A 144,179-nucleotide genomic window follows, 5' to 3' on the forward strand; every position below is an offset into this window, starting at 1 on the left:
ACATATCACATCATCTTTGAAACCTTCCTCTTTCTCTCTCCCTCAATTTAGATGTAATAATTTCTCCCTTCCCCATATTCTATATCACGTATTTCTATTATAGCATGTACTGTACTCTGCCTATTTTATGGCCAGTAGTTTATATGCTGTATCTTCTGTTAATTTTTAAGCTTTGTGAGGTGAGGAACTCAGTTCATATTCCCATCGGCCACAGCACCGAGCAGAGACTCCTAGCTGTTTGGTGAATGGAATGACAATGGATTGGGAGGAGGCCGCAGTAGGTATTAGCAGAAGAAAGATTTACAATGAATCTTGGTTTTATTTTGTTAGTACAGAATTTTGTAAGTCTTTCATACTGTACCTTTATTACAGAACAAAGCACTGTGTAGATTGTTCTACTGTAGTCTAATGGGAATTCATTTTGAGATGGTTTTAGAATTACCCTTTTATTTATCCCACCTTTTCAAGTATAACATTTGTCAAGACAGCACTTCAATTTGTTGCATGTGCTAAGTCATTACTGTTTACAAATGGTATAGAGTCTCTGACGTTCAGATTGAAAGGGAAAAATTACACTCATAGAATCCCATCTCTCTTGCAGCAGGATTTAGGGCTCTGAACAAAACCTAATTTTATCTGTCCTGTATATCAGCAACAGGGGACTTTCAAAGAGATGATTGCTAAAAGGAAGCATCATTGTTGAGAATTTAAGGCTGTAAAATGAATGGAGTTTTTTGCAAAAGATTGTTTATAAACATTCTCGATATATGGAGCCATATCTGGTTAGTAATTTGCATTAGAGCTAATTGAGTGTATTTTTCTAAGTACAGATTTTAGATGGCCTATTTGAAGGTTAGGGAATGAGATAGATGACACAGTAAAAGCTTTTCTAAACCTCCTACTAGAGTCTAATTTGAACAGTGACTGGTAGCTGGCATTTGTTTTACCTGAGTCTCCTGAATGAGTAAGTACATGAATGGTGGCCTCTCTGAGCCTGTTTCCTAATCTGTAAGATGAGGGCTTTAATATCCACCCTGGAGGACTGTTGTTAAGATGAGAGAAACTGCATGTGCGGTGCCTTGTGCAGTGCCTGGCAAACACTAGGTGCTGGGCAACTGATAGCTATTGTTCATCGTTTTCTACACTTTCCCACTCTCTTTTCATATTGGTGGCAGCAGTGGGTTTATTGCCATGGAAGAGCCTTTATCTTTCTGTTTGACATTTCCTTTGTTTTCCTTTCTATTTGTATTTTTTTTGTGTTCTGTTTTTGCTTCTTATTTGATTTTTAGGAAAATGTGAGAATAGAGTCATTTTCCCTTTTAAGCAGTTTATTTGCCGTGGCTCTGGAGTGTTTGGACAAAGAGGCATGTGTGTGCAGCCTGGTTCAGAACTCGTATTCTTCTATGGTATATGAACAGAAACCCCAGAGAGGGCTAAGTGGACATGAGAGAGTGTCACTGTGAAATACAGCTCAAGGGTTGGAATTATTGCTGTGGTACTCCAGGATCTGCAGTAAAAATGTTTTCTGTAAAATGGGAATGCTTGTAGTTACCAATTTACTTAATTTCTCAAACTACCATTTTCCCAATAGGAGTTAATAATAAACTCAGTAGAATTTAAATCATGGAGGCATAGGCTCTCAGAGAAGTAGGACTTGGAAGATCATCCAACCTGATTCTGTGCTTCATTGAGCTCTGTATCCTCACCACAGAGCTGCTTGGCCTCTGTTTAAAGGCTATTAGTGATAGGAAAGGGCTTGTCTGCTTTCCATGGCAGTCATTTCATCTACACACAGCTCTGACTTTTATTTATTTTATTTATTTTATTTATTTTTTTATTATTTTATATCATCTTATTGTTATGGGGGATACAGAATTGCAGGTTACATACGTTGCCCATGTACCGCCTCTCCCCCCAAGTCAGAGCTCCAGGCGTGTCTGTTCCCCAGGTAAGCTCTGACTTTTAGAACAAAGTGCTTCTTCATATGGAGTCTTTATAGCCCTCTCTATTGCTTTTTGTTTGTGTTTTGTCACTCTCTGTGGGGGAAAAAGATCAACCAAGGAAAGGAGTACCTGCTCAAATAGGTTTGGGAAACACCACCTACGTGGCTCATACCCAAAGAGACACAATGTGTACATGTGTAGTCCCTGGGACATATTGCAGTGTGGTTAGCCATCAGTATTTCACAAACTTACTTGATTGTGAACCTTTATTTTTTTCTCAGAACATCTGTTCAAGCACAGCTTAGAACAGTATGTGGCATATAGTAGGTGCTCAATAAATATTTCTTTTAAAAAAGCGAATGAATGCAAAATAAATCTTTAAAACCTTTAAAGTGCATCCTGTACTGAGGTGACATGGGTTCTGCATTTCTGCAAGTGACACAGTCAAAATGGAGCCACTGATTAGATGGCTGTACCTTCATTCTCTCTGAAGCATCCTAAATAGATGATTTATTTCCATACCTTTTAGAACTTTAAAAATTAATATTAGAATTCTGAGCTTGCATCCCCATTTGCATAACTACCTTTCGTGTTATAAAAGAAATATTAGTGATCTGTTTGCAATTTATGGTCAAGACAATAAGAGCTCGACCCTTTTGCTTCCTGATCGTTTGTATGGAATGAATGAATTGGAGAGCGCTTCGCTTGTCTTTTGTTTTCAGTTTGTGTCTGATTGTGTTTGATTGTACAAGCGCATGGTTTTTCAGCAGAGCTCCTAAAGGAAGATGTGCTCTGTCAGGGTGTTTATAAGGGTGTTTTTCAGATTGCCTATTGAGTTCCAGCCCTTTATTCAGCTTCCCAACCAGCCCTTTTTGGGCTTAGCAACTAGTCAAAAGTAAGGAAAATGCATGCCTTTTATTTGTGAGTAATTGAACTTTCCACCTGGGGCAGCTTGACAAGCGTCCAATTAAAATTGAATCCGGTCAACAGGGAACATGCTATAATGTGGACTTGATCCAGCTTTGGTGATCCAGGCTTTTTATCTCTCATGCTCGCTCTCTCTCTCATGCGGAGAGAGAGTTTAAAGGGTCAGCAAGAAGAATATTATAAATTATATTTGTTCTCATTTTTATATTTCAGGAAGCAATCTCTGTGCAAATTCAAGAAGGTCAGATACAAAGCGGGCTGTAACTCAGTGTCACAACTTTCTCCCAAGTCAGTACTCTGTTTCTCTTTGTTCTCAGCAACAATCTCGCCTCATCCTTTGTGGCTGCTCAGTGATGACCCTGTGTCCCCTGTTGCCTTTCCTGTATTATCTCCTCTCCCTTCAGTCTGTTTCCAACCCAGAACTTGACCATTTCTTAAAGTAGTAACATCTTCTCTTTTAACTATGATTTCATCCTTTTTCATTAGAATGGAAATGTTATTTTTATCAGCACAATTGTGGGTGACATTTTGAGATAGAAAACATCAGGATGTTTTTCTTATATCTATGGATTTTACATGTTGGATCTCATAGAATGGAAGGGACCTTAGAAAGCATTAGCTGTATTGCCCTCACTTCTAAAATGGGGGTGATGAGGCTGGCGGGGGGAATGACTTGTTCAAGATCACAGAGCAGCTCAGTGGCCGAACTCACACTAGGCCCTGGTTCTCCCGCTGCCAGCCCACAGCCTTTTATTTTATGCCCTGAGGTCTCTCTTATTACCTGAATGTTTAAAGTGTAGAGTAAATGGACGTAGTTTCTATAGCTGTGTAATAATCCGAATGGTATGAGAGGAATCAAGTTGCATATATTAGTACTTCCAGATCTGCTATCTGACATAAAATCCATAAATTTATTTTGATAGGTGTTCCTACTGATCAAAGCAGGGGAGAAATTTGAGTCTTTCATTATGTAGGAATATTTTTAAATCTAATGCTCTCTCATTTATTTAAAAGGTAGAACACGTATTGGCCATTGCTACTTTTGCAGGCTCCTGAGGGCAGAGAGAGTTCTAGTCCTTTTTGCATTACTGTCATTCTTAACCCTTCCTCCATGTCTCCATGCCTGAAAATGTCAGTGTGTGACATGTGTTTGTAGCTGTTACAAACACATTCTTTTATCTGAGGAAGCATGTAGCATTGAAAGAATAATTGCAAATGTAAACATGCATGCCTTGGTCTGGAATATACCAGGAGTCTAAATACATAAAATAACAAGACATTTTTTTTTTTGAGACAGTCTCACTTTGTTGCCTGGGCTAGAGTGCCGCGGCATCAGCCTAGCTCACAGCAACCTCAAACTCCTGGGCTCAAGCGATCTTCCTGCCTCAGCCTCCCAAGTAGCTGGGATTACAGGCATGCACCACCATGCCTGGCTAATTTTTTCTATTTTTAGTTGTTTGGCTAATTTCTTTCTATTTTTAGTAGAGACAAGGGTCTCGCTCTTGCTCAGGCTGGTCTCGAACTCCTGAGCTCAAGCGATCCACCCGCCTCAGCCTCCCAGAGTGCTAGGATTACAGGCATGAGCCACCGTGCCCGGCCCACAAGACATTTTTAAGAAATGATTTTTATGTCCTGAAAAATTGCAGATTTGTAATGGCATGTATCTTAGGAAAATAAATGTGTCAGTTAATTGTGTTGTTTCAAATTGGGTGGGGAGGTTTATTCTATAACAGATACCCTATTCCATTGTCTAGTGTGGACCTATTGAGAACTTTTTTTTTTTTTTTTTAATTCCCTCAAAGAGAATTGGTCTTCATAAACCACATCTGTATGATACAATTTGAGGAGTATCGAAAAAGGTAATGCGTCATCAGCCTGACACCACTAGAGATCAGGACTTTGAAGGCACTTTGTATCAGAGAGCAAGTGAAAAACAGTCTTCAGTAAGAGATGTGGAACCACAGGCATTAAAACCAACGATCCAAAATAGCCTAGTCTGATGACTCATTTTCTTTTAAAAAGTTATCCTTGTTCATGGACCAGAGGCGGGTAGTGGACTTTGATTTCTGTCCCCTGTAGAGTTCATTAGAATTGAACAGTATAAGTTAACACTTAAGATCTGGGACAACTGTAGATCTTGGAGAGAGCATGGACCTGGCTGTAAATGCCATTGAGTTATAGATGAGACTATTAGGAAGGTTTCAACTTCTATTTTCAACACTTGGAAATACTAACGGAGAAAGTCTCAGTTTGGTTCTAGTTTTTAACATACCTCTAACACATCTTCCCTTTCAACAAATGCAGAGCAGGACTCAGATAACAGTGTATTCATTTCGTTTTACAGTAACCTTCTATTTGTGATGATGTAAAGTTTTCTTTTTATTAAAAATGTACTTTTTATTGACCAGATAATATATACAAATAGTACAACATTCAACAGGTTGACAAAAGGTATATCTTGTCTTTTAGCCACCCAAATTTTCTACAAAGATAACTATGGTCAGTAGTTTCTTATTGGTATTTTGGAGGATATATTATGTTCATAGTAATATGTATGTGTGTGTATTTATATATAGATTTTTAAAACTGAAATGATAGTATGATATATCAGTCATGCTGTTCTGCACATTGCTTTTTTTCCCTATTAAATATGTATCTGGGGGTCCAAGATATGGCAAAAATTTTAAAGCTGGTTCATGGAAGACCCATCAGCTGTCTACAACATGCTGTCTCTGTCCTATTGCTTCTAATTAAAAGCAAAATGTTGTGGGAAATTTTGCTCCAAAAATAAAACTTGAATAATTAAAAAAAAAAAAAAATACTAAACAGTAAAAAAAAAAAAAAGAAAAAAGAAAAAAAAAAAAATAACAGTCCGGCATATGATATCTCCTAGATGAAATAATTTTTTAAAAAGATTTTAACCTTATTAAATTTGATAACTTCAAAAAAAAAAAAAAAAAAAAAAAAAGATCTGGGACAACTGAAACATATTGAACAATGCATGGATGTTCACCTAAGAGCACATTTAGGAATAATAATCGGGTGTCAGGAAGATGTGAGGGGGGAGGGGATGGGTGTATACCTACATAATGAGCGTGATGCGCACTGTCTGGGGGATGGACATGCTTGAAGCTCTGACTCGGGGGTGGGGTGGGGGGGCAAGGGCAATATATGTAACCTAAACTTATGTACCCCCCACAATATGCTGAAATAATAATAAAAATAAATTAAAAAATGCATGGATGTTATTCTATTTGTAATAATAAACAAGGTAATGATAATATGCTCCTGTTTATTGAACACCTACTGTTATGCCAAGTATTACCTTTAGTTGGCACGGCACCTTTGAGGTAGATAGCATTATGCCCAGTTTATAGCTGAGGAAACTAAGGCTCAGAGAGGCTTAGGAACTTGCCCATGTTTGTACAGCCAGTAAATGCAACAAGCTCAGAAGTCCACATGGCTAACCACTACACAGTACTCTCTCTCAGACTCTTTGCCTGACCTATAAGATGGGATAATAATACCTACCTCAGGGTTATTTTAAGGCTACAATAAGATAGAAGGTGCAAAAAGCGCTTTGCGATTGCTAATAAAGCTTTGTAGAATGGACGGCATTGTCGGCAGTAGAAGGCAGTCTGCTACAGTGTTTCCATGTGAGCATCTATCCTTCAGATAATCCCGGATGCCCTGCAGTTTGCACCTTTGCCCTTGGCTTTCTGGAGAGTGAGAGTAGTTTATGTCCTGGGCATAGATTTTGAGGAGTAGGTCACTGGTCCTACTTATTCAGTGATATTTTCAAGAGCATGATTTCCTTGCCATGTAGCTAAGAGAAGGAAAGAGATCAGTGTGTCTGTGGACACAGATCTGCGGAAGCCAAAGTTCTTTTTGGCACAACGAGAAATCCTGTGTCTGTTTTTAGTTGCACTTTAATGTGTATTGTTTCCTCCCCTTTCTTGTTTGTCATAGAAACTGAGCTGCTCCTCCGTGTAAAGGACATCAGTCATTTCTTAATGCAAGACATCGCCTTTTTGTCTGGTAAGCAAATTTTCTCATATATAGTCCAGATAAATGTATGAATTGATTAGCAGAGTTAGTTTGGTACTTATTATATACATAGCTATCTATATATATTAATATATCTATATCTATATAAGCTTGAGAAGCACTATTTTAAAAAAACCTTTATACATTGTGCACCTACTTGCTAAGCAAATGGGCATTTAGAGAATAATTACAGGTGTTCAGCATGTTTAGATATGTTAATAAAACCAACCTTAGCACTCTTGTACATTTGACTTTCAGACAAGTCTTCAGAAATCCGTGATAGGTGAAAGCAGACTGTTTAGGTGGGGTGAGAGGGGAGCACTTGAGGTAGCTTCTTTGAGATTTTTCTCCTCCGCCATAGTTCTGATCACACAAATGTTTATTACAAATGCTGGCAAGTTGCTTTCATTAAATGCATGCACTAAGTTTTTTTTTTTTTTAAAGATTTCATTTACATGTGATAAAGTTTATTTTTCTTAAATATGTATAGGTATTTGTATATAATTTTTAAAAATCATGGTAAAGTACATACAACATATAATTTACCATCTTAACCATTTTTTAAGAGTACACTTCCGTGGCATAGTATATTCACATCTTTGTGCAAGCATCACCCCCATCCATCTCCAGAACTCTTTTCATCTTGCAAAATTGAAACTGTGTGCTCATGAAACAACTCCTCATTCCATTCCCTCCTCCCCTCAGCACCTGGCAACCACCATTTTACTTTCTGTCTCTATGATTTTGACTACTCTACATGCCACATATAAGTGGAATCATACGGCATTTGTCTTTTTGTGACTGGCTTATTTCACTCAGCATAATGTCCTCAAGGTTCATTCATGTTGCAACATGTGTCAGAATTGTCTTTCTTTTTAAGGCTGAATAAGATTTTGTTGTATGTGTATACCACATTTTGTTTATTCATTCATCCATTGATGGATACTTGGATTGCTTCTACCTTTTGGCTATTATGAATAATGCTGCTAAATAGCATTATATATTTCTAGAGACAACTGTGGTAAACCACCTCTCCCCTTTTGCTTCTGATCAGATTCTAGGGAAGGTTTTGCTTAAAAACAAACAAATTACTTTCAGATGTTAGAGTAATTTGAACTATATCATTTTTTTTTTTTTTGAGACAGAGTCTCGCTTTGTTGCCCGGGCTAGAGTGAGTGCCGTGGCGTCAGCCTAGCTCACAGCAACCTCAAACTCCTGGGCTTAAGCGATCCTACTGCCTCAGCCTCCCGAGTAGCTGGGACTACAGGCACGCACCACCATGCCCAGCTAATTTTTTCTATTTTTAGTTGTTTGGCCAATTTCTTTATATTTTTAGTAGAGACGGGGTCTCACTCTTGCTCAGGCTGGTCTTGAACTCCTGACCTTGAGCGATCCACCCGCCTCAGCCTCCCAGAGTGCTAGGATTACAGGCGTGAGCCACCACGCCCAGCCTGAACTATATCATTAAATATTATATTTATTATATTAAACCATTAAAGAAAAATTTACCAGTATATACATTGTTTTATGAAAACAAGAGCTTCTTGGGTGTTGAGAGTAAAAGAAACTCTTATTCCCTTTAAGTAGTTTAATTATTTCTCCTAAAATAACACCTATGTGCCCGATTTACTAAACATACATTTACTTTATAGATGATCCTAATTGGACACTTCAATCTGGCCTATGCTTTTTTATGATTATAATTAGTTGTAATTGTGAACTAGTGATGACTTAATGTGGTTTTTTTTTTTTTTTGAGACAGAGTCTCACTCTGTTGCCCAGGCTAGAGTGAGTGCCGTGGCGTCAGCCTAGCTCACAGCAACCTCAAACTCCTGAGCTCAAGGGATCCTCCTGTCTCAGCCTCCCGAGTAGTTGGGACTACAGGCATGCACCACCATGCCCAGCTAATTTTTTTTTCTATATATATTTTTAGCTGTCCATATAATTTCTTTCTATTTTTAGTAGAGATGGGGTCTCGCTCTTGCTGACTTAATGTGGTTTTATGTTTTATTTTATAAGTGGCATAAATGTGTGACATAGTGTCTTAGTAAATTTAGTGGTATGATAGCTCTACTTTTTTTTTTTTTTTTTTGAGACAGAGTCTCACTCTGTTGCCCAGGCTAGAGTGAGTGCCGTGGCGTCAACCTAGCTCACAGCAACCTCAAACTCCTGAGCTCAAGCGATCCTCCTGTCTCAGCCTCCCGAGTAGCTGGGACTACAGGCATGCGCCACCATGCCCAGCTAATTTTTTCTATATATATTTTTAGCTGTCCATATAATTTCTTTCTATTTTTGGTAGAGGTGGGGTCTCGCTCTTGCTCAGGCTGGTCTCGAACTCCTGAGCTCAAACGATCCGCCCACCTCGGCCTCCCAGAGTGCTAGGATTACAGGCGTGAGCCACCGCGCCCGGCCGATAGCTCTACTTTTAAGATTCAGAAATTTTACTTAAGATCATCAGTGTCGGCTGGGTGTGGTTGCTCACGTCTATAATCCTAGCACTCTGGGAGGCCAAGGCGGGAGGATCACTTGAGGTCAGGACTTCTAGACCAGCCTGAGCAAGAGCGAGACCCCATCTCTACTAAAAATAGAAAGAAATTAGCTGGACAACTAAAAATATATAGAAAAAATTAGCCAGGCATGGTGGCGCGTGCCTGTAGTCCCAGCTACTCAAGAGGCTGAGGCAGAAGGATTGCTTGAGCCCAGGAGTTTGAGGTTGCTGTGAGCTAGGCTGACGCCATGGCACCCTAGCCTGGGCAACAGAGCAAGACTCTGTGTCCAAAAAAATAAAAAATAAAAGGTCGTCAGTGTTTTCCAAGCTGTGTTCCACATAGAACCATCGTCAGGGCTTGCCGCATCCATCCAGACCCTCTCTATGCTTTTTTCCCCTTATCTGCTTTTTGTTTTAAAAATGCTTCTGCCTGTGGTTTCTTTTGAAGGAAGGGTTCCCAATGGGAAAGATAATTAAAACCTCCCAATTTAGAATATCTCTTTTGTTCTCTTCTCACAAATTTACTACCTAGTACAGTACTTGTAGGTGCTCATAGATAATAACAATTTATAGATTAGTCAATGATAATTTACCCTTATAGGAACCTTGCATCCTTTCCTTTGATAGGTATAGTTTGCCCAAGTGCTAGATGGTTCTGTCCTTAACTAGAGTGCTCACCAGCTGCTTGCTTGGCAAGTGTATAGTTATATTATATATGAGGTAAATATAAGGTATCTGTTACATTGTATATGATGTACTATTATATTACTAGTTCTATACCATACCATACCTATAGAGGACTGTTGTTTAATGATTCACTAAATCTCTTGGTTCAGATTTGTATAGTTTCTCCTTTTTTTGAGACAGAGTCTCAGTTTTTGCTTAATGTATTTTGAAGCTCTATTATTTGGTGTGTAAGCCTTTAAGATTATGTCCTCTTGATGAATTAACTACTTTATTAATATCAAATGACCTTCTTAATATCTAATAATTTGGGGGCTCCCAAGTCTACTTTGTCTAATACTAATATTAGACAGCTTTATTTTAACTAGTATTAGCATGGTATCTTTTTCTATCCTTTTGCTTTTGACACATTTGTACCTTTATATTTAAAAAGTGTGCTTCTTATAGGCAGCGTATAGTTGGGTCTTACTTTTTAGCCACTTTGATGACCTTTGACTTTTAATTTGGGTGTCAAGATCATTTGCATTTAATGTGATTATTCATATGGATGGATTTAAATCTACCATCTTACTATTTGTTTTCTATTTGTCCCTTGTATTCTTTGTTTTCCCCCATTTCTGCCTTCTTTTGGATTGGGCATTTTTATCATTCCATTTTGTCTCCTTTGCCATTGTCATATTTTTTATTACACATTGAATTTAAAAAATATTTTTTATATCTTTGTTTACTTAAATTCAGCCAAGTAAGAATGACAACTAAATCTCTCAAAAAATTTCTATTATCAAGCTAAATTCAAAGGCCACCTTGTAATTTTCCTCCTAAAATAATTCTTCAAATTCCATTTAGCATTTAATATTTATTGAGGACCTTCTCTGTGTATAGGTGTTAGGGTGGCTATAGATTGAGACCTTAAACAAGTGTAAGGCTCATGTCTGCACTGAGATGGCTTTCGTTCTCAATGTTCTCCATCCTCCAGGCTGCACAGAGGGCTACAGGGCTGGATGGAGAGGTAGGTGGGCAGACCAGAATGAAAGCTCAGGGCCAGTCCAATCGTTATCCCATGGAGAACCCCTACGACAGTTACCCCTATTCCTGGTCCCTGTGGAAGTATGTTCAGGGCAACCTCTCCCATGAACCCTGGGACCCATTTCTTCCCAGGGTCGTGGTTGCCCATCAGGTCAAGATACTGTTGGGTGCAACCCCTCCAGGTTAGCGACTGTACAGGCCTGGGAGGTGGGGCCGGGGCGGAGTACCACAACCCCACGCCCCCACCCGGACCTCGCACTCCCACTCTGGTTGCACATTGGATTTTAACCCTCAGAGAATTTGTGGTCTTTCTTTCTTTGCATTAATAAAATTCCTATACCATTGCTGCTGTTATTGCTTCTGTTGTTTCTTCTGCAAACGTATTAGACCATCACTTATTTTCTATGGTGTGTACTGTGTATCTTTTTATGTTCACCATGCCCCCAAGAGGCCAGTTATATCAAATTTTCCACTCAGTGTCAAGTTGCCAATCACTCATTTTGAATTTGGGGTCATAACATTGGTGTAGAAACAATTATTTCCCAAACCCCTTGGTCATCCAGTTTGGGGAATCAGCTATTTTTTTCAACCACATTTATTACAGATATTCCGTGAAGTTTTCTTTTGACTGCATTCATTCATTTTACCTTCTTTCTTTTTCCTTTTTCATTTAGAAACCAGTCTGCCACTTTTTGAACTTGTCAGAAGCTTGGTGCCATTTTGGTTTATGTGGAGATCATTATCCTTATAAAGTTTTGTTAGCCCAAAACAGTATTCTAGCAACCCCCCTCAAATATAAAATCTTCTTCCTTGCATTTTTATTATGTAAATTATTAATTCAGTTGATTTTTTCCTACTATTTTAGGTGGCCGGGGAAAGGACAATGCTTGGATCATTACGTTTCCAGAAAACTGTAATTTTAGATGTATACCAGAGGAAGTAATAGCAAAAGTACTCACTTACCTGACATCTATTGCAAGGTATAGCATTTCATTACATTTTTTTTTTCAATTTGCTTTATATCAGATACCCATTTGAATGACATAACAGGAAAATGACTTGTTAGTAGAGCTATTATTGCGAATAATCATCAGACCTACCTTCAGAGTGAATAAGAAATATAACTTAGAAGAAGAAGCTTCTAGCTACCTAACTTGCTATAAAAATTATGAGGATATATGAAAAAAATTGAAGGTCTAGAAGTATTTGTCTCCATGAAAAAGAATATAGGTTGAGAATGATGATCATACATAAAGACTTTAATTTGCTTAAAAGGAAATCTTACCAGCCAAGAGTGAGGACAGCTATTTTTCATTTCTTCTGAAGATAACACAAGTAGACTGAATCTTGAATAAACTCAATCATGGTATTGGGAGATACTAGGATGCATGTCTTAATATTAGAAATTATTTTGAAGTAGAATGCTTTAAAATAGAAAGTTTGAAAAGCTTTCTTAGAGATTTTATTTATGTGAAATAGAACCGTTTTAAGGAAGCATTTCCAGTTACCAACCCTGAAGAATAAGAGGGAACAAATCTAGGATGATAAACTTTGAATTTTTTAATTATTATGGGTACATAATAGTTGTATATATTTATAGAGTACATGTGATAGTTTGATACAGAGTTATAAGGTATATTAATCAAATCAGGGTAATTGGGGTGTCCATCACCTCAAGCATTTATCATTTCTTTGTGTTAGGAACATTACAATTCTACTCTTGTAGTTATTTTAAAATGTACCATAAATTATTGTTGACTATAGTCACTTTGTTGTACTATTAAATATTGTTCATGCTATCTAACTCTCTATTTTTGTACCCATTAACTATCCCACTTTATTCCCTCCTCCCCACCACCCATCCCAGCCTCTGGTAACCATCATTCTACTCTCTGTCTCCAAGAGATCAATTATTTTAAAATTTTGTTCCCACGTATAAGTGAGAACATGTGAGGTTTGTCTTTCTGTACTTGGCTTATTTCACTTAACATAATGTTTTCCACTTCCATCCATGTTGTTGCAAATAATAGGCCTTCATTCTTTTTTTGTGGCTATATAATATTCCATTTTGTATATGTACCACAATTTCTTTATCCATTCATCTATGGATAAACACTTAAGTTGATTCCAAATCTTAGCTCTTGTGAATAGTGCTGCAACGAACATGGAAGTGCAGATATCTTTTCGATATATTGAATTCCCCTCCTTTGGATATATACCTAGCAGTGGGATTGCTGGGTAATATGGTAGTTCTGTTTTTAGTTTTTTGAAGAACTTCCATACTGTTCTCCATAATGGTTGTACTAATTTACATTCCCACCGACAGTGTATGAGAGTTCCCTTTTCTCCACATCCTTGCCAGCATTTGTTACTGCCTGTCTTTTTTTTTTTTTTTTTTTTGAGACAGAGTCTCACTTTGTTGCCCAGGCTAGAGTGAGTGCCGTGGCGTCAGCCTAGCTCACAGCAACCTCAAACTCCTGGGCTCAAGCGATCCTCCTGCCTCAGCCTCCCGAGTAGCTGGGACTACAGGCATGCGCCACTATGCCCGGCTAATTTTTTTCTATATATATATTTAGTTGTCCATATAATTTCTTTCTATTTTTAGTAGAGACGGGGTCTCGCTCTTGCTCAGGCTGGTCTCGAACTCCTGACCTTGAGCGATCCACCCGCCTCGGCCTCCCAGAGTGCTAGGATTACAGGCGTGAGCCACCGCGCCCGGCCCTGCCTGTCTTTTTGATACAAGCCATGTTAACTGGGGAGAGGTAACATCTGATTGTAGTTCTGACTTGCATTTCTCTCATGACTAACAATGTTGAGCATTTTTTTCATATACCTGTTGGCCATTTGTATGTCTTCTTTTGAGAAATTTCTATTCAGATCTTTTGTCCATTTTTAATTGTATTATTTGATTTTTTTCCTATTTAGTCGGTGAAGCTCCTTATATATTCTAGTTATTAATACCTTGTCAGATGGGTAGTTTGCAAATATTTTATCCCATTTTCTGAGTTGTCTCTTCACTTTGTTGATTGTTTTAGGATGGTTAAACTTTGAAGTGTCATGAACAAAAATCAAATCCCAGAAAACTAAATTTACCATATACTCACTGAAGCTTGAAAGTGATCATTTTAGGGCAAATAGCAGTTATATTGTCCACTAAATTGCATTTTTCCCAAAGAGAAGAGTAGAGATAGAAAAATAAATTTAACAGTGTTCTTCTGAATGAATGGATCATTGGCTCAAGATGGATTGCCATGAAAGTTAAATCTGATGTCACGAAGGACAGCTGTCTTTTGGGCTTTCCCACACCCAAGATTGCAGTATTCCAAATCAATTTTAGTGACCTATCTTCATTACACTATCACTTTCCTATTTAAATGATTGACATTAGTGCTGAAAAAGAAATTTCAAATAGTGAGTAGGGGAATATGGAATCAAATGGTTTTCTAAGATAGCATTTTATGATAGCTTTCCAAATCCAAATCTGTCTTCAGTCAGGACATCAAATGTAGATAAATAATCAGAAATAGAGTGAAAACATGTATATTGAAGTTTGGTTATTACTAAGAAAAACTTCTTACTTCCTATTATCTTACAGGCAAAATGGATCTGACTCCCGGTTTACCATTATTTTGGATCGAAGATTGGATACATGGTCTTCTCTCAAAATTTCTCTACAAAAAATCTCAGTAAGTACCTATGTATTCTACAGTAACTTATTTTTGTTTTACATTATACTTTCGGTTTTAAGGAGAAAAGGCTAGTTTGATACTGATGGAGACAGTAAAAATAGATGGGATGGTGAGGATGGAAAGCAGAAGAAGAGTTTGTAGTGGACACTGAGATTGAAAACTCCACCCAAAACAAAACCTAGTGGGAAAGAATGAGTAGTAACTGGTTTGAGTGATGAGTGAGAAGAGACTCATGGTTCTATATGCATTTCAGAATAAGGCAGATTTTTATGGGAATTGTTTTTTTTTTTTAGTGGAAATAGCTATATTATGTACTTACTGTATATGGAAAAGTATAAAGAAGAAATTATAAAACAATGGTTGGTAAAGCAATCACCCCAAAATAAGCACTTTTTAACATTTTGGTGTGTAACTTTATAGACTTTTTTTTCCCCCTAGGATAGGGTAGGGAGGTGAGTCACTTACAAAATGATATATCTCCCCTACTGGAATCTAGTCCCCAGCTTCTGAAGACCCAGAGAGAGAAACATTTTCCCAAACAAAAAACAAACAAACAAACAAACAAACAAACAAACAAAAACCCAAAAAACAATATGAGAGATACAATCCTGCCCACAGCCAAGATGATCTTTTACATTATTAGCTCACCAGGATATAGTGACATTGTTTGAGGTGTTTGACACCTCACTGAAAGAAGAGGAAGGAGATGTGGAACCCACAGATTCCTTCTGAGATGGTAAGATTGGGGCTGTCTGTGGAAATACCATGTGGCCAACTTTCTCTATCAGACCAGAGTAGCTGGGAACCAATATATTTTTTTTCTTTGCGATTTTAACATCGTCAGCCATCTGAAAGTCTTACGTCGTCTCCCTACTGACTCAGGAGGCCGCTTCCACCAGAGGAAGTTGATTTAGTTGTAAAGGCAAGACAAAAATCTGGGTTGTTAGACTTCTGAGCCAATGTTCTTCTTTCTATACCGTCTTTTATCAACGAACATAAGAAATAAACTAGCATTCACAGGGCAAAACGAATGAGATCATTATTCTTTGCATACCCAGCATGAATTATTCCTCATGTTGGGCAAGTCAGCAAAGTGGTTTCCTGTATATTTGTTTAACAGAGGTGTTTAATCATAAGCAGTGGAGAGAAGAATTAATGTCAGAGTCATACAAGTTACTAATATAAAATAACAAAACCTTGACATTGTATTGTATACTTTTGCTTTTTCAAAAGCATTCACATTTATTAAGTATTGTTTATTTATTTACTGATCTTATTTCCTGATTAAGTACTGCAGGCAGGTATCACTATACTTGTTTTACAGGTGATAAATTACATTGATACACGTACTTTGGAAAGGTTATGTGATGGATCCAAGGTCAAATAGCCAAGTAACAAAAGACCCTGAGCAAGAAGTAAAATTTTATGAATTCCAGTTGGTGTTGTTTTCTATCATTTTCCAAATGGATTATGAATAGACAAAGAAATTGAATGTTTTTTGAAAAAGGTAAAATTCCTTTTGAGAGAGTAAACCTGCCCTCCATGTACTGTTGAGTCCTATCAGTGGGGAGAAATAAAATAAAAGCTATTTCCCTTGCTCTGACCTTTTAGGATCCGTCCTTGGCCTTGTTGAGTAGACCTTGGTTTATGCCATTAACTGATTCTTTTATACTAACTAGAGCACTTGTTGCAACCAAACATTTGTTATTGCCCAGCTTTTTTTCTTTTGGACAACACTATACCCTCTTGATTAGATTAATTTTCATTGTGTGACTGGCACATGGCATCAGTTTTTTGGTAGTTTTACTTTTATTAATCAAATAGGTTGCTTCAAACAGATGTCTTATTGTTCATAAAAGATAAATGGTGCTGGGCAAGGCTGGGGGTACTGGTGCTGATGACATGTAACTGGCTATAGGTTGTCTTATATATTGTTTCTTTTTAGCATTTTCAATGTTTTTGTCTGTGGTATAGTTTCTATACTCATACTCAACTCAAGAGCACATTAATTATATCTCAACCATTAATAGCTGCTGGGCACTGTTTGAAGTAAAGGTAAATATTGAATACAAGCTAATTTCAAGTGTAAAAGTTGGCATTCAGAAAGAATTTCCGGTGAAAGTTATCATTGTGTAGCTAGGTGTAATTAATTGTCCGTGGTATATTATTTTAAACAAGTGTCTGTGAACTAATCATATGATTCAATTTGAAGACCTTTATTTGTAGATTCCAAAATAAATGAAAGCAGTTAGGTTATACTTCATAATTAACAAGAGGAGACTTTTTATTTTTTTAGTTATACATTTGTAGAAAGGTTAATTTGGGAGAGAATTCCATCCATCTTAGAAAGTTTGCATGTTCTGTTCTTCCTAGATCATTATCAGGATAAAATTTCACAAACTGTAACGTTTCACAAGGCTTAAACCCAGAATAGAATTTAATAACAGATAAAACAATTGAAATTTAAGTCACAGACCAGGGTAGGACAAGAGTAAAAATGATCAGTTTGGACTACCTTCACAAAGATTCCTAGCATTCCACCTTAAAAATCAAACTGCGCAGAGGAGAAAGCCAGTCGCATCAGGACTGCTACTAGGAGGAGAGTCGTTTTTTCCTTCCTCCACTCTTAGGACATGCCTGATCTTCTTGAGCAGTCCGGCACAAGCTAATCCACAAGGTTCAATCAGGCTAAGTAATTGGGGGAATGTGTCCACTCTGAATTACAATGAGCAGCAGGGAAGGATCTGTCAGCTGACTAATCAGGGATAGTGGTTTTTTTGCTGTGCTGCCACGGTGGTAATGGAAGCAGCTACGGTAGCTTTGTTTGATAGAGATTTTTGGCTGCCGTTTTTAAATACTACCCAAGAAGCAGCTCATATTTCATCAATGTTGCATTGACAACTGGAAAAGAAGAGTGTAACTGTGTATAGACGAGATGGCAGAAGCAAATCCCCCGAGAGGCAAGATGAGGTTCAAAAGGAATGCGGTAAGGGCTCTGCCTGCAGTCCTGGAAAGCCTATTCCCAAGTTCAAGTGCAGGGATGCTGCAGCATGGTGCTATAGCACAAATTGCTGAGTGGGGCTTTTAAGGATAAATGGAGAGAATGGAGACTTGTATTTGCATGAATTGCGTTAATGTGATTACTGTGATATTGATACTGACATAGGGTAATTAAACGGAATCGAGGAGGTAGAATATAATTTCAAAATCTACGTTTCTTCAAGTTTATGAGGGAGCGCTGTTAGTCATGTTATTTGTTTAAGACTGTATGGACAATTTTGAATTGTTTAGCAGCATAGCTTTAAATAGAGTTAAAATAACATCTAACGAAAGGATTCATCCTTTCACCATGGTCAAGTAGAGTACGATATTATGGACGGGTTTGGAGCTGATTTCATCATCACTTAAAAAAGCAGCTCTTTCTGGGTATTACTGTACAAGTGAAAAATTTTAAAAGTCTAACGATTTGAAATCTTTATGGTTTCAATTCTTCTCCATACTTAAACTTTAAAAGATACAAAATTCTAGCCTGTTGACAACTTTTTTCTTTTAAAGAAAAAGACAGTGACTCACTTTTCAATATAGGTTAGAATTTGTAGATCTCTCCTCCCAGATACGTTCCAAACACTCCTATACCTAAATTTTCCTTTTATTAGTTTATTCATAGAGTAAATTTCCAGCAAATTTATACTGTGATCTTTACATGAATTTTGGAGAAATGTTAAAATAACATTTCAACTAGCTAAATTTAATAACAAATTGGTCATCAAAAAGGCTTTAAATGCTACTCCTTTTCTTTCAAAACTTAAGATAACGTTATTGATGTTATGGTTAAAATATAAACCGGCTCTCTAAAAAATTGAGACAACACACACACGGAAGTGAGCAGGTAAAAATTTGCCATAGGAAAAAAATGATATTTTGAATCAAAATTGGGATAAAGAAAGTAAGAATTTTATTACTGTTGAATGACAGTGAACATCAATGGGTGAGTAAATGATTTATTTTCTAATAAAGTTCTTAGCACAGAATGCTATTTTAAAATTATACTTAGGATATGAATCTTTTATTTTCACAAAAATTATATCTTTGGCTCTCTACACGACTTTATGTTATGAGGATAATAGCTTTAGACTTTTAACAGACAATTTATGGCGTACAAGAAATGCCTGTGTATGTGCTTTGCAGTTTTGTGAGTAACTGATGTTAGCACTCTTGTTATCAAAGGTAACTGACTTAAGCTTTAAGAAAGTTCCTAATTCCTTTATATATATATATATATATATATGTATATATACACACATATATACATATACATATATTCTCAGTGCTAAACTTAGTTTCATGTATGTACATACATTAATATACACACAAATAAATATAGCATACAGGTAGTCATTGAATAGATGTATCTAACACTGCGCTGTACACAATATAGGTTACAAAGGTAAATATGGAATGGCTACTGGGCTGAAGGAACTCTCAATCTAGTAGAGAAGGTAGGACATGTTCATAAATATTTTGAACAAACTTCTGGCTAGTGGAGAAGGCCTCATAAAGGAGGTGACATTTGTTTGAACCTTAAGTAAGAGCATATATTTCTGTTACCGTTCCTTGATTGTTTCCTATGTGTTTTTTTCCTACTGAATGAATTACTTTAAGTGGTCCCTAGGAACAGATATCATGAAATGAAATTGATTGGATTAATTCTAAAGCCCAGATGTATGGTAGAAGACAAATATGTTCTGCTTACAATAGATAGGACTTGATCAGAGTAAAAAATTGGAACTTCAGCCAGTGACAAAATAGTTTGACCTTGAAGGGTCTCTGGAGTTGGGCTATTCCTGGAGGCTATGATAGGTAGCACCTAAAAGGATGATCCAGTGGAATTTAAAGTCCAAAGAGAGCATTGAACCGGTAACTTGGTAGAAATTGCGATGATTGTAGCTAAGTGAGAGAGAGGGGATGAGAATAGATAGATGTGTGACAAAAAAGGGGGAACCTCAAGGAAAAAGTATTGCTTTGGATTGTCCTGCCCCTCAGGTCACCTGGCAAGTTGCTTGGCAACATGTGGAATAACTCATACTGTCTGTATTTTTTAAGGGTGAGGATATGGGGGAAGAGTGCAGAAGTGGTTTATACCATTGAAAACTATTCTCTATAGCTTGAGGTCATCAGATTTTTTTTTCCAGTTTATTCTGCATAGATGATTCAGACCATATCAAGGACAAGCCTATGTCAGCATCTCAACATGATATTCCGTCATGATATTAGATTATGGTAGTTTCCGTTTAGTAGGCTCCATGATGGTAAATTGTTTCCAACAGCTTGTTTCAAATGCTATTATTTGTACAATTTTGCAGATGTCAAGGTCAAGTCATTCCTAAATGGCAAACAGTAAATCTGAGTGTGCATTCAGTCTATAAAGTGTTAAGTGTCTGGAAAGAGCTTGCCTTTAGGACCAGATAGGCCTTAGTGCCACTGCTTACCAGCTGGGCTTCAGTTTGCTCCTCTGTAAAAAGGAGATCATACCTGCTTCACTGCAATGCTGTGAAGGCCAAATAGTATAATATATACAAGTCTGGCACATATGTAATGGCTTTCAGTCAAGGGTCCCTCTTATTAATACTGCCTTTCTTTGCCCAAAAGATTAAAAAAAAAGCTATAGGAATATAAATTGTTTTTATAGTAAGTAACCAAACTTATATGTTGTATATGGCACTTTCAACATTTTTAAAGAAATCACTAGAATAATGGAAAAGCGTACACAGGGTGTACGAATTGCCTCCCTTAGATGCAACACAAAAGAATATTAAACAAGCTTAATTTCTAGACTGTGGTGGTGAAATGACGTATGAGGTTTTTGCTGTTGTTACTGCTGTGAGACCATAGAACTGGGCAATCTGGGGGGAGCTGTGAGTAAAAAGGAGTGCGTTTTCTGTGAGGGAAAGGGGAGAGGGAGCTTATTTTGTGGCCATTGCCTTGCAGAGCCAGTCAGAGCTGCTGCAGAGGACTGATGTGGGGCCACCACGCACGGTGATTGGACACATGGCTCTGAGCTCTATGAGATGGGCAGCATTTTCGTTTTTACTGAGATGCCTTTAAGCAGTCACATGTTGGAACTCCAGAAAAATGCGTGCAAGAAGCAAAAACCATGCTGTTTCCTCTCTTGTGCAGTCTTTTTTTTTTTTTTAAAGAAAAACAACAAAATAAAACATGGCTGATCCTTACGTACATCCCTTTGCTTTTTTGACAGCTTCTCAAAAACCTAGGGTTCGATTTTGAGGAAAACAGAAATCGTGCTTTTTCATGTTTATATAACCATACAGATTAGAGATTCTTAAAGCAGCATACCAAAGAATTTAGAAATGCAGTATTCCCAAAGCAAAATGGGAAAGCTTGATGCTCTTGAGCTATATTTGCTGTGATATATGTATCTGATACCCTGTGCTGTTTGGTTGTTCATTTAAATATTAGCTTTAAAACGGATTCTCTTGAAACTTGAAGTTGTACAAGTATCTGTATATAAAGTGCTCTCTCTGTATACCTATATGTATGCTCACATAGACACAAGCAAACTAACCTTAAATCCATATGTCAGGCTAAAATTGCTCAAGTGCTCTGTCCCCTCCAGATTTTCATAGCCAGCAATCACAGAGAGGGACATGTCCATATTATTGATATTGGCCCATGTAAAGATATATGAAGCCTTTTCATTCAGAGGTTGCAAATTGACAGCCCACAGATGTGCTTTGTTTAGACTATACAATGTGTTAACAAACTGCCATTTTTTCCCCATCTTTAAAAATCTGGGTTTCACAAAGAAATCTGGATTTCTGGCTTCTCTTGAGAATTAAAAAATCTGGCAATGCTGGGCTCACCTTCACAGATGACAACATGTAGCTGGAGTGAGTGCCCTCCTTTTTGGACGCTCTCCAGTTCACCACACTTGCTATTGCTCCTGGTCATATAGGAAGAGTGGGAATTGCTAGTTTTCACCTCATATCGGCTGTTCCTTGATTATATTATCTCCCTAACACACGGTAGGCATCCACATTTGTCACCTTGGCTTTAGGTTTCAGGCTTAGGTTCTCAACCTTGAACCTGATCCTTGTATCATCCTCACTATGCTTCTCCAAATTCCTCCTGTTAATTAAGAGTCTGGTTCCACAGGCAGGTGAACCTGGGTTTTAATTCTGCCACTTGTATGCTGGAAAGTCTTGAAAAATTATTTGCCCTCACAGAACCTCAGTATATTAGTTACCAGATTACTACAAATTTAGTGGCTTAAAACAACACAATTTTTTCGTTATAATTCTGGAGATCAGAAGTCCAAGATTAGTCTCGCTGGGCTAAAACCAAAGTGTCAGCAGGGCTGTGTTCCTTCTGGAGGCTCTAGAGGAGAATCCACTTTCCTTATCTTTTTTAGCTTCTAGAGACTGTCCACATTCCTCGGGTTGTGGCCCTCCATCACTCTGACACCTGCTTGTGTCATCACATGTTCTTCTCTGACTCTTCTGCCTCCCTCTTTTCCTAAGGACCCTTGTCATTCCATGGGTCTCACCCCGATAAACCAGGATAATCTCCCCACCTTGAGATCCTTAATCATATTTATAAAGTCCCTTTACCATGTAAGGTAACATATTCACAGGTTCCAGGGATTAGGATGTGGACACCCTTGGGGAGTCATTATTCTGCCTACCACACTCAGTTTCTCCAGTTACGAAATGAGGATGAAAATAGAACCTACTGCATGTCAATGCTTAGCACAATGTCATAAAAGTGATCTTTATGTGCCTAATTCTCATAATAAGCATTCAACAAATAGTGACACTCCCACTCCTGCCCAACTATCCAATCTCCTTTCCTTACCTTAAGGCTTTAAAAGGTCCTGAATATATATAAACATGAGTACTTTTTTTTTTTTTTTTTTTTGCTACAGAGAAGCTATGAAAAGTAGTCATTCATGTGAGGTTGTGGATTCACTTTTAGCATGACAGTTTGGCAGGCACCTGTTAAGATATGGGCTAAGTGAATGGGACTGGGATTGAAAAATCAAGTATGTCTGATTCACCTGTGGGCATGAAGGATAGAAATAATACACCTGGTCTGAACTGTATGATTTAGTTTTCTAAAAAAAAAAAAAAAAAAAAAAAATACACCACTCTGACAAATCAAATGAATTGTTTGTGTGCCACTCAATTGTTTATTAGTTGTATAGTTATTGCCTACGAGTTATTTAGTCCCTCAAATGGCTACTAAATTTGAGAGTAGCCATTGGGTTAACAGAATTCATGTGCTCTAGGAAGATGTGCATGGTAGCTCACTAAAGAGTCTACAACTATAATGAAAAACTTTGTAAATGTAATTATACTGGCAATAAATGAAGCTTTCAACCGTTGATAGTGCATTTTCTTTAAAAATGCGAATTTTTGTGACAAGTGAATTACTAAACATTTTGACGAAATTAAGGAAGGAGAATGATCTGATTAGAGTGCAGTATTATCTTTAAAAGCAATTTATATACCTGTCAATGTTTGGGATAAACCACTTTATCAAATAGAGCAATGACAGATTTAATAAACATCTGACATAAAATCCCTGACTTCTGAGTAGCTAAGTACCCCTATCCCTGCTTAAACTCACTTCCCTACTGATTGTGTGGACAATGATTTTGCTTCTCTCTCCTTTCTTTCTACTTTGTTCCCTGCTGTGTCATCACTATCCCTGGACCTGGCTGCTGGGACAGCCTTGCTCTTCTAGGAATGGCAGGGTAGAGACCAGGGCCTTACCTCGGGCAGAGAATTGCAACATGGCACTCTCTGTTCCCGTGGCATCTTCCTACCTCCTCTCGCCCCACACACAGTTGCAGAGATGGGTGAGTATCCTGGGCTTTGAAGTGGGTCAGCTCTAGGGCCTTGTACCTAGAGAATTCCCAAACCACGGTACCAGAGAATATGAGATTAAGGAAAGTCAGAAAGAAAAAGACAAAACCAGATCCATCTAGAATCCATGAAACAATAAAAGTAATTTTGCCTTAAATGTTGGCGAAAGTAGGGGTGCTTTCGATTTCATTTAAAAGTGAAAAAATAAGCTGGTTCAAGGCAGGTAAATATAATAATGTACTGGGAATTTGCCCAGGTGAAGGAAAAGAAAGGCTTAACCCCCAAAGTGAATAGGATAGAAATAGAATCAGTGCTCTCAACCTAAAAATAGGCCCAAAGTTCCCACAACCCCCTATCAGATAGATTCTCCCTTTAAGCAAGCTTTTATCCATATCACTAAACTTTTCTACCCAAACCTGCTTGTCCTTAGGTCTGAGAATCCAAGGTAAATTTAAAAAAAGAACCAATCTTATTAATTTTTTTAGAGTTTACAAAGTGCCTTTGTATTCATTCTTTATTTTAATTTCTGCAATAACTGTGGAAAATACGCACCATGGTTAACATAATATAAAATATACATTATGTACATAATTGAGGGTAGGATAGACATTATCATTGGAACTCTGTCTCTTACCTCCGTTTCTGTATACATGTTGACTTTGTTCCTTGAAACAAGCTTTGTCCAGCAGCAGTGTCCTTCCCTCAGCACTAGTTTGAAAATTCCTATAGCAAGACTTTGGCCTTGCTTACATCAAATGTTCATACTAACACCGTACTAATCATACTACTAGTCACTATTAATCACTGTGTCTTGGAAGGGCAGGTTCATGTGGGAAGAGAGTTCTCAATTGGAACCAATGTTTAGAATAATAGGAAGAGGAGTAGTTTCTCAAATTAAGGGAGGGTAACAGACATAGCCGCCTGGGGGAATTGTGAGTTGGACAAACATCCCGATTCGTGTCTATTTATATTCATTTGTTTAATCTATTGATTTCAGTTTATGCTCTTATCATTCATCTGTTTGTGAATATCACATTCAGCTCTGTTTTCTTTGCTCTAGTTCTCATTGCCACTTGATGCTTTGTTTTATCACCATCTCACAGTGAATTTTAAAAATCCCCATTGTTTCTTATAGCTGAGTAGTACTCCATGGTATACATATACCACATTTTATTAATCCACTCATATATTGATGGGCATAATGAGTGCGATGAGCACCATCTAGGGGATGGACACTCTTGAAGCTCTGACTCTGGTGGGGGGCGGGGGGGGGGGGTGCCAAGGGCAATATATGTAAACCTAAACTTTTGTACCCCCATAATATGCTGAAATAAAAAAAATCCCAAGTTTTGAGTGTCATTTCCCCAAGAATCTACGTTTTATACTTCAATGAAAGTTGCCCTTTTTAAAAAAAATAGACTTTATTTTTTAGAGTTGTTATAAGTTCACAAAAAAAGGAGCAGGAAGTATAGAGTTCCCATAAACTCCTTGCTCCAGTGATGTCTTATTTATTTTTTATTTTATAGCTTTGTCCAATTACTAATATTGCAACATGCCTGGAATATGATTGTATTTGAAACATTTTTCATGTTTTACTTTATTATGCTTTTTTCCAGAAAAATTAAACAGGTTTATTTGTAATTGTTAGAAAATTGAAGTGCTGAAACTTGTTCACTGAAACATTCTGACTTGCATTAATGCTTTATTTCCCCACATTTATATTAAAAATTCACACACAAATGAAAATGGAAAAACTGCCAATACCTGATTTCTGTCCCCTATGTTTCCACTTGCAGTCATATACTTAGGTACCTTTTGATCCCATGGGGGAAAAAGAAATCTAACGTTCAGAACTACCAATAACAGGAAGAATGTAATTTTTTTTTTGAGAATGAAATGTTTCCCATCATAGTGGATTCTTTTTTTTTTTTTTTCAGAATATTATGGGGGTACAAACATTTTGGTTACATGTAATGCCTTTGCCTTGCCCAAGCCAGGGCTACAAGTGTGCCCTTCCCCCCATACAGTGCACTCTGCATCCATTAGTTGTGAGTTTACCCCCCCCACCTGACTAGCACCCCATGAATATTACTACCATGTGAGCACCTTAGTGTTAATCAGTTAGTGCCGATTTGATGGCGAGTGCATGTGTTGCTTGGTTTTTCATTCTTGTGATACCTCACTTTGAAGGATGGGCTCCAGTTCTATCCAGGATAAGAGGTGCTAGATCACCATTGTTTTTTGTAGTTGAGTAGTATTCCATGGTATACATATACCACATTTTATTAATCCACTCATGTATTGATGGGCACTTGGGTTGATTCCACATCTTTGCAATTTTGAATTGTGCTGCTATAAACATTCGGGTGCAGATGTCTTTTTTATAGAATGTCTTTTGTTCTTTTGGGTAGATGCCCAGTAATGGGATTGCTGGATCAAATGGTAGATCTACTTGTATCTGTTTAAGATATCTCCATATTGCTTTCCGCAGAGGTTGCACTAGTTTGCAGTCCCACCAGCAGTGTATGAGTGTTCCTATCTCTCCACATCCATGCCAGCATTTGTTGTTTTCGGACTTTTTGATAAAGGCCCTTCTCACTGAAGTTAAGTGATATCTCATTGTGGTTTTGATTTGCATTTCCCTAATGATTAGAGATGTTGAGCACTTTTTTGTATGTTTGCTGGCCATTATCCTGTCTTCTTCATAGTGGATTCTTAAGCACGTTCTTTACATATGTGATGTGCTAGCTGGATGTCTTTTGGCATAATTGTTACAAATTAGGCATGGATAGCACACGGGTGGGTGTCTTCAAAAATGGCCAACAGATAGGCCTCACCTGCCTCCTGCAAAGCACCAACAGGTGTGCTCTGGAAGTCCAGATCTGTGTGGAAGTCCAGAGCAATTTCACGCACCAGACGCTGGGAAGGAACTTTGCGAATCAGAAGTTCAGTGGACTTCTGACGTCTAATTTCACCGAGTGCCAGGCTACCAGACCTGTAGCTATGAAGTTGCTTCACCCCTCCAGTAGAGGGCGCACGCTTGCTAGCGGCTTTTGTAGCCAGTTGCCTCCTGGGTGCTTTACCGCCGGTGGATTGGCGAGCAGTCTGCTTTGCACAAGTTGTCGTTTACCCCTCTGCTCTTTGGCTGGAGTTTGGCAAGCTAGAGGCGATGCTGGCGATGGAGACCCGCGTGGCGGTGGCCCGCTTCGTGCGCACTCGTCATCAAGCCTAGGTTTGGGGCGCCAAGAGGGACGTGGGGGTTGGGGGGGAGCGGAATAGGTGCGGGGGGGGGGGGTCAACGCCCGGCCTGCGGGCATATCAGGGCCTCGGGAAGGGGCTTATTCGGCTTTAATTCGCCATCTTGAGGCTGATGACTCCTGATTCTACACTCCTAGCCTAGGCTTCCTTCCCTCCATGTGCATACAGCGGTCTGATGGACGTAATTTGGGACGTTCTGCTGACCCTTCCAACCCAACATGTCTATGAATGGGAATCAGAATCTTGTTCCCCTCCGACAAGACAACCGGCTTGTCTTTTTTTGTTTCCCATCTCCGTGAAGGTTGTACCATTCACCCAGTTACTCAAGCCCCATATCTCGACATTGATTGTCCTCATCTTTCCTTTCTCACCAAGCACATTCTGAATAATTGTTATGTCTTGCTCCTAAATTCTACCCTTATTCCTGCTATCATTGCTCCACTTCAATCTCATCATTCCTGGCTTGGATTACTGTAACAGCCTCCTAGGTCCTCTGCTTCTATTCTTGTTCAAATCGAGTTCTTTTCCAAAGTCTGAGTGATCCTTTTAAGATGCAAATCTGACCTTGTTCTGCTGCTCAAAACCTCTTTGAAGCTTCCCTTACCTCCAGGAAAAAACCACCAAGATCTTAACTGATCCGGTCCCTGCCTATTTTTCCAAAACCATCTCCCATTGTTCCCCAGCACTATTTTCCCTCCAGCTTTCTTGACTGGGACTTCTTCAAGAGGTAGGTAGTTTAGTGATTAAGAGCACAGATTTAGGTGCAAATCAAGGCTTCCCCAGCTGGGGCAGGTTGTACTTAAACTCTCTGAGTCTCACCTTCTTTATTTGTAAAAAGGGGTAACCTAACTCCTTCCTAGGATTATTATGAAAAGGAACTATGATAATGTTGGCAAAATGCTTGGCATAGAGTAAGCATTTAGTAGGCAGTGATGTCTTGTTAACATCTGGCCCTGCTATTCCATTCCTCACTCATTTTGCATAGCGCCCTCCTTTGTCTTTTGAATTCTTCTATGTAGCAATTACTTTTAACTGCCTACTATATGCCTGCATCCTTCTAGAAGCTGAAGGAATCATTGGTGAAGTGGAACGACATTCTGATCCAATTAATTCCTCTCTATGTTTCAATTAATTCCTTCGCTATGCTACCTTTTTTACCTTCCTAAGGACTAGGCTTTGTGCTATCATTTCTTCTTGAATATTATTGTAATTCCTTTGTTTCTATTATCAATTTATCATGCTAAAGAGTTACTGATTACTAACGAACTCTGCTGTTGGATTGTTGCGGAGGGACTGTATTTTATCAATTTGTGTACATTCAATGCCTAACAGTGTTTGATAATCATTCATTTAAATACATAGAGTGCACACACAGATGTTCAGTGAATGTTTCTTGGATGAGAATAAAACTACCCCATATATAGTTTTATTTCATTGTTTAGTATAAGTACACAGTATTTCAGTTCCCTTTGGCTTTTAGGGCTATCCTAGGAAACTGCCTTCTAATTCTACTTGTTTTTACAGGAAATAAGGGACATTTGAATTCAAATAACAAACTTTAAAATGAAGCTTTGGAGTCTAATTCTTTTGTTGTTGTTGTTGTTGTTTTGAGGCAGAGTACATACCATTCTGTCACCCCGGCTAGAGTGCCATGGCGTCAGCCTAGCTCACAGCAACCTCAACCTCCTGGGCTCAAGCAATCCTCCTGCCTCAGCCTCCCGAGTAGCTGGGACTACAGGCATGCGCCACCATGCCTGGCTAATTTTTTCTATATATATTTTTAGTTGTCTATATAATTTCTTTCTATTTTTAGTAGAGACGGGGGTCTCACTGTTGCTCAGGCTGGTCTCGAACTCCTGAGGTCAAACGATCCACCTGCCTCGGCCTCCCAGAGTCCTAGGATTACAGGCGTGAGCCACCGCACCTGGCCTGGAGTCTAATTCTTTGTAACTTGGGATCTGCTTTTCTAGTGTGAGAAAATTCCATGCCAGGAGCATTGCAAAGATCTGACCTGATAACCTTACATTATTTTTATTTCTATTTCCATGTTTTAAGATTTTATCAATATCCATTTTTAAAGTGCTGGCCTTTTTACTGGCTTTTATGACTCTTTTTTTCCAAAATATTATGGGGATGCAAACATTTTGGTTACATGGATTGCTTTTGTACAGTTTGAGTCAGAGTTATAAGTGCGCCCATCACCCAGATAGTGTTCGTTGTACCAGTTAGGTGTGATTTTACCCATCCCCTCCTCCCCTGCTTGATTTCCATTGACTTTTACTTCCATGTGTGCACATAAGTGTTGATCGATTAGTTCTAATTTAATAGTGAGTAAAGTTTATTTCTTTCAGTTACATATTTTTTGCTATGTGCTCATTGAGTGTTTGTTTTGACAATTTTTTTTTCTTTTTTTTTCATTCTTTCTGCAGGCTTCCTTCCCTGGGAACCTGCATTTGGTTTTGGTTTTACGTCCTACCAGTTTTCTTCAACGAACTTTCACAGACATTGGATTTCGATTCAGTCAAGAGGATTTCATGCTCAAATTACCGGTAAGAGTATATTATTTAAAATCTTTGTCCCTTTAATTCTCATGAAGACTTTGTGCCATGCTGTTTATATTTTACATGTGCCCACATAGCATTTAAAAGAAAAAAATAAAATTTGTCTTTCAAAAATGTAGATTAGAAATGTTCAAGTCTTCTACTTCTGTTTAGAAAGGTATAGATTCATCAATATATTACAAAGCAATTCCTTTTGAAAAAAATGTATGTCATATGTGCTATATGTATGTGTATATATGTATGTGTGCATGCGTATATGTATGTATGTGTATATAATCAGGACATTTTAGTAAAAATGAGTGTGTTTTATGTATTAGAATTCCCATGAGCTTACATCCTGAGCTAGTTCAGAGTACCATGTTCTTTTTTAATTTTTTTTATTTATATATTTTTTTGAGACAGAGTCTCACTGTTGCCCCAGGTAGAGTGCAGTGGCGTCATCATAACTCACTGCAACCTCAAACTCCGAGGCTCAAGCAATCCTCCTGCCTCAGCCTCCCGAGTAGCTGGGACTACAGGCACCCTCCACTACACCTGGCTAATTTTTATATTTTTAGTAGAGATGGACTCTTGCTCTTGCTCAGGCTGGTCTAGAACTCCTAAGCTGAAGCGATTTCTCCCGCCTTGGCCTCCCAGAGTGTTAGGAACATAGGCATGAGCCACAGTGACCAGCCCTCTGTTTTTTTGAAAGATGTTTTTATATGTGTTTAGGGTTGGGAATAGAGTACTCATAAATTTTAATACTTTTGAAAAGATAAATTCCTCCTGGTAAATTATAACTTAGTACATAAAGTCATTTTACTGTGTTGTGGGTGTAGCATTCTTTCGGAAGCTTGACCATAACAATGCAAACTTTTAGATGAAGGAGAATTAGGTGTTTTGGTTTCTATGGAGATTGATTTTGGTTTACAGAAAAATCTTTTGTAAAGAAAACTGTTATTACCTGAGGAAGGTAGTGCATACATGTGTGGGGTCATGTACAGGAGAGAACTGTTAATTAAGAACCATTTCTAAAAGCTAACTTTCTGCTAAATATATGCTAAAGTTCATTTTACAGTTTAATGGAGGGATGCCATGAAGGGCAGTTAACAGTATCTTTCTTGCTTATTTATATAGGTTGTTATGCTGAGCTCAGTTAGTGATTTGCTGACATACATTGATGACAAGCAATTAACCCCTGAGTTAGGCGGCACCTTGCAGTACTGCCACAGTGAATGGATCATCTTCAGAAATGTATGTTGCTTTTGCCCTTACTGTAGAGCCTATAGTTCTTCATGTTAGCTTTTGCATCTAGTTCTAGAAATTTTTCCTATTTGAAAAAAAAAAACAGATTTCTGGGGCTCCTACTTTTCAAATACACATATAATTCAACATCTTGATTTTCTTCCATAGGAAATATCTAGAAATGACTAAGAGTCACTGAGGATGGCAAATGAAGGAGAGGCCTAGGGAATAAGGAGATCACACTCTGCCCACCCCCTCCTGTGGCCATGTAGTAACTTGAAGAAACAAAGGGTTTGGGGTTGAAATCTTGGCAGTGCTGATTTTAGCTCTGTGACCTTGGTCGATATCCATAATCTCTGAGTCTTAGTTTTCCCAACTATAAAATGGAAATAATAGTACCTTGCCTCATAGGGATCTTGGGAAGATTAAATGGGATAACAAATGTAAAATGTTTGGCACAGTGCCTAGCAAATGGCAAACCCTCAATAAATGCAAGTATATGATGAATCTTATCATCTTAGTGATGCCCCTGGGGCAATTAGATTTGTAGCAGAGTCCTTTTGTTGTAGAAATTTACAAATAGGTGAAGAAGGCCTTGCCACCTCCCAGGTGTGAGTCTGTGGTATAATTATCTTGATTTCAAAGCCCAGAGATATGGGACCCCTTCTGAAGAAAATAATGATGTTTCATTAAATCAGGGTTCCATTTTACTCATCCCTATTCTTCATCCAGCAGTTCATTCAACAGTTCATTCAATAGTGCATTCATCCAACAATTCATTCATGTGAAGATGTGTTGTCAAAATTAGCAATGTCTGGCCTTTAATAACCTATAAAGCTAAAAATAAAAAAGCTATATGGTAAACAGATGGTTCGTATGGTCTCTACATTTTGCCCTTCTTTCTGTGAATAATTGATTCTGGAAACAAAATAAACAACAAAACCTTACTTGCCATTTTAGGGCAACAGAGCCTTTGGGACCACAATTCTAAATCTGCAGCACCTGAAATGAATTGTTGTGACTAGTTGTTCTTCCATTACCTTAGACTGTCACCTTGTGTGGAATGCTAATGCTTGTTCATAAGTGATCATAAATATGAAGCGACTTTGGTGTTCTCATCTCTCTTCCGAAGTGAAGTTATTATAAAACATTTTTATCAGTTACAGAGTTTATAGGGTAAGGAAAACACTCAAGGGCATAAAACAAATTACTCAGTACAGGGCATCTTTAAGAAATAGTTTTTATCAGTGTCCAAGAAATAAGTAAAGAGATTTAGATAAAAGACATTCAGGAAGACTCTTAACATTGCTTTGGTTTCTTAGAGGCTAGATGCAAAGTTGGAGTTGATTGCTAAGGGCAATGCCAAATTTCCCTAGCAGAGGAGAGTTCATAGTATATGTGTTTGCTGTTATACCCAAATAAATACAATTACTGATCCAGGTTTTGATAAGCTAGCAGAGTTCCCATTGAAGTAAAAGATTCACTGACTCTTTGCAGGCTATAGAAAATTTTGCCCTCACAGTGAAGGAAATGGCTCAGATGTTACAGTCCTTTGGAACTGAACTGGCTGAGACAGAACTACCAGATGATATTCCTTCAATCGAAGAAATTCTGGCAGTTCATGCTGAAAGGTATCATCTGTTGAAGGTATGTCTGATAGAGTGGACAAACTAAAGTTTCCCATGGTTTTTCTTTTTCTAGAGATGTGTTTAGTGTGTCCATTTCACACTGGTTATTGCCTAAGGGGTGATAAAAGACATTTTTATATAAACTATAAAAATAATACTTTATAAGAGAAGAATGTATTGGGTATGTTGAACCCAAGTGTCCTCTTTGTAAATGGTGCATTATCTTGAGAAGTTGTTTATTTGTAAATAGAATAGTTACAGATGCTCCAGAGTAAGAAATCTCCAGTCTTTTTTTTTTTTTAACCTAGCAGTGCACCACATAAGGTGTTTCAGCATATATGATAGTTTTCCCCTAAGAATGTAATACTGAATTTTTACCTTGCCTTTTCTATGTTTAGATATGTTTAGATACACAAATACTTAACATTGTGTTACAGTTGCCCACAGTATTCAGTACAGTAACATGCTGTACAGGTGTGTAGCCTAGGGGTAATAAGACTATACCATATAGGTTTGTGTAAGTACACTGTAATGTTTGTACTATAATGAAACCTAATGGCGCATTTCTCAGAACATATCCCCATTGTTAAGCGATGCATGGCTGTACTCTTTATCTTACGGAAAAGCCCTCTCCAAATCAAGGGTGAGAATCAAGAGTGCTCTCTTATAACCTCCACTTCAGACAGGTGCTCTCTTTTAACCTCCACTTCAGATACAGCATGAAATGGGAGAAGGAGAACTTGAAGAGTCAGGAGGTGTAGTTTCATGTCCCATCTCTGCCGTGAACTGGCATTGTGACCAAGGCCAACAATGCACAATTGACTACAAGTTCTCTTCTCCGCAGAGTACTAGTTCTTGGTGTTTTCTACAGTAGCCCAGAAATGGCAAATTGATTTTGTTCTCCTACCCAGTTCTCTCTGGAATGTTGTGTTGTGAAGAATTCTGAGGCACAGTTCGGGCAATTAGCAAGTACTTTCGGATCCACTTTCCTCAAAAAGTTTTAAGAACCATCTGAATGAGCACCAGGCACCCATATATAACTCGTCTTCTTCATCTGATAATAGACATGCTGGCAGATTCAAGTGCTATGTAGAGATATATGTTTAAATTAAAAAAAGAAACTGAATTTTTGAATCACAATCTAAAAGCAAAACTCTGTCCAAGGAAAGAAAGCTCTGTCCCCTCACAAACTGTGTTTTTGGGCAATTTGCTTACTTTTTTTTTTTTTTTTTTAATGACAGAGTCTGGCTCTGGTGCCTGGGCTAGGGTGCCTAGCTCACAGCAACCTCAAACTCCTGGGCTCAAGCGATCCTCCTCCCTCAGCCTCCTGAGTAGCTGGGACTGCAGGGATGCACCACCATGCCCAGCTAATTTTTTTTTCTATATATTTTTAGTTGTCCAGCTAATTTCTTTCTATATTTTTTAGTAGCGATGGGGTCTCGCTCTTGCTCAGGCTGGTCTCGAACTTCTGACCTTGAGCAATCTCCCGCCTCGGCCTCGCAGAGTGCTAGGATTACAGGCGTGAGCCACCGCACCCGGCCAATTTGCTTACCATTTTTGAGTTCCAATTTCCTTGTCTGTACAGTGGGGCTGATGATGATGGTGGTGATACATGCATACCTTGTAGAGGTGATGTGAGGATGAAATGAGGTAAGTATGTGATGTATGTACAACAATGTTTGGTATATAGTTGGCACTTCATAAATATAAGCTCTTAATGTTTATGTTCTTACTCATATTGGTGGTGGTATCATAGAACCTGTTCCCAGAAAAATACATGTACACCCAAACTTTGGCTTACAAGTTCAGGGGGCTCTTGGATCTCCTGAAGGAGGTCTTAGATCACCCTTAAATGCCTAAGGAAGGTCTATGTCCTTGGCTCATTCTCTAAGGTTAAGGTCTTCTGAGTAGAGAAATACTTCCTGATGAATTAACTAAATCCAAATGTGAAGTAAAGTAAGACTTAAGGCAGGGAGTGATTGGTAACAATTAGGGATAAGTAGAAAAGGTGTCTAACTCTATCTGAATATGCATTCAATATTATTTGTAATTATATGCTTTCTAGTGTGAGTCTTTATTGTGCTACTACTGCTTTATTTGAGCATTTTAAAAGTATTAACAGAATAGAATGGAAGGGATTGGAGCTTTCTACCAGGAATAAAGAGGCTACAAACACAGCACATGATACTCCTGCCTGTAACTGTTATAAAAACTGTGATTGCAACACCCATCTCCAAGACAGGGGCTTCTTGGGTCCTCACAGCTTTTGGATTCTGTGGTACTGAAGTATTCCTTGATTTATCAGATAGCTATGAAAGCAAAGGCCATTCTAGACTGGTATTTCTATTCGGTGTGCTATGGGTGTATGTTCCCTTCTCATCACGTCATTCAGGTGAGATTGCTAATTGGCTGATGCATCCTGTTGTGCTTTTGGATAGGATGATATTACAGCTGTGACCAAAGAAGGAAAAATTCTGCTAACGAATCTGGAAGTGCCTGACACTGAAGAAGCTGTCAGTTCAAGACTAGAACGTCGTCAGCAAATAACTGGTGACTGGCAAACTATTAATAAGTGAGTACTCCCCTTTTGGTTCAGAGTTACTTATTTTATATTTTTGAAAGGGAATTATACATTTTTACTGCAATCTCTTAAGTGCGAAAGTACTCCTGGACCTCTGGAAATCTGAGACCTTCTTCCTGGGTTGTCCCACAGAGATTAGTTTGCTTATAGAAGAGGTTCTGTGGACTTTGATTGTTTCTATGTGAACCAAGTGTCATCGGCTATGACTTTGCCTGTAATCCTTAATGTCCAGACCAGGTTTATCTACATACTTACAAAACACATGGTTTTTAAGGAACTCTTTGACTTTTCTTTGTTAAGATTGCTGACTCAAGTACGTGATATGGAAACAGCTTTTGATGGATTTTGGGAAAAACACCAATTAAAAATGGAGCAGTATCTGCAACTATGGAAGTTTGAGCAGGATTTTCAAGAGGTCAGTTAAAACATTTCTTTATACATTTCTTTTCATCATGCCAGAGTTTCTTACTCCTTGATCATCAGAAATCCAGTCTTGCAAGATGTCCATTTATGCTTATAGAGAGGACAAAAGGAGGCAAGTATAAGTGAATGTTGATTTAGACTAAAGAAAACCACCACTAAAATGCCAAGACTTCTACTTGTTTGTCTCACTCATTTCCTATGAGCAAGTACTTAAGTGCCAACATATATGACAGGGACAAGGTTGCTCTGTACCTTGAGGTTTGTGTTGAGATTTATCTTAGGTCTAAAGTGCGTTCAGGCTATGGGATAGCATTCCAAGAAAATAATACTAACTTCCTTCTTGGTTTTTAAATATCGTATCCCTGTGCTGATCATATGTAATATGATCTAACACACTTTTTTTCTGATCCAGGAATTTATTTCTATGCAAAGCCTGACAGATGAAATTAAATCAAGTTTAGTTACATATAAATGATTTAAAAGAATATTCCAGTAGGACCTTCCTGGAAAATATCATATATGGTCAAGGCACATAGATTTAGTTTCTTCCATTTCTTTTGCAGTCATGTCCAAGTTCTTCACAGTCTCTTTCACAGTGCGGACTTTACCAAGGACAACTCACTTTTCTCTCTTGCACGTGCTCAGCTTGTTTCCTGCCTGTGAATGGCTTGCTTGCTTGGTGTTTCATTTGCTGTAGCAGAATTAGGTTTGGGAGAAACACTGCATTCTGGACACAGGGCTCAGTCACTACCAGCCCCTTCCCTCCTTTGATTCAAACAGCTTTTGAAATGCCATGTTCTCCATGAAACAGTCCTTAAGGAAAGGATAGATCAAATTGTTCTTGGTCCTTTCAGTTATTTGTGTCTCTCCCCTCGCCAACTGAATACACACAAAATAGCACTTTTCCTGGATATTGTGCATGTACCTACATGTTAATTTGCATCCATACTAAATTCTTGTCCTGTGGTTGTGTTCTGTTCCCCCCAAGTCATTGATTGCTATCTTTAATCAGTATTATTTGTCTTAGATTGTAACCTCACTGGCATGGACTGTATCTCAGAGTGACGTGGACAGGTCCTGTATGTTTAGGAGCTTACATTTTTTTACAAAACAAAAACTGGCCGGGTGCGGTGGCTCACGCCTATAATCCTAGCACTCTGGGAGGCCGAGGTGGGCGGATCGTTTGAGCTCAGGAGTTCGAGACCAGCCTGAGCAAGAGCGAGACCCCATCTCTACTAAAAATAGAAAGAAATTATATGGACAGCTAAAAATATATATAGAAAAAATTAGCCGGGCATGGTGGTGCATGCCTGTAGTCCCAGCTACTCAGGAGGCTGAGACAGGAGGATCGCTTGAGCTCAGGAGTTTGAGGTTGCTGTGAGCTAGGCTGACGCCACGGCACTCACTCTAGCCTGGGCAACAGAGTGAGACTCTGTCTCAAAAAAAAAAAATAAATAAATAAAAATAAATAAATAAATAAAAAACAAAAACTTATTTGGAAATTCAAACTCACAGAAAAGTTACAAACATAAGAAAAATAGAAACACCCACATACCTTCTCCCCAGATTCACTTATTGATAATGTCTCCATTTGCGTTATCATTTCTATTCCCTCCCTCATCTTTCTGACAAATAATGTATTTTCTGACCCATTTCAGAGTAAGTTATATACATGATGGCCCTTTCCTTCTAAATACTTCTGTTTTTTTCTAAGAAATATTGTCTTACATCACCACAGTGCAGTTATCAAATTTAGTATATTTAACAATTATGTAATACTTTTATATTATCTGCCATTGATATTCCAATTTTGTCAATTGACTCGATCAAGTCTTTTATAGCCTTTCTTTTTACTCCAGAACGGCATCCTATCTAGGGGCCAGTCTTGCATGAAGTTGTCATATCTCTTCAGTCTCCTTGAATAGAGAACATTTCCAAGGCCTTTGTATTTTATGATGCTGACATTTTGAAGAATACAGTCCTTTTTGAAATAAAGTGTTCTTCATTTAGAGTTTGCTAACTTCTCATGTTTATATTTAGTAGTATGACCAGCTAGAATACCACATTAGTGATATGCCTTGCTTGAGGCATCACATCTAGAGGTAAATGATGCCCACCTGCCCCTCATTATTGATGTGGATTTTGATTACTCAGGATGTTCTTAAATTTCTCCACTGTAAAGTTACCGCCCCCCTCCCACACATACTTGTAACCAATGGGAAATGTGTGGGGAGAAAATTTAAAGTCATGCAAATATCCTGCTCCTCATCAAAATTTCCCCATAGATTGAGGATTAATTGATGATTTTTGCCTGGACCAGCCTTTACTATGATGGTTGCAAAGTGATGAATGTTCAAGGTCAGCATCCATTCCACATTTACCAGTCCCTACTAGGCATTCTACTAAAGCAAGGGCCTTCCCTTCTCCCCATTTATTTGTTTAATTCATAAATTCCTAGTTTTTTGATGGCTTATAATTCATTAATGTTCCTAACTGTTTTGGTGTTTCAAACTGCTACTATATCCTTGTGACATGTTCCAACAATTTTTAAAATTCCCTTCCTTACTTTCTGGTATAAAGAGATATTCCAAGCTAATCTTGTACTTATTCTGCCTCAGCTCTGGTACTTATCAGCCATTTCCCTGAGGAGCCCTGTTTTTTTTTCCCCCTGGGAAATAGTATTAAAGATCGGTATCTGGGTGCCAAGTGTGCTCATTGCTACTGGACGGTCTTGGCTTCTAGGACCACTCACGCTAGACCTGGTGACTATCTATACATGTATACACACATACCCATACTTACATGTATACATACATGCAAATGCATGTCCACATATGTATACCTGCACATGTACATGGTGATCTTTTATAAATCATGAGAACACACCGATACCTAAGAGTGTGTTTATTATATCTAGTTTTGTGAATAAAATAACTGAAAATATTTTTCCATATTGGCATTCTTATTTAATAGCATTTCCTATAAAACTTGATCATAAAGGGAAAAGGCTTAAGAATTTGTAATTTTTTAAAATCTCTTTATTTCCTATTTTTAGCTTGTGACTGAAATTGAATTTCTATTAAACCAACAAGCAGAGCTGGCCGATGTAACAGGGAATATAGCTCAAGTAAAACAAAAAATAAAAAAGTTGGAAAGCTTAGATGAAAACTCTCAGGTAAGATTATGTTTTTGAAGTTTGCTATATTTATGGAGTAGAGTGGTTATGTTTTAGTGGGACTAGGCAGTATAAACCCTTACTATTAAGCTCTGACAGCAATATTCTGTACTATAGGCACAATAATAGGGGTCTATATTCTGTGTAGTTCCATGTGGGCCAGGGGTGACACTGCACATATGTCATGTAGTTGTAAAGTGAGCCTTCTGAGATAAGGGTGTGAACTATTTCAAGCCCACCAGTAGGAAAAAGAGCATAAAATCATTTTGGAGAAGCTAGAAAAATGTCTATCAAGAGTGATATTTTTGCTTAGAAATGATGGGAACATACAGGAACATAATTCTTTAAATGCCCACTATGTGATACATGCAGCTGAACCAAATGTAGACTCACAGACAGATCTACTTAGTCTTATTAGCTGTGTGACTTCAGGTAAACTGATTTCTAAGCCTCAATGTCTTCATCTATAAATTGGTGATAAAATGGCCTACTTTGCAGAACAATTGTGAGGATTCATTTAGATGTATATAAATCTCGTAGCACAGCAGCTGGGATGTACAGTAAGTACTCAAAAGAGTACTTACTTACACCTGCTAGTCTTGAAGCTTGTGGACTCATAGCTTTAATACTTAAACCCTAGCTTTGCTCTCCTGTCTTGTATGTGAGAGCAAGGCTGTGCTTTTAAAGAGGAATTCTCAGCAAACAAATAGATTTGTGGGTGAACCACAAGCATGTACAAACAAAAATTGAGAGGCAGAAGTTGTGGTAACCGGTTCCGGAATTATGCTTGTAGATGTCTGTGATTGTGGGGCAATTTACATATCCTTATGGTATAATAGAAAGAGAAGGCAAACTGGCTTGGAAACTGGAGGGGCTTTGGTATTTTTTGTTTTTAATTTCTAATGATAAAAAACATAACATAAAATTTGCTATCTTAATCATTTTTAAGTGTTCAGTTCAGTAGCGTTAAGTATATTCACGTCATCATGCAACAGATCTCCAGAACTTTTTCATCTTGTAAAACTGAAACTCTATACCCCTTAAACACCAACTCCTCATTTTAATCCTGGTTTTCCTACTAGCTAGATAGGCTAGTCACGTCTTCTTTCTGATCTTCAGTTTTCTTTATTTTACCTTGACAGACATTTCCTGAGCTCGCACTATGTTTCAGTTAGTACACAGGGGCGGGGGGGAGTCAGCAGTTGACAGAGTGGAGGCAAGGCCACTAAGATCCCTTTTGACATGGAAACCCTGTGATGTTCACATCAGGTGCATGATGACTGATAAGATTTCTGGGGCCAGGATGATATGAAATACATTAGTTTTCATTTGGCTGATGTGTACCTCATTTGACATATGTGGTTCTGTTCTAAATCCATACATACCAGGAGAAACAAATCTCATCCACATTCTGGGCAGGATGGTTAATTTTCAGTTTCTGGAACCAGAAATGCATGAGGTTCTGATGATATCGCTGCTGCAGCTAATTATTGGAACTGTAAGCTTTTTTTTTTTTTTGCAGCCTGTAGAAGTGTAATGTCAAATTGTATTTTTGACAATATCTCTACCTTGCTCAAACAATTTGCTTCTTAACTATTTTCTTCATTTTTCTTCTATACAAACAAAGATCATTCAGTTATTGTTTCCTTTCTTTCTTAAAATCAGGATCTGTTAGCAAAGGCCCGATTTGTGGTATTACATGGACACAGGCTTGCTGCAAATCACCATTATGCACTTGATTTAATTTGCCAGAGGTGCAATGAGCTACGTTACCTTTCCGATATTTTGGTTAATGAGATCAAAGCAAAACGGATACACCTCAGCAGGACCTTCAAAATGCATAAACTCCTCCAGCAGGTAATGTGATGGAAAATGATCCATTTCTGAAAAAGAATATACATTTTTTTTCCTGGGTCCTCCTGGCCTCAAATACTTTGTCCTTATGCCCCATGGTACATCTTTTATCTTCTCAGAGGTATGGTCAGGGTCTGGTATAGCTTTGGAATTAAATTTGTAAGAAGTATGAAGGACTGAGTTTAATTACAGTTTTTCAATCCATCTACCTATGCGCTATTTATGGAAGATCCAGTATAGTATGAATTTTGCACTCTCTGTTCTAAATATTGGGATTGTGGTGGTAATGTTTTGGGTACATCTCTCAAGCCTCTACTGGTGACAATTTGTACTTAGAATACTTTTAAAGTCTCACAGTACATTTTGCTAAAAGCCTGAAACTCCTTCCATATTTCATAGTATAGAACTAAAAAATTAAACCGCAACTAGAAAATATTCCTCCATGGCTTGTGGGTATGACCCCTTCCATGATTAGGCAATAAATTGACAGGTTGCCCCACAGATCTGGTCTTAACCGTGGAATGTAAAACAAAGGTATCACTTATAGACATCACGTCTGAACATAAACATTTTCAGTCTGTACATCTCTGGTAAGGAAACCTTTATTCTTGTCCTTGGCAGTCATTAAGTGTTTATATTACACTTTATGTTTTGCTAAGAGTTTCGTATTTCAGTTATTGATTTTGGGAAAATAACATGCAACTAAAAGTGTTAGTTTTGAGATGATAGTTGGACTCCTGCTGGAGAATAAATTACTTGTTATGAAATAAATGCAGTGCTCCCCACCCTTGGCTGTGCGACAGCAATACCTCTGGAGCTCTGTGAAAGTAAAAATGCCCAGCTTATAGCCCACAGGTACTGAATCAGATTTTTTGGGGCAGAACCCAGGTATCTTTATTTCTTAACACTCTGAAAACAATTCTGACTCACAGAAGCCAGGGCTGATAACCACTCTCTTAATGGGCCAACATATTTCCTCTTTATGCATTCATGGTATTTTTCTTGATTTTCTCACCAGGCTCGTCAGTGCTGTGATGAAGGGGAATGCCTTCTAGCTAATCAGGAAATAGATAAGTTTCAGTCTAAAGAAGATGCTCAGAAAGCCCTCCAAGACATTGAACATTTTCTTGAAATGGCTGTACCCTTTATAAACTATGATCCTGAAACCCTGCAGTACGAATTTGATGTAATGTTATCTCCTGAACTCAAGGTAGGAAACTTTTTAACTTTTAAATACACAAATTAAAAAATAATGGCAGTAGTGTGGGTAAGAGTTTTACTGCCTCACAGCTAACTTTATGTTGGATTGCATATGCACGGCCCTCTTAAGGATTAAGGGGGACAGTAGTGCCACTGTCAAGCATCAAAGAATCCAAAGGTATAAGCTTGCTATATAATGAAGAGTAATTTCCTTTTTGAGCTCTGACTCCATTGATTTTATACTCTTCACATTCTGGGAGCTCTCGCACGTGTTTTCTTTCCCATCCTTAGAGAAAGGATCAAAGCTGTTCTAGAATGTTGGGCCTAGTCAAGAGCAGTGTACCTCAAACATTTTTCCTTTGTGCTGCAGTGACCGCTAACAGATGCTCTGTGGACGTAGATGTGGCTTTCCTACTCAGAGAATGAAGGGGTAAAAATAGGATCTGAGTCTTCTTGAGGAAGGGGGAACAGGCAGAAAAGTTGGTGTCAGCAGGGTAGAGGGCCGTAGGTTAGTTCCGTACTCCCTTCTTGGACATGACATGAAGGACTCTCTTCACATTGGAGATGAGAAAATTTGTGATGCTATTTATGCTCTTAAAATGTGTGGTTGGAGCAGTATCTAAAGCCACGTTTAACTGAAGATCCTAGAGGCTGCTCCAGGAAATCAGAAACATGGTCATGGCAGTAACCAAGTGATTCCCTGGAAGCAACCAAGCTTAACTCTAGCTGCCTGAAAGCATCTAGGAGGGGCAGAGGGTGTATCATCCATTGGTGGTGCGGAGGAGCCTGTTATAACATAGAGAACTATAAAGAGAGGGTCCTATAGGGTAAAATGTAACAAAGTACTACGCCAATGTTACTCGTTTGATTGTTGTTATAACTTGGTGGCTTTCTCATGCTAAACCACAAAGGGTAATATGCCTTCTCTTCCAGCCATTATCCCCTCCAGCCAACAAGGGGGAAATCACTATGCAGTGATCAATTTCATGACTGCTTGGTAAATTTTGTTCCTCAGGTTGTTTTGGTTGAGATCTTGGTTTTATAGCCATGTGAAGATAATACATCAATCTGTTTTCTGTTACTTTCCTAAATTACTTCTAGCTATATTTTAAACTCCAAATCTTTTTTGACTGTTTGAGAAATGTAATAGGGTTTGTAATGACCCCATTTCAGAAAATGTTTCATAGAATTCTCATGCAACCTGCAGGTCCAAATGCAGACTATACAACTCAAGCTTGAACATATTCGAAGTGTATTTGAGAACCAGCAGGCTGGTTTCAGGAACCTGACGGACAAGCATGTGAGGCCAATCCCATTTGTGGTACCTGCACCCGAAAATTTGATCAGATCTAGAGCTCCATTTTTTTCATCTAAACATGGTAAAATTTATTACATTCACTTTCTCTTTTATTGCTATTGTTTACTTTGTTACTCCTGATATAAATACTGAATTCATTCTTCAATGGTGATAAATTAAAATTTTATTTCAGCATCTTTAGTTATGTTTAATTTAAATTCTATTGCACAAGGTAGGAGACAGATTGACATGATGGTAATAGAACACAGTAGTCAGTATAATACAGAATGATGAACATCTCAGGACTGAGTACTCCGGCCTTGAAAATGAGTATGAATATTTTACCAGTGTCAAACTCACACTTTTCTTCAGTAGGTGGAGGAAAGCATATGAAACTGGTTTACACATACATGCATATGCTCACACACATATTTACTACTACTCTAGATAAACCGTTACTTGGTTTTGATAAGTTTCTGCTCAGTAAATGGCTTAGATAATAGAATGGGTTGCTTTTTCTAAATCGGTGCTGGTAACTAATTTTGTTGGTAATTTACCATTACAGAGTTCATTTTCTAGTTTTAATCATTGTAGACTAATTTTAACCATGTAATATCTATTTGTTTTCAAAGTTCTATGGGAAAAATAATTGTCCTCGTAACAGTGTTGAACTACTCTGGAAATTAGATGGCCCTATTGCCTTATGGGTTCTCTTAAGTTGCCTTTGGGTCTGCCTCTTTGGGGAGAGTAATTTGGTCTTTGGGGCCCTAAGTTAATAGAATGGGTGAACGGGAGACTAAATTCAGTTTCTCTGATCTAAATAGAATCAGAGACTTCATTAGTATAGGGGAACTGCTTTGAAATTCAGACGAAGCTTCAGCCAAGGATAATGAGCATAAAAATATAGCTCATCCCCGGCATGGATCAGATTAAAAAGAGGTGATGAAAGCAGACAACGAGGCTTAGGTGATGAAAGTTATATAGTTAATGCTTATGAAATATACAAATTTATACTCACAAATAAAACTATAAACAATGTCTTAAATGAATAATACTGACTATATGAAGATAGATTGAGAATGCTGGAATAAAAGAGTAAAAAGAACAAAATAAAAAATAAGGGGATAAAAACCAATAGCTACAAGAATAAAAATGGAACAGGTTAATATTCTTGAGCAGAATACAGAACTCAGATTTCTGGCTCCATTTACTGGCTGTGTGACCTTGGGCAGTTCACTTAACTTCTGTTTATTTGTTTCCTTATCTGGAAAATAGGGACAACAATACCTACTAACTTCACTTTGTTGTGAAGACAAAAAAAAAATAGACTGGTAACTATAAGAAATAATAAACTGGAATATCCCTTTCCTCCAGTTAAAGCTTCTTAATAGCCGTCTACAAACTCAGCTCTTCTGAAGGTGTTCTTGAAGTAGCACACCTTGTGTTGAGGAACAGGGTTTTGAGGAGACTGTCCAAGACCCACACAAGTCAGTAGTCACTCAGAGTATATTTTGTTTTGCGTCGCTTCACTTTTTTTTCTTTCTGATATTCTTATTTAATGGCGTTACACTTTCTTTCTGCAGTGGGAGTTGGATTCTCTTTCTTTCAAGCATGTAAACTTTTTTCGAAAGGTACCCATCTTTATTATATTACTTTTCACCAGTACATTTTCTGAGTTTGTGTTCATGTGAAAAACCAGTTTGGCATCTAAAAACAGTAGCAGTTCATTCTTGCATTCTGCTTGCAAGTAACTTTTTCCTGTTTTTTTTTTTTTTTTTCATAATAACCATCCATTATTTTCTCTCAGTATGACACTTACCTTGGAAAACAACTGCATAAAAAGTAGATTATGCTTCTAATCGCAGTATCTTTCATATAATGACCACCTGAAAAAGAATAAAGGAAAACAATTGGTAATGTTAAAATGAATCAGGCTTTCTTTTGTTTTAGAGACTCTCATGTCATCCACAAGTCAACTTTTTTTTGGGAGTAGCTTGGATTTGTTTCAGTTTAAGACTGCCTCATGTATTTATGAGGAAGGGGGCATCTTAATGAATAAGTGGCGTGGATGAATAAGTGATTCTAACCATTATCCATCATGGTTTGTGAATCAAATCAAAGTATTATTTATGCTATAAACCTTGTTCATTTTACCTTATTGCTCTGTGAGTAATGGGGATTGTATTAATAATAATCTGTTCCAAACAATTTCTTAAATATTTTAATTGCTAAGCCAAATATATAAAATTTGGTCAATTCAAAGCATAAGTATTAGTTTTTCATAAAAATGAGTCAAACTGTTTTTTTTGTTGTTGTTTTTTTTGGCATCAAATATAATCCTGTACCTAACATAGTGCGTGACACCTAGCAGGATGTGTAACAAACATTTGTTGAATTAATGTTGAATACAGAGGGGAGTTATTGAGAGTGGGAGACATTGACAGTGAAGGGCAAAATGTAAAATGTGATTTGAGCTCCTGACTCTGTATCTCTAGCCTGGATCTTTCTCCTAAGCATCAGACCTGTGTTTACAATTTGCCCCCCCCCCTTTTTTTTTGAGACAGAGTCTCACTGTGTTGCCCAGGCTAGAGTGAGTGCCGTGGCGTCAGCCTAGCTCACAGCAACCTCAAACTCCTGGGCTCAAGCGATCCTTCTGCCTCAGCCTCCCAAGTAGCTGGGGACTACAGGCATGTGCCACCATGCCCGGCTAATTTTTCTCTATATATTTTTAGTTGTCCAGCTAATTTCTTTCTATTTTTAGTAGAGACAGGGTCTCGCTCTTGCTCAGGCTGGTCTTGAACTCCTGAGGTCAAACGATCCACCCGCCTCGGCCTCCCAGAGTGCTAGGATTACAGGCGTGAGCCACCGCACCCGGCCAACAATTTGCCTCCTTGAATTTCCCATAGACAACTCAAACTCAGCATTCACCAAATTAACTTATCTCTCTTGTAAACCTTCCTGTCTTCCTCATCTAAGCGAATGGCACTGTGATTTCCCTAGTTGCCCAAACTTGGGACCTTAATTGTTCCTTCTCATTCATGTCCTATCTCTGGTCAAAAAGTCCCATGTCCTGTGAATTTTCGTTTATTAAGTTTATCTCTCAAACCCATCCACTGTTTTCCATTCCCACTGCCATCCTTACTGCCACTTCTCCTAGTCCAAGCTAACTTCATCTGCTGCCTTGACAACTGCAACAGTTTCCCTGTCTTCCCCATCTCCCCACTTTCTCTTCCTTTTCCTAGGTATCTTACCTTGTAGACTTTGCGTGTATTGTTCTCCATCTGGAACACGATTCCTTTCCCTGTCCTTTCCCCCTTGCTGGTTTCTATGCCTCCATCAGATTTCCTGTCTCTAGGCCACTTCCTTTAGGTAAGCTTGTCCTCCCCACCTCTCCTCCTCTCCTGCGCTCCTGTTTGGTTAGGTGTTCATGCTATGTGATAATAAGCCCCCCCCCCCATATTTCTTCTCAGCTTTAGTGTAATTGTCTGTTTTCTGACTCTCTTGCTAGACTGAAAGCTCTGTAAGGGCAGAGAATGTGTGCAATTCATCTTTGTAACCCCAAGCACAGAGCTTAGCCTATAGTATAGGCACTCAGTCATTTTATATGTATTTACATTGTTGAAAGAATGAATACATCTACCTTGCTTTTCAGGAAAAGATGTGTTTCTCATAAGCTGTGTATACATTCCTTTTGCATGCCTTAATGTATTTGCAAAGAATTAATTAGCAAAACTAATAATTGCTCCCTAAGTTACCTTTAGAAATAAATTTGAATCTCTGTATATCAGGTTTCTTTAAAATGGGGCACATCAGTATTTCTTGAGAAATTGATTTTATGTGGCAATACCCACTAAGTTTAATATAAATTATATATGATTATATAAACATGAAGTTTATATATAAAAATATATTTTCATAAATGAGAAAGTGAAGTGTAGAGTCAAGAGAACATAATAGCACATCCTTTCCCTGAGTGTGCCTGATGCTGGCTCCTGCAGAGGCGGGAAGAACAAAAGATATGTTCCTGTTATGAGGCAAGGCGACCCATGTGTGGGTTTGACAGCCTTTTCAGCAGCCCTGAGAATTAGGAACTTAAACAATCTAGTCTTTGATTGGACCATGCCCTTGGCTTTGTAAGAACATATGAATTCCTTGCTTAATAGTACAGTGGCTCACTCTTTGTAAACCGAACATTTTAAAAAATAAAGATTAAAGCTTTGAATTTTTATGAAGTTTTAAAAAGCATTTTATCATGCTTTGGAAATGTTTTATATAGTCGTTAGAACCATGTGTTCTGACAGTACACTATGTGGATTTGAATACTACTTCTGATTCTTAGGACGAGATATTAACCTTAGTTCCTTATCTATAAAGTGGGGATAGAAGTCATTAGTTACCTCTTAGGGGTGGTTTTGAGGATTAAAAAAGAATTTGCATGCATAGCACTTAGCACAGTGCCTAGTATGTAGGAAGTGCCAGATAAATGTTAGATGCTCTAATTGCTAGGTTAAATTTTGAATTTTTTCAAAATTCTTTTTGATTCAGTTAATCAACGAGCTACAATCTGATTCAATGTTTATGTGTCAGAGTGAACATTAAATATGCAAATAATTATCAGCACTAACAGCTAGCTGCATGCTCAGCAAGTAAGTGAATGATGAATGAGCGAATGGGCAAGTACATAGCAAAATCATGCTAGTGAGAAGTTGAAATCAGGTAGATAGGTCTAACCAATCACTGTCTTCTGTAGTGTGATTTAAAAATACTAATATGAACATGTTGGAATATTAACTCTCTATTTAATAAACATACGTGTGTTTTCATTAAAAGTGCTGTCTTTAATTCTGGTTTGAAATTCTTCTTTCATATTTCTCTACCAGGGAAGAAGACTTGGAGACAAAATCAGAGCAACTTAAAAGTAAATATCATTAATTAATTCAAAATTGACTTTATTGCTGTAGTTGCAGAGTCGGTATGGGGGCTTAAGCCATATTTTTCATTCACTATGCTAATACAGTACATTTGAAAGCCTATTTATTCTAAAAGGGGGAAAAAAAAGCTGCTGCTGCATTGTGTCTAATTGCCTTACTGGCATATCTCCAGATATGCCAGCTTCTCAGTATGAGCAGTTTCGCAAGTCCTGGCTCGAGTTCAGAATCATTTCTGTAGAACATCTCATATAAGTTTCAGCTTCTCTTTACTACCACCCACATTCACCTCAATAAACCTAAATAAGTGTCGCACCTTTCCACAGAAGGAGCTTTCTTTCACAAGCGATTCCAGTCCTGCAAAGTATGAAGCACAGAGGAAAGGTTCTAATGGACCATGTGGAGGCTAACTCTGAGCTCAAAAAAGACATCCATTCATTTCTCTTTTTTTTTTAATTTTTCTAGAGACGAAGTCTCACTGTGTTGCCCAGGCTGGAGTGCAGTAGCTAATCCCAGGCACAATCATAGCTCATTGCAGCCTGGAACTCCTGGGTTCAAGCAGTTCTCTCGCCTCAGACTCCCAAATAGCTGGGACTACAGGCACGCACCATTGCGTTGGGTCCATTTGTTTCTTGATTGATACAAGATTCCTTCCTTCTCAGTTATCCATGATAGTCTGGTATCTGCAGGGCATTAGCCTCATCATAACCACAAGATCCTGTATTTTGTTTGTGTGCTTTTTATGGTGAATAAAGACAAGAGCATGTTTTTAAGGGGGCAGAATGGCATAGTGGTACAAATTGTAGAACTAAACTGCCTGGCTTTTAATCCCAGTTCCATCACTTACTGGGTGTATAAAAAGTTTTTAATATAATTGTTAGCTGCCTAGTGAATGGCCTATACTGATGTACCAGACTTGGTTATCATATTGTACAGTCACACTTCTGGTTTCAAGAAGGAAACAGGGTGAATGCCAAATTCCATAGTCTTACATGTCTTTTGGTTCTAACTTCAAGTCATGACACTTTAGCATTCCTCTATATGGATTTATTCAGTTGCATATACCCAGGGAAAAAACAACGAGGCTGTGGCTCTGTACATTTTCTTGGTGGGGTTATAGCTGGTAAACACAGTTTCAAACTGCATTCTTCCAATTCAAGTCAATTTGCACTATCCGTAGGTATTTAAAAGTATACATTTATGTTTCACATCTTTCTGCACCTGTATTTCAGAAACCCGTTAGGAGTAAATGGTGCATACCTATCTGTTAAGTGGAGTATGCAGTATTTTTAGTTTTCATTATAGTATTAAAATGATGATAATGGTTGGTACATTTGCCAGACATAACAAATCAAAGCACACCCTGAATGAGGGAGCATGATAAAGGTAGGAGACTATGGGCTTTGACTCTTGGGCTTGACTCTGTTTTATCACTTACTAAGTATGCATCCTTGGCTATGTTACTAAATCTCTGTGAGCCTGAATTTTCCCATATTTAAAATAGGGGAAAGAATGCCATAGCTTGCTGAATTGCTGTGAGGATTAGATATAATGATGTGTGCTAAACACCTAGGACGGTACCTGCCTAATATATAGAATGTCATAATAAATGTTTGTTCCTTTCCACCATGTATTCATTTTGGGTTTTAGTTGTCATAAAGCAATACTACATTGACTTGGAGGTCAGGTAAGCTTGGCTGTCCAATACAGCTGCTGTCGCAGAAATATATTTCAAATGCTTCTTAAGAGCAAATAGCCATCACAAATCCCATGCAGTTCACTCAGTAGGCCAGTACAAGTTCTTTAGAATCTGCAAAATAAAGCAGCACTTTAGGATCAGGCAGGCCATTTATAGCAACAATAGACATGTGGCAGAGATGTACAGGTTAATAGCTATTTTGAGAAAGAATAGACAGTTCTTCAGGTCTTAGTAGGCCTGGAGTGCATCATTAAATTTGATCATATTCAAGTTTATGGTGATGCCACTGAGTCAGTCATTAGAAAAAGGATCAATTATGTTGTGTGTCCTTGAGGAAAGAATTCAAGGATGCATGTAATATTTTCTAGAAAGATTTCCATGAAAAATCATTATGATTTAAAAGCTATTTTGATTCTTCAATGAATAAACTTCAGTTATCTGGAAAATCAACTTTTAATGAATGAATCTTATTTCCCAAGAGTGCCAAATAAATGAAAAACTAATGTATAACATAATTCTAATTAGTATCTTAAGTCTGTCTTCTTAGGCAACTCAAATAATTTTTTACTAGTACATACCAAAGTTATTTTTGAGAAAAACCATAGTGTTATTTTTCAATTTGTCTGCAGAATTAGGACCTGGAGTAAATTTAACTTTAGCTACATATCCTTGAAGAAGAGCTTTCCCTACATAGGTGCTAATTTAATTTTTAATTTCATTATTTCAGATTGAAGTGGTGCATGATTGCCGGGAGCAGAGAAGTTCTGGTCAATCCCCCAGTTTGGACGATGCTAATAGCTTGGATGTTTTAAAGAAGTATTCTTTTTTTCTTTATTAATATAAACACGCATGCTCATCTACCTGTAGGAGTCTCTGGTTCAGTGTTCAAGGCCAATATACTTAGAATATTGAGTTTACAGAATGGGGATTTACTGGGTGTGATAAAAAAAAGCTCTAGTGCAGGTGTCAGAAATCCTGGATTTAGGCCTGGCTAAACAGACCTGTGGTCTGTTTATGTGACTTGAAGAAAATTAGACATTTTCAGAATTTTCATCTCCTCTTTTTTTCCCCATAGATTGGAAAAGAAAATGAAGATTTTTGTTTATTTTTTTTAGTTTCTTTGCTCTTATTATTTTTAATTGACATAATTGTACATATTTATGTACAGTGTATTTCAATACATGTATATAATGTGTAATGATCAAATCAAAGTGATTAGCATATCCATCACTTTTTTAGCTTTACTGAGCTATAATTGACAAAATTGTACATATTTAAATTGTACAATGTGATGCTTTGATATATGTATATATATATATATTTTTTTTTTTTTTTTTTTTTTTTTGAGACAGAGTCTCACTTTGTTGCCCAGGCTAGAGTGAGTGCCGTGGCGTTAGCCTAGCTCACAGCAACCTCAAACTCCTGAGCTCAAGTGATCCTCCTGTCTCAGCCTCCCGAGTAGCTGGGACTACAGGCATGCGCCACCATGCCCGGCTAATTTTTTCTATATATATTTTTAGCTGTCCATATAATTTCTTTCTATTTTTAGTAGAGATGGGGTCTCGCTCTTGCTCAGGCTGGGATATATGTATATATTGTGAAATGATTACCATAATCAAGTTAGTTAATATATCTGTTACCTCACAGTTACCTTTATTTTTGTCATGAGAACAATTAAGATCTACTCTCTTAGTAAATTTCAGTATACAACACAGTGTTATTAATTATAGTCACCATGCTGTACATTAGATCCCCAGAATGTAATCATCCTACATAACCAAAAGTTTGTACCCTTTGGCAACATCATCTCTTTTTAAAAAGAAGTGAAAATGACTGAGCCAGTGCATCAAAAACTACAAAGGATTATAGAGATGTATACAGTGTTTTTATAGATATTAGTAATCATTATTTTATTTGCTTTTATAATACATTCTGGATATAAAAAATATTCACCTTTTAAATTTTATATCACAGAGTTTTAAGTAGCAAGTATTTGCAGCACGTTGTATAGGGACATATGGGGATATATATATACATACACACACATATACATATATTCAAAAACTTTTAAATGTTAAATGCTTTAATATGTGAAAAAAAGAAATAGAAAGGGGAAAAAAGGCCAAAGGTAGAAGTTAAATCAAATGGGTTACTTATACTGGGGAGAGGGAGAATGAATTTTAAATATGATGTCACTTGGAAATCACATTGAAAGGAAAATATGTTTTACAGGGACAGTAAACAAAATTATTACAGAAACTAAAGTGTGATCTACACTTGGAAAGACCAGTGTCTACTGCATGTCTTAGAACATCTCAGAACATTATTGGGAAAAGGGAAAAATAGTGCCTAAACTGCGAATATCATTTTTTTGAGAGAAAGAGAGGATACTAAAGCTCAAATTGTACTGTCAATAAATAAATAAATAAAAGTCTCAGACATTTAGGAATAGATTTTTATGAGTTTTTAGTAAATTGATTCTTAGTGAGTTAGAAATAAAGGATTTTTTAAAGTTAATAATAACCCTCGATCACTCTTTCTTTCATATATGTATTATTTCTTCTTCTTCTTTTTTTTTGGTTTTTGAGACAAGATCTCCCTCTGTCTCCCAGGCTGGAATGCAGTGGCGTCATCATATCTCACTACAGCCTCAAACTCCTGGGCTCAAGCAATCCTCCTGCCTCAGCCTCCCGAATAGCTGGGACTACAGGCGTGTACCACCATGCCTGGCAAATTTATTTTTTATTTTTTATAGAGACAGGGTCTTTCTACCTTGCCCAGGCTGGTCTCAAACTCCTGGTCTCAAGTGATCTTCCTGCCTCAGCCTCCCAAAGCATTGGGATTATAGGTGTGAGTTACCATGCCCGGCCCCTCTTTCATATATATATTTTAAAGAGTCTTGTGGGTGGTACCTAGTCTAGAAATCATAAAAGTAGTTTTAGCTGGGCGTGGTGGCTCATGTCTGTAATCCTAGCACTTTGGGAGGCTGAAGCAGGAGGATCACTTGAGGCCAGGAATTCGAGACCAGCCTGGGCAACATAGTAAGACCCCCATTTCTTAAAAAAAAAAAAAAAAGTAATTTCATATTTTGATGGTAAAACCCGAACCATTGGTAGTCCTTATGCATTAACTGTTTCTACCTTAGACAATTTATAATAATAATTAAAACATTGCAATATAATTCTCAAATAATAAAATAACTAAGTATGGTCTTATCATTTTAGCCATGTCCTAAATGAGCTGATACAGACTGAGAGGGTGTACGTTCGAGAGCTGTTTACTGTTTTATTGGTGAGTGACTCAAGTTATATTTTTCCCATCTTTTCCTGAATGATCCCTTGCTTCATTCATTAGAAAGAGTGTAGGATAATCTTCTGTCTCCTCCCTCGGTTGTCACATGGCAGCAGCGGGCATTTCTTCTATTGTTTGAGGCTGCATGTTGGTTAAATGTGTATATTCAAGTTTTCGCTCAGTAGTGGGAATGATGGATTCAGAATTTATTACAGAAGAGAGAAGCTTTTCTCTTAGGGATACAGCAGATTGTTATAATTATCCCCAGGGTGCTATTTAGAGATTATGATGTAAAGAACTGAGAGTGGGATAATAGTATTCATTTGACAAAAATGTCATAATATTAATTTGGTCTGGGAAAACGTAAACACATTGCCAGTTTAAGGACCTGTAATATATTTTTTCATACTAGGATTCTATTTTGTTTCCTACACTATGAGCTGCCCTGAAGGCCAGAGTTGTCACTTTATTCTGCCTATTTAGTGGAAAACCTTGACTTCCTTGTCCTGCCTTCTAAAAAAAAAGTCATGGCTAACTTTGGGAAATAAGACATTTGAATGTTAAAATTCAAACAACTTTACCCACAAATCCCCTATATATTCTGCTGTACTTATACGTTTGGTGGCCCAATCAAATGTGAATACAAATGTTTTTTAAATGCATAAATGTATTTATTTTGGGTAGGGCTATAGGGCAGAGATGGATAATCCAGAGATGTTTGATCTTATGCCACCTCTCCTGAGAAATAAAAAGGACATTCTCTTTGGAAATATGGCAGAAATATATGAATTCCATAACAGGTATGTAATTGTTGAATCAAATATTTCTTTTTCATAAAATTATTTAAAGGGCTGTTGACCAGTTATTATATCACACGTGAAATCATACCATATTTTTTTTCTCTAAAATTTTCACAGCATTTTCATGAGCAGCCTGGAAAATTGCACTGACGCTCCAGAAAGAGTGGGACCTTGTTTCCTGGAAAGGGTTAGTTGAATTCTTTAAAAAAATATATATAAATATGGGCCACCAAAATAGCAGCTGATTTATAAGTACAGATTTAGAGATAAGATGAATATTGTTTTTTTATGTCTTTGTATGTTTTTAGAAACTCTCCAGCCAGTATTTAATGCCAAACCAAGTTTTGTTGCAGAAACTGACACACTGGGGTTCCCAGAGCATGCAAATGCCCGTTGTATTACGTGGTATCAAATGCTTCAATGGCTCAGCTAATGACCACTAACCCCTGGGTGATCCTAGGAATCAAGGGACCCTCCTGACCGTGAAAATGTGACAGTTGGGATCATCTTAGCAAAACCATTCTGGGCTTCGTTAATTTTTTGCCTAAAAGATGCTTTGCTGTTCCCTTCTCAAACATGGAGAGTCTTAGAATCGAATGTCTTCTGGCTTTCAGCCACCAAGGCATCTATCACAGGAACTTCACAAAAGCAGAGCTGTTGATTCTTATTATTCAACGAAATCATTCAGGGAGGCTTATTACTCCGTGTCCCAAGAGTGTGCTTAGTACAGTTGACTTCCCAGGTTAGTGATCATCCTCTCCTCCATTCGAGTTTTCTCTCAGAGTATTGTTTGCATATGCTTCCCTGCTTATCTAGTTCCTCTTCTTCCTGAAAGATCAGTTTTGTCTTGATTTGGGAATAAGTTCATTAGAGATCGTTGAAAGTTTCAAAAGAGATACCTTATCCCAGAAAGTGTTTACAAAATGAGAAGAGAATAAGGCTAAGAAAGAACTGTGTGTCATTACCTTTCTCAAAATGTTCTAACTTTTAAACACATTTAAACTGTGACCGAATGCTTCCCCACCTTCCTCAAGCAACAGCGTCCATATGCCCTTTGGATTCTGTAGAACGTTAATGTCTATATTCCTCGTTGGAGATTTTACATTTACTGTGCATCTTTATATGTACACATGAATTCTTTCCCCAACTTGAAGGGAAGCCCTTAGAGCCAGGGTTCCTATCCTATATATATATATATATATATATATATATATATATATATTTTTTTTTTTTTTTTTTTTGAGACAGAGTCTCACTCTGTTGCCCAGGCTAGAGTGAGTGCCGTGGCATCAGCCTAGCTCACAGCAACCTCAAACTCCTGAGCTCAAGCGATCCTCCTGTCTCAGCCTCCCGAGTAGCTGGGACTACAGGCATGCGCCACCATGCCCGGCTAATTTTTTCTATATATATTTTTAGTTGTCCATATAATTTCTTTCTATTTTTAGTAGAGGTGGGGTCTCGCTCTTGCTCAGGCTGGTCTCGAACTCCTGAGCTCAAACGATCCGCCCACCTCGGCCTCCCAGAGTGCTAGGATTACAGGCGTGAGCCACCGCGCCCGGCCTATATATTTTTGTATCTGTCCTAAGATTAGCAGAATTCTTGGTAACCAGTAGTGATTTAATAAATGTTTACTGATGATATGTTCATTTATTCAGTAGCCATCTACTGAATACCTGCTATGTACCCAACGCTGTGCTAGGCAGTGTGGATGCCAAGCCCAAGACAATTTAAGGTATAAAAACAGGGAAATCATTGATTGTGTACAGAGTGAGTTGCACTATATTAGAGATACACAAAGGGCCCTAGAGGGGCCCAGAAGAGGGGTATTTTACACAGACTGGGAGTATAAAAACAATGGCTTTATAGAAGAGATGGCTCATGAGATGAATGTTAAAGAGTAAGTAGGAGGTAGCCCGTTAGCTGAGGGTCAGAGAAAGATGAAGAGCGTGTAGCACGGGTGGATACCTAGATGGGTTATGCTACAATTATAACGTCCCAGTGATAAACCAAGACTGCTGGCTCTAACTTGGAAGTTAGCTACAATAGTTCATTCACTAGGGAATGGAGAGACTAATAACATGGGAAAAATATATTTCTTGGTACCTTATGAACTTACAGTTATGAAAAAATAGTCTGTTTTTATAGACGAGACAGAGAAGGCTTTTCTTCATCTAAGTCTCAAGCTTGGTTAAGTGGAAGGTCTGATGCCACTTGGATAATTATGTGTCCCTCTACCAGGTCCAATGAACATGCCGATCTTGGAATACAAATAGGGCTCCTGACGGGCTGCTGGTACAGCGGGCCCTTTAGGCCACATTCCCTGGGATGCTTGGCCATACTTACTCTTGCTTAGCCTTTCTTGATGACAAAAGTTCATGTTCACAAATTGGTAATTTGTTTGAATTTGCTGTTTATCACAGAAGGATGATTTTCAGATGTATGCAAAATATTGTCAGAATAAGCCCAGATCAGAGACGATTTGGAAGAAGTATTCAGAATGCGCCTTTTTCCAGGTAAAGTAATTATTCAAGTATTGGATATACTCTTTCTGGAAGATAATGGGATATTTCTTATTTATAAATTCATTTTTGACTTTAAGTAAGTTACATATTGATATAAGTTAAAGAGCAATTCTATCCTCTCTAAAACACATACATATACACACATGTACACATGCATGCAAACACATATTTGCTGCTCCCTAGAGGCACCTGCTTTAAGTACTTCTAGCTACATCTTTTGGTATTTCCTTCCATATCTCCAAATGACATGCTTATCTTCCTCCTTTCTACCATGGAAGGGGAGAATTTAGCTCTCTTTCACTGATTTCCACCCCACCACCACATACACAAATGTTTTTCTTCCAATATAGTTGGATTGTAATTTTCATTAGATGGATATACAGTGTTAATTTATTAAGACTATGTAATTTCTCTGCTCAGATGAGTCATGTGGTATATTATGGTTGCTTTTCCTTCCCTTTTGTTTGTCTTTGCAATTGTCTTTTTACTCAGTTTTCTAGGTTCTTATATCCTATTCTACCCCAACCTCTCTCATTTGTGAGAGTTATAAAAATCTTCTCAGTAAATTTATTTTTATTTATTTATTTATTTATTTTTATTTTTTGGAGACAGAGTCTTGCTCTTTTTCCCTGGCTAGAGTGCCGTGGCATCAGCCTATCTCACAGCAACCTCAAACTCCTAGGCTCAAGCAATCCTCCTGCCTCAGCCTCCCGAGTAGCTGGGACTACAGGCATGCGCCACCATGCCCGGCTAATTTTTTCTATATATATTTTTAGTTGTCCAGCTAATTTCTTTCTATTTTTAGTAGAGATGGGGTCTCGCTCTTGCTCAGGCTGGTCTCAAACCCCTGAACTCAATCCACCGGCCTCAGCCTCCCAAGTGCTAGGATTACAGGCGTGAGCCACCGCGCCCGGCCTTCTCAGTAAATTTAAACACATTTAATTTTTTCTGAATTTCATCTTCTTAAAGGAATCTCTCCTGGAGTTTTCTGACCTGCTCATCTAGACTCACTTGGCCTGTTGCACAGCAGTCCTTTGGGAATCTTGGTGAATATCACTGTGGGGATTCTCTTCACTTGTCTGTTCCATAGGATCTTCTGCTTCCCAGGTGCCATGTCTCCATCTTTCTTGTTTATCTCTCTTGTTTGGTGGAACACATCCTCTAGTAGTTTTACTGGGAAAATGTGCACAGTAGGTAGAAGTTTTTGAGAGCGTATGTGTCTGCAAATGTCTTTATTCTACCCTAACGCTTGATTGCTAGCTTCTCTGGCTATACAATTCTAGGTAAGAAATAATTATACTCAGAATTTTGAAAGTATTGCTCCATTGTCTTCTAGCTTCCACTGCTACTGTTCAGAAATTTGATGATATTTTGATTTTTTTTTTCCTTTGCAGGTGACCTCATTTTTGTCTTCTGAAAGCTTATGGGAACTTCTTTTATCCTCAGGGTTCGAGTGTTGGCACTATTTTCATCCATTATGCTAGTCTCATGGTGATCACTTTGAATTTGGAAATGCCTGTTCAGATCAACTCAGGTTTTTTTTTTATTTCCTCCATCCAATTTTCCCCATTCTCTCTTTCTGGAATTTCTATTGTCCCGATGTTGGATATCCTGGACAGGTTCATTTCTGCCATTATATTTTTCATTTTGAAGAGCCCTCTTTTTTTGTTCCCTCAATGTTCCTTTTAGTAGAATCCTGTTTTCATTTCATGAATTCAATATCTTCATTTATCTATTCAAAGATAATAATAGAGTTTCCTTTTAAAAATGGCTGTCTTTTCCCTACATGGTTTCTGTTGCCTTCAATTTTTTTTTAACTTTTTCTCTTTTACTTTATTTGGTTCCTGTCACTCATCTTAGATGCTGTCCTCAAATGTCTAATGATACTTGTCTGTCTACTTACATTAGGAGTAAGCGCTAGAAAGCTCATTGGAAGTTTCCAATGCATGTGTGAGTTTATTGACCATGATCCTGTGGATATATCACATTTTATTTATCCATTCATCAGTTGATGAACATTTATGTTTCCACCTTTTGGTTATTATGAACAATGCTGCTATGAAAGTTTTTGTACAAGTTTTTGTGTAGACATGAGTTTTCATTTCTCCTGGATATATACCTGGGAATGAGATTGCTGGGTCATGCAGTAACTCTATGTCTAACTTTTTGAGAAACTGCTGGACTATTCCAAAGTTATCGCACCATTTTATATTTCTACCAGCAGTGTATGAGGGTAATGATTGCTCCACACCCTCACCGACACTTGCTATTACCTAATTACTTCTTAGACTTTCAACAACCATACTTTTTTGAACTTCATCTTCATCTCCCACTTTCAGAGGTATTTGCTCTATAATCCCTGAGTCTTTGTGGAGAGGAAGGACATAAATTAAATTGTTCCTTGGCTTTTCCCTCTGCCAACTTGAATTCACTTTTCTCCAGTGTGCTTAGTGGTTTACCACTTGTCAGTTTGGTTTCCAGTTTCTAAATTTTGCTGAAGTTTTCTCCTTTCTCATTTTCTATGTAACTTTGAGTTCTTGCCTTTAAAAAACAACTTTTCCATCATTTTAGTTGGGTTTCACAAGTGAGGTGATCTAAGTGCATGTTATCAGTCCACCATCTTTAACTATAAATTGATAATTCTTGTTTGAATTAGGCTGTATGTTGGATTTTATATCCAGAGGAGGGCCCTAGATCTTATTCAGGTATATCCTTTCCTAATCCCTTTTTGTTCTGTACTTCCTGTACACACATTTCATCCTGACCAGCTCCATCTTGCCCTAATTATGGGTCCTACAATGTTCCCAGGACCCAGTGTCATGACCTTTGTATTTATAGTGGCAGTGGGCCAATTACTGGATGAAATATAGTATGAGTCGATGAGGGTTGTATGTTTCTTGTGATATTAAAACATTTTGTTCTTATATCCAGTCTGATTTATATTCAGCACAGCCTATTTTCTGGGCCTTGGCCTATGGAGCTTAATCTTTTAATTTTCTTACATATATTGAAGAACTTTTTAATCATGTTAATTTAGAGTCATTCCTTGCTTTCTTACCTTTTAAGCATTCCACATCAATGTGAATTTATATGTGAAAACCTTTCAATCTTTAAAATGTTGGAACTTTTTATCTTCTAAATCCGTAAAATGCTGTTTACTATAGTTTCTCAGATATACTGTCTTAAAATCTCCATACCATATATACCATTTTTCTGATCAGTGATTTTTCTGATCAGTTTTCTTTGAGATTTAAGAAACATTGATGCATTGAGCTTAATCAGTGAACACTTGGCATTTTCACAGGTCCATGTCTTAATTTAAATTTATTGATAATTATCTTTCGATGACAGGAATGTCAAAGAAAATTAAAACACAGGCTTGGTCTGGATTCCTATTTACTCAAACCAGTGCAACGAATCACTAAATATCAGTTACTGTTGAAGGTAATTATGTAAAACATTTGTTTCTTTCTTTACTTTTTTGGGTCAGATATGGCAAAGCAATTAAAAAAAAGGAAGTAGCTGACTAATAAGCGCTAGAAATAGGTAGGCTCAATGACTGGGAAGGCTGGATTTCGCAGTAGAATTAGTGCAGCATGTTCCTTCCATTCACTGTGACTGTGCACATGTCACAGGCGTAGATGTTAGGCTGTGACTATCTGGAATCTTAGCTATTTAATTCTTCGTACGAGCTGTATTGATTTATGCATAATGTTTTATGGAAGAACTTTTAATATTGTTCAGAACTAAACAAATAGTTTTCATAGTTTTGAGGCTGTGTTTCATATGGGCCTTCTCAATAAAAGATGCAAATGACACTCCCTTAGTGTAACGTGAAAGGCTGACTGAAATCTTGTGTTAAGTATAAATACAACGTAGCTTGTTTTAAAATGGATTTCCATAGTGTTCTATGCTATATGTATCATGTAAAACAAATTATTGTACATAGAGGCCGAAAAAACCTGTGTAACTGTATTAAAAACTAATCTCTAATGTATCTCAATAGCTATTATTCTTAAGCTCCAACAGCGTTGAATACCCTTTGTTTTATACTTTTCAGTCACTATTCTACTTCTTTCTCAATTTTGACATTGTTATTAAAAATAGTATTAACTCAACAAAGAGCACGTAAAAGAAATTACTCCAAAAAGTGACATTATCTTTGGATTCCTGCTTGAAAGCGTGTTAGTCAAAGCTTATTCATTTTCACCAGCTATTAATATCTGCCTAATATTGGTTTAATTCCTGACTTCTAATTACAGGAGCTATTAAAATATAGCAAAGACTGTGAAGGATCTGCTCAATTAAAAGAGGCACTTGACACAATGCTTGATTTACTGAAGACAGTTAATGACTCCATGCATCAGATCGCAATAAATGGCTATATTGTAAGTAGATATTAATAATTGTTGGAATTTTAGGGGGTCAGCAATATCAATAACCCTTTCTTCTGCTTCTGGAACCAATTGAGAAATAACGTATAAGAAGTAGATAAATGGGCCGGGCGCGGTGGCTCACGCCTGTAATCCCAGCACTCTGGGAGGCCGAGGCGGGAGGATTGCTCGAAGTCAAGAGTTTCAGACCAGCCTGAGCAAGAGCGAGACCCTGTCTCTACTAAAAAATAGAAAGAAATTAACCGGACAACTAAAAACATATAGAAAAAGTTAGCCAGACATGGTGGCATGTGCCTGTAGTCCCAGCTACTCGGTAGGCTGAGGCAGGATCGCTTGAGCCCAGGAGTTTGAGGTTGCTGTGAGCTAGGCTGACGCCACGGCACTCTAGCCCGGGCAACAGAGTGAGACTCTATCTCAAAAAAAAAAAAAAAAGCAGATAAATGGAGATCAAAATGTTAGTATTATTACCAATAATGCTAAGTGGAGAATTGGCTTTAGATCAGCAACCAAATGGATTTGTGAGATTCCCCTTGTCCTCAACAGCCTGCCCCCAAGTCCAGACCTCAGGGGAGACCTATTGTCCCAGAATTGCTGCTTTCCCTGGTCCAGTGTAGATAGGGAAGAAAAGGATCACATCTTTAGAGCTTGCAGCCTTTTAACAGATTAGCTCTACCCAGTGGGGAAACCAATCAGGATTGAGGAAGCCATGGGGAGAGTTAGGCTAGCTGAAATACTGCCACATGGAGATGTTGTGAAGCCAGGGAAAAGGAAGTTTCTTTTGTCTGTCGCCCTACAGAACTTTGTACGTATGTGATGCATGTTTTAATGTAAAAAGATAGAATGAATAGATTTTCAAAAAACATAAATTATACTTGAGAGTTTTAGTAGCTCAAGCTAAACACTAAAATGTTGATGTCAGAGATCTGAATGTAGCTCTGCTTTGTACTAATGGGCTTTGATTTTCCATTCTAGGGAAACTTAAATGAGCTGGGCAAGATGATAATGCAAGGTGGATTCAGTGTTTGGATAGGACATAGGAAAGGTGCTACAAAAATGAAGGATTTTGCTAGATTCAAACCAATGCAGCGACACCTTTTCTTGTATGAAAAAGCCATTGTTTTTTGTAAAAGACGTGTTGAAAGTGGAGAAGGCGCTGACAGATACCCGTCATACAGTTTTAAGCACTGCTTGAAAGTAAGACAATTTGAATAGTGTAATATAATATTATTTTGTGTGTGTATGCATGTGTATCCCAGTTCGTACGCTTTTCCGTTTCAAATGAATGGGGTTTATACTTTAGCTGCACATCTCTTTGTTTAAAAAAATCTTAGATAGGAGTCTTATGTAGAAGTCAGGTAAAGCAGAACTTCTCTGCTTAAAATTCTCGAGAGGGAGGGAATGCATATAGGTTTGATAGAAATCAAATCCCTTCTTCTCTCACTACAATCCTAGGCATTGCCTCAGGGGTCCGCTAGCATCCTGCAGAGCACAATTTGAAATTATGCGGAGTGTCCCAGGCTCCCCCAGGATCACTGTCTTACCAGTGATACTGGGTGGAATTCTTGATGTTGTTAGCAAGGAGCCTTTTGCCATAGGTGAGACAAGGAGGAAAGAGTGCCTTGCATTTCCTCAGTGCAATCTAAAAATGGATAACTTTTGTGCTTAGCATATTCCCAGCTTCCTTTCTGTGTCCCTCCTCCATTCCTTAGCTCCACCCTTCCTGGGTGTCCAAAGCCACATACGCTGAATCCTTTTTACACCTGTCCTGTTATATCCTTTGAAATTACTTTATTCTCTCCTATAAATAAAACTGCCATTCTGTCCTAATGTTAGTTTGGTATTAAAATGAGAGCAGTATGATTTGAGGAAGTCACCAGCAACTCAGTGATTCTTCCAGCTAGTTTTTCTGTTAGGCAAGAGAACTTCCAATTCACATGAGGCTGTATTTCATGAATTTGATTTTTTTTTATATCCAATGAATTTTATCCTTCAAGTTTTAAATTCTAAAGCAATATAACATTTGTTATAGAAAATTTGGAAAATAGAGAAAATTATTACCTTCAATTCCCCAACCACTATGACTTTTATTTATTTATTTATTTTTAATTTCAGAATATTACAGGAGTACAAATGTTTTGGTTATGTGGATTGCTTTTGTACTGCTTGAGACAAAGTTATAAGTGTTCCCATCACCCAGATACTGTGCATTGTACCTGTTAGGTGTGAATTTACCCATTCCCTCCTTCCCCTCCCACCTGCTTGATTTCCGATGAATGTCATTTCCATATGTGCACATAAGTGTTGATCGATCAGTTCCAATTTAAGGATGGCTACATGTGGTGTTTATTTTTCCATTCTTGTGATACTTCACTGACAAGAATGGTCTCAGTGTTTGCTTGACTGAAAAAGTCTTTATTTCCTCCTCATATAAGAAACTTAGTTTTGCAGGATACAAAATTCTAGGGTGGCAGTTGTTCTGTTTAAGAAGACTGAGGATGGGGCCCCAATCCCTTCTGGTTTGTGAGGTGTCAGTTGAGAAGTCTGCAGTTAGTCTGATGGGTTTTACTTTATAATTTACTTGATGTTTTCGCCTCATGGCTCGCTGGAGTTCTTTTTTCATGTTAACTTTGGCCAGTCTGATGACTATGTGTCGTGGTGATTGCCTTTTTGCAGTCAATCTCCCAGGTGTTTGTTGATCTTCTTGTACCTGCATATATAAATTTCTAGCAAGTTCAGGGAAGTTTTCTTCATTTATTCCCTCACATAGGTTTCCAACCCTTGTGTGTTTTCTTCTTCACCCTCAGGTGCCTATGATTATTATGTTTGGCCTCATTACATAATCCCGTATTTCTTGTAGGCTTTGTTCATTTTATTTCTCTGTTCTTTATCTTTGACTGACTTGTTCAGTTTGAAGGTGTTGTCTTCAAACTCTGAGATTCTTTCTTCTTTCTGCGTGGTCTAGTCTATTCTTAAAGCCTTCCACTGTGCTTTGTATTCCTTGAATGAATTTTTCATTTCTATAAGTTCTATTTAGTTCTTTTTTAATAATTTGATTTCTTTCGTGAATTTTTCATCCATTTCCTGTATTTTTGTGGTTTCTTTGTGTTGGTTTTTCATTTTCTCTTGTATTTTGTTGAGCTTCCTTATAATCCAAATTTGGAATTCTTTATCTGTCATTTTAATATTTTCATTTTGGTTGGTATTCATTCGTAAAGAGTTGTTGTTTCCTTTTGGGGGTATCCTTTTGCTCTGATTTTTCATACTTCTGGAGTTCTTTTGCTGATTCCTTCATATGTGGCCTTTTGATCGAGTCCTGGGGGTACTGGGTATGGCTTGTGGGCCTTTCCTGGTGACCCCAAAGATCAACCCCTGACTGTGCCAGGAAGGAGAGTGCTGGTCCCGAATTGCCTGTGGGTGTTTAAGCAGGTTTGATGGTCCTCTCGGTTTGCCTTTGTCCTGCTGTCTTCACCTCTTCCCCACAGTGTGAATTGTGTTGGGTCCCCCAGCTTAATATCTGATATGCCGGGTGGTACTTGTAAGTACGAATCAGCTACGCCCTGTTTGCTTGAGTTGGAAGATGCTATGATGAGCTATATAGTTGTTCTCCCTGTCGTTGGTTAATGTTTGTGTAAAAGAGCCAGCTGCCGAGATGTTCTTTTGTGCCCATGGTAGACCCTGGTCCCCCAAGTGAAGTACTCGAGTGCTCCAAGCTATAGGAGAGACTCTGTGGCTTCCAGGGTGTTGCTTGTTCTCCACCAGCACTGAGGTAGGGGGAGGAGCAAGGCAGTCCGTGGCTAGGTTGCAGGACCCAGAAAGGCTTTGCAAACCCTCAGTGCTGCTCACAAATTGCTTTTCTGGCCACTAGGGGGAGCTACTGGTAAGAGGATCAGGACAAGCTCTCCAAATCAGGAGGGCTGTTCACGGGGAGGGGCAGAGTTGCTTGAGTACTAAGGCCCTAGGCTGGGATCTTTCCACCCTTATCCGGTAGCACAGTTTTTCTGCAGGGAGGGGTGTGCACTCCCCATGTCGCCACTCCTTGGACCCCCACAGCCACTCCCTTCGGTTTTAGTCCAGCTCTCACCACCAGAGTCCAGCTCTCAAACCCGTCCCTTACCTGTGTGTCAGACTCACTAGCGTGCATCTCTGCAAAACACTGGCAAGCAGGGAGTACCACGATTGTATGCCCCTGTTCCACTGTAAGTCCTCAAAGGAAGAGGTGTGGGCCCCACTATCTCAGCCTGGAGCACGTGCCTGCTGGAGAGAAATGGCTGCTTGGTAACGTGGCCGCGTTACGGTAACTTCTCAACTAAAACTGTTCTGCCTGTAGTAATGGGTCGGGGCAGGGCCGCAGCACCTGGTCACCCAGCATACCTGAGTGCGAGGTGTTTGGTTGCCATGGAGCCATGGAGCCGGGAGCTAGGCTGTTCCTCTCCAAATGCCACACTCTTATCCATTATGGTGGTTCTCCAGCGGGGGGATGGGTGTGCTCCCAGGTCCCCGGTCGGTAGTCAGCTCCTCACCATGCTCTCCCTTCAGATATGTCCATGCGGGCCTCCTTGTACCCGAGTCAGGCTCCCAGGTTTCTCCCCTCTGTCCCCCTGCACCCTCTTCGTCTGGAGGGCACCAGGACTGCCTTGCTTATCTGAGCCGCGGGTGTGTGACCCCATGACATGCCGGTGGGCAGGAGGTTCCCAGATTGTACACCCCTGTGCCATCATACGCCCTCAAGGGAAGAAGGGTTGGCCCCACTCTCTGTGGAGACCTCAGCCTGGGATCCGTGCCTGCCTGAGAGAAGTGGCCATTCATGAACTTTTCAGCTCAAACTACTCTCGTGGTGGTGATGGGTGGGGGAGCGGCCGCAGCCCCCGGTCAACCCGAACTGCAAGGGAGGAAGTGTCTGGGTGGGAGAAAGGGGGCACTTTGGCCTCTCGTAGCACTTTCCTGGGGGGAGCCCCTCACAGGCTGCGCAAACTCCTGGGGCTCTCTAATTCACCCCACTATTCCTTATTTTCTGCCATGCCTGGGCTTGTGGAGAGTGGAAAAGCCTTCAGTAAACTTAGTGTCCTGCTGCCCAACTGAGGCATGGAGGAGGGGAGGGCAATCCCCTTCCCCTTTCACTGAGCTCCGAGCCTCTCTGGGTTTGATCCTCACCGATATCTTTTCCTCTTTATCTTCTTTCTTCTCGGCTTCGCAAATTTTCTCTGTGGTCTCCAGCTGTCTTTGTCATCTCTCTCTGTGACCCACACCTTAGCTGTGACTCTTCTCGCCACTCCTCTACCCCATATCTTTCTTGCCTTCCCACTGGAATGGTCCGACAAGTGATGTCTCTAGTCAGCCATCTTGGACCTGAATGTTTCCACTATCACTTTAGTCAGTTTTCATGAGCGTGTTCTTTCACAGTTGTAGTCACCAGTATATTTGAGAGTTGATGAAATTTTCAACGGCAGTTACAAATAGGACAGGCAATATATCCTGAGATAGGCCGGAGGTGTTTGTCTGAGGAGGCTACCAGATAAGCAGGCCCCGCTTTTGATGGTTCCAATGGGTTCAGCAGCCCCTAGCTGTTCCTGACAGTGTTCCTCCTCAGGGTCAGGTGAGGAGGAAGTAGCTCTTCCTATTATCTAGTTTCCCTGCTTCACTTCTGAACATACAGTAGCTTCGCTGCTTTTTTAAAACTCTGACTGTTTTTTTATCACAGTTGCCCAGTTGCTCCTTTGATATTAGCAGTCCACCTCCCAGCTCCCAAATCTCTAAGGGCCTTTCATGTCTCGATTGAGAACCAAGAACTTGCAGGGTTCAGATTTCTTGCTGTCTATATACCTATTCCTTGGGAAGGTATTTTACCTTCATAGGCATGTTTGAGCCAAATCCATTTGATTTACATTTTACATGTGGGGTGACCTAGTTTCTATAGTATTGCTGATTTGTATTGATTTTTTAATTTACCTTTAATTTGTCACAATGGTGGGCATGCCAACAGAATGTTTCTCAAGTACATTAAGGTAAGGAGAGACGAGTATGAGGTGATGAAGTCATGACAATTGAAACTATAATGGTACCATGGAAACAGAGGGTGGGAGATATGAGAAACATTTCAATGGAAGGTAGACAGATGGGCTTGGTGACTTACTAGGTAGAGGAAATAAATAATATCTGACATTTGAAGGAATAAAATCTGTCTGGTTCTTTTTGCCTCCCCAGTAATACCTAGCATCCTTAATAAAAAAGACTAGTGATACCTACAAGGCTTTGGACCAGGATTCCTGGGAAAACAGTCGATGTCGCTGACTGAGAAAGATGGACAAGAGGATATTTCTTAGTGCTCACTGTGCTTACGTCCTCATGCTTACCTATCATGAGATTCTAGCATTAAGCAATTGCTAGCGTTATTAGTCGATGTGTTACTTAACAATTAGGGTTGTTGGTTTCAAAATCTCACCCCTTGATAGATAGGATCGGCACAGATACTCTACTGCTGAGCAACTTCTCTCTCACTTTAAATGGACTCTGGTCTTGACTGCATCATAGCATGCTGGAATGCCATGGCCTGACCATGTACTTTCTAATGACTATGTGCTATATTTTAAGTCAGCTACTCATATGCAAAGAAAGGCCCTATCTAAGGTCACACTTAAACAGTTGGAGAGATTTAAAGTCTTCAGATTCCTCACTTCATGTGTTTATTGTTATCATCTATTTTTTAATTTAACAAACATGCACATACTGCTATGTGCCAGATGTAATGGTTAGATTTCCAGGAAACTCAAAAACGTTCATTTAATCAATAATGATGTGCTATATGTTTGCAATGAAAAATAATAAAATTATTGCAATTCAAATAGGGGACAGAATAGAAAGCAAATGCATACTTTTAAAACCTTATTATATAATCTAAGCATTTAATATACACTATTTAATTTTTTATTTCAAAATTTTGAGGGGTGCTATTTCATTTTTATATCAACTCTATGAAACAGGTGTTCTTCCCATTTTATATGGTTGAGGAAACTGAAGTTTAGAAAAGTTAAGCAACTTTGCACCAAGACACATAGCTAGTGAGTGGTAGAGATGGAATTGCAACTCAGGCCTCTCTAACTCCAAAGCCTATGTGCTTTGCAGTTTGTCATGTGGGTACACTAAAAGCCCAGCTTCACTGCTATATGATTCATACATGTAACCAAAAACCACTTGTACCTTTAAATCTATTGAAATAAAATGAAAAAAGACAAACCATATAATGGAAAAAAATTGATTTTTAAAAAGATTGATTATGAGATGATTATTATTTATCTTAAATTCTGATATTTGAGCAGAAGTAGGTTAGAGTTGTGGAGTAAGAATATAAAAATTTTGGGACATTCTGAAGATAACTTCTGACTATTCAGGGTGGATGTCACAGGCTCTTTCATTAATAAGTTACATTTCATTTCTAAGCATAATTGCTTTCCTTCTCCTTGGTATAAGGAGCTCACTAGCACTACTTTCAATGCTTATCAGCTCTAATTAGCATCATTTGGGGGTCTCATAATTGGAACAGAGAGTGAGATGGTCCTTTACATAAATAGATAGGAATTGAAAGAAAAGAGGACAGGTAGAAAGGAACTACAAAAGAATGTGTACAAGGGAATGAAATATCTCAAAGTGGAATTAACCAAGGTATTAGCAGCAAATGATGAAAGAAAATGGAAGAGTTCATACTTTGCACAGTCATATGGAGGAGAAGAAAAACTGTGGTAAGGGAGAGAGATGGCGCATAAAAGTTTCACTGGCTACAAGGAGACATTACTGTCTCATGACAGATTGTTTTCTAGAGAGGCCAAGGGATTGGCGGAAATAGATCCTTGTGTACTGGCTGCTTCCCCCCCGCCCCATAAATTGGATGTTTATTACTTGTAGGACTTCTATTGAGATAAGTAATCATTTTTAAGTAAACAATCTGGCAAATAATTATTTTAAATAACACTTTAAGTTAATTTGGAGTGGCTTTTTTCATTGATGTTTAATTATTTCTGTGTTTGACACAATAATTTGTTTTAATAGTATAAGTTAATTTATAACAGAAATTGAATCATAGATGGGTTACTTAGATGTTCAGATTTATAACATTTGTGTCAGTCACTGGAATGGAACATGCAATCTGAGCTATAAAGTGCATGATTCAATGAAAAACTTTAAATACTCTTGTCTATGATTGTAGTTATCATTTCGTACTCATTGAATATAAAATCTGTATTTTGCCCAAGTTGGAAATTCTGTTTCACTTAGAATATGATGGGATAAATTTAATGTAATTTCATAGTCAAAAATGCTTATGAAAATTTTGACTTATTTATTACAGATGGATGAAGTTGGAGTCACTGAATATGTAAAAGGTGATAACCGCAAGTTTGAAATCTGGTATGGTGGGAAAGAAGAAGTTTATATTGTCCAGGTTGGTCATTTAAAAATTCTTCTAGAAGCCAGAACTTGCATTAAGATTCAAAAGTCTGGATTTGCAAACAAAAATAATTTGGTCACATATCACAAACTTCCATTCCTTTTATGTAGGTCACTAAAATATTATTTGAATATTCTTTGTGATGTATTAAAATATTTTTTCTGATAGCACATGTTTTCTTTAAATTGAGATACACCTGTGGTATTCTCTAGGGCTTCAAGTTTTCACAACTACACTAGGAGACTTATCAACTAGCGCAGACAGCTTGGCAAGTACTTCTCTGTCCCTGTCAAGTTTTCAGAGTTATGGAATTATAACAGTTCTCATTTCCTCATGTGCTCAGCATTCACACGGTACCTGATTTTAAGACAGGGGCATGTGATAATTTAGACTTGCTCCTTGCTTCTAAAGAACGTGGGTAAAGCCCTGGCCAGATGTGCTATAAAGTCCAACCTGTTTTCAGGAAGCAGGAGAGGAATCAAAACATTTCAAGAGGATGTTGTCGTTTCAATAAATATTTGTATCACAACCTGTCAATGTGCTGTCATCTGTTGAAAATGCTCAATGTTTTTTGTTTTAATTCTGTACTAGGTAACTACAATCTATAAAAATGTATTTTCTTGGTTTGCTTAAGATACAATACTTGGTATCATTTAACAAACTTATCTTGTAAGTAATGGGAGGATATTGAAGGAGGCTTTCATGTTATCGGTCACTAAGATTATTCTGCAATAAATTATCTTTTCAGAACTAGTAGAGCTTGTTTTATTTTACTAAAATTAAACATAAACATATTTATATTTTAAAAAGAAGCCTCCTGCAAAGAAAAAATAAGTGGAATTATAGTTCACATTTTTACGTAAGCGTTACCATTCCATTATTTAAGGGCAATTTAAAAATAGTTTTGACTGTATTATTTCATCTAATCTGATGGCAAATGATTTTTTTTTTTTTTTTTTTTGAGACAGAGTCTCACTCTGTTGCCCAGGCTAGAGTGAGTGCTGTGGCGTCAGCCTAGCTCACAGCAACCTCAAACTCCTGAGCTCAAGGGATCCTCCTGTCTCAGCCTCTCGAGTAGCTGGGACTACAGGCATGCGCCACCATGCCCGGCTAATTTTTCTATATATATATTTTTAGCTGTCCATATAATTTCTTTCTATTTTTAGTAGAGATGGGGTCTCGCTCTTGCTCAGGCTGGTCTCGAACTCCTGAGCTCAAACGATCCGCCCACCTCGGCCTCCCAGAGTGCTAGGATTACAGGCGTGAGCCACCACGCCCGGCCAAGGCAAATGATTTTATTCTTAGAAATTTTAGGAATCAAAAGGTTTGAATTTGAATATGGTGTTTTAGGGAGTAGATTATGTTCGATATACTTAATTGCATTTGTTTTATTATAGAGCATCCATTTTAAAAGAAAACATGTCCCCTCTTTCCTTCTTTTGATCTTTAGGCTCCTAATGTAGATGTAAAGATGTCATGGGTAAAAGAAATAAGAAACGTTTTGCTGAAGCAACAGGAACTTATGACAGGTAAATTCAAACATGCATTCTTCAGAACAAGTAGTATAGTAACAGCTCATTAACTCGATTTTGTGTTGATTTTTGCAGGAAATGGGGCTTATATTTACTTTATACTATTTGTAATGAAAAGGTTTGTTAAACTAGTAGGAGATTGAGATTCAGAGAGTTGTTTAAACGAGTTTGGAGAATGAACTTTACACAAGAAAATGAACCCTGTTGTTTGAGAAGCAACACAGTGAACTGGCTATTAATTCCCAGTCCTTCCCAGGAGATGACTCTGGTTAGCACCTCAAGTAATCAGTGCTTGATAATGTTGGGATGAGAGCCAGTTCCAGTGCTAAACTTGGACATCTTGAATAAAATATGTGGTTTGGACCTTTCCAAATTCCAACTTCATATGGGTCTTCCTTCTAGTTCTTTCAAGTCAGTGAAGGTTAACTCTAATGGCAGTGGTGTGTGTGTGTGTGTGTGTGTGTGTGAGAGAGAGAGAGAGAGAGAGAGAGAAAGTCATTGGCCTTCAAGGAAGTTAAGAAGTCTGGCTTCTGGATGATGCTTATATAAGCTTTGTTTTATTTCATAGTTAAAACACAAAAGCAACAGAATCAGTTAACAGAACAGGATCAGCTTTCTCCTCCACAGAATGATGGGTAAGTGATTATTCTTTGAGAAATGTCACTCCTGCAATCTTCTGTTTTCTATATGTTACATGAAACAGCATAATTAAAGTATCTCAGACAAAAACCATTAGTCATTTTAGCAATAACTCATCAAATTCCATGAACACATAATTTTCTCAGTTCTAGCCTTGTATTGGAGCCTGATAGTCCCTAACTACTCCATGGGCTGATTTTTCAACATGATTACAAATGCTTTGTTTTAAATATGTCATTGGAATAGTTGCACGTAGGCAGACAGGAAAGATGCCTGCACTCATGGCTTTCTCTTAAAAGTATTTTTGGTCACCTTCGATTTGATTAGAGAAAGGGAGTTGTAAGAATACGGGAACACAGCAGATGAAAGACTGGCTCACAGCTTTGTAGTCCCTTGATGGAGACCAGTTGCTGCTGACTTGGCTTCTCCTACACAGTTGAAGAGAAACTATGGATCTTGGGAGGGAACTCAGTCGGACACACCAGGAAGTCTTTAAGAAAGGTGGCAGTCCTATATGATAGCACAGCGCTGCTGGTTTAGAGATGTGGTCTTTGTATTCTGCCTCTAGAAATTTTAAAAGGTGGAGTTTCCACAGCACATTTGCATATATGCAGAAAGAATTCCCAAGCTGGTTCCAAAGGCCTGGCACAGAGATTCACCATACCGTGTCTGCTTGCTGGAGGGATTATTGAATGACTTATTGGAAATAATGTTTTTTCCTTTGCTGCACATCATCTTTCAGAGGTAGCCAAAATCAGATGCAACATGATGGTTCATTTGGGGCTTTAGGAAAACCATTTAAAGGTCACAGAGAAAGTGTTTATCTTCCAGGGTTCACGATACTCAATCTCTTATCATGTATTATAGGAGTAAAGTCTTTAGATTTCATGCAGCAATTGACTTAATAGTAGCTGATACAAACTCAGCAGTATGAATCAGTTGAAGGTTTCATCTTCATTTATACATTCCTTACCTAATTTGTTAAGGTTAGAAGTCTGCAGAGCAACAGAGATTGTACACAATATACCTGCTTTTGGTCTAGAAAGGAGTATTTTTTTTCCCACACATAATAAAGAGAGAACTTGCCAGCTTGGATCTTGGAATTTAAGCTTTGGTATATTATAAGCTATTGTCACACAGACCTAAATAGGGAGTATCAGCTGTTTGAATGGATTCTCAGAGCATGTTTTTAACACATGGGCTTGGTGAAAGAAATAACATCTTAAATTTCTTTTTACTCTTTGACTATACAAAAGCTCACTTTTTGTGTACATCACTCTTTCAGAAAGCAGCAGGGAGCTTTTATAAGTGTCAAGGAAACCGAATCAGAACACACTAGTGCTATTGTGGAGGTCTGTGAGGCAATCGTGTCAGTTCAGGCAAAAGCAAATACAGGTATGTGTCATGGTCATCCCAAGATGAGATTCATAGCTGTGCATCTGTCATTGCAAATTTGGAAAATCTACTCGTCTGGTATTTTTGTATAAAGAAAATAAAATTTACCCATTTTCATAAGGCTTTCATGTCTTGCATATGCAAGACACTCTGGTGGGCACTACAGAGCAGTGGTTGTGAAAGCGTGGTCCCTGGACCAGTGGCATCAGTGTCACTTGGGAACTTGTATGGAAGGCAAATTCTCTGGCTCCACCCCAGACGGAATCAGAAACTCTGGGAGCGAGGCCCAGCCACCTGAGTTTTCACAAGCTCTCCAGGTGATTCCGATGTGTGCTCAAGTTCAGGAATCCCTGCTGTAGAGGATATAGATATGAAGAAAACACATATGCTGGCTTTAAGGAATGCATGCTTTACTTACCCCCTTGGTTTAATGAATTGAGAAGAGTCGTTTACAGCTGGCATATTTATTGTTCCCACGTGAATTGTGTTTGAAATGATTTTAAACAATTTATTTAATTCAACAAATATTAACATAACATGACCCGTATGCCGGGAATTATGCAAAGTGCTGGGCATACAGTCTAATTAGGATACACTCAGCTGCCAGCCTCATGAAGCTAGGAGGGTGGAAAGATAGTTCAATAAACAAAAGTATATTGGTTGTTACAACAGGGAAGTACTAAGTACTCTAGAAGTGCACAATGGGATTACCTAAACAGCTCTAGGATCAACAGCATAGAATTCTCTGGAGAAATGCCTAGCACAGTGCCTGATACTCAATACTTAAATATAATTGCTCTTAATCTGGAAGAATTTTCCACAAGTTGAGGAGAAGCAACTAATTACAACCTTGCTCAGTTTTCAGTTATCCACTTAAAAGTCACTTCCCTCAGGTCACCTATGCTGTGGCCCCCAGAACAGTATGGAGAGAGGACAGATAGTATTAATACCCTCATTTGACAGGTGAGGACACCAAGTTAGGGAAAGTTGACATGACTTTTCCAAGATTTTATGAAGAGTCTAATGTGGCCAGGATGAGATCCTATTAATTTGCTGCTTACATTTGATTACTTAATCCGATTTTTTCAAATTCAATTTTTTAAGTATTATAGTTAGTTTTACTTCTTACCTTGTGGTGAACTAGCACCAGTAAGTAACTGCCACACTCCACGTTTTTCTTATAGTTTGGACTGAGATGTCACAATCTGCAGAAATCCCCGAAGAGCCTGAGGAATGGTCAAGCAACTATTTCTACTCTACTTATGATGACAATGAAGAAGAAGATAGGCCCCTGATGGTTAGTAACGATATATTACATTAAAACTCTTCAGGCAGTTTTATTGATGAAATAGGTAGAGTCCATAGGAGCAGTCTTTAGTCAGTATCCTTGAGGTCCTTATGAGTATCCCATGGCCAAAAGATTTGAAACAAATCTTATTATGAACATTCAGGAAACACTTCTCTCTTTAAGTAGAACTTGTTTGACCTATACGTGGAGCTTCTTCTGAAGTTGGTGAAATAGTCAGTATTTCCAAATCTCTATAAATTGACCAAATTTATCTTTGGTTGAACTTCACCACTGTGATTTCCATCTAGGCACATGAAATAAAATGAGAGAACAAAGGAGTTTCAAATATACTTTAAAAGTCAGTTTGAATTCCAGATTCCAAAATGTAGGAAATAAACATTATACATTAAAAACTGTTGAATAACATCCGGGGAATATATTTTAGTGGTGTCTCAAAAAATGTGCTAATGATATCAAATCTCAACATATTAGAGCAGGGGGTTACCCAGAAAAATTAAAGGAGGTTGCTTTAGAGTAAAAGTAAATGTTTTATAGAAGAAATAGTTTGCAAGTTGTTAGGATACTGGTGTGTTATTAGCGGGGAGTTAGCACTGTTTGGGGGTAAATCCCTACTTTTCTAAAGTTCACCAGCTTGGAGGGTGGGAATAATGTTTGGTAGTGAACTGCTCCTTGAGTGCCCTTCAGAGGAACCCATTCAATTTGACAGGTCTACTGTTGGTGTAAGAGAGTAATGACATGGATGATCACAAAGCTGCACAGCATTGACTCTGCGATGTTTTCCTTAAAAAAGTAACAGATATTCTTTCTTCTAACAATGTGATGACCATAATACATATTTGTATGGTAGTTTACAGTTTATCAGGTGATTTCAAAATTATTATCACAGTACTAATGTGAGATATGGCAGGCTTTAATACCTCCAATTGACAGAGGAGGAAACTGAGACTTCGAGCTGGTAAGAGGTTTGTTCTGAGTTCATTGTCTAGACCAGCAGTTCTTAAACTTTTTAATGAAGGAAGCCTTTCCATTCTTAAAAACTGAGAACCCCAAAGAACTCTGGTTTATGTAGGTTACATCTGTTGATATTTACCATATTATAAATTAAAAACAACAAGTACTTAATTTGTTCATTTACAAATACTAATAAACCCATTGTAAGTTTATATTAACGACATTTTTGTTAAAAGGTTACATTTTTCAAAATAAAAATGAGACGGGTGACATTTTAAATATTTTTGTAAATCTCTTTAATATTTGGCTTAGTAAGGGACAGCTGAATTCTCATATCTGTTTTTGCATTCAACCTGCTGTGCTGTCACACATCAGATAGCTTCTAGAAAACTCCACCATACACTTGTGAGAGGATGAGACTGGAAAAGGCAAATAATGTCTTAATGTAGATTTACCTTGCAGACCCTTTGAAAGGGTATCAGGAACCCCCAACAGTCTGTCTCCTACACTTTGAAAACCACTGGTTTAGATTAATAATAAAAAAAGTAAATTTCCTTAATTAATGTTATCTGAGAATGGGTAGTTGCTCAGATGCGAGCAAAAAGTCAGAAGAAGCCAGTTTGTGTTTAAACATTTGCTGTAGATGATCTATGAAGGGATTGTTAAGAACTCAGTCTTTTTTTTTAATTTCAAAAATATTAAGGGGGTACAAATGTTTTTGCTACATGGATACTTTTTATCATGCTTATTAATGACATCAGGGCTTTTAGGATGCCCATCACCCGAATAGTGAAGAACTCAATCTTAAGCATTTTTCCAGCTATGGTATCAGAAAATAAAGTACATAAGCAAAATTGATTAATGCTTTAATAACAGGGGATGGAAATGTAGAAAAACCTATTAGTTTTTCTCCCTTCTTCTAATAATGCTCTGAGTTGTGTTACAAAGGAAAACATACAAAAAAGCAATACAGTGCATTCCATATACCTCCCTCCTTGCCCAAAAAAGAAGTTGGGACTAGTGGCTCTTTTGGCCTCACTTTATCAAGTTATCAAGTTAAAAACTAAGCAATAATGGGTACCGCTTCCCTTGTAGAGACCCGTGTCGGAGATGGCTCTCCTATTTTGATGAAGCTACTATGCAAATGGCAAGTAGCTCTTTCCTGCCTGCTCCTCAGCCCATTTGGAAAAAATACTACTCAAAAGACGTTCAGCCCAAATGATGTGGATGTTGTTTTCAGGTTAATTCCCTTGGACACACAAACAATCAACAGCACATAATTATTTCTTTTCTTTCATTTTATAAAAATTTTAATTATACTCTTTCCTTTTAAAATCACATATTCAATGTATAAGATATTGTGCAGGAAAGATTCTCATCTCAGAATACTTTGGGACTTGAAAATCATTTCTTCTCTACTTTGTAACCAAATGCAATCAGTGTGCCTTGTATTATTTAGCTTATTAAGGAATTAAGTTAAAATTATGGCTGCAAAATGACTAAGGTCAAGTAAAGCACAACATTAGGCTTTAATATGCTTTAATTGGACCCAGAGCTTTTGTGCCCATTATTTTAACCTGTGCAAAACAATATAAAGCCCAGAAATTGTTTTGGGGGCGTGAGTAAATTTTGTTCAGGGCTACTGTCTTTTGTATGTGCCAATATAAAATTTTCATGAAAATAGTTTACAAATAAGAGTATTTAAAAATTAATATTTTCATGCTTGTTTTTTCTGGATTTATGCTTATATCTCATGTAACAAATTGTGCTCTATTATTTTCTGTACATTTCATGTTGTAATTCTCTTTTTTCAAATAAAAATTAATTCTTCAGGTTAAATAAACCTATGTTCTGCTTTTTTTTTTCATCACAAACTGCTCCATGTCTGTCTGTTCCTGCAAAGCTGCAGCTACCACATTTGCCATTGAAGTAAAAGGGTGAATTTTTTATGTCACAGAGCAGGCAGTTATACAAGTAGTTTTGCAATCAAGTTTGTAATATAATTTTTCAAAACAACTTTATAGTCTCCAGGCAAATATAAAGCCCTAGCAGACTGCAGGAAGAGAGGCTCAGAAGATCTGATTAGAAATGGAGATGTCATTCAGCTTCTCCATGAGGATGCTGAGGGTCAATGGTAGGTGCGTTTGCAATGCCTGTGATGATCTCCGGCTGGAGCACATAGATAGCTAATCCAATCTTCTGCTTTATCTGTATCTTTGTTATACAGTCTCCAAAAGCAGAAATATCACAACGATGGCTTTCATTTTCATTGCTTCAGCCATGCCTGTATAGCTCACTGAAAGGAACATTAACCTTTGGTGAGTGAAAGATGCTTTGAAAGAATGACGTACTATGTGTCTGCATGTTCTTTTGTGGTTTACCTTGGGCTCAGATGTTTTAGCTGGTACATCTGGGCTTTGTAATGGCTACGGATCACATTCTATTTGATCATTTAAGTCATTCATTAACCACATATTTAATGAATGCCTCTCCTATGTGTCAGGGACCATGCTTTGCTACTTGACAACGTAGCCACACTTCTCTTTATCAGTTCAAATATTGACTTTTTAGTCTTATCATTCTACCTTTATGCTTTGACTTTATGCAGCACCAACTGCAAAGACGATTCTGCCAAATATACTGTTTAATTATGAGAGAACCTAAAGCCGGAAGGAAATACTGTTTGGAAGAGGATTGAATGAAGCTTCCATAATGCTTATGGAAATATTAAATGAAAAAATTCTGTCTTCATTGTGTCAATAACTTGAACTGAAATGAGACATTGACTGTGTACTCTAACCCTAAAAGTGGAAGAATGTACACATGAGGGTAAAAGTTAATGACAGATCATTAAAGTAATAACCATTTTTTTCTAGTAACGTAAGTGCTTTGTAGGTTACTCAAAGGACCCAAACAGTGTCATGAAGGTCTTTGAACACATGCAACAGCTTTGTGAAAATTTGAGTTGAGCTGTTATGTAACATATTTATTATATAACGTTTTGATTACCTGCGTATTACCATTGTTGGCTACTAATTTATTTATTATTTAGGTTGGTGGAAAATCTAAACAGAAGAAAAGAAGGTCTGATTCCAGGGAACACTTTACAGATTTTAATCGGTGACTGTAGGTTTTGCAATGCCAGAGTTACAGGTATCATATGAACAAACTGCATAGTATTTAAAGACTGAAATTTTTAAAGCTTCACCAAATAGGACATTGGCAGAGGGTAAGGTCCTCTCTGCAGTTAGAAATGAAGCAGCAAACATATTACGTTAGCTGGGATTTAATTTTTCTCTTTAACAGTTTTAAATTCGTGAACAAAGATTTTAAAATCATGTTAAACTTTTCCCTATAAGGTTGATAGGCTTGAAAGAGATTTAAGATACTGTGAAGTCTTGAAGAGACCCTTCAGAATTAAATACTAAGGATATGCTTTTAAGGCACCTGCCTTACTGTCTAAGAATGCTTTAGTGTGTGTTTTTATTCTGTCCTAGGAGCACATTATTTCCTTATGGTAGGTTTCTGCTACACACGTACCGACACACCCGTGTCTGTGCCCAAGACTTACACGTGAAGGTAGTATGAAGCACCGAGAACTAATCTAATGTTTGTTTCTATTCTATTTCTCTTAGTTTCTCTTTGTTTCATATGCAGTTTTAGGATATTATATTAGAAATCAATAATCCTCACATATTTGGATATTAAACAATACACATCTAAACACATGGGACAAAGAAAGCACAAGGGAAATTAGAATTATGTCAAACTGGATGAAAATGAAAATGCAAAATATCAAAATTGTGGATGGAGCTAAGGAGGGAAATGTATAGCTTTAAACATCTGTATTAGACACTTAAAAATCAGTGTCATTACTACATGAACATAATGAGGGGGAAACTTATTTTAATAGATGCAGAAAAGCAATTGATAAAACTCTATACTCATTCATGATATTATAAAAACTGTCAGCAAACTAGGAATCAAGGGAGTTTCCTCAATCTGATAAAGCACACTTATGAAAACTCACAGCTAACATGCTTAATGGTGAAATATTGGAAGCTTTTCCTCTAAGATTGGAAACAAGCCAAGGATATTCACTTTGATGATTTCCATTCAACATTATACTGGAAGGCCTAGCTAGTGCCATAACTGAATGAAAAGATTAAAAAAAAAATTAGAAAATGTGGCACTGTCATGACTAGCAGATCATATATATGTACAAAACCATAAGAAATCTATGAAGACACAAGAAGACCCTACTAGAACTAAGAAGAGAATTTTACAAGACTATAATGTGCAAAATCTTTATACAAAAATAAATTGTAATTCTATATCCTAACAAAGAAAAATGAAATTTCAAAAAGCATTTACATTAACATACAACATAAAACAAGTAGAAATAAATCTAACAACAGATTATAAGGCTTCTATACTGGAAACTACAGATCATTGCTGAGATATATTTAAGATGACTTAATAAAAGAGATATACCATGTTCATGTACTGGAAATTTCAATATCATTAAGAAATCCATCGTATCCAAATTGATTTATAGATTCAATACAATCAAAATCTCAGCAGGTCCTTTTAAAAAAATAAAGACAAATTTATTCTAAAATGTATGTGAAAAGGCAAAGGATCTAGAACAGAATAATCTTAAAAGTTTAGAGGACATATATCTGATTTCAAAATCCACTATAAACTATAGTAATCAATACAATATGGTATTGGTGTAAGTGTAGAAAAATAGAGATTTCAGAAATAGACCTACATATCCATGATTAATTTTTTTTGAGACAGGGTCTCACTCTTTTGCCCAGACTGGAGTGCAGTGATGTCATCATAGCTCGCTGCAGCCTCAAACTCAAGTGATTCTCCTGCCTCAGCCTCCCAAGTAGCTAGGACTACAGATGTGCACCACCATGCCCGGCTAGTTTTTTCTATTTTTGGTAGAGATAGGGTCTCGCTCTTGCTCAGACTGGTCTCGAACTGATGACCTCAAGTAATCCTCCTGCCTCGGCTTCCCAAAGTACTAGGAGGCATGAGCCACCACTCCCAGCCAATGATTAATTAATTTTTAATAAAGGTGCCAAGTCAATTGAATAGAGAAAGGAAGATTGTTTTAATAAATAATGCTGGGCAACTGGGTATCCATATGGAAAAAGAAATGAACCTCCATCCCTACACATCTCCATAAACAAAAATTAATTTGAGTTGGATCATAGATCTAAACATAAAAGCTAGAATCACAAAGCTTCTAAAGCACACACAGGACAATATCTTCATGACTTTGTGTAATTAACAACTTCTTATATAAGATAAAAAGTGGTAGCCATAAAATAAGAGTATCAGATAAAAACAAACATTATACATGCTGAATTGAGCACTTTACAACTTTAAAAATTTATACCTCTTAGAATAGGATGAAATCTAAGTAATATTTTGAACACTTTTAAAAGCTAAATTATTTTAATGAATCACATTTCTCCCAAAATTAACTGATCCCATGTTACACATTGAAGAGTTAAGTTTGAAAATAAATATGGCCAGCTTTCTGCCAACTGCTTTATGCTTATTTAAATGGTTAACGAAAAAGAGAGAGAAAGAAGCAGAGATTGGAAATGAGTCACGTAAAATATGTGCTCAAAGAGCTGTTTAGACTAAGACATAAATCAGTTTTTATGAAGGAATTAAAAAACAAAGCCATGAAATAGTAGTGCAATGTACATACTAGAAGATAATGCTCAGGTCTCAAAGATTCAAAAGTGAAAACACTGAGTGTACTCATCTAACTTCCATATAGTATTGACATTTGTATTCGACATTGAGAAGACCCAGAGTAGATTTTCCATAACTTTTATCATCATCATTTGAAATATAGAACCAGATATCCTCTTACTTAATTCAGGACAAAGTTAATTACATTAATTTTTAGCTAACAGTAATGCAGGACATATAAAATTACATATATGCTTAGTTTTAATTTGAAATGATTCCATTACTATTAACTAATCCCAGTAGATTTAGAACATATTAGCACCCTTTGAAAAGTACATGGATACACAAAAACTTAAAGCTACTTTGGGTCTGTACTTATTTTTCAGGTAATAAAGGGATTACTATACATTTGCTAATGTAATATACTTTATTTGAGGGGAAACATTCTTTTGTAGTCACTTTTATTTTCTACTGTGAGTGTACTTTTTCAATATCCCTTTTTGCAGTGGTGTTGAGAGAGTTGAAGTGTAATGTATTGATATATCATCAGAATTTTAAGCATTTATTACTCAGCGTGGCATGCTACTAGATAAGAGGACAAGGTCCTATTGATCCCTATTCTCTAGAAACTTCTGACTTAATGTTATTAAAATATATATTATTTTCAAGTAACACACATTTATGACTTATGTTGAAATGACTAATTATTCACGGTAGATTTTGGTTGAATGCTATAACATCAAGAGGTCTTGATTGAGATCTACCCTCACATTACATTGCATAGAGCAAAATAGTATATTGTGGCCTGTAGAAATATATTGTAATATGTGTTAATCAGTGGATTTGGAACTTAACAATTGACTACACATGCAACTGTCATCAGCAGTTAGGTTTAAAAAATATATCCTAGTATGTCATTTGTAATCTGGCAAATAGAATGTACAGGTCTCTCTGATACTTAAGCACTTAACATGTTTCATATTATCTCCAGGCACTGAGCATAATTAGTACAATATTGATAACATCCAGGTGTAGAAGATATGAATTGTGTTTATTTTGCTTTCAGTGAAGCTATGTCTTTTATAAAATAGATGCCTTTAATAAATTCTTATGAAACTGAATAATGACTTTCATATTAAAATAAACAACCAGAACACATTGCCTTAAAGTTATGGTGGAACTTTTGAATCCTCACATTTAGTGTTATAAGTTATAGCACAGAAAACATTTTTGGCCTTAAAAGTCACTTGAGTATTAACATCATTCTTAATTATTTTGTAGATGCTGCTCTGAGTAACACAAGGAAACTAAGTTCCCCTTGAATTAAAGGAGATCGAATAGACTTTCTAAACACAAGATTTTCTTTGGAGGTGTGAATTAGATTATATTTCCTAAAAGTGTTAAAAATAAACATCATCATAGTCAGGCTTTATCCTACACTGCCCATGACATTCACAGAACTTTCTCAGCACTGAGGTGGACTTCGTCATTCACAGCTTGTCTCAGTCTTGCAAGAATCCATCTTCATGCCTTCCATTCCCCCTAGTTGATAGTGCAGTGCTATTTTGTTGTGAATTAAAATTTTTCATGGCATCCATTCAGATTCCATCTGAAAACATGAAATCAATTATTTTGAATATTTACAGATAAGTTTTATTTGTATTTTTGGGTAACTTCAATAACAAAATAAAACTTCAAAGAGGGAGGAGAGAGAATCAATAAACTCCTTTGTTAATTGATAGCATATTTAATTAATTCTATGTTATCTATGTGACTGTAATGTACTAAAGAGATATATTCAGAAGGACCTCTTTTGCACTTTGACTAGGATTTAGGGTTGTCAGAGCTTTCTTATGGTCTAAAAATATCCAAAGCTAAAAGTCCTATAATTTTGATGTGTTAAAGTTTACATTTTATGCGTTGCAATTTAGATACATGTATCACAGCTTTAAGTTAAATATTCATAGTTACACTACAGATGTTCCTATAACAAAATTCTGCTTTTCAGTGTCTTTACTATTGAACTTTCTAGAAAAATTTAGTAAAGATTTTCTTAAGTTATATTGTATTTCTTCCTAGTTTTTAAAATAATACATGTATAGATATCTTTCTTTTAAATATATGAACACCGTGATCATTTGTTTTGAAGTATATGGCCAGTTGTTGCATGTAGTGTGGCATTTATGGTTGGGATAATTTATATTATGGACCACTGAAAACAATGGTTTGAAATTTCTGCTTTTTGAATCATGGATTGTGAGTTGGATTATCAGGTTGGCATATTAGGTGCATGTTTATTTGTGATTGCTTTATAATAAACAACAAAAACAATAACTTTCATCATTTACCTTTCAAATAGGTTTATGTATTATATAAAAATTATAGATTATGCCAGTGGTATAATTTAATGTAACAATCTGTATAACAAACCAATTATATTTTATTCAAAGATACCCACAAATTATAAATCTTCTAATGTCCAATTGCTGGAATTCATGATGGTCCATTTATAAGTTACTCATGAAAATGTCCATATGTTTGATATTTCACTAATGTTTCAACAACAACATGAGACCAAAATACATTTCTTTTGTGTACTGCTTTTGTGGTTAGAAGACAGAATTAGGAGATAAAATTTTTGAAACATGATGCCTCTCTGAACAAAATGTTTTAATTTTATCATAGTAAACTAGGGATTTTAATCATTTAAGACAATATTCAGTTCTGTAGATTCACATGTACAGTTATAGTCATTTAATGTTTTAATTACTGTATAATGAATGCTATATTTGTATATGTTTAGAAATGAAACTATTTTATTAGGCTATAAATGTGTTACTATAAAATATAGCAGCAATTTCCCTTGAAGTCTTCAAAAATTTAATTGTATTGTAAATGTACTTACAATGTAAATGCACTTGTGTTAATTCCACATTAAAAATATCCAACCTTAAATTTATTCATATATTTTTTATTTTAGTATTAATTATACATTGAAAATTCCTTTCCTATCATTTGTTTTTTTTTTTTTTTTTTTGGAGTTTTAGAAAGTTTTTATTTATTTATTTATTTATTTATTTCATCTTATTGTTATGGGGGATACAGACTTGCAGGTTACATACGTTGCCCATGTACCACCTTTCCCCCCAAGTCAGCGCTCCAGGCGTGTCTGTTCCCCAGATAGTGCGCATTGCACCCATCATGTAGGTATATATCCCTCCTGTCCCCACCCCCCCCTTCCTGAGTCAGCACCTTCAAGCGTTACCATTCCCCAAACGGTGCGCAATGCACTCATTGTGTAGGCATACAGAATGGGAAAAAATTTTTGCATACTACACATCAGATAAAGGACTGATAACAAGAATCTATTTAGAATTCAGGAAAATCAGCAAGAAAAAATCAAACAACCCTATCAAAAAGTGGGCAAATGACATGAATAGAAACTTCTCAAAAGAAGATATAAGAAAGGCTAACAAACATATGAAAAAATGCTCAACATCCCTAATCATCAGGGAAATGCAAATCAAAACCACAATGAGATATCACTTAACCCCAGTGAGAATGGCCTTTATCAAAAAAACCCAAAACAACACATGTTGGTGTGGATGTGGAGAGACAGGAACACTCATACACTGCTGGTGGGACTGCAAACTAGTGCAACCCCTGTGGAAAGCATTATGGAGGTATCTTAAACAGATTCAAGTAGACCTGCCATTTGATCCAGCAATCCCATTATTGGGCATATACCCAAAGGAAAAAAGGTCATTCTGTAACAAAGACACATGTACCCAAATGTTTATAGCAGCACAATTCACAATAGCAAAGATGTGGAAACAACCCAAATGCCCATCAATACATGATTGGATTAGTAAGCTGTGGTATATGTATACCAAGGAATATTTCTCAGCTATAAGGAATAATGAAGATACGACATCTCTATGGTTCTCCTGGAGAGAGTTGGAACCCATTATATTAAGTGAAGTATCCCAAGAATGGAAAAACAAGCATCACGTGTACTCACCAGGAAAGGATGGGTGTATGCCTTTCTTATCATTTGTTGGTGACACCTTCCTAAAGGCACTGTAAATATTTTTAGTTAAATGTCTACCTTCAGCCTTGCTTCATGATTTTCTCTGAGAGAGTGAGCAAGTGAGAGAGAGAGGTCTGACCAGAGCCAGAGTAAAATGTTTCCCTCAAAAAATTTCTTTACCCAAATCTATAAGATAGCAATAAAAGCATTGTCAGAGGATAGATATCCATGTTTATGAGTGGATATTTCCACACTGAAAAAGTCTGCTTCCATATAACAGAGCCCAAGCGTCGGAAAGCACCTAGATACCTGCAGTTGTTTCCTGAACTATCACTTGCTTCTGCAAAGGGCTCCTTAATTGAGATTGCCAAACCTAATGGTCTCTTTCACAGCCCATGTGGGAATTAGAACGTGTGCCTTAATTAATATGGAGTGGGGAGAAAAATCTATAATATTGGTTTGATAGAATCATCCATTTTTTAATAAATATGACAGGATAACTACCTCTTTTGCCTTTAAATTTATTTTGAGCTATTTTTTATAAGTATTTCATTCTTTTTTATTGCTGAGTATTATCCCACTCTAGGGATATCCCACATTTTATTTGTTCATTCATTGGTTGATGGATATTTGAGTTTTTTTTACTTTGTGGCTTTTATGAATCATACTGCTATGAACATTCATGTATACATTTTTGTGTGAACATATGTTTTTACTTCTCTTGAGTATATACCTAGAAGTGGAATTTGGAATTGTTGAATCTTATGGTAACTCTACATTTAACCTTTTGAGGAACTGCCAGACTGTTCTCCAAATTTTTTTTTTAATTTAAATAGATTTAAGGTGTACAAGTGGTTTGTTACATGGTTGAATAGCATAGTGGAGAAGTCTAGGCTGTTAATATACCCATCACTTAAGTAGCATACAATTGTACCTGATGGGTAATTTTTCATCCCATAGCCCCCTCCCACCATCCCTGTTCTTAGTACCTAATGCCCATTAAGTCACTCTGTATGACCATGCATACCCATTGCTTAGCTCCCACTTATAAGTGACAACATGTGGTGTTTGTTTTCTTTGTTCCTGGGTTACTTCACTTAGAATAATGACTTCTAGTTTCATCCAAGTTGCTGCAAAAGACATTATTTCATTGTCTTTGGTGTTTGAGTAGTATTCTATGGTACATATACCACATTTTCTTTATCCAGTCTTCAGCTGGTGGGCACTTAAGTTGGTTCCATATCTTTGCAATTTTGAATCATGCTGCAATAAACATACAGTTTTTTTAAGTGTTCAATTATTATTTTTTTTATGTTTATTTTTATTTCATCTTATTATGGGGGATACAGAATTTCAGGTTACATACGTTGCCCATGTACTGCCTGTTTCCACAAGTAGTTTTTTTAAATGAAATGACTTCTTTTCCTTTGGGTAGCTCCCCAGTAGTGGGATTGCTGGATTGAATGGTAGATCTACTTTTAGTTCTTTGAGAAATCTCCAAACTGTTTTCCATAGAGATTGTACTAATTTACATTCCCACCAACAGTATGTAAGTGCTCCCTATTCACCACATCCCTGCCAGAATCTATTGTTTTTTACTTTTTACTAATGGCCATTCGGACAGGAATAAGGTGGTATCTCATTGTGGTTTTAAGTTGCATTTCCCTAATGATTAGTGATGTTGAGCCTTTTTCCCTATGTTTGTCGGCCACTTTTTAATGGGGTTATTTGTTTTTTTCTTGTTGATTTGTTTGAGTTCCTTATAGATTCTGGATATTAGGCCTTTGTCAGATGTATAGCTTGTGAATATTTTCCATAGGTTGTTTGTTTACCCTGTTGATTATATCTTTTGCTGTACAGAAGCTTTGTAGTATAATTAAATCCCATTTATTCATTTTTGTTTTTGTTGTATTTGCTTTTGGGATCTTAGTCATAAATTCTTTACCCAGCCCAATGTTGAGTATAGCTTTTCCTACATTTTTTTCTAGAATTTTTATAGTATCAGGTCTTACATTTAAGTCTTTAATCCACTTTGAGTTAATTTTTGTGTATGGTGACAGATAAGGATCCATTTCATTCTTCTGCATGAGGCTATCAATTTTTCCCAGCAACATTTATTGAACAGGGTGTAATCTTTCCAGTGCTTTTCTCTGCTTTGTTGAAGATCAGTTGTTGAAGGCTTTATTTCTGGGTTCTCTATTCTGTTCCATTGGTCTATGTGTCTGCTTTTATACCAGTACCATGCTGTATTGGTTATTATTGCCTTGTAGTATAATTCAAAGTCAGGTAATGCAATGCCTCTAGATTTGTTCTTTTGGCATAAGATTACTTTGGGTATTTGTGCTGTGTTTTGGTTCCATATGAACTTTAGGATTGTTTTTTCTCAGTATGTGAAAAATAACATTGGTATTTTGATGGGAATTACATTGATTCCGTACATCACTTTGGACAGAATGGACAATTTTTCACAATGTCAATTCTTCCAATCCATAAGCATTGGATATTTTTCTATTTTCTTGTGTCATCTATGATTTCTTTCATCAGTGTTTTATAGTTCTCCTTGTAGAAGTCTTTCACCTCCTTGGTTAAGTATATTCCTAGGTATTTTATATTTTTGGAAACTATTATAAATGGTATTAAGTTCTTGATTTGATTCTCAGATTGATTGTTATTGGTGTACAGAAATGCTACTGATTTGTGTACATTGGTTTTGTAACTTGAGACTTTACTGAATTTATTTGTAAATTCTAGCTGTCTTTTGGAAGAGTGGTTAGGGTTTTCTAGGTGTAAGATCATATCGTCAGTGAAAAGTGATAATTTGACTTCCTCTTTCCCAATTGAGAGGCCATTTATTTCTTTCTCTTGCCTGATTGCTCTGGCTAGGACTTCCAGTACTATGCTGAATAGAAGTAGGGAGAGCGGGCATCCCTATCTTTTTCCAGTTCTTAGGGGGAATGCTTTCAACTTTACTCCATTCAGTATGATGTTGGCTGTGTGTCTTATATGGCTTTTATAATTTTGAGTTATGTTCCTTCTATGCCTAGTTTGTTAAGGATTTTTATCATGAAGGGGTACTAGATGTTATCAAATGCTTTCTCTGCATCTATTGAGATCATCACATGGTTTTTGTTTTTAATTCTGTTTAGTGGTGAATTGCATGTATTGATTTGTGTATGTTGAACCATCCTTGCATCCCTGGGATGGAACCCACATGATCATGGTGAATTACTTTTTTGATGTGCTGTTGGATTTGGTTTCCAAGTATTTTGTTGAGGATATTTGCATCCGTGTTTATGAGGGGTATAGGCTTATAGTTTTCCTTTTTTCGGTGTGTCATTTCCTGGCTTTGGTCTTTGTAGAATGAGTTAGGATTGAATCCTCCTCCTCGATGTTATGGAAGAGTTTCAGTAGTATAGGTACCAGTTCTTCTTTGTAGGTCTGGTATAATTTGTCTGGTCCTGGGCTTTTTTTAGGTTAGAAGATTTTTTATTACTGACTCAGTCATGCTACTTGTTACTGGCCTGTTCAGGATTTCTATTTATTCCTGATTCAAGTTTGGGAGGCCATGTGTTTCCAAAAATTTATCCATTTCCTCTAGATTTTCTAGTTTGTGTGCATAGAAATTTTTGTGTTAGTCTCAGACGATCTTTTGTATTTCTGTGATATCAATTGTAATGTCTCCTTTTTCATTTCTGATTGAGCTTATTTGAATCCTCTCCCTAATTTTCTTGGTTACTCTAGTTAGGGGTCTGTCAATTTTGTTTATCTTTTCAGAGAGTGAACTTTTCATTTCATAGATCCTTTGTATTTTTTTTTGTTTTAATTTCATTTAGTTCTTCTCTGATCTTTGTTATTTCTTTTCTGCTGATAGCTTTTGGTTTGGCTTGTTTCTTTTTCTTTTTGAGGTGTGATGTTGAGTTATTAATTTATGACCTTCTTGTCTTTTTGATGTAAGCATTTAGTGGTATAAATTTCCCTCTTAGCACTGCTTTTGTTGTATCCTAGAGATTTTGGTAGCTTGTGTTGACAGTGTCATTCAATTAGAAATTTTTTTAATTTCCATCTTGATTTTGTCTTTGACACAAAGATCGTTCACCAGCAGGCTCCTCCCAGAAGAGACAGGCAGCTTGAGGAAAGGACTGCTAGCCCTGTTCTCCATCAGGGGAGGTGGTAGCTTTAGTCCTTGTGGAACACAAAAGCACTTGCTGTGGCTTTTTAGAGGGAAAGTAGTGGACCCCAAGCTCTGTGGAATCCTGGGTATGGTAGGTGCCCTGTCAGAGCTTTTTTCTTGCTTCCCTTAACAACTTTTCTTTATCTGTGACCTTTGGGAGCTTATTAAATGCCTTGCAATATCCTTGTTTGGGTTAAATCTGCTTGGTGTTCTGTGACCTTCTTGTACCTGAATATTGATACCTTTCTCTAGGTTTGGAAAGTTCTGTTATTATTTCTTTGAGTAAACTTTTTACCCTAATCTCTCTTTTTATCTCCTCTTTAAGACCAATAACTGTTAGATTTGCCCTTTTGAGGTTATTTTCTAGATCTTGTAGGTGTGCTTCATTCAAAATCATTGAATCTCATAAGAAAAAATAAAGTGCAGGAAAGAAACAGTATGATAGCATTTGTATAAAGTTTTAAAATATGCAAACCAAAAGGTATGTTTTATTGGATAGTTTAGAGTACAAGGATATGGACATGCTGGATAATGATAAGCACCAAATTAAGGATGGTAGCTACCTCTGAGATGAGAGAGAGAGAGAGAGAGAGAGAGAGAGAAATAGATAAGGAGAAATGGATCAGTATTGGTACTTGGGGATTCATGATATTACTCTCTATACATTTTTATATGTCAGAAACATTTCACACTGTAAAGCATTCTGTTCACTTTAATTCAGTACTGGGAAAGTAAAATATAATGTCTTGTCCCCTGATGATTAAAATGTAGTGAAAGTCTTCATCAAACTTACCTTCCATATATCCATGTGGGAATTTATTTTTTTAGTTATCTTACATGTTGCCTAAAAATAATATTCAAGCACTCTTTTCCACAGTTTTTATAAATATCTTACAAATTACTATGAACTAACATACTAGCACAGCAGAAAAATACCCTAAACAAAACCTTCATGGACTTATTTGTGAATGTGTTGTAGGAGAAATATTTGCACTTAAGAAATGTTATGTTTTATTTTATAACATAAAATACCTGTTGCCATGTAAGAACATCTTATAAGGCCTTATTTCTCAATATTTCTACTTCATGAACATTCTGCTTAAATAACCTTTATAATGTAGTTTTTAGTGTACATTTAGTGCTCAATCATAGAAACAATTGAGTAGCAATGGACTGCAAAAATTATGAGTTATTAGTCAAATAATCACATTGTGTCCAATCGTATGTTGGTAAATGTTAAGCAACGGGGTCTCCTAAAAAAACTATTCACAATTGCAAAGATGTGGAAACAACCCAAGTGCCCATCAATACATGAATGGATTCATAAAATGTGGTATATGTATACCATGGAGTTTTACGCAGCTATAAGAAATAATGGTGATATAGAATCTCTTATGTTCTCCTGGAGAGAGTTGGAACCCATTCTACTAAGTGAAGTATCCCAAGAATGGAAAAATAAGTTCCACCATCAAATTGGTTTCACTGATCATCACCTAAGAGCACATTCGGGAATAACACCAATTGGGTGTCGGGCAGATGTGAGGGGTGGGGGAGGGGATGGGTGTATACCTACATGATGAGGGTGATGCACACTGTCTGGGGAATAGACACGCTTGAAGCTCTGACTGGAGGGGGGCGGGGGGGAGGCAGGGGCAATATACGTAACCTAAACTTTTGTACCCCTATAATATGCTGAAATTAAAAAAAAATCCCAAATCCTTATTTGTAGCATTTGCTTATTTCTATGGTGTAAATATCCCTACCATAGTGGATTTTAAGCTACTGACATGAAGTCATTGAACTGGGAGTTGGAAAAGATGTGCAAAATTGATTTTAAAAAGATTTAATTGGGAGGCTGGTAGACTGGTGTAGCTCTAGCCCTTTAAGTACCTGCATATGCAAACTAAAGCCCAATGTAAACAGTAAAAGGAAACTAGAGACTTTATCAGTCAGAAACTGCCAACTCACCTCTAATGAGGGTCTTTCCACTCTAACCAATCAAATATATTTTCTTTGACTTCCTTCTCCATCATCCTATAAAAGCTCACTGCCCCAGCTACTACAGTGGTGCTCTCTGAGCCTCTCCTGGCTCTGAGTGCTGCCCTATTTTTGAATTGTTCTTTGGTCAAATAAACTCTTTTAAATTTATTTTGTCTAAACTTTTCCTTTTAACATTGGCTTTTGTGGGTTAGCACCTGCGAGTCCCAGCATACGTTTGATTATGTCTTTTTTTTTTTTTTTTTTTTTTTTTTGAGACAGAGTCTCACTCTGTTGCCCAGGCTAGAGTGAGTGCCATGGTGTCAGCCTAGCTCACAGCAACCTCAAATTCCTGAGCTCAAGCGATCCTCCTGTCTCAGCCTCCCGAGTAGCTGGGACTACAGGCATGAGCCACCATGCCCGGCTAATTTTTTCTATATATATTTTTAGCTGTCCATATAATTTCTTTCTATTTTTAGTAGAGATGGGGTCTTGCTCTTGCTCAGGCTGGTCTCGAACTCCTGAGCTCAAACGATCCGCCCACCTCGGCCTCCCAGAGTGCTAGGATTACAGGCGTGAGCCACCACGCCCGGCCTGATTATGTCTTATGAAACAGATGCAGCACTAGGTATATAGTGAGTGTTTAGTAATATTCTTTATTAGAACGTGCTAAGATTTCTGAATTATAACAATCCTACCATTAATAATGTGTAGTGCCTTTTTAGAATATCTTTTATTCATATTTACATTTTCTAAGCTAAGGAAGCAGAGATTCTAAGCTTAAGATCATCTACAACTAGAAACAGTGTATGGTAGATAGCATGGACAACAAAAAATATGGGAGGCATATTGGGTGAAATGAAATCCCTGTGGCCAAGAACAGCAGTTTGATTCAGATATTAAACTTCGTTACAAGGTCATTGGTTGAATAATAACTCTAGGGAGAAAGAAATCTAAATGAAAGCTAAGAGCTGAATCTATTAAAAATAAAGTATAACAACAAAATAGCTACCTAAATTAGGATAGAAAGCAAAAGAGACATGAGAGGTAAATATAGCTTCTGGAGATCACAAACACAAAAGCAATAAATGTTAAAAGGAGAGAAAAAGGCCAGGGCTATAACCATAGTCTTTTAGGCTAATCTTTTTTACATTTCCTAGAAATTAGTGATAACTTCTTTTTATATTGTAGGAAGACAGTAAATGTAGGAGGCCTTTTTTGTATTTGTCTCCCTTTGTGTGGCAAATCCCCTTATGTGTTCAAGATAAATATCTTATTCCCACCTTAAATGACTGGGAGTTTTTCACAGTGTTGTGGTTAATAATAGCCTTTTTTCTTCCATTTCATTCACACATTGTTATATTCTTAATTTGGGTTTTTACTCTTAGAGCTGGGTTTTAATTTCATGAAATGCCTGCTTACTTTTATAAAATAGTTCAAGAGGAAAATAGGCTTTTATATATAGATCTTCCTGAAAGCACATAATATGTAAGTTGTGAGACCTCTTTATCTTTATGAGGTCAGCACTTAAGCCTCCTGTAGTTATTGATGTAGAGAAGCTATATACCACAGCATTTCTATAAGTTCAAGAGTGACAGCATCAGAGAGATTTATTATGTTGGCAAGTTTCTATAGATAGGAATCTCATATTTAACATCGCAATGAAACAACCATTTGAATGAAAGTCGCTGGAATCAGGAATATCCCTGTATCTATTTCCAGCCTTCTCTTAACCAAGAGAAGCATAGCTCTCCTACTAGAGTGAAATGATCTGGCCAAGAGTTTGAAATACTTCTGTCATATTCTGTGAGGGTGTAGAGAAAATGTCACGGCCCTGTTCCAGAAGCCTTTCCCTCTTTGTCTATATATAAGCAACAGCCTGCCTGCTGTTCTTCCCTTTTGATACACTTACCCATATTAGAAATTGAGATTAACTCAGAAATCTCGAGGCAGTCCATAGTCCAGAGAACAGGTTGAAAAAGATCTGCCTTGAAACTACTATAGGAGAAAATAAGTAGAGTGATCTTTGGACCTGGATTGGTTGAAAAGAGCAGGGATCCCATGGTCCTTTGCCCTCTGCGGCTCCTGTAACATCCTCCATGGCTTGCAAAACATGTTGATGCTTGTGGCTTTAACCCTGAGATTTCTAAATGGCATAAGCCTCAGATTAAAAACGAGCTCTGATTCTTGATTGTTTTACTCAGACAGGTCTGCCAGCAGCTGTAGTCTGTTTCCTAGTCATCCCACAGCTGCACTGTATTGTTAGAATCCCAGCTTCAGTGGGCTTTTGAAGGCTTCCTTCAACCGTCAAACAACAGCTTCTGGAGCATATCTTCCCCAGCACAGTTGCAATGAATAAAGTTGAAATGTTGCTGGAATAATGATGTGCCAGATGATACTGAGGAATGTGCTCTAGAAGTCAAATGTTACATCTGGAAGGCCCAGTGCTCACAGCTGGGCTAAATGCCAGACACCAGCACCACACATTCATTGTGCATGTATTTACTGAGTACCTGCTATGAGCCAGGGGTTGCAGCTCTGGTTTTTTAACTGCGACTCTGCCTTCCAGGCTACCTGTTGGGCTTTTTGATTTTGTCACCTGTTTGTCAATTAGAACATCACAAGTAAGAATTCCAGAATTTCAGTCCCAGGTTTGCTGAAAGAATTTCCACCAATGTAGTTTAGGCCCCAGCTGCCCTAAAAATATAGACGGTAGAATTAATGTATTCCAGTTGAAAGCACCGTGCTTTCATGATGCAGGGTGGGAGACTTGAGTTCTAGTCCTGGCTCTGTTATTGTGTTACTTTGGGCCTGGATTTATCTTGGCCTCAGTCTTCTCATCTGTTAAATGGATTGAGGTGATTGGATGGCGTTTAAGGTCCCTCCAGCTCTGACATTCTTAGATTGGACTGGAAACATTGAAAAGTTGTTTAGAAATAATAATTATGTAATTTTGTGAACTGATCTGTTATGGTTCAGGACAGCAGGGGAGAAAACCCTTTCTTTCTCCCTTGGCAGAGAAAATTCGACAGTACTTTGTTCCTGTCCCCATAAAGCAACTAATATTCAAAAGAATCAGAAACAATTAAACAGCAAGTTAAAATGACTACACTATAGTAACACACTTTCCTTCACTCAGCAAGAGTTCTATTTTCATCTGTCACTTCCAATATTACAGCAGCATGTTTCAACCCATTTAGGCTAAGTAGCTACAGTGATTTTGAAAGCATTAATAATTCTTATATGGTAACTGCAAATGCTTTAAGTAGAATCCAGCCAATGCATGGCTCTGAAGTCACTGGCTCGTAGGTGAATTTAAAGGCCCCACACGTTTAGTTGTGGCAACATGCCGCAGGTGGCTCATGATGAATTCAGTCATTTTCGAGCCTATGGGAAAAAGATCTGTGGCTCAGAGATTTATGGGCCCAGAATCTCCTCCCACTGCCACAGGGAAGACCAATCACAGAAGGTGTGAGGCCAGTTCCCCAGTGCTGCCTTTGTAAGGGGTGGTCTCTATGGCAACAAAGCCAGAGCATCTCACTTTTACCAACTGCAGAGCTCTGGGGCTACAGACCTTTAGTTATTCAAATTTGAAGTAACATGTTTTATCATGCATTGGCATCCTCCTTAAACCTAAGGCAGACGATTATAGTATCTCTTCTCTTTTTCCTTCCTTCATCCAACCAATAGTAGAACTAATTTCTTTCATTTGTTCATGAGACGTAAACTCTAGGCATTATATTTATTTAAGTATAGTCTTCTTTCATGATACTCAATGCAAGACTAATTACTTCTCTGGGATAAACTTGGATTCAGATTCAGCAAACATTTATTGAGCAACTACTGTGTGGTAGTGTAGTAGGCAGTGGCAAAGCAATTTACCTACATTATTTAATTTCCCCAAAATAGAAATGTGAATTCAAATTTAATGAACATTATTGGTATTTGGCACACAGTAATCACTCCTTGGACATTTGTTGAATAAAGGAATAAAAAACCCATGAAATTACAGACTATGAAAATCACAAACGTCTTTGGAGAGCATCTTATCAAACTCCTTCATTATACAAATGGAGAAAGCACATTCCCAAATGGAGAGTGACTTATCCAAGGCCACACTCACAGCTAGTTAGACCCAGTTTTGTCCCAGGTGGACCCAGACCACTTTCCTCTTCAAGACACAACCCACACTGCCTCACAGGAAAGCCAGATGGTAACAGAGCATCAAATCTCTGCTTTTGTATATTGAATTTGAGTACATTCTTCTGAGTGTTTTGCTAAGCTTAGTGTTTGGAATACCTCTCTGAATGATTTAACAAGAAACACTTTGAGAAATTTAAAAATACATTTATTGATACTTATGTTTGAAAGACTAAAGTAAAAAAATTATTAACTAGAAGAACTTTAAGGAAATCAGCAAGAGTGAGGGCTGGCTGGGGGTTAGAAGGGGGTAGGGGAAAGCACAGCTTGGTGGGGTCGAAGTGGTCCAAAATATGATTTTGTCAGTAGTTCCATGCACCATCAAATGCAGGGTGACTGATTCACATCGCCCAAATTCACAAAAAGCCAAAACATGAACCAGGACACCAGTTTATTAATTCAAGGAGGGAGACAAAAGTTGGTTGGTCAGCAACCCTCTAGAAAATTCAAGATAGAAGGATTAATTATAATCAAAAAGTTCCTTGTTGAGCATGAAACCAGAAAACGGAGATTTACGTTGGCTGATCAGAATGACTCATGTCCTTGAGTTGACTGCACCCTTCTCCTGCAGAGGTATGCTGGTCAAGGAGACATCATGCTCATGGCCTCTGGTCTAGGCAACTTTTTGCTTGGCCCTGGACAATGCTGGAGACACACTGTTGAACTCCTCCTTGAAGATTCTACTAGTTCTAGGTTGCAAACTGACTGTCCTCTTCTTTCTGTTAGCATGAATTTTTTCAGACAGGGGACAATATACCTGGATCAATGTCAGGTTTCTGAATTTAAACACATAGGTTACATTTTATGACATGTGAAATGTCTTCCTAACACACATATATAACTCACTAACTTAACTCTCTGAAACGAACTTCCCCCCGAATTCTTCAGGCACCTTACTTCATTCCCATGTTCTGAAAAGCAAGTCTGAGACCTAACTGAAAGTAAGTCTGGGTTTGATAGACACGTATAACTGTGTGAAACAGTAAAACATCATGCTCCCTTTCCCTCCTTTAATGACTGTGGAGGGAAAAGGGGAGAGAGGAGGTGAAAAAGAGAAAAACTGATTTGGGGATTGGGAGTTGGGAAAAATAAAGGACTCAGGAATAAGAGTACAGGAAAAGAAGTGGTGCTTTTGATGAGTTTTAACCTGTTAGCTGCTCCTGTTTTCTTCCTTTATGAGAGTGGTGCTGGCCTTGTGATGGACTAAGGATCCTGTATACAGAACTAAAAACTATTGATGTTTTGGTGGGAGAGGCAAGGAAGATCCGGAACATGGAATGCTTCGAAAGAGGAGAATCAGGTGAGTTGCCAGAGTGGAGAACCATAGTACCTGATGGGCAAAGTGGAGAACTTAACTTCACAATTTTGTCAAGGGTTGGGTCCATAGGAATGGTCATGATTTCCTACCATATTCTATTTCTGTAGTGATTTCATTTTCTAATCTATTTAATCTAGTAAAATATGAATTCTAGATGAAATTCTCTGCTGTGAAGAGAAAAAGCACTATTTATAGAATGTATATATTCAAATCTAGCAAAAGATGGGAAAGTGATTAGTTAGTAAAAGGCCCTGTCCATTGTCAATCCCAATGAATCAACCTTGGAAATACATTCTTCTTTAAGAGAGCTTTGTTTTTTCCTTAATCCAGTTGGTATACCGAGATACCTTGGTATATATTCCATATTTGCCTTTCATTGCACACTCTTCACCCCAGCTAATAATTCCAGTTAAGAAATTGGTCCCTTCCACTTCAGTAACGTGGGGTCCCCCACTATCTCCTTGACATGAATCTCTACCTCCCTCATGGTAGCCAGCACAGAACATGTTATTATGGATGGTGAACTTTGTGGACCGAAGGCACGTGGCTCGGTCAACAAATGGAACTCTAAGGTACTGAAGAATTGAAGCTGATCTCCCTCTGTTGAAGACTCTTCCCCAGCCACTGACATAGCCAGATCCAAATTTGAGGAAGATGTTTGTGTATTCCCTGTCTGCAATACAAATAGGTGTTACATAGCTGTTTAGCGTTAAGGGTTTATCCAGTTCCAGAAGGGCAATGTCATGGCTGTACTTATTAACAGTTGCATTGTAGCTGTGGTGAAGAATAACTCGAATCACATTTCGCTTTTGCTCTGTAGATTCTGTCTTCTCAATGTCATGTTCACCTATTGAAAATAAGTTTTATTTTCAGTCATGAAAAGTCATTTACATAAAGGAACAGATTTTCCAAGTGTCTACTCAGCATCACTGATCTAACTGGCAGTGCCAAAGATCTCAACTTATATTGTGACGATTTTAGTAAAATGTAATAAGGGCCAGTGTGTATTTTTCAGACCAAAAGCCATTCGGGGCCATCATAGAGATGATTCTGTTCACCTATGCTGTTACAAGTCTTACATTGGTGGTGATGAATCTACTTGTCATGAATTATCCTAGATTTTCCCAATTTCAAGTATTCTGATCCACTTTCTGAGCACAAATTCATCTGGTCGTTAATTCAAATACTGGCTGAAGACCTGCTACAGGTTGTGCCAGGCATCAGAGGTACAAAGGTCAGGGACATGACACTGGTTTTTGAGAAGGCTCAGTCCGGTGAGGAAATGGACACATTAATAAACTAATTGTACCCCACTCAGATGAGTGAGAATATCGATATCTCAAAGAATTATGGGAGCTTGGAGGATGGAGCAAGTTAGGTTTTGGAATTGTAGCCCTTCTATCACTAGCCCAATTTATTCAGCAACACTCCTATTAGATAGTAAAATATGATGTACCAATCATATAGAAGATCTAGTGATGCTGCAGATTATTATAATTTCTGTTTATTTACCTGCAACAACTGTAATGTTAACAGGAGGTACGATACAGTGGGCAGCAGTTACGACCCATTTTTCATTAACGATGGAACCGCCACAGAATGCATCAATTTTACCATTCAAAATGACCTGTGGAAACAAAATTAAGAATCTTACTGTATAATATATTTGATCCAGAAAAAATAAATATGTGTGCTGGTTACAAGAGTGGGCAAAAAGATGGCTTCTAGGTGCTGGCAGAAATGGAATGTTTCTGGAAAGTATTGGCTTTGCAGATGAATTAGTGTATCTGGAGCACCACCAAAAAAGTCATTTCTGTAACTGTCTTGAAGAGAACACACAATGAGAGACAGGGGAGCTCCAGCTGAGGCAAATCTGAGGAACGGCTTCTTTTGGTGATTTGGGGCCCTTGGATTTCTTTTCTAGGCGAGGCAGATTCTCTGGTGGCACAAATTCCTTCATGGAGATATGGCAGGTACATTAGAAAACACACTGACTTGAATCCTCAAGATTAAGAGTTATGATTGAGTCTCCTGTTCCTGGATGAGGAAATCTCTTTGCTACAGGTCACTTGAAAGAGAAAAACTGCTGATTTTTCTCGGAGGTCTTTTCAAACCCTTTCTAAACTGGAATATCATGAAATAAGACCTAAGGCCTCTCCATAAGGGCTGTGCTTATAGTCATCCGGGCAGTGAGGAACAGCAGGACTCATGCACTCCTTCCACTCTCCCTTAGCCATATTCAACTCCCCTCTGCCTGGATAGTAAGTTGTCTTTTTCCTAAAAGAGCTACTTAGCTGTGCTTGAGTTTTGGGCAAAGTGGACATCATTAGATAGGAGGACAATCCATTCCTTTCACTGTATATTCATCGCATAATCACAGCAGACAATGAATATTTTCACTACCTCAATGTCTCGATCAACTTGGAGGATTTCAGTTCCAGTGTAAGCAAGAGCCTTGATCCACGTTTTCGGGAAGGAAGCTGAGAAGTGTGAACACTAGAGGGCACACTCAACATTCAGTAAACCCTTTCCAGCAGCTGACTAGCTCTTCCTGAACGCCTGCTCTTTTACCAAAGCACATGTAGCCCTAGGTATAAAGCCATGCATAAACAAGGGAAAGCAGGGGTCAATCCTATAAAGTGCGCATCAGAGATGGTCCTTGGGGCATGTTTTTTTTTTTGTCTCAAATTCAACTTACTGAACACCTATTATGTTCTAGACACTGAAACACTAGCCTTCTTGGGGAGACCTATGGGGCTGACTCATTTTAGGTCTCTGACTTCCTTGTTTATACTCTGGACCTCCCTTTCTAACTAGCTGTGGCTTTTTATTTTGAAACGTTGTAAAAATATAGAAAAACCCACATAATATAATAAACACCAGTGTGAATACAACTCAGACTTAATAGTCTTCCTAATTTTTTCTAACGTTTATTGAGTGTATTTTGGGCTGATCATTGTAGTAAGTGCTTTACAGACATTCAATACTCACTACCGAATATCCTATGGAGTGATATTAATATATACTTTATAGATGAGCGAACTAAAGTTTAGAGATACACATTAACTCCTCTAAGGTTAGTAAGTGGTGAAGCCAGGATGCAAACCGAAATCTTCCTAACTCTAGAATTTGTGCTCCTAGGTACCCAGCATCTGTTCAAGCATGGTCTCTGGACCAGTTGTAGTAGAATCATCTGGGGTGCCTGTAAAATGCAGATTTGGGAGCTTACCCAGACTTAGATAATCAGAGTGTTTGGTAGGTGGGACTGGGGAAAATGAAGCTCCCCAGAATATTCTTACACAAAATTAAGTTTGAGAACTGTTATATACCTACTGAATCAGAGTTTCCAAGGCTTGGTAAGGTACTCACTCCAGGCAGGACTGGGCTACGTATGTTGTGAAAAATGAAAATATGGGGTCCTTTGTTCAAAAGCCAGGAAAAAAGTGCCATCAAAAATACTAAAATATAAAACTTTTTCTTTTCCTTGGTGGTCTCTCTCACAACCTATCATGTTATTTTTCAAAACAATTGATATTTAATGTTATGCTTCCCTTAGCATGGGGATATTTGCTGAGAGAGCACAGACCCTCAAAGGTGCCTGGGGATGTACCCTGTAATTTAGCACCTATACCCCCTTAGGATCCCTTGCCTGCCAGCCACAGGATGCTGGGCCCCAGCAGTGGAGGGTAAGTCAATCTTTTGCTTGCCACTGACCTACTGCAGCAATCAAGGTGGAGAGGTGATTCCCAAGGGATTGCAACTTCCACGCCAAGATGTGCTCCGTACCTGGAATGGAGGTGGGAAAGAGACTCACCCCCACCATTCACCCTCCAAATGTGCTGCGGCACATTCCTGGTCTGGAGATGCCAGGAGGTCGTGCCCCCTCCTAAGTTAGCATAAGGGCATGTGCACCAGATCCTAACCCTCTGTGTACCTGTGCACAAGCTCCCAACTGGGGGAGGAGGGCAGCAATGGTAGCTGGGTAGGGACCAGGAAGTGGAATATTTCTGGTCACCATGGGATGGCAGAGGTCATTGGGCAGGTGTGGAAGGGAGAGGCAAAGCTGGCTTAGGCACCAGAGGTAAGGGAGTAGGAAGTGGAGAAACCACCCCTGGGAGACGGTGAGAGGTGGGACTGCCAGGATCCGAGGTTCTAAGTCCCTAGCACATGCTCTGTTGTCTCACTGGACTTGAGTTACAGAGCAAAAATGCAAAAGCATTGATCCCCAGATGTGCAACTCTTCTCAGTGCAGAGCCCTGAGCAAGTGCATTGGTGATAAGACCATGTGGCTGGCCCTGATCCCAGGTGATTTTTATCACCAAGAAAAATTTGGACAATACTGTTCTATGCTAGTCCTGATGGTTACAACTGAACACATCTGTTTAAGCAACTGGAATTAAGAATTCACATGTGATGATATCATGCTGCTTCTCCTGTGGCCCACTGTATTGGGGGGCATTGCACATCGCTCAGCTTAGTGAGCTAGTTAGGCCAGATTGAATGATATCCACAGCCCCTGGGCACAGAGACGATGACAGAGCTAGTCTGACTCCTGCCAAGGACTTGATGCCTGGAGCTTCTACTGTTTTCTGGTAGATGGCTGAGAAATATGGTTGTGTTCTTTTAAGTCTGAAGAGCATTTTTGTTTTGCCAATTCCTGATTGGTATTAGAGATTTTACTGAACATCTTTGCCAAGAAAAAGGCCTAAAATATATTTGTATTTAAAGATATTACAAACTATTTGGTTTGGGAATATTTGTCAGGCTACCTCAGGACCACAGATATCTAAATATTAGCTATTTGGGGGATGAACTGTCTGCTTGACCAAGGACAAGTTCTTGCAAGCCATCACTTTGGAGAATGATGGGGAAAATGAGAGAGCATATGTTCTGAGCAAGGCATCTGAGTTCTGATCTGTTGAACATTTTTTATGTTTGTCAAAGTCTAATAGGAGCCTGTTTTCTCTCTTTTAGACACACATATATACAAAGCAACCACATACATATAACATCTACAAAACACACATTCGCACATCTGTATTTATGCTCTGCATTGACAATGCCAGCCCAGAGCAATAGGTGTTGCCCTGTGGGTCCCTTCCCAACCTTTAACTCCAACTTGGCCTTTCCCTGTGATTTCAGGAAAACCTTTATTCTCCCCACTTACCCACCCCAGCTTTACAATAACACTTTTTCTATGTTTGCTTCCTCTCAGACACAAGACAAAACCATTTGTGCATGCTGTACAGTTTGTTATGCCCACAGGTGTGGTTTGCCCAGCCCTTGACCCTAGGTCATTTTGCTGGGCACAGAGGGGATGCTCACTTTGGTTTTTGATGGTTAACTAGTTATTGAAATATGTTTCATTGAATAATCTTTGAGGCTAACAGTCTGACTGTTCTGTCCAAAATAGCTTTGTGGGCCCAGGTAAGATTACGTATGTCATATTCTTATTTCTCCTAATTTGGAATTTTATCATCTGAGCTAGGAATAATAGAGGGTTACCTTTTTTAAGTGCTGATATTTCTATAGTCCTAGAAGCCTCATGTAATATCCCTCCCAAGAAAAAGAAAGTTCTGGTTCATGCATATGGTAACTTGGCATGCTGACTGCCACTAGGATGTGTTCTAATAGAATGTAAAGGATTAGATTGTAGCTAGCTGTGCAGGGCAAGAGCTCAGGTACCTTGTAGCTTCAGGCTAAAGCTGAGGGAAGCCAAGACTGTGGAAAATGCTAAGACATTTTAAAGATTGTTTAGGCCAAGAATAGAAAAAGGAATAGACTGCTTCTTAGGATGTTTTCTGTAGGTTAAAACTGTTAAATATTGGTAAATGCATATAATACAACCTAAGGATAAGGAAAACCACTCAGTTTGCGTTGTATTCCTTTTTTTCAATCTAGTAGAATGATCTTCAAATTATTAAATGTAAAATAAATATGCCTCATACAGAACTGAGGCCCACAGTAAAACCGAAAATAGAAAGACCAGATACTTCATATACAGGGCCAGACAGGTCTTCCAAAGCAGAAAACATGGGAGTTGTTCTTGGGGCCAACAAGATTCTGGGCACAGGCACAGAATGATCAGATGGCAGGGTCATGAGCATGGGACCAAAACCAAATGAAAGCTTTAGAGAGCTGAAACACGGTGCTGCTTCCTCAAATGTCTCCCTTTCGAGCTGTTGATGAAGGTGATCTAGTAATACAGGTGTTGCCATTTCCCTAGTTTCACTAATGTTCACAAGTTTTCATTTCTTCCCTCTGTAGCTGTATGAAATTCAATTCTGGTTTTAGTTTCCCGCTCTGCTGAGGATATACTAACTCTTAAGAAAATCTCCTTTCTGTCCCTGTGTGGCGCGCCTAACCCTCCAGCTTCCTCTTTCTCCTCCTGAAGTGTCCCTGCTTCCTTTCCCCGAGTTCTCAAGGAACTCTTGAGTTCACTGCTGGGCATCTGGAGGGAAACCGAAGGCCATACCTCCTCCGGTTGCCCCCCGCCCCCGCTCGGGTCTCTCAGGCCCTCCGACAACCCTGCGTGGTCAGGGGCTGGGCAGGACCGTCTGCGCCTTTGCCCTTCGGGAGTCGGACCCGGACCCAGGCTGGGACGGGCGGCGCCGCTCCGGAACTGTAGGGGGCTCTTGGGACACAGGGCTGCGGTGGCCCTTGCCTCCAGCCCGGCAAGCTGACGTGGAAGCCCTAGAATGAGGTAAGGAATGAGCGCGACTGCTGACGGGCTAGGTGGAAGGCGAACGTTGCTTCGTAAGGTCTCAAAACTGCACGGGATCCCGGCGGTCCCCTAGCCTGCTCTAATCTCTCACCAGGTCAACGAACGCCCTCCACACCCGCCCTGGATGGGGCTATCCAGCCGCTGCTGTCCCCAGTGACAGAACAGTTCTTCAAGTCAACAATTCCGACAAACATTTGTTCAACCAACATTTGCTCCCGGAGCTGCCCAGCCTGGGTAACCAACCCAGTGGTTGGGGCTTTCTTAATATGGCCGGAATCTGCCTGCCTGCCTGCAACTTTCACCCTTAAGTCCACAAAAGAAAGAAGTCATCTTCCCCTTTTCCCCTGTGGCTCTTGCAAATAGCTCCCCTAAACCTTTTCTTTAACAGACTAAACATTTCCAGTTTGTTCAAACTGTTCTTTCCTCCAGATGAACGTGAACTATGTTCTTTGTGGGATTTCTTCACTCACTGATCGCTTTATCTTCCACCCTTGACAATTTAAAAGATAAAATAATCAATTCTGAATAGAGAGACTTTTATGAAGCATCAGCATTTTGAAACACTCTTTTCTAGGTGAAAATAGTATTGCTAAATACTATTTCATATTTCAGAGCCAGATATATAATATTTTGACTCTGAAACACCAGCTGTGGCTTGCTTTCTCTTGCTTTCTCGGCCACAACACGTTTGTTATGGTCTTGTTTGCAATCAAATCTAGTGTTTCCTCCTTACAGATGAACCATGACTTGGCGGAGCTGGCCCATCCACAGATAAGGAGAGATTCTGGCTTGTTTCATTCCCTGTTTCATTGTCTAAAAGTGACTTTTGCACACTCAATTTGTCTCATGTTTTTGAAAACCAGTAACCTTCGTGAGGAACTGGGTGGAAGTGGTGTGGAGGAAACAATGCAGAAGTATGATAGGGCCTTTCTCAACTATTCTAGAAAGTAGCTCAGCTCCTTGTCTTTGGAAAAGAATAAAACCTAGTGCTTTGTACTTCAAAAAGTCAATTATCTTAGTTCATATGGATGAAATAGGGAATGAATGTGTATGTACATGTGTGCACAAATGTATAGGAGTGATCTTGGACATTCCAAATGATCTTAGATAGTCTGGACAGAAAAAAGACAACACATAGCCACATGTGGCTAGTGGCTACTGTGTTCGATAATGCCGGTATAGAACACTTCCATCACTGCCGAAATTTCTATGGGACAGCAACCATCTAACTTAAAACTCCCTAGTGGCCACAATCATGATTTCATAGCAATTTCAAGGATACTTCACTTCAAAATATTTTCTCCACTGAGATTTGAACTTCTGCCATTAGAGACTGATAGCTTGAAACACTTTGTAATCATCAAACTGGAAACAATTTAAGCCAGGAACAGGTCAATGTCCTCAGGTTTAGCGCCACTGAAATTTTCTGAGACTAGCTGTGTATCTCTCCAGGATTATTCAGAATGCTTGCCATTTTCCAATATAATGGGTGTAAGGTATTAAACATACCTAGGGATGGGGGAATTTGTACAGGCATCATGGACAATGGTATCAAAGGGCGGCAGAACATTGCAATCAAGACTTGATATTTTCCTTTCTTTTACCTTTGCTTCTTTTTTCAAAAACAATATTTGTTGGACCTGATCTTATAGCCAATAAAATACAATTCTATGTCCCTTTATACCCCACTCTGTCCCTAATTAAGTGCACCCTAGCAGGGCTGCTTCCATCACCCACCATAACCCCTTCCTTCACTCATCCACATCTTTACTCTTCTTTACAACTCTTTGTAAGATTGACTCTCTCCACCGACCTTTCCTTGAACAATCTCTCTTGGGTACAACTACTCTAATTATGCTCTCAATCTACTTAATATTCCATGTATCGAATCCATCTAATTTGGTCATTTGTGTTCTCATGCATTTTCATTATGTATCCAACTTCCACTGATAAGATGGTTACAACAAAAGATCCTACTTTATGACAATTATCTTCCTTGGGTTTGTGGGACATAGAGTAAGTTCTTGGAGTAGAGGAGCCAGGAACCCAGGAGTGTATTATTAGCTAAAAAGATGACTTATCTTTTAAAACATCCTAGGATTTAAAACAATTTCAGGATATATGCATTTTGGATTTAGCATTGTCCCCCTGTCATCCCACAAATGAAATGGCAAATACACCTAAATGAGAGGTAAAAAGGGGAGGGGGTACAAAGTCTCAATTTAGTCACACAATCTCTCTTTCCCACCCACCCCCTTTAATCCAGATGTTTCCAATGTTTTAACAATGCAGTTCTTCCCTAAAAAAATTTTTTAGTAACTCTAGCCGACATTTTATTTTCTTTTTGAACAGAATAGACTATTAGATTATAGTTGCAGTTGTTCTGTGAGGAAGAAGATAATAAATGATGCACATCATTTCGAATCTTTTCATGTCCTTCTCACTGCACACTTATATTTACTTATATTTCATTGCTATGAAATCATGATTGTGGCCACTAGGGAGTTTTAAGTTAGATGGTTGCTGTCCAATAGAAATTTCTGCAGTGAAGGAAATGTTCTATACCTGCATTGTCCAATACAGCAGCCGCTAGCCACATGTGGTTGCTATGTACTTGAAATGTGGCAGATGCAATTGAAGAATTGAATTTTTAATTTAATTGTGTTAATTTAAATTTATATAGGTACATGTGGCTAGTGGTTACCTATTGGACAGCACAACTTCATATAAGGACTAGCCTTGGTTCCTTGTCTTGAGGGGTGGGGAATTCCTATTCCTTCTCACAGATGGAATCAGGCTATAGGTATAGGCTCAATTACAACCCAGATTTTGCTACAAATGTAGCTCTTGGTCGTTAAATCAAAACTGTGCATAGGTAATTCTGCATATGTGGGTTATTTGCAAACCACACTTAGAGGACTAGGTACCATGAGTCCATTATTTGATGTTTTAGACCCTGGCTTCTGTAACAAGTTTATTTCCTTTGGATCAGTGGTTTTCAAACTGTAGTTTGCATTGGAATCACCTGCAGGGCTTGTTTGCAGACAGCTGGGGTCCACCCAGAGATTCTGATTCATTAGGTCTGGGGTGGAGCATGAGAACTTGCAGTCCTAATAAGTACCCAGGTGATTCTGATGCTGCCACACGTTGAGAACCACAGCTGTGGAACAAGCCCCTATCTGATATCCTGGTTCAAGGAACTTAGTTCTTGCCGTAAGCCTTCTTAGACGAGTCCTTTTCTTTTCTCCCTTCAAAATAATCCAGTTTCTCTGAGCCTAGAGACTTTCCAGCTCTCATCAGTTTTTCCAAGGTCTGAAGCTGAAATAGTACCCTGAACTCCAGTAGCTGTGACCCTTCTTTCAGACCTCCATATTGCTGACCAGTTGCTTGACTGGAATCCTCCTATGCTATTTCCTTGATGGCAAACCCTTTTTGACCACATATGGTAGCTGGTTTTGGACTTCTCTTTCACCAGTTGCTCACCTCTGGGGGTTTTCTCATATTGCTAAGTGCTGAAACTTGCCCAAATACTTCTCTCTCCGATAGGTCTGTTTAGTGTCCTAGTCTCAGTCTCCCACCTGGCCTGCCCTTGCCAGCTGAGCTCCATTTTTGACACACCATCAATATAAAGTACCTGCCAAGGGAATTGACCTGGTTTGGCGTTTTCTCCACCAACAACCCGAGTGAAGTCTTGAGGTGAGTGGGTGCTTTCAGTGACATTATCCAGAATTGTTTCAACTTCAGTGGAATTTTCATAGTCCATATTGGAAAAAATAGTCTCGGCACGGGTGAGCGTCGAAGTGTGTGAAACAGAAACTCTTCCACATGGAAATGGCACTAGAAAAATAGAAAAAAAATTAGTATTCCGATATTTCTCATTGGAAAATGGGACATGTATTACAAAAATTGAAAATGTGGCCCATCCTTGTCACTTCTGAGAAGCAGGCCCATCAATATTTTTAAGAGATCTAATCAGCGAATATAGTCTCAAACTAAAAGGTTGATTGCATTATTTTTGTGGAAAGTTTTCAAACCTTTCATGAAAAGAACATTTGGCTCCGGAATTCATCATCTTTACGGAAATAGAATAGGTGTTCCGGAATCAAATTTGGTAAGCCTTTTATAGCATCTAATGACTTTCTCTTTAGTTTCTTTACTAAAAAGTCTTACTCCCAATTGCCATCGCTGAATGGAAGTCTGATGATTGGTACCTTGTAACTTTAGAATTAGGTAAATGGGACTTCTGCTGTTTATCATTAACAGGGGTTCCTTTGTAGACTAGAATTCTAGATTCCAAGGTGGATTTTAAGTATTTGTTGGGAGAGATGATTGTGATTCGATTACCTGGCTGTCAAATATTAACCAAATAGATCACTAATATGATTATCAGAGCCATATTCACCAGAACCTGGCCACCTTTTCTCCTTGGGCTGGTTTATAAATCATCTACTGATATACTGGGGACTAGCAGAAAGGAAATTTGTAGTCAAACAAAGTCACTTCACATTTCGTTTTCATTTCTCACTTTCCTTCAGCCACATTCCTTATAACAGACATTTCCATAGCAACCAGCTGTGGCAAAGTATCATGAAGACAGCATGTGGTTGAGAAAACAGGAAATTAGTTCAAAATACTTATGTACAAATATACGTGATCAACAATGGCTAGAGAAAAGGGACCATTATCGTTGAAGAGGCAGAAAAGCTTATTTCAGGTTTGGCCTACTTATTCTGCTAAAGCTAAGGCTGTATTGAAATATAACACTTAATAGTTGGAGGTGGTTCTCAATTTTTTTTCTCTCATAAAATAGAAGGGCTTGTAATGGTTTAGCTATTAGGCCATCTGTCTAGACTGGAAGCTAGGTTTTAAAGGTTAACAAATACACACACATATACACATATGCACGCACGCACACACAAACACACACACACTCCTCCCAAGGTAGGCTAGCTTTGAGGCAGTATATGTGAAGAACTAGGCAGAAGGACAGGTGGGCAGGCCCTAAAACATTAGAAACTCTTAATTTTAGTTGTAATGTGTACTTCCGGCTTCTAGTTCTTTCTTTAATTTCCTCCACCTGGTGCAGCGCTAAGATAGGTATCAAACCCAGGTACAGAGGGATGGTGCATGATTTAATGTATCAATTTAATAAGATATCAGGCTTTGGAAATGCAAAATAAATTTTATCTAGTTTCCCTCATAAGGGCCCCTCATTTATCAAATACAGTCGATCCTGCAGAGCCTATTTTTTAAAATCAAAGTTTCTGCTCTTCTTGTCTTCAGAGAGGAGCCATATGAACACGGAATGGAAATGCTTTGAATACGCCAATCAGCACGGTTGGTGTCTTGGTTGCATGGTTGACATTACTGGGAAACATTGCTTTGTCTACTGCTGTATAGATTGTGCTGATCAGCCTAGCAGAACTTAAAACAGTTAGTTGTTGGAACCATTCTGATATCAAGCGTGTAAACTCGGCTGGAGTCCCAAGGATAGGAAATAACTTTCTCAGAGTAAACTAGCCAGGCCCTGGCAGAACAATGCTTAAAATGCACCATCCTTGTACTAAAAGCCTATCACTCATTCAATCATTTATGCATATTTTATGGTATAGCATTACCACATTAATTTGATCTAATGAATTTACAAATACGTATGCAGAAATCACATAAATCAATTGCTTTGTGATATAAAAGTTAAAGAAAAAATTGGACACAGAAGAATTCAGGCTGTAGATAATTACATAATTTATATTTAAAATAATGGTGCAATTTGGAAAATTAATTTGTTCAGTTCAAGCTACTGATCTTTTCTATGATTGCAAAAGGAAATAGAAGTAGGGATTAAAATTATGTAGGCTAGTTAAAATGCTGAAGGTTCAAATACAGATTTTCTTTAAAAAAAAAAAAACTTATTCAGATTTTGACCTGCTGGTTCACAGGACTTTTTGTCTTCTGCAAGTTGGTATCCCTCAGTACAGGAACAAACCACCTTGTTATCTGCACTCTTTTTACAAAACTGCTTGCATCTGCCATTCTTAATGTTGCATGATGCATCTAAAAGGAAGCAAAATGAACAGTCATAGCACCATTTAATATGCATTTATAAAAAGTACATGAAACTACTGGCTCATGTATGGGTCAAATACAAGCTGGGGGCATTCATGGAGAGAAAATTGGGAGCCTTGAGCTAAGAGTGGAAAGAAATACAGAATAAAATTCTCAATAAGGCATAAAAATGGTGGTAGCACTATATTTGATTTGATATAAAACTAAATGTTTAGGTATTCTACTTTCACTAAATCATGGGCTGCAATTAAAAAAACCCTACTTATTAAAACAATATATATTCAGAAAAGTACACAAAACTTCAGTATGAGTGTTCATAAAGAAAATACACCTGTTTAAATGCTAAACTGATCAATACATAGCACACTATCAACACCCCAGAAGCTCTTATAATTCCCCTCCCAATCATTCTATCCTATTTCCTTTTCATAGGTTACTATTATCCAGACTTCTAACACACTGAAAGGTTTTGCCAGTTCATGACCTTCACATAAGTAGAAGCTCACAATATGTACTCTTCTGTGTCTTTCATTTAACAGTTTGTCTGTGAGATTCATACATGCTGTTTTGTATAGCAGTAGTTTATCTACATTGCTGTGTAGTATTCCATTGTATTAACATTACAACTTTTATTCACCCATTCTAATATTGATGTATATTTGAGTTGTTTCCAGTTTTTGGCTCTTATGTATAATGCTGTAATGAACATTCTTGTTCATATCTTTGAGTAACATAAGCACATAAGCCTGCATTGTTACTGGATTTATACTTATGAGTAGAATTATTGGATCATATGTTCAGGTATAGTACATACTGCCAAGCAGTTTTCTAAAATGATTGTCCAAATTTAAATTCCCTCCACCAGTGTATGAGAGTTTTAGTTATTAGATACATGTATTGCAGATATCTTATCTTACTCTGAGATTTGCCTTTTTACTCCAAACAGTGTCATTTACTGAACAGGGATTCTTAGTGTTAATATAGTCCACTTTATCAATGTTTTCCTTTATGGTGAATACTTTTTATATTCTGTTTAGGAAATGTTTGCTTACCCCAAGGTCCTGAATATAAAAAATTTATTGTTTTATGTTTCATATTTATATCTTTAGTACACTTGGAATTGACTATGGTATATGGTGTAAGGTAGGTATCTAGATACATTTTTCCCTATATAAATATCTAATTGATCCATCACTATTTACTGAAAATACCAAGCATTTCCCACTCTACTGCAGTGGCACCTCTGTTATAAATCAAGTCTCCATATATGTGCAAGTGTGTTTCTGAACATTTTATAGTGTTCCATTTATCTATTTCTCTATCCTTGTGTCAATATCATACTGTCTTCATTAATGTAACTCTATAATAAGTCTTGATATCTGGTAATGTACGTACTACAATTTTGTTCTTCCTCAAAACTGTCTTGGCTATCCTCGGCCCTTTGCATTTCCATATACATTTTAGAATTAGCTTATTCTGCCCCTTCACCACCAAAAAAAAAAAAGCATGCTGGGGGTTTTGATTGGTATTGGATTGAATCCATTAGGAAAGAATTGATATATTTACTATATTGTATTCTTCAATCTATGAACATGGCCTATCCATTCATTTATTTAGGTCTTCCTTAATTTTTCTCAATGTCTCATGTTTTTGTGTAGAGTTCTTGACATCTTTTTTTGCTTTTATTCCTAAGCATTTAATTTTTTATGCTATTGCAAAAATCATTTTCTAATTGTTGCTGGTATATAGATATTTAATTGATATCTGTATGTCAACTTTGTATCCAGTAACCTTTCCATAGTTATTTATTTATTCCAATTGTTTAAGGTGCTTTTGGTTTTCTTATGTAGACTCATTTTTCTGAAAGTTACAGTGTTACTTATTTTTTCAATGAACAAAAAGAGGAACAACAATCCCATAATCTCATATAGATATTGCCTCTCTACACTGAAGTGTATTCCCTATTGCTTAGTTATTCTAGAAGTTGCTTGACTTCCAGAGCTAGATAGTTTAACAAATTACTTACAGAAGTATAACAGAATTGGAGATCTTTAGAAATTACAGTATTGGAGAGTCTATTAGGGCCGAAGAACGACTTGAAGCTGGCTGAGATGGGTATGTATCAAACATAAGAAAATGAAATAGGGTCCTTAAAGGTAGCTAAAGGCCAAAGACATTATATGTTGTTGGTGCTAAGCATTCCAGTGGCCCACATTTTCTTTATTCTCCTATGAAATCTCCCTTATTAATATAACATATTTTTTGTCCTTTGAAATGCTTTTCATCTTGGATTCTATTTTGTCTGATATTAATATTGCTTTGCCAGTTTCTTTTTGTTAGCATTTACCTGATAGTTCTTTTTACATACCTTTATTTTAGCCTCCTGGTATAATTTTATTTTAGGTATCTCTTTTGTCAACAGTATACAATTAGATTTCTAGCTCCAAACTGAAAGTTGTCATTAACAGACTAGTTTAACCTCAATTCACATTAATTGTGATTCCTGATATATATGGCTCATTCCTGCCATCTTATTTTGTATTTTCTAATTACTGTGCTTTTCCTTTGTTTCACCTATTCATTCTCACTAACAGGAAGTAGCATGGTTGAGGGCTTGCTAGCTGAGGTCTGCTGAGTTAAGAGAAATAAACAGGCTCTGCCCTTGGGCCTATTTCTGTCTGGAGAGCAGCACAATGAATGTAAGATACCTTCCACCTTATTATCTACGTGCTCAACAAAAGTATGACTCTCAGTAGAAATGCTCAGTTTTTAGTGCAATTATAACATGGAAAATTTGAAACAAGTATTAAATATCTCCTATGCACCACCTTCATTCCTCTCAGCCTCACCTGTGTCTTTTTCCAGCACTGTGGTGATCAGCTCTACGTGGACTTTGGTGGACCTCATACAGAAACTCGACTTGCCTTGGCTTACATCTGCACTATGTGCCTTAACTTCTCGCCTTGGGGCTTCCACGTTGATGCTGAGGCATGGGATGTCATATGACTGTTTGAGTTTCAAGCATGCCCAGCCAGGAAATGTAGGGAAGTTAATGCCCCGTAGACTGAACTTTTGACCAATGGAAGACAGATACTGATGGACAAATTCTTTCACTTCTTCTTCCCTCTCAGATTTACTGTCCTGCAGCCAGTTCATATGACTTCTTGGATACAGTCCCAGGAAATCAAGCAATCGCTTCCAGTTACAGGCAAGTAGTTTGATAACTCATCCTCCCGTTGGCTCTCCTTTTTTCACTGCCACACTCTCCTGTCCCTTACACTTGTGCCCTAGGATTGCACACCCTAAGAAATAAACGTTTGTCACAGGCTCTTTTTTTCTGGTGGAATGTAGGCTAACAGAGTGTGTGGTTTTAAAGTATAAAAGGAATTTTCAAGTGATAAATCTAAATAATTTTTTAAACCCTGTGTTCAGTCAATATGAGATTGTGATAAGTTAACAGAGGTGGGTGGTAAGTGCAGTCTGGTTTTGTCTAGGGCAGGCACAGTGGGAATAGGTAAACTCAGTGGGGTTTTCCCAATTTTGATTCTGTGTCCTTGGCTAAGTAACCAGCCCTCTCTATCATTTTCCTCATCTATTATTGCCCTTGATGGCCCACTGTATTGCTGCTGCTGTTGATTTTTGTCTTGGTTTGTGCTTGTGGTGGGAAATATTGCCGCCTAATCAGTAATCTTTTGCCCTCAGGTAAAAGGCTCAAGTTTCTAGAAATAGAATAACAGCACAAGGAATCCAGGGGAGAGGTCTGTAGAGCAGGGCCTGAGGAACAGTCTGAATGGGACTCATTCATCAATTATTGAACATTTAGATGTCAGGCACTATATTGGGTATGGGTTCTCTCCCTGGTCCTGAAGCTGGCCTTGGTGCCTAGCATATCTGTTGAAGAACTCTCAAAGCATCTGTTCTTCCTCCATATTAGCACAAATACTATTTCTAATTCCCTTCATGCCTACTACAGATGTTATCATGTTCTGCTTTATTTTACTCTGCTTTCATCTTTCCTGATCTATCCACTGATGTGGCAACAGGAGCTTGGAAAAAGATGTCCTATCTAACAAGTTTACTGCAAAATATGCTGTTTTTCAGCTAAATTCAGCATAGTTCCATTTTCCCCCACTCCACAGAAATACATAGTAACTAAGACAGTAGTGTCTGTGAAGTGCTGGAAAAATGGGGAAAAAATTATTTGTGTGCCTGTGGTTTCTTATGCTACCTTGCTGTGGGGAAATGGCTCTTGTACTCTTAGAAAGGGCAAGAATGACCAAATTCCTTCAGACCTTAATCTCTCTGAAAGAGATTCAGATTTGATGTGCAGCTATAGATAGATATACAAAGGTCTCATTTTAGCCAAAGGGATCCAATAGTCAATTAATTGTTATTCTTCTAACTAGGAAAAATGCCCTGAATGTTTGCATCTCTTTCTCCTAAGGAAGAGCCTGATGAATAAGGGAAAAAGAAAACAAAAAAGTCTTATCAATGGAAATTTCCTTTCCTTTTCCAAAACAATGTCAGGCAAGAGACTTGGAGCCCAGATACCATATAAACTGTGGTATCTAGTAGCTTTTGAAATGATTATTTAGTTTGGTTTGAAGCAAAAAGCTTAAATGGGAGTTTGTGTATGCTTTTGCTGTTGCTTTCCTCTAGTGTCTGAGATAAAGAGCTTTTTGAGGGAATTCTCATTTTGTTTCTGAATGAACTGAGCTGAAAAGATTTTTCTAAACCTTGATCAAAATTGACTGGGTGAGATCAATATTCCCTAGAGGCTAGGCATGGTGGTGGCTGCAGTGCAACTGCACAGCCCTGACCAAACCAAAATGTGGGAACCCGAGAGAGTATTGGCGATGGTGGCAGTTGTAGATTTAGCATTTTTGCTGTGTGGATCATCACCACGTACTTAGTAAACTCTGTTATAGAAATTTTGTGCTTATGTTTACATTCCTCAAGGCTATTCTCTCCCTCTGTTTAAAACATCTTCACTTTTAAACTAGATAAAGAAATTTATGTTCTTGATTATAGTTTACTACAACATGCCCTTCAGTCATAACTGAGACTAATTGAGTTATTCATTCCCCCAGCTCCAACAGTTGTGTTATTTAAGCCGATAATGAGTAACTACTCCAAAGATTTCTGTAGGTTTCCATTATAGCAAGATCAAATTTACCCAGGTAAATCTGAATGTGAAATTATAATTTTCAGATGAAAGTATCACATCAGAGATATTGAACCAATTAAAACACCCACAGGAATGGTAACCCAGGTATTGGTTTGTCCCCCTGTTGGGAAACCCAACGGAATGGGAGTCCAAGCCAGGTGCGCTAGTTCATCCACCTGCATTCACTCTTTTCTTTCTTTTCTTTTTTTTGCCTGTCACCATTTCCTTTTCTTACTTCTAAGATCTTTTAGAGCTCAAAGGAAGATGATCAATGAATTTTTCTTTAGTACTGAAAGGTTTCTGAACAGTATTACTGGTGACATTTTTTCCTTTTTCAATAGGACAAGTGTGGCTGCTACATTTCATTTCATTTTATGCCTTTTTCATCTGTCAGATGGATTCCTATAAGACCTTAATAGAGTCCTGCTAATTTTCTACTCTTTGTCCTTAGTCATGTAGCCTGTGGTGTTAAATTCTTTCCCTAGGATTACATCTCTATTCTTCTGGAGTTTCAGAGTAAAAAGAGAATCCCTCATTAGCGCCGTGTGCTTTTCACAGTCACTATTTTACCAGTAATATTGCATATGGAGGTAATAAACAAGTAGATAAAGGACTTTGGGGTTTACTGCTCCAATTACCAAAACCCCAGAAAAAAATATTCTAGTTTATGAGAAGAAAAGGTACACAGTGCTCCTATGTTTGCTATGGAACTCTTTTGATGTAATCAATATAGTCAAATTCAGAAATGAATTCTGATTTTTGTCAACAAATTTAACATGTGAAGTGGTTTGTATGTGTGGCAAAGTTCCTATTATGTGGGATAATTGGTCTGTCATACCCCGATTCTATACTTAGTTGACTTCCACTATCTATGTTGACAGCAATTTATTAATGAGTTCAAACAATTTTATGGGTTCAGTTTTCTCTGAGTTTTGAGTACAATATTTAGAAGCATTGGTTTTGGTCAAACAGAAGTTCAAGTCCTGGCTAAACCATTTATGCCTCTGTGTTTTTGAGCTCTTGGAGCTGCACAGGATGGGGATAATGAGGCTGACTGAATATCGTTGTATTAGGATTAATAAGTGAGTGGAACATCATTACCACTTAATATTAGCTACCAAATATTGTTAATTGATTTTAATATAGTTTCTTGAACTCATATTCTGAAAACTATGACTACAGATGAAGGGAATGTTTTTCAGCTTTGAAAGTATGTTTTAAGAGAAAATTATGATACATCAGTATTGGATTTTCTAATTTCAATTGGTTTCAAAGGGAAACTTTAAACCGCGAGTAATCAAAAAATAGTTACTTACCTAATTCACAGTTCTTTCCTTCAAATCCAAGTCGACACCAACACTCATAGGAATTAATGTCATCCTTGCAACTGCCACCATTTAAACATGGATTGGACTCACACTGATCTCCATCTTTGAGGTAGGTTAAAAATTGAATTAGCAGATACACAACTTAGAATGCCCAGTCCTCCCCTGCACAGACTTATGGGGATGGGATAGATTTTAGGGCCAGAGTAGAACTACTGACATGAAAATCAGCTGCCTATAAGCATGTGATGCTCCTGTCTTCCTGAGTTTCTAAAAGCCACCCAAGCAAAGGTTTCTAGGCTACCACTATCCTAAGCAATTGCCCCAAGGAAGGCATGTACATAGTTTATGTAATCCAAGGGAAGAGGGAGAAGAACATTTTTTGTATTGAAATGTCAGTATATTGTATAGAAATATCAACATAGGATGAGAAATATTTTCAATCCTTCCTTATAAAATAATGGCAGAGTTAATTCTAAATCAAATTGAATTACTTCAACAAACATTATCTGTATGTCATACAAGGCCTGCTCTTTTACAGGTGTTGCAGACCAAGTTGAACTAGATAATATATGGTGTTTCTACTCTAGGAACTGGCTGTCTAGGCATGGAGCAAATGTATCCACTTCCTTATATTGTCATTTAACTTTGAAGTATGGTATGCAGTAATGCTCCAAGACAATAGCAAAGATGCCAGGAGCATCTGTTCCTGCTTAGAGATAGTCTATGGTCTACAAGTTAGGTTCCCAATGGTCTAGGTAAAGTGAGAAAACAACATTCAATATATCATAAAGAATTTAAAAAGATTCTACAGGGTGCTTTATCATATATAGATTGGCTATGTTTTCATTCTACCTTTCCCGGAGTTTCTATATTTACAGAGTTCTTGAAAGCCTTTGAAAACACCGGTGGTAAGAAAACAGGAGGAAGAAATAGGCGAGAGGGGAAGGGTCAGGATGAGAAGGGAACCTTTAAGTCTGGTTTCTTAGTGCTCTGTCTCAATCTATACTTCTAAGAAAGTTCAGGAGAAAAGGATGAATAGAACTGGAAGGGAGACTGGTACACACTTTGAGCTAAGAAAAATAGCCCTGAAGAAAAAATGGACCTAGATCAGTAAGACTCAATATCTGAGAAACAAAAGAGCAAGAGATAAAGATAACAATAAGAATCAAAGTATGAGAGAAAAGGGGGGGAATCAAGGAGACATTTCTAATTACCAGTCAGACTTTAGAGCAAAACTCCCTGACATCTTACTGCGTAGACCCCTGCCTGTTCTCCCTCCTCTGTCAGAAGCATGTATCTAGGTCCCATTGACTAAGGGACTAGAATCCCTTCCTCAGAAATAGTCCCTCTCTGGAAAAATCTGCTTACTGTAAAAATTAGACCTTGTCTGCTTTGCCCCTTGATCCAGTGTGCTTTTGCACAGATACTTCAATTTGTTCTAATTCTATGAAAACAAAATACGTTATCTCTGGTTTATTATTATTGATGTTCAGGACTGGTCTAAAAAACGAGCTACATTTGCACTTTATATTATAGACCAACAATTCTGAATTATTTAGGATGTTTCACTGAAAGGGTCTGGGCTTTCAGCCAGCTACACAGGAACTCATTTGCTGAGACATATCGTTAAAATGAGTGTCATTTTATCCTGCATTTTTAGTCCTCCTTTGGGTTCTTGTCTGTGTGTACTTTGGGCTGAGGCAAAGCTATAGACAGTTGGGGTCAAAGACAACAAGAGACAAGACCTTGCCAAATGAGAGATTCCTGTTTAAGACTACTAGGCTCCTGTTTAATGAATAACTGCCTTTAGATTTGAAGGCCTTGAGGTATAATAGCGAAAGCAAGGGGGTGGGCAGTGGAGAGCTTGGGTTCTCTTCTGGGCTTCATGATTCCTCATCTGGGTGACCCTTGGCAGGTCTCTTAACCTCTCTAAGCCTCAGTTTCCTCCTCTGTGAAATGGTGTTAATAATGCCTTTCTCACAGAGATGATATGAGGGTTAAATGTGATAGGCATTCTGTAAACTACAAAGTACTTGACAGGTGCTAGTTAATGTGGTTGGGTGATCAGTTTTCTTCAACCAAGCTCTTTATGTGGTGAGTTGATGTTACAGAGTAGCACAGCAGTGAGGAGGCTGGGTGCCTGCTAGGTGTGAGAAATAGCATAGGCTACTGTTTTTTTGTTTTTTTTTTTCTGAGACAGGGTCTTGCTCTGTCACCCTGGATAGAGTGCAGTGGTATCATCATAGCTCACTGCAATCACAAACTCCTGGGTTTAAACGATCCTCCTGCCTCAGCCTCCCGAGTAGCTGGGACTACAGGCATGTGCCACCATGCTCGGCTAATTTTTCTATTTTTTGTAGAGATGGGTCTTGCTCTTGCTCAGGCTGGTCTTGAACTCCTGGCCTCAAGCAATCCTCCTTCCTAGGCCTCTCAAAGTGCTAGGATTATAGGCGTGAGCCACTGCGCCCTGCCCATAAGCTACTTTTGCAGTGATTAGGAATCCCAACTGTAAGTGAAAAGAGGCATGAAGTTTGTTTGTTTTTGTTGTTTTATTTTTTGTTTGCCAAATCAGTAGTGACAGAATCATGCCCTTGATATTCCCCAGGTATCATCTTTACCTGAGGTCTAGCAAACAGTGCACCTGTGTGACTTAGAAGGCAGAGGCCCAACTTCAAAATACTCTGCTAGAGGTGGGAGTGGGCAATGAAGGGATCATAGGAGTTTAAATACAGCCAGGAATATATATATTTTTTGAAAAGTAGACATTGATTTGCTTTTAGAGATAAATCACAGGATTCAAAGTTTTAAATTCAGTGGGATTAGAGAGTAAAAAGACTTGTTTGGACTAACTTTAGGAGATACCTCAGTAGAAATTGTCATGGTAGCATTTATCACCAAGAACAAAAAAAGGTAGATAAAGCAATATAAGAGTGAACCTCATTTTCTCTCATGCCTTAAAACAATAGTGGAGGAATTATGAGTTATGAGGGTAAGACGATGCCTAATAGTGTCTCCAGAGCAGAAACTTGTAAAAAATACAGTTGGATCTCTAACTGGTGGGATTTGGGGAATTTGATGTCTAGGTTAATTTGTTTCTATCCATACAGATGGTCTTAGGTAAATCAATCTTTGAAACTTACCCTCCTTCAAAATCCTACTGCTAGATTTTAAATGAGTGTAGTTTTAAAATTAGTTGTCATTAAAGTTTTGAATTTTCTTCCTTTAGGTCACTTAATTGGACAAATATTTACTGAGTCCCTCTGTTCCAGATATTGGTCTAGGTGATAGGAATATATCAAAAAACAAAAAATTGAATATCTCTGCTAACATGAAGCTTGCATTCTAGTAGAGTAGGAAAAATAAATGACAAATAGTATAAGAAAATGATATGATACATTACATGATGAAAAGTGCTATTAAAAATAGAACAGAGCATGAGTGTCTAGAGTGGTGGGGCTACTGGTAGGCAGGTTGGAATATTAATAAATGATCAAGGTGGGCCTCATGGAGATGGTAACATTTGGGTGAAGGCCTGAAGGAGGTGAGGGAACCAGCTCATGGGAAGCTGGGAACAACCAGATAAAGCCTGTAAAATGGAAGCATTCCTAGAGTGTGTAAGGAGCAACAGGAAGGCCAGGATGGCTGGAGCTCAGTATGTGAAGAGGAGCATCTTAGGAGAGGAGGTGAGAAGGGCAATGTGAAGGGTGGGGAAGGACAATCATGGAAGACCTTCTTAGCCATCTAAAAGAGGAGGACTTGGAAACAGTAAACATTTAAGTCAATCATCATTCTCTGATTCCTTACTTAGGATTGCAAACTCTCATTAGGTCCTAAGATACAATCATTTCAGTTTCTTCCTTCCAGCTTCCTGGAGTGGAACAATGTTCTTTGTAAAGCCCTAGGGAGGAGCAAGCTTAACTGCCAGCTGATAGCTCCCACGCTAGCCTAAAGCTGTAGTATATCACCATTCAATCTTAGGTTAAAGAGTTGGACTGATCTGAGTCCTTTTGACAGACTTTAATATATTGTCTATTTATACAGAGAAAAAATACAAATTCTTGAATGTTTCATGTATTAGCTAGAGGATAAAATGAATTGCTTACCAACGTACTGCTTCCAAAATTCAGTCTATAAAGAAAAAAATGAGGAGACGTTAATGGTAGCATCTAAAGTGTTTTGGTGTTGCTTTCTTCTCTTTTGTAACATTTATCATACACACATATGTGTGGATATTTTAAAATTCCAAAGAGAAGTATCTTGTTTAAAGGTTTTATGTTCTTTTCTCTCTTTCTGAAGGATATTATATAGAAATACTCACCGTTCTTTCAGTGTTTTCAAACACTTCTCGTGCTTCTTCAAAACTACACTTTTCTTCTATACATTCTCTTTCAAGGTTCCCTCGAACAAACTCTTCCAATTTACCTGAATTATACCTCTTTGGACGACTCAGAATTTTGTTGGCATTTTCACGATCAAGAAAAACTGAAATTTAAAAGAGCTATACTTTAGGAAAAAGAAAACATCATCAAAATTAAATACATCTCTTAAGAAAGGCTTTGTTTTTAATCCAAGTAATCCCAAAGCCAATTTCTCTTTGGGGCATGGAGCCAAAATCTGTGATGTTTCCACAGTACTGTATACACATGGAGATTTAGGAATTAAAATTCAATTTTACTTTTAGTCAGGAGAGTTCCAGTAATAAAAGGTCAGATTTTCAATCGTATTTGAATTTACTTTGGATGAAAAAGAAAGTTCTCAAATAAGCAGTTAACTTCACACTTTGTCATCACTTGAAAATAGCTCATTGCAGATCCTTGCAAGGTGATCCATCACCCTGGCTGGGCTGTGTTTTCAGGATGCAGTTGCCCAAATGACTTTGCAACAAATGTCTCCTGAAGAACAGACATTCAGGCAACTGTGGTCCAGCTGTAAATGTGACTCCAGTGTCTCTCACTAGATGTTAAATAAAAACCACTGCATTAATTTTTTTTTTATCTTTAGACCCAGAACACCTTCAGTTGGCATGTGTTATAGGAATTCCAGTGATTTAAGCATTTCTGAGGAATTCAGGATGTAGTTTATTTTAGCTATGATTGCCTAGCCTGTAGGGATGCTCCTGAACTCTGGAAGGTTGAGGTCTCCATCTGAATTCTCTTCCTTCTTCCCTCTCTCCCCTGTCTCTGTCTCTCTCTCTACATATACAGTCATACAGTCATGTGCCTCCATGTAACAATGTTTCAGTCAACAATGGACTGCATATACGATGGTGGTCCCATAAAATTATAATACTGTATTTTCACTGTACTTTTTCTATGTTTAGATATATTTAGATACACAAATACTTACCATTGTGTTACAATTGCCTGCAGTACCCAGTACTCAGTACAGTAACATGCTATACAGGTTTGTAGCCTAGGAGCAAATAGGCTTTCCCATATAGCTTAGGTGTGTAGTAGGCTAGAGTATCTAGGTTTATGAAGTACACTTTATGATGTTCGCACAATGATGAAATGACCTAACGATGCATTTCTCAGAATGTATCCCAGTTAAGCTATGCATGACTGTAAACACATATATATGTGTTTATGTATATATGTGTGTGTATGTATTTTATATATATAATTAATAAGAGGAACTCAAGAAGTTGCCTGGGTTGTTCCTTTCTTCAAGAGACTAGCAATGTATCTGAGGCCATCTCAACAGGACCAAGTGCTTATAAGATAAACTTTCCAAGGCATTTGGGACTACTTTCTCATTAACTAAAAAAAATGAACTAAACTTTATTCCCTTATTTTCATTGCAGCTGTTCATTTTATGGAGTGTTCTAGTCCCTCGATGTCCCTGCTTTTCTCTTGTTCTGCGGGTCTCCTTTGAGCTCACTTTTTCCTGAATTTAGCTAAACTTTTTCTCTTCAACTCTTTACTTGTCACCTTTCTCAATTCCCTTCACCCCTTTGCAATGCTGTGCCTACTCTGCAGTCCCAACCTCTAGATCAGTGCCGCCATCTGCCTGCCTTTTTCTCTTCCCAGATGGCCCAGCACCATGGGGGGAACTGCCAAGCTACAGATAGGTGCCATCACATATTGATGCCTCCCTATCTCTATCAGGCCCGCCTCTCTCCTCGGCAACTAGTTACTTGGCCCTGAGCACTCCTAAATAGAATCCATATCTGTATCCATTTACAGTTGTCCCTCAGTATCTGCAGAAGATTGGTTGTAGGATCCCCTGTGGATACCAAAATCTGCAGATGCTCAAGTCCCTGATATAAAATGGCATAGTATTTGCATATCACCTATGCTTATCCTACTGTATACTTAAATTGTGTCTAGGTTATTTATAGTGGCTAACACAATGTAAATAGTTGTTATACTATATCATTTAGGGAATAATAGCAAGAAAAAAAAAGGTCTGTACATGTTTAGTACAGACACAACCATCCATTTTTCCCCCTGAATATTTTCAATTCACAGTTTCTTGATTCTGTGGATACGGAACACATGGACAGGAGGGCCAACTGCACAGTGTGTTTGAGTGAAAAAACAGGGTTTAGAATCGGATCAGACAGACCTGGGTGGTTTGAATCACATATCTGCCTCCTATTGACTGTGTAACACTGGACAAGTCACATAAACTCTGAACCTTACCTTTGTCAAATGTAAAATGGGCATAACAGTAGTATAATAAGAATATCTACCTCAATGTTGTTGACAGGATTAGTGAGATAATGTGTAGGCTGGCATATGCTGGTCGTCTCTCTTTCTCCCTACTCCTCTCATGCTGGCTTTCCTTTCTTTTTAATTTTCTCAATTTTCTTTAGCTCTTTAATGCAATTTTGTGCAGCTCTTTACTTTCATACTCCCATTCATAAAATGAAATGACTATTGTCACAGTCAGCAATGACCTCCTAAAGGATGATTTTGAGTTTAGTATTTACTGACTGCGCTAAATCATTTCCAATTGTTGATCTCTGTCTGCCTTTTCAGTAAACTCTTTGCATGAAATCACTTTATTCTGGCTCTCCTCTTGGCTGTAACTCTTTGTTGTCTATCTACCACTTGAATCGATTAACTTTCTTCCTCTGCTTGGCCCTGAAATGTCCAGGGTTCTCCTGGGCACCAGCCTCAGTCTTTTCCCTTTTCACTCCATACATGCTTGCCAGGGCTGGGACTTATATGAGGTAAACAAGACGTCTAGGGCACAACATTAAGGGGTCCTCACTCTCAAGGTATGCAAGTACATTTATGCCCTATGGGCCTTGCTCACTGTACCCTAGTCTGGCTCTGACCCTTTCAACAAAATTTACTGAGCACTCAACCACTACTGCCAGGCACTGTACTAGGTGTCACAATATCCATACTCACTCTCTGGATGCTCACGTACACGTGGCTGTAACTACTGTTCATACATCACTGAGTCCCAAATACCCACCTCTAGTCAGATATATCTTCTGAATTTCACATCATCTTTCCAGCTCTCTGACTGTCCACTATAATATGGCCAGCGATAGCTGATGTTTATGTAATGCTTCTGTGGTGCTGGACACTGTGCTCAGTACTTTCCATCCATGATCTCATTTCATCCTCACAAGAGTCCCATGAGGTAGGCACTGTCACCCCATTTTTGTTTTTTTTATCATATCTCATATACCTTTTATTATATTATTATTAAAATATATATCTTTACGTATACATATAAAATGTATGTATATATATTTCCCAATAAAAGAAAAAAAATGCTTTAAATTATGGCTACTTCATTTTGTAGGCATAGGCTGGTAAGGTCCTGCCGTACAATAATAGTAAGTGATATTGAACTGTGGATTAAGAAAACCAAGATACTCCAGAATATTTTTCCTCCTTAGAATCTAGACTCTAAATTTGATAATCTTTTATTTTTTTATGAGTTGTGGTAATAGTAAGTTCCCAACAATAACCATAAAAGTTGCCATTTATTAAGTCCCTCTGAAGCATCAACGATTTTTATCTCATTTTTTGCCCCTCCACAACCCCATAAGGTAAATGTTATTATCCTCATTTAACAAATGAGGAAAACTGAGGCTCAGGAAGACTGAGCGACCATTCTGAGTTTACATAGCTAGTAAATCTTTTCTTTTTTTTTTTTTTCCCTCTGTCTACTCCTTTTATTCCCTTCCTTTTTTTTTTTATTTCATCTTATTGTTATGGGGGATACAGAATTGCAGGTTACATACGTTGCCCATGTACCACCTTTCCCCCCAAGTCAGAGCTCCAGGCGTGCCCATTTTTGTAAATAAGGAAAACTGAGGTTCAGAGAGGCTCAACACTTTGCCCAAGGTAACATGCTAAAATATCAGAGCCATGATTCAGACTCTGGCAGTCAGACTAAAGGGACCATCCTCTTACTATGCTGTGCCTCATAATCACATCAAACTCAAAATGTTCAAGACGTACTCTGTATGCTTCCCCTTCCATACCAAGATACTTAGTAAGTCAGGTCATTTCTACTTCCTTAATATCATTTGAATTCCCCTTTTCTCTGTCCAGCTACTGTCCAGGTTCTGGCCCTTGTATCTGCCCTGGATGATTGTGATAATAGCCTCAGGACTGCTCTCCCCTAGTCTTGGCACCACCCTTATCAGTGCTTCAGAGTGCTGCCAGACTGAGCATCCTAAATCAGCCAGCAGTGGTACTTCTTATGTTTATACTTCTGATACCTCCACATTGCATTTTACTGTCCAATCTCCTTAGTTTATGGCCTTTGTTATCTGTTGACCCATCCCTGCCTAGTTCTCCTGCTTTACTTGTCATAGTCAATATTCAAACTATACAGAACTCATGAAATACCTTACATTCTTGTAGATCTGGATCTTTACACATGAGTGATCTCTGCATAAAATGCCTTAGATCAGACTTTTAAGGAGAGTGAACTCCTACTCATCTTTCAAGACCCAGCTCAAAATACTGTCAAGTGTTTCGCCATTTAATGTATTCCTTTCTCTATGATCCCTTAGCACCTAGTATACATTTTATCACATTATATTGAAATTTCTCACCTGACCTCATGGTGTTTTAGGTCAAAGAAGGAATTTGGTTTATCCCCATGCTCCTAGTACCCTGCCGTAGTACCTGGCACCATACTAGTAACTCAGTACTGTCTGAATGAATGAAAGACAGCTTTGATCCATGCACTTTACAAAACTGAATTGGTTTTACAGAACAGTTTTGATTTCAAAATTCCAAATTGATGCCTAATACCTAGGAGCAGCAGCCATGAAAAGGCAGCATCTCAGCAAGTCACTCCTTTTAGATGCCAATGACAGTTTAATAGCAAGAGAGTGCTGCATCAATACTGTCCATCCTTAGGGAAATTCCTTTGGCCCTCTCCTCAAGGACCTATTATCATGGACTATAATGGCTCCAGAATCACACTGCCTTTCTCCTTAGTATTATCTGGGGGTCATATATTTAACCTTCCCTTCATGTTTATCTCTAGTCATTATTTCCCCAGCTCTGAAATCCTAGCTCCTTTTTCTTTGTATCTATCCTTTTTCCAACATCTGAGGTCTTCAGGGGGGGCAGCAGCCCTCTTGTGACCTTTATCATCTCACCACTTATCTCTAAGAAAAGGTTTGGATTTTTTGTCCTCCCAGATGTCGCACTGATGAGTTATGTCTAATGACATTGCTTTATGTCTTGCTTTGTGAGTTTTCCAACAAATTTTCTTTATCCCTTGACTCTACCCACTTTGATAGTTTAACCTCTGTATTCTCGCATCATTATTTTAGCATTTCAGTCTGATTCCACAGCTGACATCATGTCTGGAGTGGGAACCACAGGGCCAGTCTGCTTTCTGGGGACGCTTAGGGTTGGCACCCCTGATCCTGGTGCTGTCAGCTACTAGATTTGATTCGAGAAGGTTGACAAATGAGTGTGATACATGCTTCCTGTGAGAACATGCTGTTTGTCCAAATGGGATAATTTCTTCCCTATGTGCCTTCCTCTGGGGAGTATGTAAAGTCTGTAGTTGTGAAAAAACAAAATGATATACGTTGCATTAACTAAGGTCTTACTCTTTACATCAATTCTTGGACTTGCTTTTCTCCCCTAGGGAGCTCAACTAAGCATTGTGTTTCTCCAAATATCGACTCTAAGATGTTTGGAATAGAGACAAAATGATTTTTTTTCCTTAATCCATATGAAAAATTTCGGTGACAAATAACTACTTACTAATGAAATGTTAATCTTTGGGTTTTAACTAAAACTTTAAATTGAAGGTATATAATTTTAAAAATTAGGAACATGCCTCATTATATAGTTCCAAAATTTTGAAATACAACGTGTATCTTAAAATTAGATTTTTTTGTGTGTAAATTAGACCATTGTTTATGGTTTTAATGTTTCCCATTTTGATTTCAAAGTGGTGAGTCAGAAAAACCCAAGAATATATAGTTAATTTTTCCTGCATATTCTGTTGTTTCCTTGTTAAAATCTTTTCCCACTTTTAATTTTTTTAATCAAGGAGATGAATGTTTTCTAAGAGGAATTACATGGTCAAATCATAAGCGATTGTCAGATCATAAGCTCAATGATATTCATTAAGTAAAAAACACATTATAAGCATTGTAAATCTATTTAGCTTTAAAAATGAGGGAGAAGAAAACCCAGCTACCAGAGACCCAGTACTTACCAACCCGCATGCTGGCTGCTAGAATCTTCAATATTGCTGTCAAATCATGCAATTATTATTTAGTAAAGAAGACAACACCAGACATTTCTACATCTAAAAGACAAGCATCCTCAATGTATTTTTAAAAGGAAACCAACCTGCACATTCAGCACTGAGTAGATATCCTAAAAGGCAAATGGTGACGAGGCCTGGTGATTCTGCCATGATCGTGTTCAGGCACTGCATAACCTTTGCTAGTAGATTGTGCAAGTGGCAAGGTCGATCAATTGTTCCAAAGTACAAGCTGAGCTGTATTTACTTCTGGGAAATTATATCCATTTCCCTCAGTGGGTCTTTGGACTATTTCTAATGGCCCCTTAGGACAAGTGAAGAGAATGGACAGTGGTCATCATTAAGCTTCAACTGCGATTTCATGAGTTTCTGCCACTGTGGCTGATTTGAGGCCAAAGCAGGAAGTGACAGACACATCTTCAGAATGGAGCCAGTCATAGTGGCTACAGTTGCTGTGGCAGCAAAATTAATCAGTGGGACCCACCTTATTTTTGTCAGGGAGTGCTCATGTCATGTAGTTTAAAGGGAAAAAAAGGGAAAAAATAGTCATTTGATCATTCACCTAAAAATACTTAAAAATGTGTTTATATACCCCGAGTCACTGGATGAATCCTTTATGTTCTTCCTCATAATCAGCGGTTTACAAACTGTGTTGTGCCATGTACCCATAAGGTGAAGCATATGGACTCTGTCTCAGAACACATGTATGTATGTATCACACATACATATATACATATGTACACATATATATTATGTATATATAGATAAATGTATATTATGATATAATAGTATATGTTAATATACGATAGCATACCACTTCACATATGGTATTAAAAACTCATAAGAGTATACCACCATTTGCCTGTCATTCTTTGTGATATTGTTGTAGTACATTTTACTTCTACATATATTGTAAAGCCTATATTACATCGTTATTACTTTTGCTTTAAGTGGTCAGCAATCTCTCAAAGAAACTTAAAAATGAGGAAAAGTTTTTTATATTTAGACACATATTTACCATTGTGATACCCCTTATTTCTCTGTGTCAATCCAAGTTTCAATCTATTATCATTTTTCATCACTCTGAAGAATTTCTTCATTAATAATTTCAATAGTGTAGGTCTCATGATAAATTTTCACAGCTTGTGTTTATTTGAAAATGTTTCCATTTTATCTTCAGTTTTAAAAAGTAATTTGGCTGGATATAGAATTCTAGACTGAGTTTTTTTCTTTCTTTTAGCTCGTTAAAGTTGTCGTCCTATTATCTTTTGGCATGTGTTGTTTCTGAAGAGAGGGCACTGAATATGATTATTGATTTTCAGTAACTTAACTATTATATATTAAGCCAAGGCATTCTTGGGGTTAATTGAGATTCTTGGATCTGTGGTTTGATATTTTTAATATAATTTGGAAAATGGTTGGACCTTCATAAAATTGTGTTTTGAAATAATTATAGAGTCACAGAAAATTGCAAAAAGCAGCCTGTAATCCTAATACTCTGGGAGGCAGAGGTGGGAGGATCCCTTGAGGACAGGAGTTTGAGACCAGCCTGAGGAAGAGTGAGACCCCATCTCTACAAAAAATAGAAAAATTAGCCAAGCATGGTGGCGTTTGCCTGTAGTTCCAACTACTCAGGAGTCTGAGGCAGGAGGATTGCTTGAACCCAGGAGTTTGAGGTTGCAGTGAGCTAGGATGATACCACTGCATTCTAGCCCAGGTGACAGAGTGAGACCCTGTCTAAAAAAAAAAAAAAAGTATAGAAGGATCCCACATATCTTTCACTTAGTTGCTCCCAATGTTCACACCTTACATAACTATAGCACAATATCAATAAACATTGGTATAATACTAATATATGTTCATAATTCTAAGTCATTTTATCACATGTATAGATTTATATAACCACCAGTACAATCAATATACGAAACAATTCTATCACCTAAAAGAACTTCCTTGTGCTACTATGTTACAATCATACTACTTCCCTTCCCCCAATCATCCCTAACTCCTGGCACCACTAGTCTGTTTTCAGTCTCTACAATTAGAATGCTGTGTGAATGGAATCACAATGTATGACCTTTGAAGATAAACTTGTTTCATTTTCAACATGTGACAACCTAGACAGATTGCCCTTGAGATCATTCTAGGTTGTTACATGCATCAATAGTTAATTATTTCAATATTAATTTTACTAGTAATTCCTTTGTATTGCTGAGTAGTATTTCATGGTAAAGATGTAACACAGTTCGACTATTTACCTACTGAGTGACATTTTGATTGTTTCCAGTTTTTTGCTATTGCAATAATGTCCTATAAACATTCAGGTACAGGTTTTTGTGTAGATGTAAATTTTTAATTTCTCTAGGATAATGCCCGGGAATGCAATTTCTGGGTACTATGGTAGTTGTGTCTTTAGTATTTTAATAAACTGCCTATTTACCTAAATGGCTATACCATTTTACATTTCTACCAACAATGTATGTGCTATCCAGTTTCTCTGCATCCTTGCCAGCATTTGGTACTATCATTATTTTTTATTTTGGCCATTCTGATAGGTGTGTAGTGATATCTCATTGTGCTTTAAATTCAGATATCCCTAATGGCTAATGATTTCAGTACATTATTGTTTACTTATTTGTCATCTATCTCTGCAATGAACTGTCTCTTCAGGTCTTTTGCCCATTTTCTAATTAGATTACTTCAGTTTTTTGCTGTCAAACTTTTAAGGTTCTTTATATATTCTAGATATGAGTCCTTTGTTATATATATGGTTTGCAAATACTATCTTCAAACCTACAGCTTGTCTTTTTGTCCCCTTAATTAGGTCTTTCACAGAGCAAATTTTTTAGTTTTGATGTAGTCCAGTTTATCATTATTTTTTCTTTTATGGATCACATTTAGAACTATTCTGCTAACACTAGATCCTGATGATTTTTTCCCCTATGTTTTTAATAAATGCTTTATAGTTTGAAGTTTTGGATTTATGCTCATGTTCCATTTTGAGTTAATTTTTGTATGAAGTTTAGGTCAAGCTTCATTGTTTTGTGTGTGTGAATGTTGAATTCATCCAGTATCATTTGTTAAAAAGACTATTTTTCTTCAATTGAATTGCTTTTGCATTTTTTTTCACAAAGCACATAAGCATATTGTTTTGGATCTACATCTAGGTTCTCTATTTATTCTGTTCCACTGATGTCTGTATTTATCCCTCTGCTACACTGCCGTGATTACTGTAGCTATATATTAATAGTTAGCCTTTGTGATTCTCCCAACTTTATTCTTTTTTGGTAAGATGGTTATAATTATTCTAAGGTCCTGTACCTTTCCATATGAATTTTAGAATGATCTTATCTGTATCTTAAAAAAAATCTCTTGCTAGGGTTTTGATAGGAATTACATAAAACCTGTATGTCAATTTGGGGGAATTTGATACCTTTAGTGTGTTGAGTTTTCCAATCCAGGAACATGATATGTATGTTTCTCCACTTATGTAGGTCTTTGATTTTTTTTTCACTAACATTCTGTAATTTTCAGCATATATATCCTATACATGTTTTGGTAAGTGATACCTAAGTGTTTTATTTTCTCTGGAGTGATTATGAATGCTATTGTGTTTCTTTATATTTTTAGAGCAGTTTTAGGTTCACAGCATTATTGAGTAGATAGTGCAGAGATCTCCCATATGCTCCTGTCCCCACATATATGCAGAGCCTCCTCCATTATCAACGTCCCCCACCAAAGTCATACATTTGTCACAACTGATGAACCTACATTGACACATCATTAACACCCAAAATCCATAGTTTACTTTGGGGTTTACTCTTGGTGTTATTGATTCGTTGGGTTTGGACAAATGTGTAATGACATGTCTCCACTATTATAGTACCATACAGAGTAGTTTTACTGCCCTAAAAAATCCTCTGTGGTCCATCTTCCCTCCCCGCAACCTCTGGCAACCACTGACCCCACAGTTTTGCCTTTTCCAGAAAGTCATGTACCGTCATCTGTCACTTAATGCTGAGGATACATTCTGAGAAATGTATCGTTAGGTGATTTCATCACTGTGTGAATATCACAAAGTGTGCTTACACAAACCTTGATGGTATAGCCTACTATACACCTAAGCTATGTGGTGTAGTCTATTGCTCCTAGGCTACAAACCTATGCAGCCTGTTACTGTACTGAATACTGTAGGCAACTGTAACACAATGGTCAGTATTTTTGTATCTAAACATAGAAAAAGGTACAGTAAAAATTGAGCATGAAAGATAAAAAATACCTCTATAGGGCACTTACAGTGACAAGAGCTTGCAGGGCTGGAAGTTGCTCTGGGTGAGTCAGTGAGTATGTGGTGAGTGAATGTTAAGGCCTAGGACATTACTGTAGACTTTATAAACAGTGTGTACCTAGGCTATACTAAATTAAAAATTTTTTTTCCTTCTTTAATAATTAATTTTAGCTGATTATAACTTTTTTACTTTATAAACTTTTAAATTTTTAAACTTCTTGATTCTTTTGTAGTAATATGTAGCTTAAAACACAAATACATAGTACAACTATACAAAAATATCTTTTTTATATCCTTATTCTATAAGCTTTTTTCTATTTTAAAAAAATTTAATTTTTTCCTAACTTTTAAAAACATTTTTTTTTTTGGCCGGGCGCGGTGGCTCACACCTGTAATCCTAGCACTCTGGGAGGCCGAGGCGGGTGGATCGCTCGCGGTCAGGAGTTCGAGACCAGCCTGAGCAAGAGTGAGACCCTGTCTCTACTAAAAATAGAAAGAAATTATATGGACAGCTAAAAATATATATAGAAAAAATTAGCCGGGCATGGTGGTGCATGCCTGTAGTCCCAGCTACTCGGGAGGCTGAGGCAGGAGGATCCCTTGAGCTCAGGAGTTTGAGGTTGCTGTGAGCTAGGCTGACGCCACGGCACTCACTCTAGCCTGGGCAACAGAGTGAGACTCTGTCTCAAAAAAAAACAAAAAAAAAAACAAAAAAAAATTTTTGTTAACACATTAGCCCTGGCCTAAACAGGGTCAGGATCATAATTATCACTGTCTTCCCCCTCTACTTCTTGTCTCACTGTAAGGTCTTCAGTGGCAATAACATGAATGGAGCTGTCATCTCCTATGATAACGATGCCTTCTTCTGGAATACTGCCTGAAGGACCTGCCTGAGGCTGTTTTACAGTTAGCTTTTTTCTTCATAAGTAAAAGGAGTACATTATAAAAATAAAAAATACAATATAGAAAATACATAAACCGGTAACATGGTTATTTATTATCATTACCGAGTGTTTACATACTACATGCAATTGTTTGTGCTATATTTTTATATGACTGGCAATGCAGTAGGTTTGTTTGCACCAGCATCCCCACATGAGTAATGTGTTGAATTACAACATTATGATGTCTATGATGTCCTTGGTAATAGGAATTTTTCAGCTCCGTTATAATCTTATGGGACCACCATCATATATGCAGTCCATCATTGACCAAAACATTTTTATGTGGTACTTGACTATAGTTGGAATCATACACTCTGTAGCCTTTCCAGATTGGCTTCTTTCACTTAGTAATGTGCTTTTAAATTTTCTCCATTTCTTTTTATGGTTATATAGCTCAGTTCGAGGAATTGTTTAATTTCCATGACCTTGTGTGGATTTGAGTGTTTCTCTTGGAATTAATTTCTAGTTTTATTCCACTGTGGTCTGAGAAGCTACGTGGTATAATTTCTATTTTTTTTTAATTTGTTGAGACATGTTTTGTGGCCCAAGACATAATCAATCTTGGAGAATGTTCCATGTGCTGATTAGGAGAATGTATATTCAGTAGTTTTGGGGTGAAATGTTCTGTAAATGTCTGTTAGGCACATTTGTTGTAGAGTCCCATTTTAGTTCAGTGTTTCTTTGTTTATTTTCTGCTTGGAGGATTTGTCAACTTCTGTCAGTAGGGTGTTGAAGTCCCCAGCTATTACGATGCTGCTATTTATCACTTTGTTTAGATCTAGTAGGGTTTGCATTATGAATCTGGGTGCACCTGTGTTATATGCATAAATATTTAGGTTTGTTATGTCTTCTTGTTGAATTGCTCCCTTTACCATTATATAATGACCATCTTTTTTTTTCTTTACCACTGTTGATTTACAGTCAATTTTATCTGATATGAGAATGGCTACAGTTGCTTTCTTTTGGTTTCAATTTGCATGGAATATTTTTTTCCCTCCCTTCACCTTGAGTCTGTATGATTCCTTGTGGGTTAGATGTGTTTCCTGGATATAGCAAATACTTGGATTGTATTTTTTCATCCTTTCCTCTAGCCTATGTCTTTTGAGTGGGGCTTTCAGACTGTTAACATTGATTGATAGAATTGACATGTGGAATACTGTTCTGTTCATCCTGTTGGGTAGTACCTTATTGCTTCATTTTACCTTTTGTGCTGTTGTTTTATATGAACGCTGAGCTTTAGCTTTTGGGTGGTTTTACACTGGCGGGTGACTATTGTGCTGATCCATGTATAATGCAGTTCTGAGTATTTCCTGCATGGCAGGTCTGTCTTGACAAATTCCCTCAGTTTTTGCTTGTCTGGAAAAGTATTTCTCCTTCATATATGAAACTTAGTTTTGCAGGATACAAAATTTTAGGCTTGCAGTTGTTCCATTTAAGAAGACTGAAAATGGGGCCCCATCCCTTCTGGCTTGTAAGGTCTCCATTGAAAAGTGTGTAGTTAGGCTGATGGGTTTTCCTTTGGCAGTTACTTGATATTTTTGTCTCATGGCTTGCAGGAGTTCCTCCTTTGTGTTGATTTTGGCCAGTCTAATGACTATGTTTCTTGTTGATTGCCCCTTTGCAATGATTCTCCCAGGTGTTCACTGAGCTTCTTATACCTAGGTGTCTAAATCTCTAGCAAGACCAGGGAAGTCTTCTTCAATTATTCCCTGAAATAGGTTTTATAGCCCTTGTGCATTTTTTTCTTCACCCTCAGGGATGCCTATGATTCTTACATTTGACCATTTTACATAATCCCATACTTCTTGTAGGCTTTGTTCATTCCTCTTAATTCTTTGTTCTTTATTTTTGACTGACTGAGTTAATTCGAAAGAGTTGTCTTCAAGCTCTGAGATTCTGCCTGGTCTGGTCTGTGTTTTGTATTTCCTCAATGTAACATACTGGTATAACTTTAAAATAAATCACAAGCGTGGCTGGTAAATAAATCAAAAAGAGCCCCCATGACGCCCTTTTCTGGGTGTCCATGCTCTTGTATAATACCTTCCCTCTGAATATGATCATAGAGGAAATATGAAAACATTTTCATTATCTACATTATCTACACATTGTTATAGATAATGTAATGTGATATCTGGTCTTGGTACCAGAAATACTCATGCTTCTCTTGTTCAGCTTATTTTCTATAGGCACTGTAAATCATGTAATCATCTTTCTTCCTTCACACTGGCCAATTTTGTGGCTGACCATTTAGCCAGGTGTTCTAGACTTTCAGTAGACATTTTGAGTACTATCCTTTTGCCTGGCCCCATTTTAACCTTTTACCATTATTTTCACCTTTCCTTGATTTCCTGACTTATCTTCTCAATTATAATTTTAATTTTCTTGTGAACTGAACTAAAATGAACAAAATCATATCCTATCATATGGTAAGCTACCTTGAATCCTTTTGGTAACCAGGGGGAATATAAATAACTTGCTTGAATGCTACAAAAGTCTCAAACTGTACACCGTAGTTGTGTCCATAGAAGCCAAAGCATTTTTAAAAATGGAAAGGTAGATGTTGTGCTAAACCATTCAGATGAGCTTGCTGAAGATACTGGTGTACTCAGCAGCAACTCAGAAAGATATTTCTTCTATGGCAGTCACTTGCCATAATGAAGCTAATGGGAATACCAATCCAAATAGCTAGGTGCTGAAACGAAGAGTTAGGGAGGGGGCATTAAGTTTTGGTGATAGTAGAGACTGATCTTAAAAGAAACTGGAACTGGGACAAGGCAAAGAGGAGGGGTGAGAAAAGAGAGATGGAGGGGCCCTGGGAGGAAGTTTCCAGGGGTGGGGAACCTGTAACCTTCTGATTATTCTTTTTTAAGCCCCCAAAGAGGCAAGAAAAACTTCATCTTTCTCTGCTGCACCCCTTTTAATAAAGGGATTTGTTCTGTAAAATTTGGATTCAGTCAAAAGGCCACACTTAAGGAACTAGAAGGCCACAAGTGGCCTTAAGGCTGCAGGTTCCCTTAGTCCATAAGAATTCCATTTGCCTTCAAGTTCAGGCTTTTTGCAGGGATGATTGTTGGATTGCTGATCCCTCCTCTTTTTCACCGGTGTCAGTCCAGGGCTGTCTACAAGACTATGGTAGAATAGGTTTAGGAAGCTGCAGGCAGGGACAGTATGTGGGCAGAAGTTTTCTATGGAGCCAGGTCAATCCAACAAGGTTCACTCTGTGAGTTATCAGCATGTGCTAGGTGGGGAGATAATAGGAACATTTGGCCAGGAGGAAGGCTGAAAGTTTAGATGGACTGGATTATCTGTCCAGCTGAAAGGGTGATTTGAAGTTGGAATGGTCAGGGGCCAGTAGGTGAAGTCAGAATAAGGAAAAAGATACAGAGTGAATGTGGGTGGGCAGTTGAGGAAACGCATTTGTGAACACTGGGCATGTGGCAGATTGTGACAGGGGAAGCTTGTTAGCGTTCTGTACAAGCCTGAACCCTGTCTCTTGCTGGTAAAAGGCCAGTTAGAATATTTCTGGGAACTGACAGTTGAGGTTGTTACCATTAAGTATATTTAAAATACAAAGATAATCAAGCCACTGGGTTGATTTCTGACTCTGCTTATCTGACGTTTATATTGTCTATATTTGTCTAAAATAGAGGTTCTAAAATGGCTTATTCAAATGTCACAATATTCTTTATTCAAGTAATCACAACTCCAATGAAGAACTATTGAAGCAGTTGTCAAGTGAATGAAACTGAGAAATAACATTCCATTCAAATAAAAATAGCACCGTTTTCAGGAGTAATATTGAAAAAAGCTAAGATAAAAATCTCCTTTCAGCTTTCTTTCATTCTTCCCGCTTCTTCCAAGATGGCTTGGGTTGTTATTTTATTTCTCTACTATATTTCTTCTGACAAATCTTAGTGTAATATTTAGATTTAAGGAGTGATAAGATAATACATAAACTCACTCATTTGCCCTTTTCATATTAAATTATAAGGTGAGAAGGAAGTTTTCTAACATTAAACACTTGTTATGTACAAGGAACTTTATTTACACTATCTTCTTAAATCCTCATAGTAGCCCTAGGAAGTAAGAGTTATATTTTTGTTATAGATGGGGAATTTGATACACTGTAGCTAAGATAGTTTCTACAGCTTGTCCAAGGTTACAAAGCTATTAAATGGGGGAGCCACAATTCAAACTCAGATCTTTCTGGTTTCAAAACCCTTGTGGTTGGCTATTGGCACCTACCTCATAGAGTGGTTGTCAGAATTAAAGGGAAATAGGATAGTGCATGTAAGGTACTTAGCAGAGTGAATACAGAAAGAGCTCAATACAAAGTAACTGCTATCATTTATCACCATCACCACCATCTATATCCTGCCTTCTAAGTAGTTGAGGTTGACTGGAATAGAGTATGTGTGATCAACACACTTTAGTGTCTGGGAATAATGAAAATATTTCTAAGTATATCAGCAGTACTGATTTACTGAATGTGAACCATATACCAGATTCTTTTCTCAAGTTCTTTTTATACTTACTTAACCCCTATGACATTTTAAAGTTGGTATTTTTGCTTTTCCTACCTTGCTGATGAGGAGACTGAGTCTCAAAGAGACGAGGTAATTTGGTCAAAGTCACAGTTAGGAAATGGCAGAACTTGGATACAGTTTTGTCTGACTCCCAAACCCAGGGAATAGGTTTTTATTTTTTTTTTTATTTTTTTTTTTTTGTTGAGACAGAGTCTCACTTTGTTGCCCAGGCTAGAGTGAGTGCCGTGGCGTCAGCTTAGCTCACAGCAACCTCAGACTCCTCGGCTTAAGCGATCCTACTGCCTCAGCCTCCCGAGTAGCTGGGACTACAGGCATGCGCCACTATGCCCGGCTAATTTTTTTTTCTATATAGATTTTTAGTTGTCCATATAATGTCTTTCTATTTTTAGTAGAGACGGGGTCTCGCTCAGGCTGGTCTCGAACTCCTGACCTTGAGCAATCCACCCGCCTCGGCCTCCCAGAGTGCTAGGATTACAGGCGTGAGCCACCGCGCCCGGCCGGGAATAGGTTTTTAAACTCCACTCTCCTTCCTCTCTGTAATTGTAAGACCAAATTACTAAAGTTCTTTTTGTACCTCACCCATATGTTGCACCATAGAAATAATATCCTCCGTGCACTAGACCATAATTTATGTGGATCAATCCAAAGTTCCCACTACAGAGAGTTTTGGTTGTCATTGCAAATTTCCAAGGACCATAATAACTTTTATTCCAACTGATTTGTTCATTTTTTAAAATAAATTGACATAATTGATTGGCAGAAATTTGAGAGTATTAAGTGTTCTGATTAAGTCTTTGTCAACCACCAGACTGATCTCTGCAGCTACCAAATGGAATCAAAGGGTGGTTCAGAATTTAATGTGAACACAGCTCTCGGGGCATGCTCAGGGTTCAAAGGAGTGTGGTCTTGAGAAATTTCCACTTTGAACTTTCATGGTCAAGGTAACTAGGAGTCCTGAATAATGAGGCATGTGAGGAGGAGCAGCTATAATTGGGGAATAATCAACTCATAAAGAAGGGTTTTTGAATAAACACAGTTGGTAACTGTAGTTACTTTTCTTCACCAAACCCTATCGAATGAGAATGATGGTTAAATGTACAAAGAATACTAAAATAAATAAAGTACCCTGTATTTTGGAGGTTGCAAAAACAATTACTGAAAATGGTGTTGGAAAAACTGAGCTATTAGGAAGAAATGGAGGGTTAGACTTACCATCCCAGATTTGGCTTAACCATCCACAAAATAAATAACGCTCATGATGCAATATACCTGGGAAATAATTATGACTGTCAAATGGCCTCCTGGTTAGAAAGACAACAAGCCGGTACCCTCAGAAAATGAAAGCCCAGATAGCCAGCCTGCATAGGGCTGGGCAAGAGGGTCACATGTCAAGAATGATCTCTAGGGGTTTTGCTGGGAGAATTTCATGTTGTCCCTTTTACTTTTCTCTGGGAATTGCCTAGCTCAGGAAGAGAAAGCCCTTAGCATTCTCTCTTTGTTGCTGTTCCCTAAAACATTCTCCTGTGTTTTTCCGAGAGAAGCAGCCACAAGAAGTGATGGAGGGTTGTCTTAGAAATGATTGTACTAATTTTTAGAGATAAGTTTAGGTTACAGAAGCAAAACAGTAGGTCATAGAATTGTTTCATTTCCATACATCAAACTTCAGGGAAACCATCTTGTTTTCCTCTGTGCAATTAACTACTGAGCATTCTCTCTGACTAGGGACAGTTCTCCAACTGTCAGCCTCTGCCTTTCTTCCGAAGGTCCAGCCTGTGTACTCAGCCCCAACCAGCCCTGAGGCAGAGAGGATATTAAGAAGTCCCATCCCTGCCATCAGGTGATGGCTTTTCTTACCATGATGGCTGAGGTGAATCCTCCCAACCAGGCCACATGACTAGGCTTTTGCCTCATTTTCCTCCACCTGCCCACCAGTTTGTCTGTAAACCCTCTTCTACAAATCTATAGTCTCCTTTACCTACACATTCCCTGGAGCATGGAGCCAGCTCTTACAATCTCAGCTGCTCACAGTTTTCAATTGTGAAGTACTAACGTGTGCTACCAGCTGCCTCAGCATATAGAAGCCAGCCCCATGACTCTTTGGGCTAAGTGTAGTGGACTGTGGACCACTTTGTTCAGGGCCAGACCTCTGTGTGTTCAGAGCATTCTTCTCCACTCACTGGGCCACTGCAGAGGTCTCAGTGTGCCTCCTGCTGGAACCCACATTGCCTTATAAGTCATCATGCATAGGTGAGTACTTGACCATATCTGTGATGTGCTGGAGGCATGGTATTAATAGTGTAATGGAAAGAGCAGGAAAAGAGTGATTTTCCTAATTACAGTTAGCAGCTGTCTTTTCCTTCAAATATCTTTGTGTGAGTTGGAACAGTTTTTCTTTCACATGCCATTTAGCGACAGGTCTCGAAACCGTGGGTACAGTAGTGAACTAGAGGCAGACTGTTGGGACAGAAGACCTGGGTTCAAGTTGCAGTTCTGTCATTCATTTTGTGAGACCTTGGATAAGATGCATCTGCTTTTTGGATCCTAGTTTCTTCATCTGTAAAAATGGGAGCAATAATGGCTTTATACCTCATGATAGTGGTGGGAGGATTAAATGAAAGAATGAATGTGAAAATGTTTTGTGAATTGCTCTTTATCCCTGTGTAGGAGAATTGTGTGTGTGTGTGTGTGTGTGTGAGAGAGAGAGAGAGAGAGAGAGATGCTGTTTTATGAATAGAATGTTAGGAACTGTTTCTCACGTGTGAAGTAATGCATCAGGGCATGAGGAGGACATCTAGTGACCGATAATTCTGACCATCAGCTGACTGATGCATATAAGACAAATAGGGGAGTTTCATTTCTTGGCTTAAGGTGTGGCTCTGTGACTTAATACACAGAAATTCAGAGATTATGGATTTGATTACAGCCCATGTTTCAGGAGGCAGCATGTGGTGGTGAAAAGAGCATGGGCTTTATTTAGAGTTAGACAATGTGGGTTCAAATCTTAGCTCAGCCACCTACTTAATGGTGGGGTAACCTTGGGCAGATCAATCCATCTCTTTGACTCTGTTTCATTATCATAACACTACTCGCACACTATTTTTAGTGGTTGCACCAGTAATTACAATATATATCCCTAAAATTTACCACTTTATTTAGAATTAATATTGTATCATGTAAAATGTAGAAACTTTTTAAGCCAACAGGTCCATTGAAACCCCACTGTCATTCTTTATGTTATAATTACAATATATATTACATCTACCTACATCGAAAACCACATGAGAAAATACTATAATTTTTCTTCAATAATACATATTTTTAAAAACTTCAGAAGTGAACCATTTCTAATGCTTTTCATTTGTTCTTGAAGATACAAGCTTCTCTCCACTACTATTTCCCTTCAGTATTAAGAACATTGCAATGTTTTGTTTTTCCTTTTCTTTTTTTTATTTCATCTTATTGTTATGGGGGATATAGAATTGCAGGTTACATACGTTGCCCATGTACCGCCTTTCCCCCCAAGGCAGAGCTCCAGGTGTGTCTGTTCCCCAGATAGTGCGCATTGCACCCATCATATAGGTATATATCCTTCCCTTCCCCACCCCCCCTTCCCGAGTCAGCACCTTCAAGCGTTACCATTCCCCAAAGGGTGCGCAATGCACTCATTGTGTAGGCATACACCCATCCCCTCCCCCACCCCCCACCTCAGTCTGATATCCAATTGGTGTCGTTCCCAGATGTGTATTTAGGTGATGATCAGGGAAACCAATTTTCTGGTGAGTACATGTGATGCTTGTTTTTCCATTCTTGGGATACTTCACTTAATATAATGGGTTCAAACTCTCTCCAGGAGAACCATAGAGATGTCGTATCTTCATTATTTCTTATAGCTGAGTAATATTCCATGGTATACATATACCACAGCTTACTAATCCAATCATGTATTGATGGGCATTTGGGTTGTTTCCACATCTTTGCTATTGTGAATTGTGCTGCTATAAACATTCGGGTACATGTGTCTTTGTTACAGAATGACCTTTTTTCCTTTGGGTATATGCCCAGTAATGGGATTGCTGGATCAAATGGCAGGTCTACTTGAATCTGTTTAAGATACCTCCATAATGCTTTCCACAGGGGTTGCACTAGTTTGCAGTCCCACCAGCAGTGTATGAGTGTTCCCGTCTCTCCACATCCACGCCAACATGTGTTGTTTTGGGATTTTTTGATAAAGGCCATTCTCACTGGGGTTAAGTGATATCTCATTGTGGTTTTGATTTGCATTTCTCTGATGATTAGGGATGTTGAGCATTTTTTCATATGTTTGTTAGCCATTCTTATATCTTCTTTTGAGAAATTTCTATTCATGTCCTTTGCCCACTTTTTGATAGGGTTGTTTGATTTTTTTCTTGCTGATTTTCCTGAGTTCTAAATAGATTCTTGTTATCAGTCTTTTATCTGATGTGTAGTATGCAAAAATTTTTTCCCATTCTGTAGGTGGTCTGTTTATTCTCGTGACTGTTTCTTTGGCTGTGCAGAAGCTTTTTAATTTAACAATGTCCCATTCATTTATGTTTGTTGTTGCTGTGATTGCCTTGGGGGTCTTCTTCATAAATTCTTTGCCTAGGCCAATGTCTGTAAGAGTCTTTCCTACATTTTCTTCTAGAATTCTGATTGTATCGTGCCTAAGGTTTAAGTCTGTTATCCACCGTGAGTTGATTTTTGTGAGAGGTGAAAGCTGTGGGTCCTGTTTCAGTCTTCTACAAGTGGCTAACCAATTCTCCCAGCACCATTTATTGAATGGGGATTCTTGTCCCCAGAGTATATTCTTTCCCGCTTTGTCAAAAATTAGGTGACTATATGAGGATGGTTCTATATTTGGATTTTCTGTTGTGTTCCACTGGTCTGTGTCCCTGCACTTGTGCCAGTACCAGGCTGTTTTAAGAACCACAGCCTTGTAGTATAGTTTGAGGTCTGACAAATTAATACCTCCCATTTTGTTTTTGTTGCTTAAAATTGCTTTTGCTATACGGGGTCTTATCTGATTCCATACAAAGTGTATAATTATTGTTTTTTCTTAAATTGTATATCACCTTCATCCCTGAAGGATATTTTCACTGGATATAGAATTCCAGGTGACCTTTTTTTTTTCTTTCATCATTTTAAATATGCTATTCCACTATCTTATATTTTTCATGTTTTCTGATGAGAAAACTATGATCCTCCTGCTTCATTATCATCAGATAAATACAAATTAAAATCACAGTGTGTTGCTGGTGGGACTGCAAACTAGTGCAGCCCCTGTGGAAAGCATTATGGAGATACCTTAAACAGATTCAAGGAGACCTACCATTCGATCCAGCAATCCCATTATTGGGCATCTACCCAGAAGAACAAAAGTCATTCTATAAAAAAGACACCTGTACCCGAATGTTTATAGCAGCACAATTCACAATTGCAAAGATGTGGAAACAACCCAAATGCCCATCAATTCATGAGTGGATTAGTAAAATGTGGTATATGTATACCATGGAATATTACTCAGCTGTAAGAAATAACGGTGATGTGGAGTCCCTTTTGTTCTCCTGGAGAGAGTTGGAACCCATTCTATTAAGTGAAGTATCTCAAGAATGGAAAAAATAAGCACCACATGTACTCACCAGCAAATTGGTTTCCCTGATCATCACCTAAGTGCACATTTGAGTATAACACCAATTGGGTTTCGGACTGAGTTGGGAGGAGGGGGGAGGGTATGGGTGTATACCTACATGATGAGTGTGATGTGCACTGTCTGGGGAATGGACACGCTTGAAGCTCTGACTAGGGGGGATGGGCGGGACATGGGCAATATATATAACCTGAACTTTTGTACCCCCATAATAAGCTGAAATAAAAAAAATCACAGTGTGAGACCTCTAGCTTCTGTTATAGCGGTGCAACCCCCCCAGTAGACCAATTCTCCTACTGGCAACTCTTCACCCTGGACAAAATACAAAGATAATTACCTGAGGATGCTGAGGGGAAAATGCAGGCAGACAAACTGTGGAGTACAACTGAAACTTGAAGAAACAACAGGGAAGGGCATGAGTTTTGTGCTATTTTTGTTTTTGTGGCCTTGACTTAAAAGTAGGCATCAGTTGTTTAGTGGGACAGAGCAGTAAAGACAGCTAAAACTCAGATGGAAATGATGCTGCCTTTCTGGCTAGGAGAATCAATGCAAGAAACCCAGGCAACCATATCTACAGAGTGAAGGATAGTTTCCAGAGGGAAGAGAGCTGGAGAAGGAGATCTTCTAATCCTATGTATGGACAGCATGAAAGTCTCAGGCTGAGCCCTGAACCACATTGTTACAAAATAGACTCAAAGGAGCACTTCAAGACTTGAGCTAATATTTAAACCACCATCACCCACGGTCATGTCTGTTTTGTTTGTACTATATAGTTTCCATTCGGTTAGGTTTTTTCCTAGTTATCTTTCTGTTGTTAATTTCTATTTTAATTCTGTTTTGGTTAAAAATCATTTTCTGAATGGTTTCAATATTTTAACATTTGTTGAGGTTTTCTTCATGGCTCAGCATATGGTAGGTTTTGATAAATGTTCCACGTGCCACTGGAAAAAATGTGTATTCTGGCTTTTTTGGATTCAGTGTTCTATAAGTGAATATTATATCAAGTTTGTTAATTGTTCTCTTCAGAACTTTCATATGTCTACTGATTTTTTGTCTGCCTGCTCTATCAGCTATTAAGATACATGTGTCATTATTCCTTTATGATTGTGTTGTCAATTTCTCTTTTTACTTTTGTCAGGCTTTTGCTTTATATAATTTGAAGCTATATTACTATGTGTATATAGTTTTAGGATAGTACTGTCTTCCTATTGAACATATTGACCTTTTTTATCATTATAAAGATATTGAGAAGTTTTTGACCTCTTATCATTATAAAATGTTGCTCTTTATCTCTAATAATGCTTATTGCCTTAAAATTTACTTTGCCTGATATCATATAATTATGACAGGCTTCTTTTTTTTATTTCAGCTTATTATGGGGATACAAAAGTTCAGGTTATATATATTGCCCATGCCTCCCCATCCCCCCGAGTCTGAGCTTCAAGCGTGTCCATTCCCTAGACAGTGCACATCGCACTCATCATGTAGGTATACACCCATCCACTCCCCCCACCCCTATCGCCCCTAGTCGGAACTTCAAGTGTGTCCATTCCCCAGACAGTGCACATCGCACTCATCAAGTAAGTATACACCCATCCTCTCCCCCCCAGCCCCCACCTCTGTCCAATACCCAATTGGTGTTATTCCCAAATGTGCACTTAGGTGATGATCAGGGAAACCAATTTGCTGGTGAGTACATGTGGTGCTTATTTTTCCATTCTTGGGATACTTCACTTAATAGAATGGGTTCCAACTCTCTCCAGGAGAACCAAAGAGATGCCATATCACCGTTATTTCTTATAGCCGAGTAATACTCCATGGTATACATATACCACATTTTACTAATCCACTCATGAATTGATGGGCATTTGGGTTGTTTCCACATCTTTGCAATTGTGAATTGTGCTGCTATAAACATTCGGGTACAGGTGTCTTTTTTATAGAATGACTTTTGTTCTTCTGGGTAGATGCCCAATAATGGGATTGCTGGATCGAATGGTAGGTCTCCTTGAATCTGTTTAAGGTATCTCCATAATGCTTTCCACAGGGGTTGCACTAATTTACAGTCCTACCAGCAGTGTATGAGTGTTGACAGGCTTCTTTTGATTAATGCTTGAATGATTTACTTTTTTTATCCTTTCACTTTAGACTTTTCTGTGTCCGTATGTTTTTTAAAAAATATAAGCTCTTGTAAGAATAATTTAGCTTTAAAAATTATAATAGCTTTATTGAATATAACTTCCATACTATAGTATTTATGCTTTTAAGTGTAGAATTGAATGGTTTTTAGGATAACTACAGAGTTGTAAAACCATCACCACTGTCTAATTTAAGAACATTTTTATCACTCCTCAAAGAAACTCTGCACCTGTTAGTCTCATCCAATTTTCCCCTTACCCCAAGACCCCAGAAAACATTATTCTATTTTATGTCTCTGTGGATTTTCCCATTCTGGATATTTCATATAAATAGAATCATACAAAATGTGGTCTTTTGTGTTTGGCTTCTTTTACTTAGCATAATGTTTGTA

At 37.9% G+C, this 144,179-nt stretch overlaps 2 protein-coding genes across 8 annotated transcripts; one reads left to right on the plus strand and one right to left on the minus strand.

The window, feature by feature from the left end:
- Positions 1-6,829: 6,829 nt before the first annotated feature.
- Positions 6,830-76,624, plus strand: MCF2 (MCF.2 cell line derived transforming sequence). 6 transcript variants are annotated; one of them, XM_069462856.1, is made up of 28 exons: positions 6,830-6,908; positions 11,981-12,095; positions 14,711-14,801; positions 29,377-29,496; positions 30,625-30,741; positions 32,230-32,379; positions 34,799-34,932; positions 35,242-35,356; positions 38,420-38,539; positions 40,205-40,396; positions 41,412-41,603; positions 42,801-42,972; positions 44,474-44,521; positions 47,771-47,808; positions 50,245-50,333; positions 52,742-52,808; positions 53,493-53,608; positions 53,726-53,795; positions 56,029-56,121; positions 59,482-59,574; positions 60,393-60,518; positions 61,497-61,718; positions 68,863-68,955; positions 70,412-70,490; positions 71,062-71,128; positions 72,418-72,527; positions 73,712-73,824; positions 75,883-76,624. In XM_069462856.1, the coding sequence occupies exons 1-28, from the start codon at positions 6,884-6,886 to the stop codon at positions 75,913-75,915; spliced, it is 3,000 nt and encodes a 999-aa protein (XP_069318957.1). In that variant the 5' UTR covers positions 6,830-6,883; the 3' UTR covers positions 75,916-76,624. The 6 variants fall into 6 exon arrangements, with proteins under 6 accessions (XP_069318957.1, XP_069318958.1, XP_069318959.1 ...); XM_069462857.1 differs by lacking the exon at positions 44,474-44,521; XM_069462858.1 differs by lacking the exons at positions 6,830-6,908; positions 11,981-12,095; positions 14,711-14,801 and adding an exon at positions 17,378-17,790.
- An 18,574-nt stretch (positions 76,625-95,198) lies between these two features.
- Positions 95,199-126,395, minus strand: F9 (coagulation factor IX). Of its 2 annotated transcripts, XM_069464082.1 has the most exons (8): positions 126,292-126,395; positions 119,808-119,971; positions 119,593-119,617; positions 115,478-115,591; positions 108,854-108,982; positions 106,563-106,765; positions 97,717-97,831; positions 95,199-97,051 (listed from the first exon to the last, which is right to left on the minus strand). In XM_069464082.1, the coding sequence occupies exons 1-8, from the start codon at positions 126,377-126,379 to the stop codon at positions 96,504-96,506; spliced, it is 1,386 nt and encodes a 461-aa protein (XP_069320183.1). In that variant the 5' UTR covers positions 126,380-126,395; the 3' UTR covers positions 95,199-96,503. The 2 variants fall into 2 exon arrangements, with proteins under 2 accessions (XP_069320183.1, XP_069320184.1); XM_069464083.1 differs by lacking the exon at positions 115,478-115,591.
- Between the last annotated feature and the right edge of the window lie 17,784 nt (positions 126,396-144,179).

Source organism: Eulemur rufifrons, chromosome 30 (genome assembly GCF_041146395.1).
Source record: "Eulemur rufifrons isolate Redbay chromosome 30, OSU_ERuf_1, whole genome shotgun sequence".
NCBI lineage: Eukaryota > Metazoa > Chordata > Mammalia > Primates > Lemuridae > Eulemur > Eulemur rufifrons.

Excerpts from the sequence above, each read along its gene's own strand:
- F9 (XM_069464082.1), bottom strand. The coding sequence starts at position 126,379 with ATGCAGTGCCTGAACACGATCATGGCAGAATCACCAGGCCTCGTCACC. Across the intron at positions 115,592-119,592 it reads ATTTTGGAAGCAGTACGTTG|ATGGAGATCAGTGTGAGTCC; the intron begins GTAAGCAATTCA and ends CCTACCTCAAAG. Across the intron at positions 97,052-97,716 it reads TAACATTACAGTTGTTGCAG|GTGAACATGACATTGAGAAG; the intron begins GTAAATAAACAG and ends TATTTTCAATAG.
- MCF2 (XM_069462856.1), top strand. The coding sequence starts at position 6,884 with ATGCAAGACATCGCCTTTTTGTCTG. Across the intron at positions 40,397-41,411 it reads TGCATAAACTCCTCCAGCAG|GCTCGTCAGTGCTGTGATGA; the intron begins GTAATGTGATGG and ends TTTTCTCACCAG. Across the intron at positions 47,809-50,244 it reads AAAATCAGAGCAACTTAAAA|ATTGAAGTGGTGCATGATTG; the intron begins GTAAATATCATT and ends TCATTATTTCAG.